The 144,179-nt window shown below is 46.3% G+C and overlaps 2 protein-coding genes across 8 annotated transcripts; one reads left to right on the forward strand and one right to left on the reverse strand.

Moving 5' to 3' along the window:
• Window positions 1–2,550: 2,550 nt before the first annotated feature.
• Window positions 2,551–16,233, reverse strand: LOC134966727 (pulmonary surfactant-associated protein C-like). 6 transcript variants are annotated; one of them, XM_063943709.1, is made up of 6 exons: window positions 15,997–16,233; window positions 9,061–9,198; window positions 6,621–6,758; window positions 5,503–5,619; window positions 4,606–4,728; window positions 2,551–3,342 (listed from the first exon to the last, which is right to left on the reverse strand). In XM_063943709.1, exons 2-6 carry the CDS (start codon window positions 9,175–9,177, stop codon window positions 3,259–3,261), a joined length of 579 nt encoding a protein of 192 aa, XP_063799779.1. In that variant the 5' UTR covers window positions 9,178–9,198; window positions 15,997–16,233; the 3' UTR covers window positions 2,551–3,258. The 6 variants fall into 6 exon arrangements, with proteins under 6 accessions (XP_063799779.1, XP_063799780.1, XP_063799781.1 ...); XM_063943710.1 differs by having other exon boundaries at window positions 15,992–16,233; XM_063943711.1 differs by having other exon boundaries at window positions 16,136–16,226.
• On the forward strand, window positions 15,828–43,364 carry LOC134966725 (pulmonary surfactant-associated protein C-like). 2 transcript variants are annotated; one of them, XM_063943706.1, is made up of 7 exons: window positions 15,828–15,856; window positions 33,055–33,130; window positions 33,235–33,372; window positions 34,081–34,218; window positions 35,999–36,115; window positions 39,330–39,452; window positions 42,973–43,364. In XM_063943706.1, exons 1-7 carry the CDS (start codon window positions 15,843–15,845, stop codon window positions 43,030–43,032), a joined length of 666 nt encoding a protein of 221 aa, XP_063799776.1. In that variant the 5' UTR covers window positions 15,828–15,842; the 3' UTR covers window positions 43,033–43,364. The 2 variants fall into 2 exon arrangements, with proteins under 2 accessions (XP_063799776.1, XP_063799775.1); XM_063943705.1 differs by lacking the exon at window positions 15,828–15,856 and adding an exon at window positions 15,981–16,200.
• Window positions 43,365–144,179: the final 100,815 nt, after the last annotated feature.

Below are 144,179 nucleotides of genomic sequence, written 5' to 3' on the forward strand. Positions count from 1 at the left end.
TTTAAGGGAGGTTTTGCCAAAACGCGTCCGAATCCAAAACACGGCCGCGGAACCGAATCTAAAACCAAAACACAAAACCCGAAAACATTTCCGGTGCACAGACTGACTAACTCATCCCTAATTCTCTTACTTCCCGATATGTGAGGAAGCTGAAATGTAGCATAAGTATTCTACAGGTGGGAAATAGGAAAACTACGTAATTAGAATATGAATAAATATATATATTTATTGTGGGTAAATCAGCTGTTTTGTTATATGTATTATTTTATTGAAATTTTTTTTTGCCACTTGTGGATAATTCATCAAACTATAATTTTATTGTAACTATTTATTATTAGATTTTTTTTTCTATTGTTGCAGTGTGAGATTTGCAATACCCCCATTTTTGATCTAGGTGCTGCACATTACACATATTTATTTCCAGTTACACATCTGTTTTTTTTTTAAACAAGATTATAACCTGTACAGTGATTACATCAACGATTTATTCAAGATCAGGCTCCGATAAAAGTCAGATGACATTTGAAGTCTGGCCATTTGTCTTCCCCAGATATCTGATGCCCCACTTATCTACCCCCCCCCCCCCCTTTCCCCCCCAGGAGGCAGCAGACATTCCTCATTTCCATACAAGCCAGCAGAATAACGTTCCTGTAAAACTATATTCAGCATTCGATGCAGTAATACTGTACTTTCTAGCAAAGCAGCTGTGGAAAGTTAGTTCATATCTCAATATTGGCATTTTGGCCATCAGTGGGCCCTTTAAGACCAGCAGAGAGAGGCTGTGGGACTCATGTTTATACAGAGAAAGTGGGATATCCTGGGAGCAGCGGGTGTAACTAGGAAATGCATCATTACATAGTAACACCCCAGTATTTCTCACTCACTTATAACTACAGCATCAGTAATGTGCATGTAAACGCTTCCTCCAGTGAATCAGTCTATTGTGTCCTGTATTACTCAGTACCACGGACACTTTCTGACCACGGGGAGCCGCGATTTCTTATTTGGATGCCATGTTTGTACGCAGTGGCCGATGATTTTGCAATGGAGCAATTATCTGCAGACTGCGCATGTGCCGCAACGCGACGGTCATGATAATATGTTCAATCTGTTATCACTGTAGATAGTGGAGATAATAGATTATAAGTAACAGGAACACATTGTGAGGCTCAGTAAGTAGGCCCCTGTGTGTGATATCTCAGTAACTGTGGTGCATGTAGCTGTATATCCTGTGTATATACTGATCTGTGTCAGAGCACTCAGTGTATCAGCTGCCTACACAGGCATGAATCACACGTGTACACCCCTGTGACTCTTCTCCCATGAAACTAGTTCTAGCCGTCCGACTTTGTGAAAATACCCTAATTGTAACTATGGCGTATCGTTAAGAAGCCAGGCTTATTTATATTGTACATAGAAGAGGGCGTAGTCCTTGTTTATAAACACAAACAAACTCCTTAAGAACGTGCAAGCGATGGGTATTGCAACGTGCTTTTATTTTGCACCTGTGCGGCTATTGACCCTGAATGTCCCCGTCCCCCACCACCAACACTATTTAGACTCTCAGCTCCACTAAATGTGCCTAGCATATGTAGCCCCACACCTACCTTCTCATACGTTGCACTCTGGACTCACTCTGGACCTTGGCAAATCCCAGGATACTGGACTCCCACTAGCCCTGGCCTCTGGTACTACTCTGCTACCAATGGGCCTCTTGGGATGGAGGCTCGGTCTTTCGCTACCTGTTCCCTCTCTGGCCTCTGGGACCACTCTGCTACTAATGTGCTTCTTGTGGAGGAGGCCCGGTCTTGCTCCAACTGTCCCCTCTCAGGCCTCTGGGACCACTCTGCTACCAATGGGCCTCTTGTGGTGGAGGCCAGGCCTTTCTCCAGCTGTCTCCTCCCTGGACATGCTGCTCTCTTCACACTCACACGATTCCCTACTTCCTCCCACTCTCTGCTGCAGCTTTGTGATGGGCTTTCCCTCTTCTTCCTGACCCCAGTGCCAAGTATGCTGGGCCATGGAGCTTGCAATCTATGCCTCTGCCTCCTATGCAGTGCTCCTCTGCCCCTTGCTACACAGTGCTCTTCTGCTGCTATGCATTGCTCCTCTACCGTCTGTATTATTCTCCTATGCAGTGCTCCTCTGCCGCCTGTACAGTTCTCATGTGACTTCTACGCAGTTCTCCTCTGCCAAATGCAGCATGACCTCGCTCCTCCCCCCGGCCGTCGCTCTTCGCTGCCGGCATCTTCAAATGTGTAGGCACCCCACGGGGTCCAGTCGCGATGTATCGTTTGCAGTGGCGGCTCCAGAGGTGGGGCGGCAGGTCAGTTAAAATTTCAAATAGGGGAAACACACCAACTGTCACCAACTGCCATCTCACACTGACTCACTGGCGGTTGGTGTGGCTCCCGTATTTGAGCTTTGAACTGAGCCTGCAGCCCCGCCTCTAGAGCCGCCCCTGTTCGTTTGGGAACACATTGTGCCGTGTGTAGGGGCCTTTAGACATGACAATGCCCACATTTCACTTAATAGTAAGGACCATGGAAAAGAGATTTACAAGTTTTTTTATTCTTTATTATGTACATTTTATATAAAATTCCAAGAAATGCTGTTTCATGAAACGCTGCAGACAATAAAACAATACAAGGTGCTATTAAGTATGACGCCATGGGGCCCATTTATCAACGAGTGTTAATATTCATTATGACTGATAAAGCTTGTTGCATATTACAAATGGTGATCTGGCCAATCAGCTCCGAACTGTCTTGTGTTCAGCTCCTGTCATGTGTTTGAAAAATGACAGTTGGGAGCTGATTGGCTGGAGCATCATTTATCATATGCAATGCGTTTTATCACTTGTTGATGAATGGGCCCCCTAGTCCGTGAAATGACACCTGCAGAGAACACTGCAATACACTGCACTGATTGTCCCACTGGAGCTCCTTGAGACTTTGGCTCCCTGTATGGAACGATAAAGGCCATTGTCGGCCATGACTGTCGCTGTTGGGCAGATTTATCTGGAGTCCTTTCCTTGCCCTTCAGATTACTTGTAGTGCCAGCAGATTCTGCAGTCCTTGCGTCCTGAGGTTCTCTAGACGATGGGTGTGACATTCAGATATATACCTTGCGTTTCACGGGGGTGTCTTATCAGGGAACATGGGAGGAAGTCGGTGATCCAACTCTCCCACCGACACTGTCCAACTCCTGAGCCAAAGCCCGGCGACACAGTCCTGTTACAAGGGCGCAATCCTGGCCTCAGGACTGGAAACTGAACGACACATTCATTCCAAAGACTTCAAATTTGATTGTGAACTTCCAGCGCAGGCGTGGAGACTTGTTCTAGAGGAGGGGAATGATACACACATAATTAGCTGCTGCTGTGTAACCGTCAGGGAGGGAGACACCTGCTAAACACCACAATCCACGTGTTGTCACAACACAGAACGCTGTCGAGTCTCACAAGCTGCAATCTTGTCAGTGAATGGTCTGTGTCACGTGGCCTGAGAAGCTCACGTTCCTCGTGAGTTACACAGACTGGGCCCCGTCGGCCAGCAACACAGCGCACTGCCCTGTTGTGTAGGACAAGGCTCTTTAGTATATTTTGGGTTCTATTTACCAAGCCTCCTAACTTCTGTGTCACAAGCTGTGTTTGAAAAATGACAGGAGCCGATTGGCTGGTACTTTATCTCTGTCCACTTTATGTCCATCCAAGGCTTAGTAAATAGACCCTAGAGTCTACTATGCTGGTGCCTATGTGCCCATTCTCCGCAACTCACACATAGGGGGTCATTCCGAGTTGTTCGCTCGCTGCCGATTTTCGCAGTGCAGCGATCAAGTGAAAAAACGGCAAAAATGCGCATGCGCATGGTACGCAGTGCACATGCACTAAGTACTTTCACACAAAACTTTGTAGATCTACATAAGTTCGAGCAACGTTTTTTTCATCGCTCGAGGGATCGTAGTATGATTGACAGGAAGTGGGTGTTTCTGGGCGGAAACTGGCCGTTTTCAGGGAGTGTGCTAAAAAACGCAGGCGTGTCAGGGAAAAACATGGGAGTGTCTGGAGAAACGGGGGAGTGGCTGGCCGAACGCAGGGCGTGTTTGTGGCGTCAAACCAGGAACTAAACGGACTGAGGTGATCGCAGTCTAGGAGTAGGTCTGGAGCTACTCAGAAACTGCAGGAAATTATTTAGTAGCAGTTCTGCTAATCTTTCGTTCGCTATTCTGCTAAGCTAAGATACACCCCCAGAGGGCGGTGGCCTAGCGTTTGCATTGCTGCTAAAAGCAGCTAGCGAGCGAACAACTCGGAATGAGGGCCATAGTGCAGCCAGCCGATGCGGGTCTGGTATGCACTGACTGAAGTCCCAGCTCACCCCTAATTGCTTGGTGCCAGTAGTCGCTCAATCAGGTACTGGTTGAATAAGTGGAGAAGTTGCCCATACTGTAGCAACCAATCGGCTTTTAGCTATAATTTGTCTCGCACAGCCTATAAAATGACAGAAGCTCATTGGCTCTTATGGGCAGCTCCTCCACGTTATCTCTGTGGAAGGTTTGATCTATCTCCCCCCATATATGAGGTAGAGAAAGCAGAGGTGATCTCACCTGCGTGGCCCAGTAGATGGGGACATCTCTGCAGAGAATGTTAACGTGGACCCCCAGTTTGGTGCGATCGGCTTCCTCTCCTTCCAGGAGATTGTATGATATGTCGGTGTCACTGGTGACGTTCTGTGGGAATAAAGGGGGATTATTACATCAGAAGGAGGCGGCTGAAACGGGGGAATATGCGGTCATACAATCGTACTTTAAAATGACAGCTGTGTTTTCTAATAAAGGATAAATACATTTTAGGCGAGATCATCTATATATGGATAAATTAAACCTTCACTAAAAAGGTGTTCGAGGTATTAAAATGTTGTTAATGAAAGTGTTCCTAAGGGGATGCGGTTCAGATGAAGGCTGTCAGGATCCTGGCAGTCAGAATACCGACGCCGGAATACCGAAACCAGTCAGAATGTTGACGCCAGAATCCTGACCGTGTCAGGAGATCAACACCGAAATCCCGAAAGCCAGCATCCTGACCATAAGTATAGCGAGCAAGTTGGGGTTAGGGCCAGGGTGGTGGTGGTAGGGGGTAGATTTAGGCACCACCTGGGTGGGGGTTGGGGGAGGGGATGGTTTGTGGTTCTCCAAGGGCTGGCTCTACCCACAGTTTGTCGCATTGGAGTGTGCCATGTACACAGGACAGTTTGTTGGTTGTAGTGATAAGGGTGCAACTGCTGCCCTCTGACTGATCACTGCCAGCGGCCAATAAGAGGTCGGTAGGGCATGTGAGGCAGTGAGCCTACTAGCCGTCAGTCTCATTTGGCCAAGCGACAGCGGCAGGAGTGGTCAGGAACTACAGGTTACAGGTAGAACCCGCAACCGCAAACTTTGCCCACACCCTGCATAGCTGGCAAACGTCTATAATGTTAGGATGTGTAAGGGGGATAATAGCTGTACCTGTTTCTGGAAATTTCTAACGCTCTTCAAAATATCACTCATTGTAGGTACATCACTAGTGGTCATGTCCATGATGTAACATCTGTTGTTGCCCATACGCCTGAACCCGATTATATCCTGGGTGAAACAAAGAAACACGTAAACAACAGGTTTCTGTAAATGTTTACATTAAATATTTTCAAAACAAACAGACCATTCCCATACCTACTGTACGGTATATGTGTCCCATACCTACTCAGTATATGTGTATATCCTAGGGCACTATTACATACAGCACATTTACTAATTACAAAGACTAGATACCACTCATCTTCCTGGATGAGCCTAGAACGGATGTGGATCATTAGCTCTACAAGCAAAAGGTCTAAAGTCAGTAGGTCGACCCCACAAGGTCGACATGGAAAAGACGACAGGATCAAAATGTAGGCATGACAAAAGGTCGACACAACTTTTTTGAACAGTTTTGTAGTGTCGTCAGTTAGTGTACCATGTCCCCTGGCATGGCTTTCTTTGCTCGCATTGCTTCGGGTAAGGTTACTATTCCCAATTGTAGTCCACGTGGATGGTAAAGTATGACAAAGTTTTAAAAATGAATAAAAAAAACCTCATGTCGGCCATACTGTATGTGTGTCGACCATTTGAACCCGTTTGCCTTTTGTACCTGTTGAACATAAGCACTATCAACCATTTACATGTCAACCTAATGACCACGTCGACCTCTTTTGAACATGTCAATCTAATGCATGTCTACTTTTTGGTGTTGACCTATTGACTGTCTATGTAGACACTATACCTATAGACCGGATACCGCCCATAACCCCCTATCAGGGTCTGCATTGTTGACTCTATATTGCCATCTATTGAAAAAAAGTGATACTACAGCAGCTTTATTATATTTATGTTGCTGCAATTATAAATTTTTTTAATTTCTCACTTGACAAACGAAAAATTTCTTAACCGGGGACAGGGAACCCCCCTCAGACTGTACCTCCCCCCTCCCCCCTGCTGGCTGTACTCCTGATACTGTCACACTGCACTGGGCACTGACACTAAGGTAAGACATAGACAACACTGTAGCTGGGTCAGGTCAATGGTCACGCAACCAGCATGTCACTTACATGTTTGTAGTCGTACAGAACTGTTGATGACGTGTTGTTGGTGTTGACATAAAATGCTGCCACATTCTCCCCGTTACTGACCATGACTGTCTGCTGGACCTTCTCCCCGTTCTTGGAATTGAAGGCCATTTCCACCACCTAGAAGCCACAATGGAACTGTTATTTAGTGTACACATGGAAATGATGGTCTAACATAGGTGGGGATGGAGGGCGAGCGCACAGGTTTAAAAGCAGTCTTTGAGAGAGCTAAAGTGAAGATGTTGACCACAGCGACCAATCAGATTCTACCTGTCATTTTATAGACTGTGCTAGATAATTGATTATCTAGCACAGTCTATAAAATGACAGAATCTGATTGGTCACTATGGGCAACTTCTCCACTTTATCTCTATCAATAAGGTGCTGTGTCATAAATACATTCTGTACAGTTAGGGGTATCTTTTTTTTTAAAGAAAACTTTCAGAGAGCATACCGATCCCTCGCCTCTTCTTTTTTTAAATACTACTACTACTACTACTACTATTACTACTACCACTACTATTACTACTACTCCTATTACTATTATTACTACTACTACTACTACTAATATTACTACTACTATTACTGCTGCTGCTGCTACTACTATTACTACTACTACTATTACTATTATTACTACTACTTCTATTACTATTATTACTACTACTACTACTAATATTACTACTACTACTAATACTATAACTACTACTACAAATACTATAACAACTACTACCATTACTACTGCTACTACTATTACTACTAATACTATTACTTCTACTACTACTACTACTACTAATATTACTACTACTATTACTACTACTAATATTACTACTCTTACTACTACTACTATTATTACTACTCCTCCTATTATTATTATTATTATTATTATTATTATTATTATTATTGTTGTTATTATTATTACTACTACTATTACTACTACTAATGCTACTGCTACTAATACTATAACTACTACTAGTATCACTACCATTACTACTACTACTATTATTACTGCTACTACTACTATTACTACTACCACCACTACTATTACTACTACTCCTATTACTATTATTACTACTACTACTAATATTACAACTACTACTAATATTACTACTACTATTGCTGCTGCTGCTGCTGCTACTACTATTACTTCTACTATTATTACTATTATTACTACTACTTCTATTACTATTATTACTACTAATATTACTACTACTACTAATACTACTATAACTACTACTACAAATACTATAACAACTACTACCATTACTACTGCTACTACTATTACTACTAATACTATTACTTCTACTACTACTACTACTAATACTAATATTACTACTACTACTATTACTACTACTAATATTACTACTCCTTCTACTGTTACTACTCTTACTACTACTACTATTATTACTACTACTCCTATTATTATTATTGTTATTATTATTATTATTATTACTACTACTAATGCTACTGCTACTAATACTATAACTACTACTAGTATCACTACCATTACTACTACTACTATTATTACTACTAATACTATTATCACTACTACTAATTACCCAGCGGTGAAGTGAGCGATCTGACTAGATTTGGCGTGCATGCAGGCCAATCTAGAGCCAGCGATAGCGATGCTATGGGCTATACACACGGAGCGATGCATGCTTAATTTCTAAGCAATCTGGTCAGATTTCTTAGAATGTAAGCGCACATCTCTACGTGTGTACCCCCCTTTACAGTCCTGCTTCTGAGCAGGTTACTTCTCTTTTCACGGACACAAATAGTTTTATCGTAGAGCACATGTGCAAAAGCAAATTTACGCATTTTTGCATATAGGTGACAGCCGGTGCGACCAGTAGGACCCACCCTAGGCGCAAGCGTCCAAAAAAGGGAGTCCCCCTGCTGACATCACTACAGGGGACGTGGCCTAGCAGGAAGCTTCCTCTCCCATTACATAACTCCGGCAGCTTGCCCAGGGAGGGAGATGTTGGTCTGCCCCCAGACCCTAGTGCCTGCAATGCATTCTCCTCGGTGACAGGAGCCGGTTGCTGCAGGATAGTGTCACACTGCAGCACCCGGCTCCCTGTCACTGCAGGAGGGACCTACATTTTAGGTTCACCGCCTGGAAGGGTGACACCTGGGTGCTGCCCGCACCCCCTTGTGATGCCTGCGCTTCCGTGGCTTTCCACAAACACACCACTCATCAGTCCCATTATATACATGTTCCTTAGCAATACATAGGGGGGAATTCAAATGTTTGAAAAGTCGGTTGGGAGTCTGTTTTTTCCTATCTGATAGACAGACACCCAACCGACTTTTCATACATTTGAATTCCCCCCACAGTATAAACTAGCAGCCGGTATAACTGCATATAGAAGGTATAATGCAGAGCATCCGCCGTTCCATGTATATTCTCTAATGTACTCACCGCTTCAGTGTGTTTCTGCGTCATATACACCCCGACTAATGTCGCCCCCACAACAATAACAGCCAGTAGCATCAGGACAACGATGGACCACATCCACGTCTTCCCGCGCTCATTCATTTTGGGGAAAGAGATGAGTGACTGCAAAATGAAATAATCAGGAGACATGTTAGTAAGTATACGGACTATAGATCTAGGGATATACTGTCTGCTCAGATTCCGTCAAATTCAGGAAAGTTGATTGGACGGCGCTTCGCAGTACAGATGAACAATGACCCAAAACATATTGCGACAGCAACCCAGGAGATTTTTAGGGCAAAGAAGTGGAATATTCTGCAATGACCGAGTAGGTAACCTGATCTCATTCTCCACCCAATCAAGCATGTATTTCACTTACTGAAGACAATACTAGAGGCAGAAAGACGCACAAGCAAGCAACAAGCATCCGCGGTAAAGGCCCTATTAAAGCATTTGGTGATTTCCATGGGTTCCGGACCACAGGTCTGCGGAGGATTCTCCACAAAGTATCACAAGTGAACAATGTATTTACGATCATGATAACTTGTCCAATTACATTTGAACTGCTGAAAACAGGGGACTGTGTATAACAATGGTGGCAGCTCCTAAACGTTTCATATGATAGTTTTGTTCAACCCCATTATTAATATTTATAAATATTTATAAATACATTAAGGGACAATACAAGGATTTATCAAACGATTTGTTTACACAAAAAAACACTACATAGGACACGAGGACACCCCCTGAGGTTATAAGAAAAAAAAATTCCATACTCAACAGAGAAAAGGGTTCTTCACAGTAAGAGCAGTAAGGATTTGGAATTCTCTGCCAGAGAAGGTAGTAATGGTGGACTCAATCAATTAGTTTAAAAATGGATTAGATAAATATCCAGGTATACAGCATTTAATTACCTTAAAAATATAATAAAAAAATAAATAAAAAAATTATAATATAGGTTGAACTCGATGGACGTTTGTCTTTTTTCAACCTCAACCACTATGTAATTATGTAACTATGAATCAAAGCTGAAAGTCTGCACTTCAATTGCATCTCCATTGTTTCATTTTAAATCAATTGTACAGAGTGAAACTTGGGAAACTTGGATCAGTGTGCAAATATACAGTATATATACAGTATAGTTGCATATGTTATCTGTCTCATAATCTATCCCATACATCTCTCTCTCTCTCTCTCTCACTGTTTCATAATTGAATGATTCCTCAGATTCCTCAGGAAATAATGTATAATATATCCAATCCAGGGTTTCGTTGAGGTCAGGAATGAACTGCAGCCGAGTTGATTAGTAGCACCTGTTGGCTGCCTTTATGAATGCTGTCTGTACACAGGGATAATGCTGCTGATGCTGGACAAGCTGGCCAGGCAATAGGCTGGGGGTCTGGGTTTACGTTAGGAACCATTGAAGTATATACCATTGCTGATTGTCACAACATGGAATGTTATGTTTTAACCTGTAACATGCTGTTGTGAGTGGCCTTACTGCTGGAGAAAGAATAAACCTGCTGTTTTACACGGTGTACGTTTTCCTGGTCACAATAGAAACTGAAGCCCACAGGAAGCCTACAACAACAGCTAATTAACATAATATTTGCAGAATTATGGAAGGAAGGTATATATAGATGACGGGAGACAGATGTATGACTGTGTTTATTGTCATGAATTCTATGTTCCTATGTTTGTTAATAACTGTACATTGCAATTAGACTTTTACTGAAGCCGTATTAATATTATATTTCTCATAGATTTCTCATGCAGTCAATGGCATCCTGAGATTTGTAGTTCCACATACATACTAAAATGTTTTGGTGGTGAATTCTTCTAGGGAATTCAGCCATGCACTAACCAGGCTTAGGTTGGTGCATATTATGATAGAGTGGCCATGTTCTGCAGGTTTCCCTGTTATAGTGTGGCATAGCACCTTTACCAGATTATGCATTGCACAAAACGTGGAGTCCCTCCACATTTATGGTTATCAGCCCGGGTTCCATCTGATTTCATGGAACAAGTATTTTACTGCGCAGTTGTAGAATGGCAAGTAATTTTATTGTGTTCTTAGGTGTAATGTGCAAGGTACTCTCAAAGTATCTTCTCAATGTACCTATGGGTGGGGGGGGGGGGGGGGGGGCAGTGCCGGCCCTAACCAATATGATGCCCTAGGCAAGATTTTGGCTGGTGCCCCCTATCACCGCCGCTAGTTCTGCAGGAAATGCCTGGCATGAGTCAGCTGGCAGCTCTGCTAACGTCGGGCGCCTTTTGTTTATGAAAATGCATCTTATTTGCATTACTAAGTGGCTAGGACGCACAAGCTGCTTCTGCTGATTAAAATGATATGCAGCATGCCTATATTCTGTGTGCGACTGCGGCTGTATCTGCATATGAAATGCTACATTACAGTGATTTCCAGGAATACACTGAAACGTAGCATTTCGTATACAGATACAGCCGCAGGCACACACAGAATATAGGCATGCTGCATATCATTTTAATCAGCAGAAGCTGCTGGTGCCCCTAAGCATACCAAATGCCCTAGGCATTTGCCTAGTTTGCCTATGCCTAAGGCAGGCTCTGGGGGGGGGGGGGGGGCGGCTGCAGGAAATATTGGAGATATCTGCTACAGCACCCCATTTTTGAACACAAAAGCAGCACCATATAAACCTATATGGGGGTCATCGAAACAGTAGAATGTGCGGTAGCATGGCAGCCCCCTACAGATGAAAGTAAAGCGATCACTAATGTGATTACAGGGATGTACCAGGATTTTTAGCAATGAGACATGCCAGCGGTACCTAATGCCTTATTGGTGCAAACAGTGGAGATAAAAATGTTATTCCTTTAAAACATTTACTTTCTTTATGTTTTCTGACGCATACATTTTTTTCCTACTATTACTTAATTATACAGAACATTACAAGTTCATTTACTGCATAATGAGTGTCCTTACCATAAACGTGGGTGGCTGAAATTATATGGTTCATACATTACAGAGGATTGCTGGGAGCATTATGTAAGTAAGAATATAGGTTGGGATGATGCCAATTCCATTACTAAAACAGTGAAACACTGACACTTGGGGGTCCCAGTACAGTGACACACTGACACCTGGGGTCTCAGAGCAATGACACACTGACAGCTGGGGTCCCAGTACAATGACACACTGACACCTGGGGTCTCAGAGCAATGACACACTGACAGCTGGGGTCCCAGTACAATGACACACTCACACTAGGGGTCTAAGAACAATGACGATGACACCTGGAGTCCCAGGACAATGACACACTGTCACTTATACCGCATTCACACCACAAATGCCGGATCCTACCCGGTAAGACAAACGTGTACTTACCGGGTGGGATCTGGCATTTGCGCTCCGTTGCAGGCTATCCGACCCGGCAATATACCGGGTCGGTTGCCATGACAACGGAGGGAGCAGCAGCAGGGGCGGGGGTGGAGGCGGCGTCGGGAGATGAGCTCATCTCCAGCGCCGCCTCTCCCTATCTTGTGAATGGGAACCGTGTCGCATCGACACGGCTCCCATTCACACCGCACCTGACCCGGTAATCAACCCGGGTAAAACCCTTCTTTTTTACCGGGTTGAATTACCGGGTCAGGCGACCCGCTAATTCAGCCCTTTGCCGTGTCGATACCGGGTTATTTGTGCGATGTGAAAGGGGTATGAGGGTCCCAGTAAAATGACACACTGTCACTTAGGGTCCCAGTAAAATGACACACTGTTACTTAGGGTCCCAGTAAAATGACACACTGTCACTTAGGGTCCAGTAAAATGATACACTGTCACTTAGGGTCCCAGTAAAATGACACTGTCACTTAGGGTCCCAGTATAATGACACACTGACACTTGTGGTCCCAGTAAAATGATACACTGACATTTGTGGTCCCAGGACTATGGCATACTGACACTTGGGTCCAAGAACAATGGCACACTGACACTTGGGGGCACAGAACAATGACACACTGACACATAAGCCCCCAGTACAGTGCCGTAACTAGGCATTTTAGCGCTGTGTGCAAGAAACGACATTGGCCCCCCCCCATGTAAGATAGGGGCAGTGCGCGCCGTAGGCGCGTGAAAAATATATAGGGGCGTGGCTTCATGGGGAAGGGGCGTGGCCACAAAATAATAGCAATTCATACTAAGGTGCACAGTAGTCTCCATTATTCAAATTACGTTGCATAGTAGCGCCACTACACCAGGTAGAGCCCCTTTTATACATTACAGCAGACAGCGTCCCCCTTTTTACACATTACAGCAGACAGTCCCCCTTTTTACACATTGCGGCAGCCAGTCCCCCTTTTTACACATTGCGGCGGATAGCGTCCCATTTTTTACACATTACAGCAGACAGCGTCCTTTTTTTTAACATTACGGCAGACAGCGTCCCCTTTTTCCACATTACAGCAGACAGCGTCCCCGTTTTTACACATTACGGCAGACGGTGTCCCCCTTTACACACATTGCGGCAGCCAGTCCCCCTTTTTACACATTACGGCAGCCAGTCCCCCATTTTACACATTACGGCAGGCAGGCCCCCTTTTTACACATTGCGGCAGCCAGTCCCCATTTTTACACATTACGGCAGCCAGTCCCCCTTTTTACACATTGCGGCAGCCAGTCCCCCTTTTTACATATTATGGCAGCCAGTCCCCCTTTTTACACATTGCGGCAGCCAGGCCCCCTTTTTACACATTACAGCAGACAGCGTCCCCTTTTTTACACATTGCGGCAGCCAGGCCCCCTTTTTACACATTGCGACAGCCAGTCCCCCTTTTTACACATTGCAGCAGCCAGGCCCCCTTTTTACACATTGCGGCAGCCAGGCCCCCTTTTTACACATTGCGGCAGACGGTGTCCCCCTGAGAGGGAGAGAGAGAGAGAGAGAGAGAGAGAGAGAGAGAGAGACAGAGACATACTTACCATCTCCCCGCTGACAGGCTCCTCGTGCAGCTCCCTCGGTGCAGGCAGGTGAGAAGGAGGAGGAGGGAGGGGGACTGGAGCCGCAGCAGCGCTATTTCATTGGCAGTAAGCGCCGCTGTACACACGTAAGCCCACTTGGCACACACGTAGTTACGGCCCTGCCCCAGTACAATGACACACTGACACTGGGGTCCCAAGACAATGACACACTGACACCTGGGATTACAACACAATGACACACTGACACCTGGGGTTACAACACAAAGACACACTGACACTTGTGGTCCCAGGACAATGACACACTGACACCTGGGGTCCCAAGACAATGCCACACTGACACCTGGGGTTAACCACAATGAAACATTGACACCTGGGTCCCAGGACAATGACACACTGACACCTGGGGTCCCAGGACAATGACACACTGACACTTGTGGTCCCAGCACAATGACACACTGACACCTGGGTCCCAGGACAATGAAACACTGACACCTGGGATCACAGAACAATGACACACTGACACTTGTGGTCCCAGCACAATGACACACTGACACCTGGGTCCCAGGACAATGAAACACTGACACCTGGGATCACAGAACAATGACACACTGACACTTGTGGTCCCAGCACATTGACACACTGACACCTGGGTCCCAGGACAATGACACACTGACACTTGTGGTCCCAAAACAATGACACTCTGACACTTGTGGTATCAGAACAATGACACACTGACACTTTGTACCATTGCTTAAAGCAACAACGAGTTTAATTTCCTTAGGAACATTATTTAACATCAGTTCACCTCCAGAACCTCATTTCCGGATGACAAGAAATGCCTCCCTCAGCATCAGCATTATATAGGGTATATTCAGTGTACTGTATGTAGACGCTTTTATGTATACAGCTCTGTGTTTTACTAACAGATGTGAAAGGTTCCTTCACCTATCTGCTGTACCTGCTCATGTGCTCTTCAATTACTGTACCTGCTCATGTGCTATTCAATTACTGTCGGAACTGCCATCTTGTCGGAAAAACGGCAGTTTCCAACTTTTTTAGGTTGGAAACTGTTCCAACCTATTCAATGCCCCTGCCGTTTTTCCAAAAATTCCGGATTAGCTGCGGATCCATGTGTTTGTCAAATACCACGGCCAAATCCAACAGTTTTAACCCCCGTTTACGACAATGTCAATCTGACTTTAAAAGAAGTCAGTTGGAAAGGATCCGCCAAGCATTGAATACCCCCCTTAGGAGAAACAGGTCCTAACGGGTTCGTTCCAACCTTTGCGCTGTAAAATTCTGACACTTCTTCTAGAATTTTAGTATGCTGCACATCCTATAAATGAGTTACATAATACATTGCTATAGTGCTGGATACTTCTCGTGTGTTTTATCTGTGTTCCCGGCGCACATATGTGAATGAGCCCCCAATGTAACAGTGTAAACCTTACTGAGATCTTGTTTCTATACTGCCCATTAGAAGTGAGGGCAGGGAACCCCACAGTATACATACTAACAGCACGCCTGGCAGCACTGACCGGACCAGTGGATGGTCAGGAGCGGCCGTAGGGTGACCATCTCACCCCTTTAATTCTGGACACATATTAATTAATTACACAGGTTCTGTGGCTGGCTGACTTCAAGACTCCATTTCACCTGGTTTTAATCAGCCACAGAACCTGTGTAATTAGTATGTGTCCAGAATTAAAGGGATGAGGTGTTATCCCTAGGAGCTGGGTCAGTGTGGAGGTGGATTGCCGCAATGGACCTACCTTAACCTGCATGTGACAGTCAGCTGCTGGTAGCTGCAGAGATGGCTCTGTCACTGTGAGTGCATCTCATGTTTATATTTATAAGGTGTAACGTGCTGCTCTTTCCTCCCTGACACATGCTGGGTGGAGGCACGGAACACCCATATGAAGAAAGCTGTAAAAAAAAAAAAAAAAAAACTACAGCACTCGCCTGACCTGGGAGCAGACCCAGACCTGCAGGTGAAGGTGGTTGTGTTTAGAGCAGCGGGTGATTTCCTGGGAAGAGCATAATTAACGTGACACGACTGCAGGGATTAAACCAGTGCCTCCTTGCCTGTAGGGCTCTCATACTGACTCATAAATGCTAACTTTGGAGACCTGTCCTCCAGGAGATCCAGAAGAGTGGTCTGGAGAGCCAAGGTTGGTGACATCATGTCCTCAGTGCCCACCCACAGCTGCATCTCCCCCCACCCATAATACGTGGTCATGTGAATTCTATCACAGTGAGGATTTGGAAGCTGAGAAGTGGAATTTCAGGGGGCGTTAAAGTGAGGGGGCTAGCTGGATGCGAACATGTTGCGACTAAAATACATAGGGGTCTATTCATGAAGCTTTGAAAAGTGTGGAGAAGTGAGCCAGGGGAGAAGTTGCCCATGGCAACCAATCAGCATTGACGTAACATTTCTAATTTGCATACTATAAACTTAGACAGAGCAGCTGATTGGTTGCCATGGGCAACTTCTCCACTGGCTCACTTCTCCACACTTTTCACTGCTTCATGAATAGACCCTCATATTGAGAACCGCAAACCTGTATTTCCCATGCAAATTCCATGTGCAGGAATACTCTATCATGCTATACCCATGTCCTTAGACGTTCCGCGCTGCCCATATCATACTTCCCACAAATGTAATTCATATTAGCGCTGTTTTTCTGTAAAATACTCCTTGGTTAAGCCTCCGCCTCGGCTCTAAGTAATCATGACAGTGAGGAGATATGGGGGCATTACTATACGTGGCGCCAGCCCTGAAGTGGGCACTATGACTTCCTTCATTGCTCTAGGTTCTGCTTTATTTGCCCCAGAAGAACACAAATAAGCCTATGCCGCGGTCCTCCCTCTCACAGAGCCCCCACCCTGGAGCCTGGTCTCGGCGTCGGGACCTATCTCCAGTAAGCAAACATAACCAATCAGTGGCATATCTATAATGGGTGCAAGGGTCCCTGGGTCCAGAGAGGGCCCACACTGCACACCTTGCACCCATTTCTTCTATGTTTTATTCAATAAGTTATTAGTGTAAACCACTAGTGGGCCTATCACTAAAGGAAGGGCTTAGTGTGTGGCGCACTCTTTTGAAATGATTATACAGTATTAAAATTTAGAACATTTAAATAATGTCTACATCCTACAAATCAGAGGCAAAAAAATAATTAATTATTTTTTTGCCCCTGATTTGTAGGATGTAGACATTATTTAAATGTTCTAATCCCATGGGCAATAACTTTATGATTTTGCTCTCTCAGGCTATCAGATGAAATATTATGCCTGATTATAGAGACTTATTTTAAATATTGAATAAAAGTAAAATTTTAATACTGTATAATCATTTCAAAAGAGTGCGCCACACACTAAGCCCTTCCTTTAGTGATAGGCCCACTAGTGGTTTACACTAATAACTTCTAGAATAAAACATTGTAACCCAGCTTAGTGGCGCACCTCCAACCTAACTTCAATTAACCTAGGGCCTTCTTCAGCCCTGACTATAGTTTTCTTGATTGGTTGGTTCCGCATAAATGCCTTATAAATAATCTTTTGAGACCTGTGCAGTGTCCTTTAGACTTTTGTCTTTTCCTTAAAATACCCATTTCTTCTATACCTACCCCTCCGGAGTCCCACGCCGGACACAGCAGCGCTCCAGAAATCCCCAGGAACGCGGTACGGCAGTGTCCTGTTCGGTCAGTAGCGGATCTTGCCACGGGCAAGCAGGACTTTTGCCCGGGGCGCCGCCTTCCGGAGGGCGCCGGCGCCATCCGGAGGGTGCCGCACCATGGCAAGATCCGCTGCTGCTGTGGTGCCCCCCGCTGCCGCGGCCCGCTGTCCCGCTGTCCGCTGTGAAGGGAAACTAGACGCTACGGAGTAAATTTACTAAGATGGGAGTTCTATTCAACATGGGATGTTGCCCATAGCAACCAATCAGATTCTACTTCTTATTTATCTAGCACCTTCTAGAAGATAATACCTGGAATCTGATTGGTTGCTATTGGCAACATCCCATCTTAAATAGAACTCCCATCTTAGTAAATTTACCCCTACGCGTTTAGTTTCCCTTCGTGGGCTGCCCGCTGTGAAGGGAAACTAGACGCTACACGTCTAGTTTCCCTTCCTGGAGAGGACCTTCACTGTAATGATGTGCGGTGCGCGTTGACGTCATCGCGCACCGCACAGCAAGGTCCTCTCCACGAAGGGAACTAGACGCTTAGCGTCTAGTTTACCTTCGTGGAGAGGACCTTTGCTGTGCGGTGCGCGATGACGGCATCGCGCACCGCACATCCTACAACAGTACAGGGGGCGTAACTGACCACGCCCCCTGTATGAAGCCACGCCCCCTAATGCCACCCGGGGCGCCAGAAGCCCCGGAACTGGCCCTGTGTTCGGTACACTACTGAATAATATTGAACTTTTATTTACTGTAGGGCAATTAAAGTATTGTATTTTTGCAAATATATGTAACTAAGATCTTTGTGTTTTCTACTATCATGTACTGGAAATTTTCAAATCTTCTTGCTAATGTCACTTGGTGCACTGGGGAAAATCTGTTCTGTGTATCTGTCTAGTTTAGAACAACCCCTCCCTTTCAGCACCTGAGGGGTATTACTAATTTGATTGAGCAGCTTCCATTTTATACGACAATTAAAGCATGTAAGCTAAACAGTGACATATTAAATGCTAAGGTAAGTGTATAAAGAGGTAAATAGTTATTTAAAAAAACAAATTGACCCACTGTGTGTTTATTGTTGTTATACACTATCAGCTGTATCACACCTCCCAACGGGTTCAGTATGATTTCTTGATGGACTGGATGACGGCGGTAAGGATACCGACAGCGGCATCCCGTCCATCAGAAAACCGGCAGCCCCCTGTAAAGCACCCTAACTCTCTCTGACCCCTACCCTAACCCTCCCTTGTGGATGCCTAACCCTAACCCTCCCTTCCCCGCTGCTTACACCTAACCTTCCCCGCTTGGTGCCTAACTCTAACCCTTCCTCCGTGGTTCCTAACCCTAACCTTCCTGGTCCTCCTTCTCCTGTCTAAACCTAAGCACCCCCCCACCAGTGCGTCCCACTGGATGGACATTCGGGATTCCGGCTGTCGTATTGGGATACCGGTATCCCGTGGACATCGGTATCTAGATGCCGGGATTGCGGCGTCCTTCGGGATCCCTGCATCGGTATATCGACCGCTGGGATCCCGTCCGTCAGGAAGCTCACTGCTTCCCCTCCTAACATGACCCATTCCAGGAAGGAGGAAAGTGCTCTGCTCCCGGACTTCCCTCTTAATTTCGATTGACCATCACCTGTTTTGAAATAGTTAATTGATAAGAATAGTATTTCACTTTCAACACAGGTGCCGGCAATCATACATTAATAGGGAAGTCCGGGAGCAGAGCCTTTCTTCCTCCTGGAATGGCTCATGTTGGGAGGTATGGCTGTATTATATTGGGTAATGCTGATAATCCAGTTCAGTAATAATATGTTACTATATTACACCCAATACAGATTGTTATTCATACAAGGGCTGACTAAAATACACATTAAGTACTATAGTGGCATATTGTCCTCCAACAATAGTATCAATATAGTGTAATATGGATAAACACTTCATGCATAGTAAGCTGTATATCTGAGCACAGTAGAACAATCTGATATTATAAATCAATGGGCTGTGTTTTGTAAATGCTTATATAATATACCATACCTCCCAACTGTCCTGATTTTGGCGGGGCAGTCACATTTTATCTGGGACTGTCCCACCTGTGGGCCGCAGTGTATCGTAGTGGGGGGGTACGGTTGGGAGACCCACTCTCACTTTCATGCGCACAACATCTATTCGCCGGGAGAGAGGGGTTGGGGGCAGCTCACAGAGTGCTGGGCATGCCCCATAAGCCACGCCCCCTTTCCCAGAGGCAACGCCCCCTTTTCGGGTGCGCTGAAGAGTCCCACTTGGAGATGAAGGATGTTGGGTGGTGTGATATACTAAATTACTTCTGTTATATCGGCAATTAATTACTGCCACAGAGTAGTATGATGTTCCATAACGTTACAACCTCTTATGGGCAGGTTAGCAGTCAGCCTACCCTTTGCCCCAGTTGTTACACAGCAGACATTGCTGTTAGCAGGGGTGTAACTAGAACTTTGTGCAAAATCTTGAAAAAAAATATCTAATTTTCCCCCACATGCACGTAATCCCTGGCTGGGTAACTCTACAGTATGTACATATTTATGTCATTAGCCTTAATTTTTTGTTATTTTGCGCACAGCAGGTCAGGTTAGTGTTTTCCTATGCTGCAGGACTAACTGTGAGCTCCAGGACAGCGCAGAAGACATCCAGGACTCCGGGATGGGGGGGGGAGGGTGGGGGTGGGGGTTGGTTGGTGGGAGGGAGTATATTGAGTACTTCTGCTTAAAATTACCCAAAAGTACTGTGTGCTGTATGTCTGTAATGGTTTAATGGGTTCAGTATGATTTCCCGATGGACAAGATGCCAGCGGTCAGGATACAGACATCGGCATCCCATCCATCAGAATCCCAACAGCCCCCTCTAAAGTACCCTAACCCTCCTCTGCCCCGTACCCTAACAGTCCCTTGTGGGTTCCTAAACCTAACCCTCCCGGGTGGTGCCTAACCCTAACACTCCCATCCCTGCTGCCTAACCCTAACCCTCCTCGCTTGGTGCCTAACGCTAACCTCCCCTTCTATGTGCCTAACCCTCCCTCCGCAGTTCCTAACCCTAACCTTCCTGGCCCTGCACCCTAACCCCCCCTCTCCTGCCTAAATCTAACCTCCCCCCTCCACCCCCTAACTGCTAACTGCTTCCCGTTTTATCCTTTCCACAATACAACCAGGAAGAGAAGCATGATGCTTACACCCTGAACACAGATTGACACAGCATGGCTGCGTATAGTCAGAGCCGGCCCTAACCAATATGATGCCCTAGGCAAGATTTTGGCTGTTGCCTTCTAGCACCGCCGCTAGTTCCACCTCTGACCCTGCACCTCTTTCCCAGCACCATCACCCCTCACCCATAGCAGTCCTCATTTTGGTGCTCGTACCCCCTATTTTTTAAATAGGAACAGTGCGCACATTTGGTGCACAGCCCAAAAAGGGGCGTGTTCTTGCTGGGAAGGGGCATGGCCACACAATAGTTCCCCCAATTCAAATTACTCCACACAGTACTGCAACTTTATTCACATTATATCATACGATAGTGTCCATAATTCATATTACATCCCACAGTAGTATCACTTTACCTTATATTCGTTACTCCTTACAGTACTGTCCCTTATTCACATTACATCACACTGAATTGCTCCTTATTCACATTACACCACACCATATTGCTCTTTATCCGCGTTAGACCACACAGTAGTGCCCTTTCTATACGTAACGCCACACAGTAGAGCACCTTGTACAAATAATGCTACGCATTAGTAATGCCTTTATACACATAATACCACGCAGTAATGCCCCTTATACATCTGACACACATTATTAATGTCCTTATAAACATAATGTGCCTTACACATTATGCCAACCTTTATTAATGCCCTTATACACATAATGTCCCTTACCCATACGCCGCACATTAATGCATTTATACAGAACACTATTGCACAACCAACTCACCCGCACACAACACTCACACAGCCGATAATACTGTGACCGCTGCCTCTGCTTAGATACAGATGTGTCCTCATACCTCTTGTCTCAATACACTATGCAGCTGGAGATGCCTTTTTTGCCGAAAAGTCAGGCTCCTTTTTTGCCAAAAATGCATCTTATTTGCATTGCTATACGGCTAGGATGCACAAGCAGCTTCTGCTGATTATAATGAGATTCCGGCATGCCTGTGGCCCTCATTCCGAGTTGTTCGTTCGCTAGCTGCTTTTAGCAGCATTGCACACGCAGGGCCGGCTCCAGGCCTACTAGTACCCTGAGCGAGAACATGTAAAAGCACCCCCCCCCCTGGGTGTGGCCTCCAGAAAAGTGGTCGTGGCCTCATAACTTCATATTATATTTATTAGACTATAAATAAATATATTTTCACACCCCCTCTACGCACACAATTAGCAGCCTTACACATAACAGCCACAGTAGTGTTCCTTACACACAATGTCTCCAGTATAGTGTCAGATACACATAATGTCTACAGTATAGTGCCAGATACACATAATGTCTCCAGCATAGTGCCAGATACACATAATGTCTCCAGTATAGTGCCAGATACACATAATGTCTCCTGTATAGTGCCAGATACACATAATGTGCAGTGCCAGATACACATGATATACACCCCAGCAGTGCCAGATACACATAATGTCTCCAGTATAGTGCCAGATACACATAATGTCTCCAGTATAGTGCCAGATACACATAATGTCTCCAGCATAGTGCCAGATACACATAATGTCTCCAGTATAGTGCCAGATACACATAATGTCTCCAGTATAGTGCCAGATACACATAATGTCTCCAGTATAGTGCCAGATACACATAATGTCTCCAGTATAGTGCCAGATACACATAATGTCTCCAGTATAGTGCCAGATACACATAATGTCTCCAGTATAGTGCCAGATACACATAATGTCTCCAGTATAGTGCCAGATACACATAATGTCTCCAGCATAGTGCCAGATACACATAATGTCTCCAGTATAGTGCCAGATACACATAATGTCTACAGTATAGTGCCAGATACACATAATGTCTCCAGCATAGTGCCAGATACACATAATGTCTCCAGTATAGTGCCAGATACACATAATGTCTCCAGTATAGTGCCAGATACACATAATGTGCAGTGCCAGATACACATGATATACACCCCAGCAGTGCCAGATACACATAATGTCTCCAGTATAGTGCCAGATACACATAATGTCTCCAGTATAGTGCCAGATACACATAATGTGCAGTGCCAGATACACATAATGTCTCCAGTATAGTGCCAGATACACATAATGTGCAGTGCCAGATAGAAATGATATACCCCCCAACAGTGCCAGCTATACATGACATGCCCCGCAGCCGTGCCAGCTACGCACAATATGCCCCCCAGCAGTGCCAGCTACACATGATAGTGTTCACTTTTTAGGGCAGGGTGCTGATCACAGGGAGGGCACATTTTTAAGTTAGGAGGGCAAAATGATGTACATACTGTAATGCTTGGTGCTCATCTACCTACATGGTAAAGCATGGACAGTGCGCCGCGTAGGCGCGCAGCAAAAATTTAGTGGCGTTGCTTCGTGGGAAAGGTGCGTGGCCACATAATAGTGGCAATTCACATTACACCACACAGTAGTGCAGTTAATACACACTGCACCAGGTAGAACCTCCTAGACACTTTGCGCCAGGCAGAGCACGTTAGACACTTTGCGCCAGGCAGAGCACGTTAGACACTTTGCGCCAGGCAGAGCACGTTAGACACTTTGCGCCAGGCAGAGCACGTTAGACTCTTTGCGCCAGGCAGAGCACATTAGACACTTTGCGCCAGGCAGAGCACTGAGACTCATTGCCTAGCCACAGACGCCTAGCGGGAACACTACATAATATGCTCCCCAGCCGTGCCAGCTACACATGACATGCCCCCCAGCCGTGCCAGATGCAGAAATGCCCCTACAGTGCCATAAATGCCCCCACAGTGCCAGATACATAAATGCCCCCACAGTGCCAGATACAGAAATGCCCCCACAGTGCCAGAAATGCCCCCACAGTGCCATAAATGCCCCCACAGTGCCAGATACATAAATGCCCCCACAGTGCCAGATACAGAAATGCCCCCACAGTGCCAGATATGCCCCCACAGTGCAGATAAATGCCCCCACAGTGCAGATATGCCCCCACAGTGCAGATAAATGCCCCCACAGTGCAGATATGCCCCCACAGTGCCAGATAAATGCCCCCACAGTGCCAGATAAATGCCCCCCACAGTGCCAGATAAATGCCCCCACAGTGCCAGATAAATGCTCCCACAGTGCAGATGTGACCCCACAGTGCCAGATAAATGCCCCCACAGTGCCATCCATAAATGTGCCCCCCCCCCCAATACCTGCGGCGCTGGGAGGGGGAGGAGTACTGCTGTCCGAGTGCGGGCGGGTGCAGTTCCGGGTCCAGGTGCGGGCGGGCGGGTGCAGGTCCGGGTCCGGTGCGGGCGGCCTCCAAAGAGCTTGTGTGCGCTATGCGCGCTGCGTGGCGCCGGCATCTGACGTTAGACACCGGCGCCGTGCAGCGTGCATAGCGCACACAAGAGGTCACGGCCGGGCCAATGCTGCACAGGGCTGGCTCCAGCTTCGAATATGGCGGCGCCAGCGCGTGGCGCCCATTAAGGGTGGCGCCCATTAAGGGTGGCGCCCTGCGTGGCCGCTCTATTCGAACATGCCTGGACCCGGCCCTGTGCACACGCTAGGCCGCCGCCCTCTGGGAGTGTATCTTAGCTTAGCAGAAGTGCGAACGAAAGGTTAGCAGAACTGCTCGTAAAAAGTTTCATGCAGTTTCTGAGCAGCTCCAAACCTACTCCTACCTTGCGATCATTTCACTCAGTTAAGTTCCTGCTTTGACGTCACAAACACGCCCTGCGTTCGGCCAGCCACTCCCCTGTTTCCCCAGGCACGCCTGCGTTTTTACCTGACACGCCTGCGTTTTTTAGCACACTCCCGGAAAACGGCCAGTTACCATCCAGAAACACCCACTTCCTGTCAATCACTCACCGATCAACAGAACGACGAAAAAGAGTCGCTAGACCTTGTGTAAAACTGCATACTTTTGTGCGAAAGTACTTCGCGCATGCGCCCTGTGGGCCGTACGCATGCGCAGTTTTGCCGCTTTTTTTACCTGATCGCTCCGCTGCAAAAATCGTCAGCGAGCGATCAACTCGGAATGGCCCCCTATAATCTGTGTGCCTCTGTGGCTGTATCTGCATACGAAATGTTACGTTACAGTGATTTACAGGAACACACTGTGACGTAGCATTTCATATGCAAATGCAGTCACACACAGAAGGCATGCCGGATATCATTTTAATCAGCAGAAGCTGCTTGTGCCTCTGGGCATTCCAAATGCCATAGGGATTTACCTAGTTTGCATATGCCTAGGGCTATCTCTGCGTATAGTATATATGATATCCGTGTCCCGGCTCTGTTACTGGACACTTTGCATAAGTGCATTAGAGTATGTGGAAATTATATATATATATATATATATATATATAAAATAAAGAAAAGATGCCCATTCACAGAACAGAAGATTCAGTTGTGAAACAAGGAGGAAGCAGAGATACCTGCTTTTACGCTCCCACAGTTGGGTAACGGACTTGCGCACCGATCACCACCACTGCGGGGCTGACAGAGCTCTCACATTGCTCGTGAGCAGCCAGCAGGGCATGCACAGATCATCTACGGTGGGGTAGTTCTGGGATGTCAGGGCTCAGGCGGGCAGCAGCAGCTGTATAGAGACTCCGTGTACTGCAGGGACTGTGTGTGCACTGTGCTGCACGGAGCAGTGAGCTCTGGGAAGGGCTGCTGGGCTTCAGAGTCCGGTGCTAGATGGGGTCAGGTCCACCATGAGAGACACTACAGGTGGACTGGGTGCAGAGGAGCAGCGGGCCCTGGATGCGGTCCGGGACCCATAGCAGCTGCACCCACGGTAGTTACGCCACTGGCTGCTAGTCAGTTTGGTGTTTGCAGAGTAGAGAGGCATGCTGCACAGCTCTGGTCTCCTGACATGGGCCCTCATTCCGAGTTGATCGCAAGCTGCTTTCGGTCGCAGCGCGGCGATTAGGTGAAAAAGCGGCATTTCTGCGCATGCGTACGGGCCGCAGTACGCACGCGGTAAGTACTTTCACACAAAACTATGCAGTTTTACACAAGGTCGAGCGACGCTTTTCTGTCGCTCTGTTGATCAATGAGTGATTGACAGGAAGTGGGTGTTTCTGGATGGTAACTGGCCGTTTTCCGGGAGTGTGCTATAAAACGCAGGCGTGTCAGGTCAAAACGCAGGCGTGCCTGGGGAAACGGGAGAGTGGCTGGCCGAATGCAGGGTGTGTTTGTGACGTCAAAGCAGGAACTAAACTGACTGAGGTGATAACAAGGTAGGAGTAGGTTTGGAGCTGCTCAGAAACTGCATGAAAATTTTTACGAGCAGTTCTGCTAACCTTTCGTTCGCACTTCTGCTAAGCTAAGTTACACTCCCAGAGGGCGGCGGCCTAGCGTTTGCACTGCTGCTAAAAGCAGCTAGCGAGCGAACAACTCGAAATAAGGGCCATTCTTAGGTGGTCTGCTGCAATCTATACAGATAGTTTGTTCCCCCAATGCGAGCAAGCCCCGTATGACAGGACCACATAGCCAGCTAAAGCATTGATTGATTGATCTATTGATTGATTACTAACAGTAATAACTATAAAGAAAAGTAACTCAGAGACTATTTAAAAACAAGCTTCCAATATCCCAATGAGATTTTTAAAATGGAAACTGAATCCAAATAAACAGCAAATCACAGGCCTCAGGCCAATCGAGATTCACACCAGAGGTTCAGTCTAGATGTAGATGATATGTAGATTGATGATATAATAGTAATATGCGAAGATAATATAAGATGATAAAACAAGATGATAAGATAATATGATAAGATAATAAAATGATTATTTGACTTAAAGATTATATGAAGATTGTATGATTTGATGATACTACTCTGCATCTGTGGAGAAGCTAAAATGCCAAATAAGAAAGAAAACATTTGTCCTGTTTGGTGCCAGGGCCGGCAACAGAAATCTTGGGGCTCCGTACAGTGATATCACTGGGGCCCCCCTCAGATGAGATCCTGGCCAGCGGAGCCGCTGCCATGTCCCGTAACTGCCTGCAACAGAGCAGAACCCGGAAGAGCGGGCGCACACTCGTGCCGCACAGTCACTGTGTGTGATTGGCTCCTGTCACTCTGAGGCTTTGGCCACACCGCCTACAGCTCACTGCCCTATTTGGACAAGACGGCGCCCATCCCTACTGGGTACTTATCAGCATATACTTGGGGCCCCTCTGATCCTTGGGTCCTGGTACAGGTGTCCCCTTTGTACCCCCCTGTCGCCGGCCCGGTTTGGCGCACTAATATAATGCTATTTAAAAGGAAAGGTAAGAGTATAAAGAGGTGAATAAAGTGATTAAAAAAAAAAAACACGTTGACCCACTGTGTGTTTATTTGTTGTTATAGATTAGCATGTATATTGGGTGTTAATTGATTCAATGCTGGCAATCCAGTGCAGTAATAATATATTAATACATTACACCCAAAAAAGATTGTTATTCATACGAGGGCTGACTAAATGACACATTAATAAATACTAATGTGGCAGATTTTCCTCATTGTAGTGTCATACTGTATATATAAACGGGTTCAGTATGTTATCCCGGTTGTTGGGATGCCGGCGGTCACATGACCGACACCATACATAGGTGACCATATACTGCAGTGTAATTAGATATCCCTGTGAAAAACAAGTGCAAGTTCACATTAACGTACATACACAACTACAATGGCAGATCTGACACTTAAATAAAAACAAAAAACTTGAGAGCAGCATGTGATGGAACAAACGGCGGTGCAGCTGGTGCCACGCACCAAAGCCCGCAACAATGAGGTGACCCATAGCGGCACTGACAGCAGTACTGATAAAGAGGCACACTGACTTATTACTGTACGTTGGACCTGGTTTCCTCCACTCCATCACAGTTTTGCCCCTGCTGTGTTCTCTGCATTGATTGGTGACTGAGTGAAGGTCAGTTCACTCACAGCATACACTTTCTCTCTCTGTCTCCCTTCCTCTGTTCCCCTCTCCCTCCCTTTCTCTCTCTCTCCCTTCCTCTCTCCCTTCCTCTCTCTCTTTCTCTCTCTCTCTCCCTTTTTCTCTTCCCCTCAATGTTTCTCGCTCTCTCCCTCTTTCTTTTCTCCTCTTTCCCTCTCTCTCTGTTTCTCCCTCTCTTATTCCCTCCCTCTCTTCCCACCTCTCTCCCCTCCTCTCTCTCTGTTCCTGTCCCTCTCTCGCCATCTCACTCTCTCCCACTCCCTCTCTACCCCTCTCTTTCCCCCTCTCTCCCCCTCCCTCCCTCACCATCTCACTCTCTTGTCCTGTCACTCTCTTCCCCTCCCTCCATTTCTTTCCCTCCCTTTCTCTCTCCCTCTATGCCCCTCCCCCTTGCCATCTCACTCTTTCCCACTCCCTCTCTACCCCTCTTTCCCCCCCTCCCTCCCATCTCACTCTCTCCTACTCCCTCTGTACCCCTCTCTTTCCCCCTCTATCTCCCACTCCCTCCCTCACCATCTCACTCTCTCCCACACCCTCTCTACCCCTCTCTTTCCCCCTCTTTCCCCCCTCCCTCACCATCTCACTCTCTCCTACTCCCTCTGTACCCCTCTCTTTCCCCCTCTCTCTCCCACTCCCTCCCTCACCATCTCACTCTCTCCCACACCCTCTCTACCCCTCTCTTTCCCCTCTCTCCCCCCTCCCTCTCTCGCCCTCTCACTCTCTCCCACTCCCTCTCTACCCCTCTCTTTCCCCCCTACCTCACCATCTCACTCTCTTGTCCTGTCACTCTCTCTCTCCCTCTCTCTCTCTCTCTCTCTCCCTCCCTCCATTTCTCTCCCTCCCTTTCTCTCTCCCTCTATGCCCTTCCCCCCTCCCTCTCTCACCCTCTCACTCTCTTATCTTCCTTTTTACTTTTACATTTTAACATCTTGCATTTGTGGCCTGCATACTGCACATCCTGTGAGGCCACACCCCTTTTCTGGGAGTACGCAAATATAACCAGCTCCACTAACCACCCCCCCTTCCCCTATTATGGTGCGCCCCCCCATTAAATTTTCTCCTGGATCCCCCTCCTGAACAACAGCATGCTTGCAACTCCAGACTGCAGGTGCTAGTACTAGGTCCGACAAACACACAGTAGCCTGTTGCGTGTTTGTAGTTTGCAGTGCACTGGGTTGCAGTTGCAGCTAGTGTGTCTGAGAAACAATCCCACATACACACTAACAGTCACCCTTCCCGAGAACCTACTCCATCTACTACAACCTTTCATCGTAACGGCTTCCAAATGGTATTTTTAAAGCAGAACTACAGCTCGCACCCTCTCCATACACTCTCCTGTGTGAAATGGTCTCTGATCACAAGGCAGGGACTCATAAGCAATCCAAAACATGTGATATATGAAATTTCTGGAAAAAGTAACTTTTTGCCTGATTTTGAGAACTGAACTTGGTGGAAGTCCCCTAGTCGGGACTCAGAGTCACCCAGAAACCCCAGATTTGGGTGTTTTTGCATAATTCCAGACCGAACATGCACACCTCTAGCGCACTGGCCGGCTTCCTGTTCTGCGCTGGAGCATTACGTTTGCAGTGGGGGCTTTCATTAGGATATATAATTGCCGTAGTAAGGACATCCTTTGGCGACTTACAGTGGTAGCTTATTTTGTACAATACGTAAATTACCACTGCAGTAACATATTCTACGTACATATAGCATATACCCATTCATCTTCCTCATTCTTGTTGATGTTTGGTGTTCTTACACTTTGGTATAATATACTGTAGCTATTGTTAGACTGTCCTTCATTGCCCAGAATCCTGCTCCTGTCCCCACCCGGCACACAGGCTCTGTTATTTTTTACGTTACCTTTTTGACAGCTTCCTTATTTGTAATACCTTTCTCTAATCCCTAGAAATAATTCTCGTGTTTGTTTAATTTTCAAATTGGAATCAATGCCTTTATTGCTAATTCTTCCTCCAGTGTTTAACCACTGTGGCACTCAGTTCAAACTTCCTTAGGTGGGGTACTTATCATTGCTATCTCCATAAATACCCCAGGCGGTGCCAGACATCTTCAACAGATTGCAGCGATGGAGCAGAAGAGCACAGAGCATCTCAGCATGGACCTTCCAGTGAGTGGTACAGCTCTACATACTTCCCCTTCATATGGTATTAGAGTAGGTCCTGCAGTCTTACAATCTAGTAGCAATGTATAATAGATACACTATGTAGAGTACTGTAGACAATTTTGGAGCAGTAGTGTTAGGGTATTGTTTAGATGGGCTATAGCTGCAGGCCTACAATATAATTACAGTAGTAGAGGGTAATAGAGGCATTGGTGTGTTAAAAGGAGAAGTATTGGGGTAATTTAGTACTGGGGAAGTGTTTGGATGGGTTATACCAACAGGTTTATAATCATGTAGTAGAGCAGTGGTTCTCAAACTCGGTCCTCAGGACCCCACACGGTTCACGTTTTCCAAATCACCCAGCAGCTGCACTGTGTATCACCAACTGTCACATTTTAAAAATCTACAGGTGACCTGCAAAACATGAACCGTGTGGGGTCCTGAGGACCGAGTTTGAGAACCTGTGTAGTAGAGGGTTATAGAGACAGTAGGTGAGGTAAAAAGAGAACAGTTACAGTAATTTACCATTGGAGCATTGTTGTATGGGTTATACCAGCAGACACTAGTTGCGGCAAGAAGGGAAGCTTTGAGTAATGTACTGTAGTATTCAGGATGTTTGGCTGGGTGATACCGGCAGGCTTACAATCTAGTAATAGGGACACTGGGTGGGTTAAGAAGAGAAGCATTGGAGTATTGTAGTATTGGGGAAGTGTTTGGATGAATTATAGCAACATGCATACATTCTAGTAGTAGAGAGTAATAGTAGGGACACTAGGTGGGGTAAGAAGAGAAGTGTTGGAGTAATGCAGTATTGGAGTACTGTTTGGATGGGTTATAACACCAGGCTTACAACATAGTAATAGAGGGTAATAGAGACACTAGGTGGGGTAAGAAGAGAAGTGTTGGAGTAATGAAGTATTGGGGTACTGTTTGGATGTTTATACCACCAGGCTTACAATATAGTAGTAGAGGGTAATAGGGACACTAAGTGGGGTAAGAAAAGAAGCACTGGAGTAATGTTGTATTGGGGTACTACATAGTAACATAGTTGTTGACGTGGAAAAAAGACAATTTGTCCATTGAGTTCAACCTATATTTAATCTCATTGTTAAAGGTTATATCCTTGGATTTCTTTTTCTGCAAAAAAATTGTCTAACCCTTTCTTAAACTTATCAATTGAGTCAGCTAGTACAACTTCTCCAGCAGAGAATGCCATATCTTTACAGCCCTCTATGGGTTATACTACCAGGTTTACAACATATCAGTAGAGAGTAATAGAGACACTATATGGGCTAAGAAGAGAAGCGTTGGAGTATTGTAGTATTGGGGTACTGTTTGGATAGGTTATACCAGCAGTCTTACAATTTAGTAGTAGAGACACTATATGGGCTAAGAAGAGAAGAGTTGGAGTAATGTAGTATTGTGGTACTGCTTGGATGGTTTTTAACATCAGGCTTACAACATAGTAATAGAGGGTAATAGAGACACTAGGTGGGGAAAGAGGAGAAGCATTGGAGCAATGTAGTATTAGGTTACTGTTTGGATGGGTTATGCCACCAGACTTACAATATAGTAGAAGAGGGTAATAGATACACTCAGTGGGGTAAGAAGAGAATTGTTGAGGCAATGTAGTATTAGGGAAGTGTTTTGATAGATTATACCACCAGGCTTACAATAATAGTAGTAGAGGATAATAGGGACACTAGGTGATATAAGAAGAGAAGAGTTGGAGTAATGTAGTATTGGGGTACTGTTTGGATGGTTTATAACACCAGGCTTACAATATAGTAGTATAGGGTAATAGGGACACTAAGTGGGGTAAGAAGAGAAGCATTGGAGTAATGTAGTATTGGGCTACTATTTGGATGGGCTATACCACCTGGCTTACAATGTAGTAGTAGAGAGTGATATGGACACTAAATGAGGTAAGAAGAGAAGTGTTGGAGTAATGTAGTACTGGAGTACTGTTTGGATGGGTTATACCAGCAGGCTTACGATATAGTAGTAGAGGGTAATAGGGACACTAGGTGGGTTAAGAAGAGAATCATTGGATTAATGTAGTATTGGGGTACTTTTTGGATGGATTATACCACAAGGCTTACAATATAGTAGAAGAGGGTAATAGAGACACTCAGTGGGGTAAGAAGAGAATTGTTGAGGCAATGTAGTATTAGGGAAGTGTTTTGATAGATTATACCACCAGGCTTACAATATAGTAGTAGAGGGTGATAGGGACACTAGGAGGGATAAGAAGAGAAGTGTTGGAGTAATGTAGTATTGGGGTACTGTTTGGATGGTTTATAACACCAGGCTTACAATATAGTAGTAGAGGGTAATAGGGACACTAAGTGGGGTAAACAGAGAAGCATTGGAGTAATGTAGTATTGGGGTACTACATAGTAACATAGTTGTTGAGGTTGAAAAAAGACAATTTGTCTATTGAGTTCAACCTATATTTAATCTCATTATTAAAGGTTATATCCTTGGATTTCTTTTTCTGCTAAAAATTTGTCTAACCCTTTCTTAAACTTATCAATTGAGTCAGCTAGTACAACTTCTCCGGCAGAGAATTCCATATCTTTACAGCCCTCTATGGGTTATACTACCAGGTTTACAATATATCAGTAGAGAGTAATAGAGACACTATATGGGCTTAAAAGAGAAGCATTGGAGTATTGGGGTACTGCTTAGGTAGGTTATACCACCAGACTTACAATAGAGTAGTAGAGGGTGATAGATGGGTGATGGCTGTGAGATATCTCTGGTAAAGGCTGTTATTGGAGAATCACATCAAGGTTAGAATGGTCAGATATAAATCATTCCCTTCATGAGTAGTCCACGTCACACCCCGGTCGCCTCACCAGCCACCAGTATAGAGGTGATAAGAATGCCACTCTGCATCTCCCCTACTTGTGTATGCGCAGTTCCGGGGCATGCTCATTATGGGTTCTGAGCAAATGGGCACATGTTCAACTCATTAGCTCCTCAGTGACTCAAAGCAACTCTTGATGTCTCCTATAGAATTAATAGAGAAAACGTACCTCACTAGAGCAAGATACGGGGATAACTTTGTTTCTTTACACAGTTGTGGTAAACCTAGAAGAGACCAGGCAATAGGAGTGGCAATGGGCAGCCAACTGCAGAAGAGACAAGTGTACTGGGTACATTGAAGTAGGATAATTAGACCTGTGTCTTTGATGTATACATTTGCAGAACAACATGTTACAACAGATTAAGTGAGTTATATATTTCTCTTTTCCGTCAGCCATACAGCCGCTTCCCCAAACCGTCAGAGAACGGCAAGAAGTGGATTATGGGAATTGCACTTGGCTTGCTTCTGGCTTTGATAATTATTGGAGCCACTTTAATTGGAGTTTACATGACGCAGAAACACACAGAGATGGTAAGTAGGACTTAGCCCCTTCCTGCCCTCACGTAACAACATGTAAATGAAGTCATTGGACAGAAATTCTATCGCGTGATCCCTATGGTAACTCAGAAATCCTCCTAGGGGGAGATTTATCAAAGCTTGGCAACGGATAAAGTGGAGAGATAAAGTACCAGACAATCAGCTCCTAGCTGTCATTTTTCAAACACAGGGGGATATGTACTAAAGCCTTGGAGAGAGATAAAGAGGAGAGAGATAAAGTACTAGTCAATCATCTCCTAACTGCCATGTTAAAGGCTGCGGTTAAAAAATGAGTTTAGCTGGGTACACACCTGACGACACGTCGATGGACCTGCCGCCGCGTCGACCGAGTGGCCAATCAAGGTAAATATACACACTTACCAATTGGCCGCTCGACGTGTTGTCAGGACACGCAGCTGGGCAGACCTGCCCACCTGTGATGATATATCTGAATTTATATCAGCCATTGGCCAATGCGGTATGTCTGTGAATGACGTCGTTCACAGACATATCTGGGGCACACCCACCAACGGGCTCGCAATATTCCTTTTTTTCCGTCATTTTTCAATACAGCCTATGCTCCAAGATCCGGCTCTGGTTATGGATGTGGGAACGCATTTTTTTCTAATTTTAACCCATAGTCACTACAAACGATCCCAATGCACATTATCGTTATATCACTGTAATCATTTCCTCTTACAGATGGTGACAATGGCCTTTGAGTCCCAGGATGGGGAAAGCAGCCAGCAGACAGTTTCGGTCGATGAGCGGGAAAACGTAGCTGTCATCTTTCTAAGCACGGAGAAAAACTCAGCCACGGTTCTCTTAGATTACACACGGGTGAGTATTGGGCATACATCCTGAGACTGGCCCGTCAAAGCCACAAGTTAACCCTTGCTGCTTCAGGCCGGTGTCGCCAGGGCAGCTGCAATAAAAATGTGAAAAGATATAACTTGACTGCGCAAATGTTCACCTGCAAAGAAAATAGTCTCAAACACTCACCAAAAATAGTTTTATATTTAATAGAATGTGAAAAAGTGCAGAGCACAATAAGGATTTTAAATACACATAAACTAACAGAATAAAATGAAATAATAAAAAATAATAAACACTAATGAACAGCAATAAGCACATATGTTAGCAGCTAAAATAAAAAAGGTATTGCTAAAAGCAACTAAGAAATAATTAATGAGTAGTTATGAGTGCTGTATATTTAGTTCTGGTTGTGACCTTCAAAATTAGCTGAAGATCAATATCTAAATTAGGTTACATAAATTAGAAACCGAAAGGTCCTTATAAAGTATATTTCTGAACTGGAATCTAATAATAATATGAACAAATGTGTGGTGATGAGCAGGGCTCCAAACATGTGAAATGGTGCCTGTTATAATATCAACACAATCCCAGCTTGTGCGATGGCCAATGGTCAAATAACCGGGTTCAAAGTAACAGTACCTTGGTATAATAATGGCACTTGCAGCCCAGAGTTCTGGATCTGGTTTTGGTTCCTGTCTAGTCAGACCCTTAGGTGCATTTATGTGTGTGTCTCGACAGATGGTAAATGTGGACCCGACTGTGGGAATTCTGTCCCTGGCAGGCTGGTACTTTCGGACAGGTCCTACAATCATGTTATACAAATATTTCCCCATGCTTCAGTGCATGGGATAGCGGGATAAAAGGTAGAGACACGGTGTGGGCATTGCTGGTGCCATCTTTTTTCATCTCAGCTGTGTATCCCAGATTTGTCTGTAATTACGGGTCAGTAAAGTGGGCTATCTGAGCTCAATGTATTTCCTTGCTGCAGGCACTTTCATTAGGAGCATATACTGTATTATGTAACCATTACTTCCTTCTGGTATGTACTTGTGACAATCTTATTATATCCATCTGAGAGGGTGATATTCAGAAAATGTATGCTATTAGTGCAAAAAATGTCATCTATATACCTGTCATAGAGGACCAGATCCACAGCGAACTTACCAACCCCAATTAGCCTCTCCTTTTGAAGGCCCATGTAGAGGTTGGCAAAACTCAGTGCAAACGTGGTCCCATGTGTCTGAATAAAAAAAAAAAAATGGTGATTGAACAAGATTATTGTGAGAAAGCATAAAGGAAATACACAACATAATGAACTTGTGTAGACTTCCTGATGTGGGATTGTATGTGTACAAAGCTTGCACATCACCGACGGGATGTAATAAAGTTAGAGATCTCTGATTTGGTGGCATCCCGCATCTCCGGCAATCTCGGATTCCAGATGCCATAAATAGATATACCTGTTGCCAAATTATGGGTTCTACCAATTGGAGAAACTGGGTGTGCGTCACCTTTACACCACTGTTTAAAAATTGCCTTCTCTGACATTTTCCAATTTTTGGAAAGGGGGGTAGCTTTATTGTATTAAAAATGTCATGCGGATCAACGTGTTTTGCTAAATACTATAGAGGCCCATGTTTAATAATGATATATATTCATTTATTCAGTCTTGTTTTTTTTGTTTTTATGTTTGTACTTTATCATTTCTGGCTCTATGTGGATGGAGAGAATGTTTCTATCATTTTATCATCTGTTCCCTGTAAATCAGTTACTGACCGGTGACGATTCATCTCTTTCCTCATAGAACATCATTGGAATCCGGATGTCAAACAGCAGCCAGTGTTATGTACTGAGAATGAATGAATTCAGAACCCCCTCTATACGTGATATACTGGGCAGGATAAAGAACTTCCAGGCAAATGTAAGTAATATATCAGCATGCATGTCCTGATATAACTTTTCTCATGTGATATGGTCCCTTTGGACTTCTTGTATATGCTGGACATGAGAATTTCAATATATAGGGCTCCACTGAGTATGAAACTTAATGTCAGCGGCATATTTAGGCCCAGATTTATCAAAACTTGGAAAGTGAAAAATAACACGGTGATAAAGTACCAACCAATCAGCTCCTAACTGTCATTTTTCGAACACAACCTGTAACATGGCAGTTAGGAGCTAGTTTGGTTTTACTTTATTACCGTGCAAGTTATCACTCTCCAAGGCTTGATAAATGGGGGCCAGAGTTTAGTATCACAGTGATACTAATGAATATGCAGACGGCATTGAACATTGCTTACCCCTCTGGCAAGGCCCTGCTGTACCAGTGACGGGCTAATGAACAATGAAACCAGAAGGGCTGGAAGGTTTTTGTTGGGTTCCGGTAATGGGGACCGTACCGCTAACGCCTTCTATAGATGGTTATGTAGCATTAGTTACAAACAGTTGTAAGTCAAGTAAACTGCTAAATTAAGAACTGAGGACGTAACCCATTGAGTACCAAAAGGTCTATATCTTGTTCTTAAATAGGTCCCATAATAACTTTCAAAGGCAAAGACTACGGCGGTGGTTCCTGCACTGTACGCTCTGGCACACCGGGGAGTTGCAGGGCATTTCAATTTCTTAAGGCTCTAGTAGGCGGCTTTAGTGTGGAATTTAGAAAGCTTTAGACACCGTTAGCCAGTGCAGCCTTAGTCTTTGCAGAGCAGACTGGAAGAGGGATCTGCAGGATGCCACCCCAGCAATGGCCGCCCACACACATATTCATGGTCAGAAGACCACACATGCACAGTCACGTCAAGGATTCCCCAAGAAGTATTAGCAATCACATCCCTACTTACACACCGCAGGGACGGGCTCTGTCCGTGTGGGTGATCATTAATACATTCCCGCAATCTTTAATTTCATATTACTGCGAATAGAACCCGATAGCTGATAAATGTGCCCTAAATGCATAAGAGGGGCATCTTCACTGCCAATAATTGTGATAAGAATGATAATAAACCACAAGCCAGCCGAAAATGACTTGCTTAAGTCTGACGCGGCACAGGGGATGGTGACACCCGGTACAGTTAACACTCTCCCTTCGTGCGCCAAAGCCAGACCAAAAAGGGGACGTGGCCTTATGGGGAGGGGGAGAAGCCCCTGTTACATTACTCCAGGGGCGTGCCCAGCATTCTTGGAGGAGACGCTAGGCTGCTTCGGGAGACCCTGGCTGGACTGCTGGCTCCTCTTCAGTGACAGAACCAGGTGCTGCACAGTGCAGCACCTGGTTCCCTGTTACTGCGATGGAGTCACCATTTTGGGCCCCTTGTGATGCCCAAGGCCTAGGTGCCTGTCCAGCAGTAACGTGGCCAATTATGGAACACATGGACTGACTCATAGTTGTACGCAAATAAGTAAAAAGACGCTGACTGCCAGCTTCTGTGATCCACTACACTACAGCATCGGACATCACAGTAACCCATACTTGCCTACTCTCCCGGAATGGACGGGAGGCTCCCAAAAATCGGGTGACCCTCCCGGCCTCCTGGAAGAGCAGACAAGTCTCCCGATTTTGCTGTTCCCCCTTGCCCGGCCGCCCACTTTGAGAGTAAAGTGGGCGGTCCGGACAGTCTATGACGCGATTCTTGTTGAATCACGTCATCATAATCACGCCTCCTGCTGTAAAATGCCGGTTGTAGCGACATTACAGAGTGGGGGGCGTGGCTTACATATTGTCCCGAGGTAGCCACGCCATCGATCCGCCTTCCCCCAATTCTGCCTCCACCCCGCCCCCTCTTCTCGTCATTGTCCCGCCCCGGCCCTCCACTGAGCCTACCTGGCAGCTTTCTCACGGAGAGAGCTGCCAGAAAGTAGGTTAGCATGTAGTAACCCTCAGGCAGACTCAAGCATGCGGCCCAGCTGTTCACAGGGAATATGCAGTCAGCTGACCCTGCAACACTTAAATTGCACTGGCCCAGGGGGCAGATGGAACCCTGCCCCCCTTCCCAGCCAGCCCCTGTCCTCAGGTTACCATACCTCCCAACATGACCCTCTCCAGGAGGGACACAATGCTCTGCTCCTGGACTTCCATCTTAATGGATGATTGCCATCACCTGTGCTGAAACACCTTTCTTAGGTGAAGAGTCCAGGAGCAGAGCACTGAGTCCCTCCTGGAGAGGGTCATGTTGGGAGGTATGGGTTACTCATGATATCTGGTGAAATCACACTGTCAGGGACAGGGCTGTTTCTAGCCAATTTGGCTCCCAGTGCGAGATTTAAAAATGCGCCCCCCCATGACATAAAAAAACGTGCCCCCCCCACACACCTAGATGAAAAAAACAACAACTTGCGCGCGCCCCCGGCAAGGGGGCGTGGCCTCATCTAAATGGGTGTGGCCTCGTCTGAAAAGACTACTTCACAATCCAGTTTTTGACCTTGCTCCAACAGATCACGACCACCACAGGAAATAAAAATTCTACCATATTAAGCCCCACACAGTAATGCCCCCTGCACCATATTATTATACCACACACTGCAATGCCCTTGATACAATAAATCCCCACATTACGGCAGGTGTCCCCATTTTACACATTGAGAGAGAGAGAATACTTACAGAGGCGATTACCGCTCTTCGGCCCGCCTCGCCAGTCGCTCCTCGCGCCAGCCTTTCCCTCTTCCTAACTTGGATCCCCCTCTGTACTCCGCTCGGGGGGGGGGGGGGGGGGAAGTTTCACGGAGTGACGGGGTTGCGTCGTGACGTAATGACGCAACAGCGTCATTCCGTGAAACTCCGCGGGTTACTCGGGGAGAAATAGGAGGGGGAAGCAGGGAGCCACAGTTAGTGCCGCACTGCTCGCCTGCCCCAAGAAACGGCCCTGGTCAGGGACAGTGAAGCGCCATCTGAGAACGCAGCCAGTGGCTTCAGCCAGCCCAGAAAACAGGGACGACACGCCCCCAGTGTCTGGTACGCTGCCCGTCGCTGCCTCCAAACACCAGCAGCAGGTAAATCATGCACAGATCAAAAACCATCGCAGGTTTCCATCAACTTCGGAGTTCCATAAATCTCTGAACCTGAGGTGGAGTTATTGAATATGTGATCTATTCCACGCTTTTACTAATGTTTATATTATCTGTATTCATTATTTCCCCAGAATATTCCCGTTGATGATAAAATAACCTACAGCTTCATATCGGATGAAGAAGCAAAGCCTGCAGCTCTTGGGATCAATGTAAATATTCTCTGCAGCGATGTCGCCATCTACTGGGCCAAAACGGTAAATTAAATCTGTTACTTACAGCTTACATTTTTTGCACAATTTATATATATATACAGAAACTGACCTGGTAAAAGAGTTATTAACCTATATATACTTTGGGCCAGTATCATCTGACGATTGTTTAACATGCCCCTGACACCCCTAACCCTATCACCTGTATTTCCTGTGTCTGCGGGCACATGTGAATAAAGCTTGTATAGATAATACAGTATGTGCAGATTCCATAGATTTGTACATGTGATATAGGTAACACACTTCTTATTTCTCTACCCTCAGTGACACGCTTAGGTTCTTGCAGCTAGCTCTCAACTGCTTGGACGCAGTTAGTATAAAACCAGGGTCGTGTGGTGAGGTAAATAGCTGAGGAGGCGCCGGCTAGTACCAGAGCCAGATTTACACACAATATATGAGTCATGTGGGCATTATACACAGGTGCAGCAGTATATACAGGTGGGCATTATACACAGGTGCAGCAGTATATACATGTGGGCATTATACACAGGTGCAGCAGTATATACATGTGGGCATTATACACAGGTGCAGCAGTATATACATGTGGGCATTATACACAGGTGCAGCAGTATATACATGTGGGCATCATACACATGTGCAGCAGTATATACATGTGGGCATTATACACAAATGCAGCAGTATATACAGGTGGACATTATACACAGGTGCAGCAGTATATACATGTGGACATTATACACAGGTGAAGCAGTGTACACATGTGGGCATTATACACAGGTGCAGCCATATATACAGTAATGCTGGGGGGTTACTGCGTCACCTGTCAAAGACTTTTTACTTCAGAGTTTTGACTATAAAAATGATTAGAATAATGCAAAGAAGATATTTCTAATATGTTCATTGTATTTTTCCTATATTTTATATAGTCAAAACTCTGGCTTATACGTTAGTATAACAGGAAAGCCTCACCTCACCGCATGTCATTGTATAAAACCTCTCCCTTGTTCTGCAGTTATAATCATATATGATTGTTAGTGGGGACAATGTCTGGCTAATGGAGAATACTGTAAAACCTAAAAACTGGTTTGCTGAGAGCACAGGACACAATGACAGCATCGTGCATTAACTGCATTTCCATTTATGTTAGTATCACACCTCTCAAACTCCACCGATTGCAGTACTATATTGTAGCCATGGAAACCTTTGTTTGCAGTCTGTATATCACCTCCAGTAGTGGCCGAGGCCATGAATGGGGCTGTTTGATGCGGGTAAGGGGCAGCCTGGTGCTTTAATACCATGAGCCTAGGCCGATGTGGGGGGTGGGATGGGGGGGGGGGGGGGATACATGCCATTACCTGGCAATGCCTCCTACCTTTATATATGTTGTTGCAAAGTTGGTAGGCATGCATCACAGATACAGTATATATATATATATATATATATATATATATATAAATAAATGTGTGTATTTCCTATATATTATCCCAGATCTGTGACTCTGTGCCTCATTTCCTAATGCTGGGCGGAGTCACAACGCTGGGTGGAGTCATCAGGGCGGGATGTACTAACTTCTACCACTGCAGTATCTGGCTTAACGCATCCTGTGTGGTCTTCTCGGTAACAGGATCGCAGGCGGCTGCCCGTAATTTTCTCCTCACTGCGCTTCCGCCTCATCACCGCCACGGCATACTTACCTACTCTCCCGGAAGCTGCGGGAGGCTCCCGTTTTTTGGGGTAGCCCCCCGCAACCTCGGAAGAGTGGGCAGGTCTCCCGCATCCTGCTCGCACCCTAGTGATGCGAGCAGGATGGAGAGATAACCTCCCGCGGGTGGAGAAGGGGTTAAAATTACGCAAATCGCATCATTTTAGCCCCGCCCCCTTCCCGCGGACCCGCGAATCGCAGCATTTGCCGATGCGGGGGGCGGGGCTTAGTGATGTCACAGTCTGACCCCGCCCCCCGAAGACACTGCAGCGTCTCCTCTCCGGGCTTCTCCCGGAGAGGAGAAAGAAAATGTAGGTAACTCTGCGCCACGGCCACTCAGTCCTGAACTCTCCAAAGCAGTTGATCTGCGCTGCGCTCCCCCTGTCAGTCGCGCGTGCGCACCCTGGTTATGGCACACAGCAGAGACATTAACGAGGAGAAAACACAGGATGCGATAAGCCAGATACCGCACCGGGAGAGGTTAGTACATACCGCCCCCTGAGTCACACAGTCACAGATCTGCCCAAATATATAGGAGAGGTGGCTGGATGCAGGCCATGATCCTTTTACTTTCTGGTGAGTAGTTGATGCATCTATGACGCAGAGGTCACGCTCCCTGCCTGACCACACGCTGCTGCGTCTTTTTCCATTCTGAACCAAACACCCGCCCCTCCCGCACCCACCCTTCCCCCACCCACAGGAACCCCTGCGCCCACCCCTCCCCCACCCGTGGCACCCCCGCACCCGCCCCTCCCTCATCCGTGCCACCCCCACATCTGCCCCTCCCCCACATGTGTCATCCCGCACCCACACCTCACCCAGCCATGGCACCCTCACCCTTCCCCCACCCGCGCCAGCCCCTCCACCACATGCGGAACCATCGCACCTGCCCCTCCCTCGTTTGCAGCACCACCAGACCCCCTACCCAAACTGCGGCACCCCCGCACCCGCCACTCCACCACCCGCAGCACCTATGGACCCCATCCACTGCACCCCCGCACCTGCCACTCTCCCACCCGCATCAACCCCGCTCCTCCCCCACCTGCTGCGCCTCCCGACCCCCTACCCCACTAGCAGAACCCCCGCACCCGTCCTTTTCCCACCCGCAGCGCCTCCCTAACCCCTCCCCCATCTGCTATAGCTTCGCCCCTGCGGCACCCCCGCATCCACCCCTCCCCCACCCACGGCACCCCCGCAACCGACCCTCCCTCACCCCCAGCACCCCTGGACCCCCTCCCACATCCGCATCTCCCACGCACCCACCACTCCCCCAACCACAGCACCTACTAGGTGATTCATCGTTCCCTGCATGGCCCCTTAAGCATCGCATGCCCTTTGTCCTTGCAATATTTAACCACTCACAAAATTATGACTGGAGGTAATACTCCTTATAATAAAAATATTACACGCCTCAAGGGTGTGCAAGTGTTAAAGGGTCATAGCCCCTTGTGACCGTGTGAAGAGCGCCTGTAGGGTGCGATGAATCACCTAGTATATATATATATATATATATATATATATATATATGTATATGTATCTCAAATGGCTGCTCTTCAGTTTGCCGGCTGTCGGGATCCTGGCGCACAGTATACTGGCGCCGGAATCCCGACAGCCGGCATACTACCACTTTTTCTCCCTCCTGGGGGTCCACGACTCCCCTGGAGGGAGTATAAATAGCGTGGCGCGGTGAGCGCAGCGAGCCCGCAAGGGGCTCATTTGCGCTCACCATGCTGTCGGTATGCTGGCGGTCGGGATTCCGGCGCCGGTATGCTTGTCGCCGGGAGCCCGGCCGCCGGCATACCATACTACACCCATCTCAATCACTGGATATACTTCTCTTTACAGGTGAATCTAAACTATGGGAAACGGAGGCAAGATAAGGTTGTTATCATAATTATCACTTAACGTCCAGGAGTTGAAAACCTCCCCGGTCACAGGAGTCCAGACTCTGAATAAACATTGCGCTTCCCTCTTCCATTGTGTGCAGTCTACAAGTGAGGCAAGAACATGATACACGAAGCCATGGAACACACTCACTCCTGTAAGGACATGGCCTTAATGATGTCCTATAATACCCTCAATTATCCATGTAACAGTGATCAACAAATTATTTGTATCTTTTATTGTGCGCAAAACCAGCACTTCAATTCCTTTCCTTTACAGAGGGCTTCCAACTTCACTTAACTATGACGGCTTGTGCGCGTCATCCTGCAACATTTATTAAATCGATTGCTTGATCTTGTGTCCTTGTGTCCTCTTTTATCCTATGAGGCAGTGGTAAAGATGTGTGTTATCCAGCTGCAATGGAAAGAAATACATTTTAGCGGAGAGAAGACAGAAAGAGCAGTAAGTTTAGTAAGAGTTACATGAGGGTAGAATCCAGTAGGTGAAAGACGTCTGATGCTGAAGGAAACATTCATGGGATAAATATGAAATGACACATTTGATGAAAAAAAGAATAAAATAAAAATATGCCTAAAATAAAATACAATAAAATTAGAAAATATATAGTAATGAAGAGTGATATAGAAGTTATAGGATGTGGACTTATATACAAATATATATACTTCAGTGTTGCGATGGTTGATAGTCTGGATGCTAGTGTACAATGGGTAGTGTAGAATAATATGAGGTGAGGTAGGTGAGCAATGTATGATCTCTACATAGGTAGGTTAGAGATGAGTAGGGTAAAGGTAATGGTGTGCATAATTGTGTGACTCAATAGACCAGTGATCTTCAACCTTTTTTAACTCGCGGCACACCAAACAATATTTTAAAATTGGCAAGGCACACCATTAGTTTCCCACGGAAAGAAAACACACACATTGGCCCTCACAGTAAAAAAAAAAAATAATCTACACATACATTGGTCTACACAGAAAAAACAAATCACATTGCTTCCCACATAAATCATATTGCTCCCTACATAAATCCTATTGCTTCCTACATTAATTAGTCACATTGTTTCCCCCATAAATCCTTTTCATCCCCACAGGAGAAATAAAATAACAAATATTATCCCCTTCCTGTCAGCTGTCGTCCTCCCTGTCCCTCAGTGGCGGGTGTTGTTCATAGTGGAGTTCTGCGAATACTGAGCAGCAGGCGGTCGGGCAGGTGTGGATGTGGGTGGGCAAGGAAAGCTGTGTATGCAGGCAGGAACTGGACGATGTGTATGCAGGCGGGTGAGCTGGCTGGGTGGTGAGACGACATGGCCGTGACTTATGATTTCACACCGCCACGTTTTCAAGGCATAGGTCACACCCGGGTCATGACTGTTCCTCTAAGAAGAGCTGGGGCCACAGTGCGCTCTGAAGATGCAGCCAGTGACTCTGACTCCGCGGCACACCTTGTAACTGGTAGCGGCACACTAGTGTGCCACGGCACACTGGTTGAAAGAGCCTGCAATAGACTATTCCTATAGTTGTAGGAAAATGGATTGAAGTGGAGTGCTTGAAATGAGTTGTAGGTAAAAAATTGTGAAGTTAAAAAGTTAAGGTGGGGTGGAAGAAAAGCAGGAGTGAGGACAGAAAGGAGTAAGGGGAAGGGGGGAAGGAGTAAGGGAAGAGGAGGGGCAGGGGCGAGTATGTGTAAGTAGTCAGGACAGTGATTTGTCTGGCATATATTGATCGTGAGTGCCACACTGATGTGTATGATATGTATTAATGTCCTATAACGGGGTCATAATTAATATTCTCATTGAAACTGACAGTGTTGAGTTTGAAGATCCATTTGCATTCCCTATGGAGAAGTTCATTCATGAGGTCACCACCCCTGATCCTAAGTCTGACATGTTTCAGACCATAGGCTTTCAAATCATGTGGTTCCTTGACGGTATTTAAAGAAATGTTTGGCAAATGACGTTAATTTTTTTCATTTTGAGTTGGTTGGTTTGGGCGTTTCTGATGTTGCCAATGTAACTCCCCCTGTGGTTGGCAAGTGTCTATGGTGGGTGGAAGAGGTATCACAGCTGTTTGGTGACGGTGTTATGGGCCCTTTCCCTAAGATGTTTTCCTGATTCCTTGTTCGTTGTATATGGTTAAGTGAGGTAGGACAGATTGATAAGCAAGAAGAGAGTTCAAGGACAGCAATCTCCATAGGGAACTTTCTTTATTGTGCCCCAACAAATTCGGGATAGAAGGTGATTATTGATACATGGCAGAAATTAGACAATATAACAATGGAAACAGACAATTACAATGAAGAATAAAATCACTTTGGATGATATGATGAAAATTTACCTGCAGCTTATGATACACTGGACACCTCAATATTTAAAAAATTCAATGGGGGAGATTCAAATGTTTGAAAAGTCAGTTGGGGGTCTGTTTTTTCCTATCTAATAGACAGGAAATAACAGACACCCAACCGACTTTTCAAACATTTGAATCTCCCCCAATCAGTCTAATCAGGGCCAGTTCTAGACCTTGTGGCGCCCAGGGCAAATGTTTCCTCTGGTGTGTCCCCCATTCCAAGCAGGGTTAGTGCGCGCTGAAGGTGTGCATCAATAAATAGGGGCATGGCTTCATGAAAAAGTGACGTGGCCACAGAATAGTACCAATTCACATTACACCACACAGTAGTGTCCATCAGTCTCATTACACCGCACAGTAGTGTCCATCAGTCACATTACACCACACAGTAGTGTCCATCAGTCGCATTACACCACACACTAGTGTCCATCAGTCTCATTACACCGCACAGTAGTGTCCATCAGTCTCATTACACCACACAGTAGTGTCCATCAGTCACATTACACCACACACTAGTGTCCATCAGTCACATTACACCACACAGTAGTGTCCATCAGTCACATTACACCGCACAGTAGTGTCCATCAGTCACATTACACCACACAGTAGTGTCCATCAGTCTCATTACACCGCACAGTAGTGTCCATCAGTCTCATTACACCACACAGTAGTGTCCATCAGACACATTACACCACACAGTAGTGTCCATCAGTCACATTACACCGCACAGTAGTGTCCATCAGTCTCATTACACCACACAGTAGTGTCCATCAGTCACATTACACCACACACTAGTGTCCATCAGTCACATTACACCGCACAGTAGTGTCCATCAGTCACATTACACCACACACTAGTGTCCATCAGTCTCATTACACCGCACACTAGTGTCCATCAGTCACATTACACCACACAGTAGTGTCCATCAGTCACATTACACCACACAGTAGTGTCCATCAGTCACATTACACCACACAGTAGTGTCCATCAGTCACATTACACCACACAGTAGTGTCCATCAGTCACATTACACCACACAGTAGTGTCCATCAGTCTCATTACACCGCACAGTAGTGTCCATCAGTCTCATTACACCACACAGTAGTGTCCATCAGTCACATTACACCACACAGTAGTGTCCATCAGTCTCATTACACCGCACAGTAGTGTCCATCAGTCACATTACACCACACAGTAGTGTCCATCAGTCGCATTACACCACACACTAGTATCCATCAGTCACACTACACCACACAGTAGTACCCTTTTGCAAAACACAGGAAAAACAATAACACAGGAAGAGAAAAACCTGATTCATACCCCTTACATTATTTATCACTTTTCCTTCTTATAGTAATGCCCCATACACATTATTCCAAACACCATAATGCCCATTACACATTATTCCGCACACCGTAATGCCCATTACACATTATGCCACACATCATAATGCCCAATCCACATTATGCCCCACACTGTAATGCCCATTACACATTATGCCACACTGTAATGCCCATTCCATGTTATGCCACACACTATAATGCCCATTCCACATTATGCCAAACACGGTAATGCCCATTCCACATTATGCCACACAAAGCAACTACCATTACATGTTATGCCACACACCATAATGCCCATTACATGACATACCACACACCATAATGCCTATTACACGTTTATGCCACACCACATAATGCCCATTACATGTTATGCCACATACCATAATGCCTATTACAAGCGTGACCTCTAGCGTCTGACTATCTTCTTAAATGGTGTTGACTGCAGTGGGCGCCCATGCAGCCCACGGTGCTTGCTGCAGGCGGTGTGCGGGGTGCAGGCAGTCACGTGCACATGTAGGGTGACTGCGGGGCCACATCCTCAGGCCGCAGTGCCCCCATTTTTCTTGCCCGCATCTACAACCACTCAAGTCTAAGCATGGATTCATGCATATTCCGGAAGATACTGTTGCAAAGAAGACAACGAAGAAGATGATTAATAAAATAATTTGCACAAAAGCAATCACTATTTATCTAAGTATCCCTAAATGAATTGTCCCAATCTTCACTTGCAATCTATGGTGGAGCTCACGGATCCTACATGCCACAGTGTTACAATGGGACTGTGGTTTAAACTGTACTTGTTGCACAAGGGGTAAATTACTTTCTAGAAGAAATACTGATACTGAGTTTAAACACCTGACTCTCTGGGTCAGAACAGAAAATGTCATTTTACTCCGATTTTGCAAAGGGATGTGGCTAGCAAACAGGTCTTGAAATTCCTAGCAATCAAAGGTCTCTGTAGTAATTATCCCAAGGAACAAATGTCTCTGTCTTTACTATCCAAAGTGAATTAATGTCTCTATAATGTCTCTATATGGCTCATCCAAACAAATCAGTCTCCTTGTCTACTAGGCCAAACAATAAGTGTCTTTACACTGCTCAGTGCTGTGTTCAAACAGGGGTTACTAAGTAATGGGCCTGCCAGCTCCCCCTCTCCATGCTGTCGTGAGTGGTGTATATGTGACAAATGACAATAGGGCTCAGCACTCACCCTCCTGCAGTCCGCAACCACAACAGTCTCTGTTACTCATTCCACACCTCTCAGGTTGCTCCGCACCCACGCTCATCCTTCGCAGCGGGTTTCAGCACTTCAAAGATGGCCGTGGCGTCCGCACCTCTGCACAGGCCTGGCGGTATCTGGTCCCCAGCTGCGGAGTCTCACGCCCGCTCTCCCGGTTCTCTCCTGTTCATGGAAGCACCCCGCTACCTAAAGCTCTGCAGCGCTGCTCCCCACCACTCTACGTAACCACCACCTGCTCCCTGCAATGCAGTGGCGTAACTAGAAATTTTTCTCCCAAAAGCCAAAAAATTCTCTGGCGCCCCCCCCTCCCATAATTGGCACTAGTAAAGCGACGAATCTGCGTGCGCCGCAAAAAAGGGGTCTGGCTTTGTTGGAATGGGCGTGGCTTTGCATAAAGGGGCGTGGCATTGCAGGAAAAGACTACCCTATACCCCAGTTTTGCAACCTGCACGCCCAGACGTTGGCCACCACAGGAAAGAAAAATAATCCTGATTCATGCCCCTTACATTATTTGTCATTTTTCCTCCTTATAGTAATTATTTATTATTATTTATTAACAGTTTCTTATATAGCGCAGCAAATTCCGTTGCGCTTTACAATTTCAAACAACAATAACAAACTGGGTGATAACAAACAGTCATAGAGGTAGGAAGGCCCTGCTCGCAAGCTTTCAATCAATGCCCAGTATTCATTATGCCACATACTGCAATGGCCTTTAGACATTATGCCACACACAATAATGCACATGACACAATATGCACACACCATAATGCCCCCGATACATTATGCCACACACTGTAATGCCTGTGACACATTATGACAGGAATTGCAATACCCGTTATACATTATGCTACACACTGCAATGCCCCTGATACATTATAGCACATACAATGTCTGTGACACATTATGACACACACCGCAATGTCCGTGATACATTATGCCACACACCGCAATGCCCATTACACATTAAGTCCTACAGTAAGGCTTCTAATTACTTTTAAATTATCTGCTCGTTGCCAGGGGTTTCATGCTCTTGGTTCCATGCACGGTGCCAGGGTTTTTCATGCTCAGGGTGTCATGCTCGTTGCCAGGGGTTTCATGCACTGGGTGTCATGCTCCTTGCTAGGGGGTAATGCTTGTTGCTAGGGCTGTGCTCCCAGAGCCACATATGCCCCCAGTGCCAGATATTCCCCGACAGTGCCAGGTACACACATGCCCCCAATGCCAAATATGCCCCCCCCCCCAATGCCAGGTACACATATACCCCCCGTGCCAAATATGCTCCCCCAGGGCCACATATGCCCCCTCAGTGCCACATATGCCCCCCCCAAGTGCCAAATATGCTCCCCCTCCCCCAGTGCCAAATATGCTGCCCCAGTGCCAGGTACAACTCCCCCCCACTCCCCCGCTGTTTTGTGAAGGAGGGACACGGAGGGCACAGCGCGCACCTCTCCTGTGTCCCTCCTGCGTCTCCGGCGTGTCTGTTAAATGAAGTGCCGGTTCATGAGCCAATCAGAGCTCACGAACGGGCGCTTCATTTAATAGACACACCGGAGACACAGGAGGGACACAGGAGAGACGCGTGCTGTGCCCTCCGTGTCCCTCCTTCACAGCAGAGATCAGTGGCGGCTAGGGTACCCCACAGCCCTGCGCTCCCCCAAGCGAGCGCAGTGGCTGCATACCCCTAGTTACGCCACTGCTGCAATGGCTTCTCTACAAACAAAACGTGTTCACGCCCTCTTCTTCCAACAAGACTCCGCTTGCTCTCTGCTTTTACGTCCAATCACATCCTGCCACTTCATCAACAGGATGTGTGACCCGACTCTGGTCTGTCCCTTAACCCATGCTGTGCCAGCTAAATGAAACGTCATGTACAATCACTGCCATTTATGTTAAAGGGGCATACACACTTTTTCCAGGGTACCACACCAACAGTGCTCAAGAATTCTTTGCTTGAATATGCGTGTTGTCATGCCCACATACTTCAAACCACAGTCACATTCTTAAAACCACAGTTACACTCCAATCAATAGATTACCCCCAGGCAGTGGCATCACAAGGGAGGTGCGGGAGGTTTGGCTCGCACCCAGGTGTCACCAGCCGAGGTGTGAAACCAAAATGGCAGCTCCTGCTCAGCACAGTCGTAACTAGGTGTATGCTAGGGGTGCCTGGCACACAGCGCAGATGCACTGGAGGCGCAGGACCACTAGCAACACCTGGCTGCTCCGCCACCCGCTTCCCCCCGCCGCCCGGCCGCCAGCCGTCACCGGCCGGCGCGCCACCCGGCTACCTCTCACACAGGTAGCTGGGCAATGCTGGCGCTGCAGCTCCCCCACTGCTCCCTCCCTTCCCTTGTGCTGCGAGAGATCACGTCTTTCCCAGCTCGCCCACAATGCCCTGCGCTGCGAAGAGCGCAGCGTAGGGCAGGAAGAGGAGAGGGAAGGCACATCTCTACCATGCCGGCTCATCACAGGTGTGTCTCTCTCTCCCTTCTCTCTCCCCCCACCTGCCTTAATGTGTTAAAAAGGGGGACTGCCTGTCATACTGTGTAAAAAAAGGGGGACTGCCTGTCATACTGTGTAAAAAAGGGGAACTGCCTGTCATACTGTGTAAAAAAGGGGGACTGTCTGTCATACTGTGTAAAAAAAGGGGACTGCCTGTCATAATGTGTAAAAAAGGGGGACTGCCTGTCATACTGTGTAAAAAAGGGGGACTGCCTGTCATACTGTGTAAAAAAGGGGGACTGCCTGTCATACTATGTAAAAAAGGGGGACTGCCTGTCATACTGTGTAAAAAAGGGGGACTGCCTGTCACAATGTGTAAAAAAGGGGACTGACTTTATTACACAACTGTGTAAAAAAGCGGGACTGCCTGCCATAATGTGTAAAAAATGAGGGACTGACTGTCATAATGTGTAAAAAAAGCAGAGCTGCCTGCCATAATTTGTAAAAAAGGGGGACTGCCTGTCATACTGTGTAAAAAAAAAAAAGTGGGACTGCCTGCCATAATGTGTAAAAAGGGGGACTCTGCCTTCCGTAATGTGTAAAAAGGGGGACTCTGCCTGCCGTAATGTGTAAAAGGGAGCTATGCCTGCCGTAATGTGTAAAAGGGAGGTTTGTGGCCACGCCCCTTCCCCATGAAGACACGCCCCTATACTTTTTGCATGAGCCTACGGCGCGCACTGGCCCTGATTTGTATATGGGGGGGTGGGGCGCCGATGCTGTTTCTTGCACACACCGCTAAAATGTCTAGTTACGGCACTGCTGCTCAGTAACAGGAGCCAGGTGCTGCACTGTAACACTATGTACACCACTCGGTTCCTGTCACTGTGTAGGAGCCGGCACTGCAGCCACAGCACTCCCTGGGGTCAGCCCGCATTTCCCGATCACCCCCAGAGTGACAAATAGGGGGGGTCAAGAGCAAAGCCCCACCCCCACCACGCTGGGTGTCACCTAAGTAAGTGATGCCTGTGCCTCCATGGCATCACAGTTTATAAACTGATCAAGTTTAATGTTATTGCCATACCTATCCATGATATTGGATTTCTTCGGGATGTAGTGACATGCTTTGCATCTGTTACATGGCAAGGTGCCTTTTAGTTGAGGTTGGCGTCTGGGAATTCTTAGGAAATGACTTTGTACTAGCTTGTCTCTTAGATTGCTGGCCCTTCTCCAACTGAAGGAAGGTTCCTTCTGCAGATTCCTTTGTAAATCTCTTTCAATCAGACAGATAGACCAGTATTCAAAATTATACTTACATGCTTCAGTCATGTGTTCACCGGCTCTTGCACTGTGACCCTTGTCATCTGCTGTAAATTGTCATTTACAGTGGTTTACAGCATCATATGACCGGGTCACAGCGCAGGAAGCCGTTGATCACATGACCGTAGCCGGAGGAGCGCATCGGAGCACTGTATGTGGGGAAGAGGGGTTAGTGATGTGGGGGGAAAGTCACGACAGGGAGGGGGGTGCCGGCGGTGGTGCTAATGGCAGCCATGACGGCGATGGCGCATGCGCAGCCATTACTCTGGGTATTTTTCACGAAAAATACTAGTATAAGGCTGTGGAGCGGCATCACAGGGATAGAGCTTTATCACAAGCTATGACCCTACAGGCGATTATTGATTCATCCAGGTAATGTAATCAATAATCGCATTGCGAATTGGGTCAAATTCATCACCTCATATCCGCATCCTCAGATGCTGAGGGTGATAAATTGGCCCCTAAAGTGTTACTTTGCCCTCTCCTCCAACGCTCAAATGGGCAATCACTCATCCTGTCTGTGAAACGCATCTCCCACTAGATTTCAGAAGGTCCAAGTTTTCATGGTCACACTGGGCAGGTAGACGGGTTCTTAATTGAATGGGGCAATTTCAGAAGGTCCAAGTTTTCATGGTCACACTGGGCAGGTAGACGGGTTCTTATTGAATGGGGCAATTTCAGAAGGTCCAAGTTTTCATGGTCACACTGGGCAGGTAGACAGGTTCTTATTGAATGGGGCAATTTCAATGAAGTCACCAAACTTGAAAGCCATGGCATGACAACAAGTCCCCCTGTGAGATGGGCAAGCCCCCACCCCAACCCCTCCTCCCCCGGTGTTTGTGAGACAACCACCTCCTAAGAAGCAAACGATGCCTAAAAGCCGTCATCTCCCTTAATCCGACTGTTTTCGTTATAAATCCTAAATTATTTGTTAGCACACCTTATGCCACATAGTTGTATTGTTTCCGTGTTTTGTGCCAAGACTCGTGTTATGAAATGTCTTCAATTGTGTAACAATTTGTGTAAGTTTCATAATATTCTATTAATTATGTAATGTTAAAATAAACCATCTGTACAGTTTTTATTTTGGCAAAACGTGTTTCAAAATCCTATTATCATTGGCATATAAAGCTCAATTCTTTGTAACAGTGATTTACAGAAAGTAGATTTTGCAATTCCCAATTGAACATGTGCACCAGTGACTTGTCTCAACACCTCTGTCAGGCAGACTAGTGAGTTCCTCTGTTTCTCACCCATTTTCTTCTGTACGGAGACATCAACTATTTCTACAAATGAAAGTCCATTAGATAATTATTATTAGTAAATATAATTTAGTGAGTGTCAGTGTTAGTTTTGTCAACAAAGATGTTGACTAAAAGTAATACCTGTAGTTGAAAACAGTTTTCTTTTAGGACTAAAATGACTAAAATTAGACTAAAATGAAAACAGATCCACTGACTTATACCCCTTTTCCACCTATGAGCACGGGTCGCAGCCGGGAGCCTGACACGGGTGCTACCCGTCTGCGGCCTGTGCTCAGCCCCCTTTCCCACTGCGCTCACCAACCCGGTATATTGCCGAGTTGGTGACGCTGCTAGTAACGCGGCAGGGGCGGTGCTGTGCCGCCCTTCCATACAGTGTGAATGGGAGCCGTGTCGCATCCACACGGCTTCCGTTTACACTACACAGCTTACCGTGTTGAACACGTGTTCAACCCGGCAAGCTACCCGAGTAGGATTCCCGGATCACTTGAACCGTGAATTTGCAGGGGGGGCCATTTCCACTAGAAAAAAAACACGGGTAAATGCGTGCCCCTGCGTATTTACCCGTGTTTTTAGAGCTAGTGGAAAAGGGGTATAAATCTTGACTAAAACAAAGCAAAAAAAAAAAAAACGACTAAGACTAAAACTAAATGTAAAATCCTTGTCAAAATTAACACTGGAAGTAGGTTTCACATTTTTAACAAACAATTATGTGTTCTAGATATTTGCAGAAAATAAATATGGCCTGCTGTGATAGAAATAGGATTGTGTATTTGCAATTGTTCGTTACAAACATAAGTCATTAATATGTATATGACGGGGTTTACGGAAATAATATGTAGATCATTTATAGGAATGCGTAGGCTAACTGTATCGAGGACCGATGCTGGGTCTTACGCTCTCTGAACGTACCGATCGTCTTTCCCATGTATACCAGCCCACTTTGGCAGGTTAGATAATAGACCACATTGTCCAACTGGCAAGATAGCTTTTGACATATGAAGATCTTCTTGCCACAATGCGGTAGACACAATTATTGGCCTGTGATAAGGCTCTACACATGGTACATCCTCGGCACTCATTGCAGCCATTCTTCTTGGATAACCACTTTGTGTTAAGTCTCTGCGTAGGACACATATCCACTCTCAACAGATATCTTTTAGATTCCGTTCTCTGCTGACACTCAATAGAGGTGGTTTAGTAGCCAATCGCTTGAATGCAATATCTGTGGTTAACACTGGGCAGTGTCTTTTCATGGTCTTCTGAGTAACCTTCAAATTCATATCACACCGGACAATCAGAATGACGGTGTTGTCACTCACTTTCGTAGACCAATTTATTCTGCAGTGATGTATCTTTTTTTTTCCCTGGTGAGGGGTGGCACTTGATATACCGGCTGTTGGGATCCCGGCGCTCAGCATATCAGCATCGGAATCCCAACAGCCGGTATACCGACACCTAATCTCCCTCTTGGGGTGTCCACGACACCCCTGGTGGGAGAAAAAATAGTGTGGCGCGCATAGCGTGCAACCGTTCCCGCAGTTTGGCGAGCGCAGTGAGCCCGCAAGGGACTCTTTTGCGCTCGCCCCACTGCTGGCATTCCGGTGGTCAGGATACCAGCGCCGGTATGTTGGGCGTCGGGATCCCAAGCGCCGGCAACTTATACCACACCCCTGGTGAGGCATCTCCTAATATCAATCGGATTGGAACCTCTTGCCAGGAATCTATCATGGCACTCCTGTAGTTGATGTTGAGCTTGAATAGGATCTGAGTTATTATGTAAAACTCTTATAAATTGTGACACAGGGAGTTTGGATTTCAGAGATTCAGGATGGTGGCTAGTAGCCCACAATAAAGTGTTCCCATCAGATTCCTTTCTAAATAATGTACAGTGTAATCCAATTTGAAGTTATTCAACAGGACTGTGACATCCAAAAAGTTCATTTTTTCTTTATCAGTAGCTGCTGTAAAGCGCATTGGAGTGTCCAAACCATTAATAGTACTCACCATATCAAAAAAAGAGTCTGCCTCACGTCTGCATATCAAAAAAAATATTGTCAATACATTTTTTAAAGTAGAACAATCTATCGGCGAACTGGCTTAAAATGTATTGCTGTTCATACTGATTCATATAAATGTTTGTAAATGAAGGAGCTACATTTGAACCCATATCGGTCCCCGCTAGCTGTTTATAGAATTCACCTTGGTACATGAATTGGTTGAGTTCAAGCACCAAACTCAATTGGCGGACCTTCATAGGGCACCTAGTGTGAGAGCTTCTCGGACAGCTTGTAGACCTGCTTCATGAGGAATTACATATATATTATTGTTAGTTAATGTAGTGAGTGCAGAGCCCCTGTGTCACATACTGTGTTGCACCCCAAATCTAGGAATGGTGAGTGCCGTGGAATAGTGCTTTTTGTTTATTAGATTAATTTTTAAAATCTTTTTTTGGGATCACATTTTCTCATGCACCCTCTTTTAACTTAATTATAGCTTGTGTCAGCTGTTCTCCTAGGTGCTTTACAACAGGTGTGTTGGTAACTGTCTCACCTATATGAGCAAAGTTGCTGTGAGCTTTAGATCAGGTAGCATACCTAAAATGTAACAGTAGTGTGATAGCTATTGTCATGATAACTATTTTGTATAGTAGAGTGGGACCCACAGTATAGTAGTGGGGTCCCTTGCAGAACCACAATGTGCCCCCAAATCTAGGAATAGTTGAATACCATGGAATATTGATATATGTGTATATATATATATATATATATATATATAAAATCAAAGATGTCTGCACACTCAATACAAAAATCAGCTTGCTGGGGTGTCACTTAATCTTTAGTTGTAGGAGAATATCCTCGAGCATGAATGCATAAAGTAGTACTTAGAAGTGCACTCACCAGTCCATATTGTGGTCAGCCAAGAAGGTATATTGTGGCATAGAAGGAAACATCATTCTGACGTTTCGGTCCCCGCTGGGACCTTTGTCAAGGCTCAAGTGCTACACACAAAATACATCCATATATACCCCCTCCCTCAATAAAACAGACAGCAGCCTCAAAAACATGGCATACATAAAACACATAAACATCCACAGAACATAGAGATATTCATCCCATATACCCGGCACATTTCCATCTCTTACCAATAGCTTCCACATTAGCACTAGAATCAAGAGGATCAGCTGTGCCTCACAACACACACACTAGTCTGTTAACACACGCGCTATTCTTTTATGCACAATCACGATTCGATTTACTTTCTACACCTTATTTGCAAAATATACAAATATGTAAATTATAGAATAGAATTGATTTCCGGATATATAATTTTTATTATCTATACACGACTTAATGTACTAATAGATATGTAAATGATCAACAATAACATATAATATCCGTTATCGGATACATTATCTGGAAAATGATATGGTGTAATAATTAGAAATCTTTATTAATATAAATAGACACTACGGAAGTCCAGTATAATATGTTACAAATTAAGACATACATATGTGCGAGCATATCTACAATAGATCAACAATGAGATAGATACAGCATAAGCAGACACAGGTTCCGGGACTATTCAACGGGTAATATGTGACAGGATCTGGCATGATAGATCACGGCATGAAGTGCTGACGAGGGGTGATGTCGTTCTGCATGTCACTAATTGATTCCAACGGACACATTTTTGAACTATTGAACACAATCTCTGATTGGAGCTACAATCAGAAATCCGCTTCTCATTGGCTATTGTGTATAATAAAGCCGTCAGGAACGGCGGGCGCGCATCACTATAGCCCTGATGAAGCTTTAGAAAAGCGAAATGCGCATAGGTAGCTTTGTACTCGTTCTAGGATTTTAATAAATAATTAATTAGACTTCTCTATAATCGTGGCTGGCCTAACGTCCAAGAGTGTATGATCAGTTTAACCACTAAAGGCCATGATGGCTGGAGAACTCATTTATTAAGACAATAACAATGCACACAGCTCCATTAGCTCTTGGGCAAGTGGGGACGCCCTCCCATATCGGAGCAACGTATATTAAGCATAGTAGCAGTATATCCAGCACCTTATGCAGTATAAATGTAAAGGCGTTGTTCGTATAATCTTCTATGCTATTAAAAGAATTTAAATGCATACAGAGCAGATTGCACTTTGAGGTTACATGCAAAGAATTTTGTATCTATAACAGGTTAATAGGGTAATAAAAATCCACATATACGATATAATTACTTGTGTAACAACACTGCATTAATGTCAAGCATTGCGGCAGCTGACCTACTAAATCTACCAGCAATATATTGAGTATTACGTGTAGCACGAGTGTGAAGACATTGCACAGGTTAATTACCCATGCAAGATAAAACACATCACCTGTGCACAGAGGGAACTGTGCTAACTCTGTATGTGAGCAAAAGAAGTAAAACAGATGCAGGGGGATTTGTGTTGTAAAATTGTGTGCAAACAACCCCACGTATATATAAACATAGTACATGACACAATCGCTTGCGCAACAACGCTGCACGGATGCTGGATGTTATCGTAGCTGACACATTAAGCTTCCTAATTATATACTTAGAATCACATGCTGTATAGGTCTTGCCGAGATCAATTATTTATGTGAGCAGAAAGAGATTATAAACACACAGAGGGGATTGTGTTTAGACAGTATCAATGTTTACTAATTGCCATTCATCACTTTAGACGGATGGTACAACACAACTCCTTGTTTGTTTACATAGTAACATAGTAACATAGTATCTAAGGTTGAAAAAAGACAATTGTCCATCGAGTTCAACCTATTTGTGGTCTCCTATGCACGATTATTTTGTATAAAATTTTGACTGAAGTTGATGACTGCCGTTACATTTTACCAGTGGCGTCATGAGGTGGGTGCGGGGGGTGCGGCCCGCACCCGGGTGTCACCCTTCAATAGGGTGACACCAAAGTGAGCCGCACACCTACACGCACGCAACCCCATCCCCTGACATGATAAAGACAAAGTCTGGTCCACGGCTATGGCCACACACCCTCCTCCCAGGCCCCGCCTCCTAAAGCCCGACATTCTCACCTGCCAGTGAGATCAGCAGGCAGCAGCCACAGAGCCGTGCAGGCAGTGCTCTGGCCGCCCCTCCCCTCTCCTCCAGAGTCCACTCGGGTCCTGACTGGGTACTGAGCCTGACAGTGACACACACAAGCTCCGCCTCCCACACTATGCTACAGGAGGAAGGAGGGTTGGTTCTATATCGGAGGGGCTGAAGGGACCTTGTGACGTATTGAGGGGAGGAGCTACGTCACCAGGGGGAGGAGCTACGGGCGAACAGGGTACCCTTTTACTAAAGGTAATAGTTGGTGGCGTGGATAGTAGAGGAACTATCCCGCTGGCCTAGCTCCTCCCCCTTGCATCGTAACTCCTCCCCCTTACGGAAAAGGTCCCTTAGCCCACTTGATTCTAGCATCTACCGAGGAAGGAGCTGTTGCTGCTGATATTGATACATGATGCCAGGTAACTTCTGTAAATGCTCCACGATGAGCAGAATCGATTTATGAAATGTATGTGTGTGTGTGTGTGTCTGTATGGGGGTGAATGTGTTAATGGGCATTGGGATGTACAAATTGTTGGTTTGAGTTCTAGGTGGGGGAGCTAATTGGGGCTGTGTGAGTTTAGTATGAGGGCTGTGTGAGTGTAGTATGAGTGCTGTGTAGTATGGCTGCTGTGTGAGAGTAGTAAGGGTGCTGTGTGAGAGTAGTAAGGGTGCTGTGTGAGCATAGTATGTGTGCTGTGTGAGAGTAGTATGTGTGCTGTGTGAGCATAGTATGTGTGCTGTGTGAGAGTAGTATGTGTGCTGTGTGAGAGTAGTATGTGTGCTGTGTGAGAGTAGTCTGGGTGCTGTGTGAGCATAGTATGGGTGCTGTGTGAGCATAGTATGGGTGCTGTATGAGCATAGTATGGGTGCTGTGTAGTATGGGTGCTGTGTGAGTGTAGTATGGGTGCTGTGTGAGTGTAGTATGGGTGCTGTGTGAGTGTAGTATGGGTGCTGTGTAGTATGGGTGCTGTGTGAGAGTGGTATGGGTGCCGTGTGAGTGCAGTATGGGTGCTGTGTGAGCGTAATATGGGTGCTGTGTGAGAGTGGTATGGGTGCCGTGTAGTATGGGTGCTGTGTGAGCTTAGTGTGGGCGCTGTGTGAGCGTAGTATGGGTGCTGTGTAGTATAGGTGCTGTGTGAGCGTAGTATGGGTGCAGTTTGAGTGTAGTATGAGTGCTGTGTGAGCATAGTATGGGTGCTGTGTGAGAGTAGTATGGGTGCTGTGTGAGCATAGTATGGGTGCTGTGTGAGAGTAGTATGGGTGCTGTGTGAGCGTAGTATGGGTGCTGTGTGAGTGTAGTATGGGTGCTGTGTAGTATGGGTGCTGTGTGAGAGTGGTATGGGTGCCGTGTGAGTGCAGTATGGGTGCTGTGTGAGCGTAATATGGGTGCTGTGTGAGAGTGGTATGGGTGCCGTGTAGTATGGGTGCTGTGTGAGCGTGGTATGGGTGCTGTGTGAGCGTGGTATGGGTGCCGTGTGAGTGCAGTATGGGTGCTGTGTGAGAGTAGTATGGGTGCTGTGTGAGCGTAGTATGGGTGCCGCTGTGTGAGTGTAGTATGGGTGCTGCTGTGTGTGCGTAATATGAGTGCTGTGTGACGTAGTATGGGTGCTGCGGTGTGAGCGTAGTATGGGTGCCGCTGTGTGAGTGTAGTATGGGTGCTGCTGTGTGTGCGTAATATGAGTGCTGTGTGACGTAGTATGGGTGCTGCGGTGTGAGCGTAGTATGGGTGCTGCTGTGTGAGCGTAGTATGGGTGCAGTTTGAGCATAGTATGGGTGCTGTGTGACATAGTATGGGTGCTGCTCTGTGAGCGTAGTATGGGTGCAGTTTGAGTGTAGTATGAGTGCTGTGTGACGTAGTATGGGTGCCGCTGTGTGAGCGTAGTATGGGTGCAGTTTGAGTGTAGTATGAGTGCTGTGTGACGTAGTATGGGTGCTGCTGTGTGAGCGTAGTATGGGTGCAGTTTGAGTGTAGTATGAGTGCTGTGTGAGCGTAGTATGGGTGCAGTTTGAGTGTAGTATGGGTGCTGCTGTGTGAGCGTAGTATGGGTCCTGTTTGAGCGTAGTATGGGTGGTGCTGTGTGAGGGGAGCTTTATGTGAGCTGATAGTGTGGGTGGATTAATGTGCTAATGGGTGTTGGGAGGCGGGATTGATAATGAATTGGGGAGAGATGGGGTAATGGATGCACGGAAACAGGGGGGGGGGCTTCAGTAATGGGTTCTTGGACAGGGATATGTTTGCGGTTGCTGTTTAGGGGAAATTGGTTAATCAGTGCCACCACCAAGTAAATCCCATGCCACCTCTAAGACACCACATGATACCCCATGTCACCTCTAAGACACCACATGATACCCCATGTCACCTCTAAGACAACACAAGATACCCCATGTCAGCTCTAAAACACCACATGATATCCCATGTCACCTCTAAGACAACACAAGATACCCCATGTCACCTCTAAGACACCACATGATACCCCATGAAAGCTCTAAAACACCACATGATATCCCATGTCACCACCAAGACACCACATGATACCCCATGCCACCACCAAGACACCACATGATACCCCATGTCACCACCAAGACACCACATGCCAAGACACCACATGATACCCCATGTCACCACCAAGACACCACATGATACCCCATGTCACCACCAAGACACCACATGATACCCCATGTCACCACCAAGACACCACATGATACCCCATGTCACCACCAAGACACCACATGATACCCCATTTCACCACATGATACCCCCATTTCACCACATGATACCCCATATCCCCACATGTCACCACATTTCACCAGATGAGCTGCGGTTTAGTATGCTAAGGGGGAGATTCAATTGTTTGAAAAGTCAGTTGGGAGTCTGTTTTTTCCTATCTAATAGACAGACACCCAACCGACTTCTCAAACATTTGAATCTCCCCCTAAAAGTAGCAAAACTACAACTGCTTTCTCTAGCATGAGGGGGGGCCGCCCAGCACAGGGCAAGGCCGCCCCACATGCTGCGTCCGCCCCCCCGCTGATACACGAGTGCATTGCTATACAGAGATGCGCTCGCATTTTAAGGGTAGCCCTCTGCTTCTGCACCCTAGCTGTGAAGGCAGTCGCCGAGCCGCCATCTTTTGGGTCGCAGCTGCTGCGTGTGCCGTCATGCAACCGCTGCGGCCCGCCCGACAAATGGTCCAGAAACGTCTGCGTTGTCCGGACCACGCCCCTCAAACGGTGCGTCGCCGCCCCATCACCTCGCCCCGCCAGGATTCCTTATGGTGTGATAGGGGAGGAGGTCCATGGGGGGTGACACCATGAGTTACCACACCGGGTGACACCAACCCTAGTGACGCCTCTGCATTTTACCCCTCTTTTTTATAATAACCATAGTGCGTGACTATGCCCCGTAACCATGGATATCATTATCCATTAGGAATTTATCTAACCCATTCTTAAAGGTGTTGACTGAGTCGGCCATTACAACTCCCTCAGGCAGGGAATTCCAAACACGTATCGTCCTTACCGTAAAAAAGCCTTTACGCCGTATTGTGCGGAATCTCCTCTCCTCTAACCTGAGCGAGTGTCCACGAGTTCTCTGTGCTGATCTAACCAAAAACATGTCCTGCGCAAGATCTGTATATTGTCCCCTTATATATTTGTAAATGTTGATCATGTCCCCTCTTAATCTCCTCTTTTCCAGTGTAAACATGCCTAGTCTTGCAAGCCTTTCCTTGTATTCCAGCGTCTCCATACCCTTAATTAGTTTGGTCGCCTGCCTCTGAACCTTTTCTAGCTCCAGGATATCCTATTTGTAGTAAGGTGCCCAGAATTGTACACAGTATTCAAGGTGTGGCCTCACAAGTGATTTATATAACGGGAGTATAATACTCTCATCCCTAGCATCAATACCCCGTTTTATGCATGCTAATATCTTATTAGCCTTCTTTGCTGCAGTCCTACTTTGGGTACTACTGCTTAGTTTGCTATCTATGAGGACACCTAAGTTCTTTTCCAGTACAGAATCCCCTAATTTTACCCCATTTAGTAGGTAGGTGTTATTTTTGTTCTTGTTACCACAGGGCATTACCTTACACTTGTCTGTATTGAAGAGCATTCTCCATTTCGCTGTCCAAGCTTCTTATTTAACTAAGTCGTTCTGAAGCGACTCAGCATCCCCCTCCGCATTTATAACTTTACACAATTTGGTTTCATCTGCAAAAATTTACACCATGCTCTGTAGACCTTCTGTTAGGTCGTTAATGAAAATATTGAACAATAGCGGTCCTAATACTGAGCCTTGCGGCACACCACTTAGCACTTCAGTCCAATTTGAAAAAGATCCATTAACCACAACGCGCTGCTCCCTATTATCTAACCAGTTTTTGACCCAAGTGCATATTGTGCTTCCTAGCCCTGTTTCTTGTAGCTTGTAGATAAGTCTCATGTGTGGTACAGTGTCGAATGCTTTGGCAAAATCTAAAAAGATTACATCCACCTCTTTACCCTGATCTAGGTTTGCGCTTACTGTTTCATAAAAGCCAAGTAAGTTGGTTTGACAGGATCTGTCCTTCATAAACCCATGTTCATGCCTTTTAATGACCTTATTGACTTTAAGGAACTTCTGAATACTATCTCTTAGAATACCTTCCAATACTTTCCCCACTATAGCTGTAAGACTAACTGGTCTATAATTACCTTGTTAAGCTTTACTACCCTTTTTGAATATAGGCACTACTTCCGCTATACGCCAGTCTTTGGGAACCATACCTGATATTACTGAATCCTTAAAGATCAAAAATAGTGGTTTTGCAAGTTCAGAGTGAAGCTCCATTAGAACCCTTGGGTGCATAACATCGGGACCTGGTGACTTATTAATCTTTAAATGTTTTAATCGGTCACAGACTACTTCCTCGCTTAAATAAGTACCTATCAGTGGGATATTCTCATTATTGAGAAAAAGATTACATCCACCTCTTTACCCTGATCTAGGTTTGCGCTTACTGTTTCATAAAAGCCAAGTAAGTTGGTTTGACAGGATCTGTCCTTCATAAACCCATGTTCATGCCTTTTAATGACCTTATTGACTTTAAGGAACTTCTGAATACTATCTCTTAGAATACCTTCCAATACTTTCCCCACTATAGCTGTAAGACTAACTGGTCTATAATTACCTGGTTAAGCTTTACTACCCTTTTTGAATATAGGCACTACTTCCGCTATACGCCAGTCTTTGGGAACCATACCTGATATTACTGAATCCTTAAAGATCAAAAATAGTGGTTTTGCAAGTTCAGAGTGAAGCTCCATTAGAACCCTTGGGGGCATAACATCGGGACCTGGTGACTTATTAATCTTTAAATGTTTTAATCGGTCACAGACTACTTCCTCGCTTAAATAAGTACCTATCAGTGGGATATTCTCATTATTGAGATTATGTGTTAGTCCCTGATTTGAGTCCTCTCTAGTAAATACTGTTGAAAAAAACTCATTTAGTGTGTCCCCTATGTCATTATCATTTTTGCTTAAGACTCCCAACTTGTCTTTTAAATGGCCTATACTCTCCTTCTTTAATCTCTTGCTATTAATGTATTTAAATAATTTTTTGGGATTCGCTTTGCTTTCCTTTGCTACTAGTTTTTTAGTTTCTACTTTAGCCGCTCTTATTTCCTTTTTGCATATTTTGTTACATTCCTTATAGTGCTGAAATGACTCTGCTTCCCCGTCAGATTTGTATTTTTTAAATGCTCGCCTTTACTTGCCCATAAGTTCCTTTATCTTTTTGTTAAGCCACATCGGTTTATGATTTTTATTCCTTTTTTTGCTGCTCGTAGGAATAAATTTGAGAGTATTTTTAGCTAGCAGGAATTTTAGTACCTCCCATTTCTCCGTAGTATTTTTTCCTAAAAACAAACCTTCCCATTCAATATCCCTGAAAAATACCCTCATCTTTTCAAAATTCACTTTGCTAAAGTTTAGAGTCCTAGTTGAGCCAGTATAGGGCTGTTTATGAAAACTGATATTGAATGTGACCATATTGTGGTCGCTGTTTCCTATGGGTTCCCCTACTATAATACCTGATACCAAATCCCCATTGTTTGTTAATACCAGGTCTAAGATTGCATTGTACCTAGTTGGTTCCTCAATTAGTTGAACTAAGTAGTTATCATTAAGTGTGTTTAAAAACATATTGCCCCTAGCAGTATCACATGAATCGTTTTTCCAGTTTATCTCTGGATGGTTAAAATCTCCCATCACTGCTATGTCTCCTACTCCTGCTGCTCTTTCAATTTGCTTTAGTAACAATTCCTCATCAGATACGTTGATACCAGGCGGCCTATAGCATACACCCAATACTAACTTTTTTATTCCTTTTTCCCCGCATGCAATTTCTACCCATAATGTCTCGACAGTGTCTACAGTCCCCTCCTGAATATCTTCCCGTATATCAGGTTTTAAAAACGGTTTTACGTAAAGACACACCCCTCCACCCTTTTTATTTAGTCTGTCTCTCCTAAACAGTGTATAGCCCTCTAGATTGACAGTCCAATCATGAGATTCGTCCCACCAAGTTTCAGTAATGCCTATAATATCATACTGTTTGCTTGCTGCAAGTATTTCTAGTTCGTCCCTTTTTACCAGTAATGCTTCTAGCGTTTACATACATACAACTAAGATAAGTATTTTCCCTTGCGTTAGGGACATCTTTCACCTTATGTAGCAATGATGACCTGTAATCGTCATTGGTTAGTGCTTTGGTAAAACCTCTTTTAGTACCCATTTTAGTAACCTTACCGCCTGCTCTTACCCTCCCCCCAACTTCTCCCCCATTTTGTTTACTACCGCCATCCCCACTATTCTCACTGCATGACCCGTAGTTTCTAGCTAAACCCTCCCCCCAGGCTCCTAGTTTAAAATCTCCTCCAACCTTCTAACCATCCTTCCCCCCAGCACCGCTGCCCCCTCCTCAGTCAGGTGCAATCTGTCACGACAAAGGCGTGTTATTATTAATAAAAGTGGCTGAATGCATATATTTGATCCATTATTGGCTCTCTTGAATATAGCATCATCCTGATTGATATATGTGGTATTACATTTATCTCAGATTGCCAAAACATAAGGGTTAAATTCCCTATAACAACAAGGCATATTTCTCTAACGTCCTAGTGGATGCTGGGGACTCCGTAAGGACCATGGGGATTAGGGCTCCGCAGGAGACTGGGCACAACTATAAAGAAAGCTTTAGACTACTGGTGTGCACTGGCTCCTCCCACTAAGACCCTCCTCCAGACTTCAGTTAGATTCTTGTGCCCGGCTGAGCTGGATGCACACTAGGGGCCCTCCTGAGCTCCTAGAAAGAAAGTATATTTAGGTTTTTTTATTTTACAGTGAGATCTGCTGGCATACCTCAGATGGTAGGCACAGATGTCGACACGGATACTGACTCCAGTGTCGACGACAATGAGACTAATGTAACTTCCAATAGGGCCACACGTTACATGATTGAGGCAATGAAAAATGTGTTGCACATTTCTGATGTTACCCCCGGTACCACAAAAAAGGGTATTATGTTTGGAGAGAAAAAACTACCAGTAGCTTTTCCTCCATCTGAAGAGTTAAATGAAGTGTGTGAAGAAGCGTGGGCTTCCCCTGATAAAAAGCTGGTAATTTCTAAGAGGTTACTAATGGCGTACCCTTTCCCGCCAGAGGATAGGTCACGCTGGGAAACATCCCCTAGGGTGGATAAAGCGCTCACACGCTTGTCAAAGAAGGTGGCACTACCGTCTCCGGATACGGCCGCCCTGAAGGAATCTGCTGATAGAAAGCAGGAGGCTATCCTGAAATCTATATATACACACACAGGTGTTATACTGAGACCGGCTATTGCTTCAGCCTGGATGTGCAGTGCTGCTGCTGCGTGGTCAGATTCCCTGTCAGAAAATATAGATATCCTAGACAGGGACACTATATTGCTAAACGTAGAGCATATAAAAGACGCACTTTTATACATGAGGGATGCACAGAGGGATATTTGCCGGCTGGCATCCAAAATTAGTGCAATGTCCATTTCTGCCAGGAGAGGGTTATGGACCCGGCAGTGGACAGGAGATGCAGATTCCAAACGACACATGGAAGTTCTGCCTTATAAGGGTGAAGAGTTGTTCAGGGATGGTCTCTCGGACCTCGTTTCCACAGCAACAGCTGGGAAGTCTACATTTTTACCCCATGTTCCCTCACAACCAAAGAAAGCACCGTATTATCAGGTACAGTCCTTTCGGCCCAATAGGGGCAAGCGGGTTAAAGGCGCGTCCTTTCTGCCCAGAGGCAGAGGTAGGGGAAAGAAGCTGCAGCATACAGCCAGTTCCCAGGAGCAAAAGTCCTCCCCCGCTTCCTCTAAGTCCACGGCATGACGCTGGGGCTTCACAGGCGGAGCCAGGTACGGTGGGGGCCCGTCTCAAATATTTCAGCAATCAGTGGGCTCGCTCACGGGTGGATCCCTGGATTTTTCAGATAGTATCTCAGGGGTACAAGCTGGAATTCGAGACGTCTCCCCCCCGCCGTTTCCTCAAATCTGCCTTGCCAACCACTCCCTCAGGCGGGAGGCAGTGTTACAGGCAATTCACAAGCTGTATTCACAACAGGTGATAGTAAAGGTACCCCTACATCAACAAGGACGGGGTTACTATTCCACAATGTTTGTGGTACCGAAACCGGACGGTTCGGTGAGACCCATTTTAAATTTGAAATCCTTGAACACATATATAAAAAAATTCAAGTTCAAGATGGAATCGCTCAGGGCGGTTATTGCAAGCCTGGACGAGGGGGATTACATGGTATCACTGGACATCAAGGATGCTTACCTGCATGTCCCCATTTACCATCCTCACCAGGAGTACCTCAGATTTGTGGTACAGGATTGTCATTACCAATTCCAGACGTTGCCGTTCGGTCTATCCACGGCTCCGAGGGTCTTTACCAAGGTAATGGCTGAAATGATGACACTCCTTCGAAAGAAGGGAGTTTTAATTATCCCGTACTTGGACGATCTCCTGATAAAGGCGAGGTCCAGAGAGCAGTTGTTGGTTGGGGTAGCACTATCTCGGGAGGTGCTACTACAGCACGGCTGGATTCTAAACATTCCAAAGTCACAGCTGGTCCCTACGACACGTCTACTGTTCCTGGGGATGGTTCTGGACACAGAACAGAAAAAAGTGTTTCTCCCGGAGGAGAAGGCCAAGGAGCTGTCATCTCTAGTCAGAGGCCTCCTAAAACCAAAACAGGTGTCGGTGCATCACTGCACGCGGATCCTGGGAAAGATGGTAGCTTCCTACGAAGCGATTCCATTCGGCAGGTTTCATGCAAGAACCTTTCAGTGGGACCTGCTGGACAAGTGGTCCGGATCGCATCTTCAGATGCATCGGCTGATAACCCTGTCACCAAGGACAAGGGTGTCTCTGCTGTGGTGGCTGCAGAGTGCTCATCTTCAAGAGGGCCGCAGATTCGGCATACAGGACTGGGTCCTGGTGACCACGGATGCCAGCCTTCGAGGCTGGGGGGCAGTCACTCAGGGAAGAAACTTCCAAGGACTATGGTCAAGTCAGGAGACTTCCCTTCACATAAATATTCTGGAACTGAGGGCCATTTACAATGCCCTAAGTCAGGCAAAACCCCTGCTTCAAAACCAGCCGGTACTGATCCAGTCAGACAACATCACGGCGGTCGCCCATGTAAATCGACAGGGCGGCACGAGAAGCAGGACGGCAATGGCAGAAGCCACAAGGATTCTCCGATGGGCGGAAAATCACGTGTTAGCACTGTCAGCAGTGTTCATTCCGGGAGTGGACAACTGGGAAGCAGACTTCCTCAGCAGGCACGACCTCCACCCGGGAGAGTGGGGACTTCATCCAGAAGTCTTTCAAATGATTGTAAACCGTTGGAAAAGGCCACAGGTGGACATGATGGCGTCCCGCCTAAACAAAAAGCTAGAAAAATATTGCGCCAGGTCGAGAGACCCGCAGGCGATAGCTGTGGACGCTCTAGTGACACCGTGGGTGTACCGGTCGGTTTATGTGTTCCCTCCTCTTCCTCTCATACCAAAGGTACTGAGGATAATAAGGAGAAGAGGAGTAAGAACTATACTCATTGTTCCGGATTGGCCAAGAAGAGCTTGGTACCCGGAACTTCAAGAAATGTTGTCAGAGGACCCATGGCCTCTACCGCTCAGACAAGACCTGCTGCAGCAGGGGCCCTGTCTGTTCCAAGACTTACCGCGGCTGCGTTTGACGGCATGGCGGTTGAACACCGGATCCTAAAGGAAAAGGGCATTCCGGAGGAAGTCATTCCTACGCTGATTAAAGCTACTAAAGAAGTTACCGCAAACCATTATCACCGCATATGGCGAAAATATGTTGCATGGTGTGAGGCCAGGAAGGCCCCAATGGAGGAATTTCAGCTGGGCCGTTTCCTGCACTTCCTACAGTCAGGGGTGACTATGGGCCTTAAATTGGGTTCCATTAAGGTCCAGATTTCGGCTCTATCGATTTTCTTCCAGAGAGAACTGGCTTCACTACCTGAAGTTCAGACTTTTGTTAAGGGAGTGCTGCATATTCAGCCCCCTTTTGTGCCTCCAGTGGCACCTTGGGATCTCAACGTGGTGTTGGATTTCCTAAAGTCACATTGGTTTGAGCCACTGAAAACCGTGGATTTGAAATATCTCACGTGGAAAGTGGTCATGTTGTTGGCCTTGGCTTCGGCCAGGCGTGTATCAGAATTGGCGGCTTTGTCATGTAAAAGCCCTTATCTGATTTTTTATATGGATAGGGCAGAATTGAGGACTCGTCCCCAGTTTCTCCCCAAAGAGGTATCAGCTTTTCATCTGAACCAACCTATCGTGGTGCCTGCGGCTACAAATGACTTGGAGGCTTCCAAGTTGTTGGACGTAGTCAGGGCCCTGAAAATCTATGTTTCCAGGACAGCTGGAGTCAGAAAGACTGACTCGCTCTTTATCCTGTATGCGCCCAACAAGTTGGGTGCACCTGCTTCAAAGCAGACTATTGCTCGCTGGATCTGTAGTACGATTCAGCTTGCACATTCTGCGGCTGGCCTGCCGCATCCTAAATCAGTGAAAGCCCATTCCACGAGGAAGGTGGGCTCTTCTTGGGCGGCTGCCCGAGGGGTCTCAGCTCTTCAACTTTGCCGAGCAGCTACTTGGTCGGGGTCAAACACGTTTGCTAAATTCTACAAGTTTGACACTCTGCCTGAGGAGGACCTAGCGTTTGCCCATTCGGTGCTGCAGAGTCATCCGCACTCTCCCGCCCGTTTGGGAGCTTTGGTATAATCCCCATGGTCCTTACGGAGTCCCCAGCATCCACTAGGACGTTAGAGAAAATAAGAATTTACTCACCGGTAATTCTATTTCTCGTAGTCCGTAGTGGATGCTGGGCGCCCATCCCAAGTGCGGATTGTCTGCAATACTTGTATATAGTTATTGCTTAACTAAAGGGTTATTGTTGAGCCATCTGTTGAGAGGCTCAGTTGTTATCAAACTGTTAACTGGGTATTGTATCACGAGTTATACGGTGTGATTGGTGTGGCTGGTATGAGTCTTACCCGGGATTCAAAATCCTTCCTTATTGTGTCAGCTCTTCCGGGCACAGTATCCTAACTGAAGTCTGGAGGAGGGTCTTAGTGGGAGGAGCCAGTGCACACCAGTAGTCTAAAGCTTTCTTTATAGTTGTGCCCAGTCTCCTGTGGAGCCGCTAATCCCCATGGTCCTTACGGAGTCCCCAGCATCCACTACGGACTACGAGAAATAGAATTACCGGTGAGTAAATTCTTATTTTTTGGATACATTACTTTACACACAAGGTATCAAAACCATTGTGGATACAAATGTATCAATTAAGACTGCATGTAAACACCTGGCTATAGGCTTTCAAGCACTAGCAGCAAGAACAGAAACTGATATTAGGAAAAGTCTTTAATAAATCATATCCACGCGATGGAACGGGTACGAAGATAATTTTAACACTTTATTTACCAACACACATTTATTTTCATCACAATATTCTTGTCACGTTTTTTTTCTTTTACTCATTAACACTTCGCTTTACTCAGCCCTAAATAAGGCTGAATTGAAAATATATTTAGCCCTACAGGCTTTCAGATAAGGGAGGTATGTCTATACCGAATTTTAAATAAATGAAATAAATTGTATGGGGATGGAGTGCACCCACTAAAATCCAATAATTTTTCTCTTTGTGAAATTCCCAAAATATTGTTTAATTGGAGGGTAGCACCCATATAATTGGTCCTAATTATTTAAACAATATAGTTTGTCAGTATTCTAAGGACCATTAGTCCCTGAAATTCTGCTTAATAATTAATTTGTGTTTCTGGTGAGGATGAAAACCCCTTAGTCTCAAATATGTCTTGTGAAAAATACCCCGATAAGGCTGCATAGCGGCATCGCAGGGACAGTGCTTTCTCGCAAGCTATGTCACTGCATGCGATTATTTATACATCCATACAATGTAATCAATAATCGCATGGTGATAAATTGACCCCTAAGTTTTCCCCTCTCCTCCAACTCTCAAATGGGCAATTACTCATCCTGTCTGTGAAACGCGTCTCCCACTAGATTTCAGAAGGTCCAGGTTTTCATGGTCCCACTGGGCAGGTAGACGGGTTCTTATTGAATGGGGCAATTTCACTGATGTCACTAAACTTGAGAGTCATGGCATGAACAGTTTACCACTCTAAGGGCCGGATTAAGAGGTGGACGCAAAGTTGATTGCGGACTCTCTGGAGTGATGTCATGCTACTGCGCATGTACCAAAGTCATACTGCGCACATGCGTCAATGGACTAGTGACGGCAGATGCACAGAGGATTTATTCACTAGATCAGTGGTTTCCAAACTTTTTTGAATCACGGCGCCCTAGAATCAGAATTTTTTTCACGGCACCCCTAGGCCAAAAATTTCTTATTGAGAAATTTAGAAAGAAATATTACATTAAGTAGATTGTGTTTATATGTCATCCTTAGGGTCAGTTGTGGGGTGAGGGACAAGATTTGCTTCTGTTTGGCCACATATTTTATGACTGGCAGCCACCAGCACTGGTTTTGCCTATTATATTGACCATGAATAATTTGAATTGGTCCTGGACCAACAACCCAGGGCACTCCTGCAAGTGTCCCGAGGCACCCCAGGGACACCCCAGGGAGCCACGGCACACAGTTTGGGAACCTCTGCACTAGATCCTGCTCAAAAACACAAGACCCCTGTGAGATGTGCAAGCCACCCCTGGTGTTTGTGAGACAACCACTGTCACAACTGAGGGCCTGAGCTGACGGGAGGCAGCCTCAGTTGTAGGGGCTGAGATGTAACGGAACCTGGGAGGTTGTATCAGACCCCTAGACATGTAAGTAACATGTAGAATAACTGCCCGAAGGCGTGACCACGACAACCAGGATAAAAGTCAATGATGTTTATTATGACAAACTCCGTAACACAGCAGCAGTAAAAGGAAACATAAAAGTCAACAGAGGATAAATACAATTCCTGGGTACTACAGGGTGGCAAGGGCCACAGGCACTGGTAGAGTGAGACAGTTCTTATAATCGTCTAGTTGGAAAGTCCTTACCAGGCCTGACTGTAGCAATGGAGAGAACCCAGGATCGTACCAGCTGATGTTCCAGGAAAGGCTGGGCTGCTGAAGGTAAAACGGCTGCTGTGGATACTGGCTGGAACCAGACTGTTGTTGGTACGGAGTGGATACTGGCTGGAACCAGTTAAATAATAAACGAACTTGAGAGCGATGAAATAATAATGAAGTTTGGAGTTTGAGAGCGGTGAAATAATAATACCGGTGGAGAGTGGTAAACTGCAGAAAAGGACACCGGCCCTTTAAGAGAAGCTATACACTGCTGGAAGCTGGGCTGGAAGCAGGTGATTGTTTGAGAGCGGTGAAATAATAATGAAGTTTGGAGTTTGAGAGCGGTGAAATAATAATACCGGTGGAGAGTGGTAAACTGCAGAAAAGGACACCGGCCCTTTAAGAGAAGCTATACACTGCTGGAAGCTGGGCTGCAAGCAGGTGATTGTTTAAGCTGGAAACAGGTGAGTCCAGAATGGATCGGAGAGTCAGGCTACACCGCAGATGGAATGCTGGTGCGGGTCTCTATAGCAGAAGTCTGGAGACAGGAGCTGGAACCTGGAAGACAATCACAGGAGAGAGACAAACTGGAACTAGGTTAGACAACCAAAGCACTGACGCCTTCCTTGCTCAGGCACAGCATACTTATACCTGCAGCAAGGAAGGGGTTGGCTAGGCAATTATGCAAATCAACAATACAGACAGCAGATTGGTGGAAATAATCAGATGACAAAATCCAAGATGGCTGCGCCCATGCAGACACTTGGAGGGAAGTTTGGTTTGTAATCCATGTGAGAATTGAAACAGTAATGGCGACGCCGGCCACAGGAGACAGGAGACGCCAGACTGACAAGCGCACATTTAACCACGCGGGCACAGCGGAGGCCGCGGCTGATGAAATCACCACTCTGACATTCTACATGTGGAAACTCAGGAACAGCGGGATCCGGTCCTGGAACGCTGAGCCAGCCTTAGGAGGCATCTGAAGGGTAAGTAATGGCGTCCAGATACCCGGATCGTGACAGCACCCCCCCCTTTAGGAGTGGCCCCAGGACACTTCTTAGGCTTTAAAGGAAACTTTGCGTGGAAATTTCGGACCAAGGCAGGAGCATGGACGTCTGAGGCATTGGTCCAAGAGCGTTCTTCAGGACCATAGCCCTTCCAGTCAATGAGGTATTGTAACTGACCGTAACGGAAACGTGAGTCCAAAATCTTGGCCACCTCGTACTCGACTCCCCGTTGAGTCTGAACTTTGGGAGCTGGAGGAAGTGCGGAATGAAACCGATTCAGGATCAGCGGTTTCAACAAAGAAACATGAAATGTCCTGGGTATTTTCAAGAAGGATGGTAACTGTAACCTGTAGGCAACAGGATTGATGACTTGTTCAATCTTGAAGGGTCCGATGTAGCGAGGTGCAAATTTAATGCTGGGAACTCTCAACCTCAAATTCTTCGTGGACAGCCACACACGATCACCCACCTTGAGAGCAGGAACCGCTCTACGCTTCCTATCGGCAAACTTCTTATACCTGAATGAGGCTTTAAGCAGGGCTGCGCGGACGTTCCTCCAGTTATTTGAAAACTGACGCAAGGTGACATCCACTGCTGGAACAGAAGTTGCGGGAAGCGGTTGGAATTCTGGGACTTTAGGGTGGAATCCATAATTAATGAAGAATGGTGTAGAAGAAGATGAGGAATGGTATTGATTGTTGTGGCTGAACTCGGCCCAAGGAAGGAGTTGAACCCAGTCATCTTGAGAGGAAGACACATATATACGGAGGAAGGCCTCCAAGTCCTGATTCACCCTCTCGGTTTGACCATTGGTCTGAGGATGGTAAGCCGTGGAAAACTTTAACTTGACTTGGAGGGCTTGACACAAACTTCGCCAAAATTTGGCTACAAATTGTACTCCACGATCCGAGATGATCTCTTCAGGAAGACCGTGAAGTCGGAAGATCTCTTGTATAAACACTTGAGCCAACTTGGAAGCTGACGGAAGACCGGTGAGAGGGATGAAATGTGCCATCTTGGTGAACCGGTCAACTACCACCCAGATGGTATTAAACTTGTTGCAGATAGGTAGATCGTAAACAAAGTCCATCGACAAATGGGTCCAAGGTCGACGGGGAACAGATAATGGAACCAGTTGCCCCGCAGGCGACTGGCGGGAGACTTTGTGTTGGGCACACTTTGGGCAGGAGGCAATAAATTCCATAACGTCCTTCTTCAGAGTTGGCCACCAGTAGGACCTAGAAATAAATTCAAGGGTTTTCTGAATGCCTGTATGTCCAGCAAAACGGGAAGCATGGGCCCAATGCATGAGCTTCTTCCTTAGAACTGGCTTAACAAAACTTTTCCCTGGTGGAGGCGTAGAGTCCATCCCTACCGTGGAGAATGCCAACGGATTAATAATAGGATGCTTGTCTGCAGACTCGGACTCATTTTCTTGCTCCCATGAGCGGGAAAGGGCATCGGCCTTACGATTCTGAGAACCCGGACAGAACTGGAGTTTAAAGTCAAACCTAGAGAAGAAAAGTGCCCATCTGGCCTGACGAGGATTCAGACATTGTGCGCCTTTGAGATATAAAAGATTTTTGTGGTCGGTAAGTATGGTGATTGAGTGGGAAGCTCCCTCCAACAGGTATCTCCACTCCTCCAGAGCGAGCTTGATGGCTAGCAACTCCTGATCGCCAATGGCATAGTTGCGCTCAGCTGGGGAGAACTTCCGGGAGAAGAAACTGCAAGGATGTAGATGTCCATCTTTGGCCCTCTGGGATAACACTGCTCCTACTCCAACAGAGGAGGCATCTACCTCTAAGATAAAAGGAGAGTTGGTGTCGGGCTGTTTCAGAACTGGTGCAGAGATGAACCGTTGCTTCAGAAGGTGAAAGGCCTGTGTAGCTTCCTCGGACCACTTGGACGGATTAGCACCTTTCTTGGTTAATGCAGTGATAGGCGCCACGATGGTGGAAAAGTCTCGTATAAATTTTCTATAATAATTGGCGAACCCTAAGAACCTCTGGACCCCTTTGAGGCTTAAGGGTATAGGCCAATTCTGGATTGCTTGGAGTTTCTCAGGATCCATCTCTAGTCCGGAACCGGACACAATGTAACCTAGAAACGGAATGGTTTTAACTTCAAACACACACTTCTCCAATTTACAATAGAGGTGATTGACACTGAGACGGGAAAGAACCTCTTTTACCCAGAAACGATGATCTTCGAGATTATTAGCAAAGATGAGGATGTCGTCTAGATAAACCACGACATGGCGGTACAAGATGTCCCTGAAAATCTCATTCACGAAGTGCTGGAAGACTGCTGGAGCGTTGCTCAATCCGAAGGGCATGACGAGGTACTCATAATGTCCGTCACGGGTGTTAAAGGCGGTCTTCCACTCGTCACCCTCACGGATTCGGATGAGATTGTAGGCACCCCTCAAGTCCAGCTTTGTGAAAATAGTTGCACCACTAACTCTATCAAAGAGCTCGGTAATCAGGGGTAAAGGGTATCGGTTCTTGACGGTAATGTCGTTCAGACCTCTGTAGTCGATGCACGGACGCAGACCACCGTCTTTCTTCTTAACGAAGAAGAAGCCTGCGCCGGCTGGAGAAGAAGATGGTCGGATGAAACCCTTCGCCAGGTTCTCTTTGATGTACTCTTCCATGGAGTGTGTCTCAGGCAGAGACAACGGATAAGTTCGGCCTCCTGGTGGAACCTTCCCTGGAATGAGGTCGATTGGGCAGTCCCATTCTCTATGAGGAGGAAGGATATCAGCAGAGGCTTTACTGAACACGTCCGTGAAGTCTTGATATGGAGGAGGCGGAACATCAGATGACCTGGGGAAGGAAGAACAAACAGGAAGAACTTTGGCTAAACAAGTCTCAGCACAGGAGGGACCCCATGCCAGTATTTGCGTAGTCATCCAGTCAATTGATGGGTTGTGGAGACGGAGCCATGGAAGGCCTAAAACCACTGGATGTGTGGCTCTTGGAATCACTAAAAAAGAAATATACTCAGAATGAAGAACTCCCACTCTCAGACGAACTGGAAGAGTCCTTAAGGAAATGACTGCGTCAAAAATCTTGCTGCCATCCACGGCAGTCAAAGAGATGGACGAGGACAGTCTCTCGGTGGGTAGGGACCACCGTTTAACATAAGCTTCGGTTATGAAATTCCCAGCTGCTCCGGAATCAAGGAGGGCAATGACGTTCCTGTAACGTTGAGCAATTTGGAGCGACACTGGGAGGTTACAGTCATGAGGAGATGGAGAGGAGATCATTACTCCTAGCCGGCCCTCTCCTTGCGAGCTAGGATCTGGAGTTTCCCGGACGTTTGGGACAGGCATTGATAGTGTGCGACGGAGCTGCACAGTAGAGACAGAGAGACTCAGAGAGACGTCTTCGGCGCTCAGCGGGAGATAGACGGGAACGACTAATTTGCATAGGCTCATCCTTGGATGGAGATGGTTGACGAGGAGGAGGAGCAGAAGATTTAGGAGTAGATGATCTTCCTCGCTCGGTTGCTCTCTCTCTGAAACGTAGATCAACCTTCGTGCAAAGAGAAATTATCTCATCCAACTTAGAGGGCAAGTCTCTGGTAGCTAACTCATCCTTGATGCGTTCTGATAAGCCATGCCAGAATGCAGCATACAGGGCCTCGTCGTTCCATGCCAGTTCGGATGCCAGGATTTTAAACTGTATAAGATACTGTCCCACAGTACGTGTTCCCTGGCGTAAACGGAGAATCTCAGATGAAGCAGATGTTATCCGGCCTGGCTCGTCGAAGATGCGCCTGAATGTAGCTACAAAGTCAGTATAGGAGGATAGCAGGGGATCAGACTTCTCCCATAAAGGTGATGCCCAGTCAAGGGCTGAGCCACTGAGAAGGGAGATGATATAGGCAATTTTGGTACGGTCACTGAAGAAATTGCCAGGTAGAAGCTCAAAGTGGATTTCACATTGATTGAGAAATCCCCTGCAGAACCTTGGAGATCCATCAAATTTTGCTGGCGTTGGAAGATGAAGATGTGGACTGGAAATGGGTAAGGTGGGTGGGGTTACAGCTGGTGTTACTGTAGTGGACGCACCGGACGTGCCAGGTCCACGGAGGGTCGTTTGAATCCCATCCAGCCGTGTAGAGAGATCCTGGAGACAGCGGATGATGTGGCCCTGTGCAGCCTCCTGATGTTCAAGTCGGGCTGCCAGTTCTTGCATCGGCCTGGCCGCTTGATCCTGGTCTCCGGCTGGATTCATTAGGTCAGTGCTTACTGTCACAACTGAGGGCCTGAGCTGACGGGAGGCAGCCTCAGTTGTAGGGGCTGAGATGTAACGGAACCTGGGAGGTTGTATCAGACCCCTAGACATGTAAGTAACATGTAGAATAACTGCCCGAAGGCGTGACCACGACAACCAGGATAAAAGTCAATGATGTTTATTATGACAAACTCCGTAACACAGCAGCAGTAAAAGGAAACATAAAAGTCAACAGAGGATAAATACAATTCCTGGGTACTACAGGGTGGCAAGGGCCACAGGCACTGGTAGAGTGAGACAGTTCTTATAATCTTCTAGTTGGAAAGTCCTTACCAGGCCTGACTGTAGCAATGGAGAGAACCCAGGATCGTACCAGCTGATGTTCCAGGAAAGGCTGGGCTGCTGAAGGTAAAACGGCTGCTGTGGATGCTGGCTGGAACCAGACTGTTGTTGGTACGGAGTGGATACTGGCTGGAACCAGTTAAATAATAAACGAACTTGAGAGCGATGAAATAATAATGAAGTTTGGAGTTTGAGAGCGGTGAAATAATAATACCGGTGGAGAGTGGTAAACTGCAGAAAAGGACACCGGCCCTTTAAGAGAAGCTATACACTGCTGGAAGCTGGGCTGGAAGCAGGTGATTGTTTGAGAGCGGTGAAATAATAATGAAGTTTGGAGTTTGAGAGCGGTGAAATAATAATACCGGTGGAGAGTGGTAAACTGCAGAAAAGGACACCGGCCCTTTAAGAGAAGCTATACACTGCTGGAAGCTGGGCTGGAAGCAGGTGATTGTTTGAGCTGGAAACAGGTGAGTCCAGAATGGATCGGAGAGTCAGGCTACACCGCAGATGGAATGCTGGTGCGGGTCTCTATAGCAGAAGTCTGGAGACAGGAGCTGGAACCTGGAAGACAACCACAGGAGAGAGACAAACTGGAACTAGGTTAGACAACCAAAGCACTGACGCCTTCCTTGCTCAGGCACAGCATACTTATACCTGCAGCAAGGAAGGGGTTGGCTAGGCAATTATGCAAATCAACAATACAGACAGCAGATTGGTGGAAATAATCAGATGACAAAATCCAAGATGGCTGCGCCCATGCAGACACTTGGAGGGAAGTTTGGTTTGTAATCCATGTGAGAATTGAAACAGTAATGGCGACGCCGGCCACAGGAGACAGGAGACGCCAGACTGACAAGCGCACATTTAACCACGCGGGCACAGCGGAGGCCGCGGCTGATGAAATCACCTCTCTGACATTCTACATCTGGAAACTCAGGAACAGCGGGATCCGGTTCTGGAACGCTGAGCCAGCCTTAGGAGGCATCTGAAGGGTAAGTAATGGCGTCCAGATACCCGGATCGTGACAACCACCTCCTAAGGAGCAAACGATGCCTAAAAGCCATCATCTCCCTTAATCTAACCGTTGTCATTATAAATCCTAAATTATTTGTTAGCACACCTTATGCCACATAGTTGTACTATTTCCGTGTGTTTGTGCCAAGACTCGTGTTATAAAATGTCTTCAATTGTGTAACAATTTGTGTAAGTTTCATAATATTCTAATAATTATGAAATGTTCAAATAAACCATCTGTACGGTTTTCGTTTTGGCAAAACATCTTTCAAAATCCTATTATCATTGGCATATAAAGCTCAATTCTTTGTAACAGTGATTTACAGTAAATAGATTTTGCAATTCCCAATTGAGCATTTCCTCAGTGACTTGTCTCTCCACCTCTGTCAGGCAGACTAATGAGTTCCTTTGTTAATGTCTTCTCATCCATTCTCTTCTGTACTGAGACATCAACTAATTCTACCAATGAAAGTCCATGTAATATATTTTTTGTAATTTTTTTTTTTTTTTACAAAGCACTATGCAGTACAGTAATACCCCTTTCAGACTAGCAAAAAATGTTCCCGGGTTATTGCACGTGAATACGCATCAACCCGGGATTTTGTACAGTCTGAAAGGGTCCTGGGTAGAAGCCAGAATCGACCCTGGATGTGTGCAGTGTGAACGGGTAAGCCGGTTCAAGGCGACCTGGCAAGCGTTCTCTACATAGGAGGAGGCGGCACTTGGAGATGATCATCTCTAAGCACCGCCTCCTGTAGCGTTGGCGGTGATGTCACCAACCTGGCACTATGCCGGGGTGGGCCGCAAGTCTGAAAGGGGTCTCAAGCTGGGTTGCACCCGGGAAGCGCCCGTGTACAAATTTCAGGGTGCGACCGGCCCTGTAAGACCCCGCTGCCAGCAGCGGCAAGTAGCTAATCCAGCGGCGAGTAGCTAATACCTGTAAGGCACACAAAAACACCGGGCGAATATAATGTTTGTAACTGGAAGACTTCCAGCGCCCCACCGCCTGAATCTCCGCAACTGGAAAACCCGCCGACGCAGCCGACATCACAGCCCCGATTCGGAAAGAATGCGTACCGAAAGCAGTGGGTGAAAGGCCCAAGCCGGTCAGACAGCGACTAAGCATCCAACGAAATTGATATTTCGTCAATGGTAAACCGTCATAGTGCAGCATCCATGACCCCCTCACATCGGGCCGAACTGCTGCATATTTCAATGCCAATCTCACCGGGCAAATGCTCTCCTACAGAGACGGTACCAAAGTGACCCATCTTCCTCTACCTACTTGGTCCGTCTTAGAGCGACGCAGTCTGCAGAGCAAAGACCTCTCACACACCACCACGTAATCTTGAAGCATGCGCGAATCTGCCCATTTAGATAGCGCTACCAGCTCCGAAACCCGAAAGTCTCTGTGATTAGCCATGGAGAACGCCAACTGGAACAACAGCAACTCAAAAAGTGATGATGCGACACCGACTACAGCACCGATGACAGCTGGTAGCAAGGCCGCATCGATGGGGCGACGCACCCACCCTTTCATCGCCTTCACAAGAAGCCCGCTCTTTGTCACGTCAGGAAGACCCTTGATTTTATAAAACAATTAAATCCCTACTAAGTACTGGGCACCATCGCTCTGGACCTACCCGTGACAAAAAGCTGCCAAATAAAAGAAAGCATCATCCGATGCCCACTCTTACCTTCTTGACCCCGTCCTCGGACAAACTCTTCCCACTCGCTCTAAACTTGACCGTAAGCCTTGAGCGTGTTCGGAGCCACTGATCGCATCGCTAGGCCCTCCAGTCCGGTCCGATCACCTGCCAGACATAACTGGAATATTGAAACCCTCGCTCATCGGCCTCAGGTGCCAACAGCTGAAATCTTTCCCACTGCCCGCGGGACAACGCATCTGCAATTCCGTTCTTAATTCCTGGAACATGTTGCGCGTGGAACCATACATTCCTACGCAAGCATGTCAGCAACAATTGCGCAAGCACCCTCAAAACCGCCAGCGACTTCGCCCTCTGATTATTGATCGCATGCACCACGCCCAGATTGTCGCATCTGAACAAAATGCTGCGATCAGCCAGACGTTCGCCCCAAACCTCCAGGGCTACCATAATGGGGAAAAGCTCTAGCAGCAAACGGTCCTTAGTGAAACCTTCGCAACACCATTCCTCCAGCCAAGGGGCCACACACCAAGAGCCCTCTGCCCTCTAGGTAGCAACCGATCCCAGAGGAACCCGCCGCGTTGGTAAACAGCTGTAATCCAGCATTGTCAACCGTTGGGGCCAACCAGATACGCACCCCATTGAAGTCCTCCAGGAACGAGGCCAAAAGGCCAAATCCCTCTTAATCTCGGAGGACAAGCAAATGAAATGATGCGGTCTGGCACACCCCGCCGTCGACCTCTCCAGCGGGGTGTGCCCACTCAGGGATTAGCTACTCGCCGCTGCTGGCAGCGGGGGTCTGGAGTTCTTTTGAAATTTTTTGCCTAACCTGACGGACTGAATTTCAATTTACACAATTCGGCTGATTAGTTCCAATACAAAGTCCCTCAGCAGGTTTTTTATGCTTTCACCTCCAGCTGAGTTCTTACATGTTTTTCCCATTTAACACCCCCCCCCCCCACACCTCACCCCTTTTTATTTGGTTTTATTTTATTTTATCTTTCCCGTTGTGTTTTTATGTTATGCTTCGATTGGCTTGAAGCTTGTTTAGAGCGGCTAGGCCGTGACTCAATAAGAAATGAAAACTTTTTTCTTTTGGCAGATCCTTCAGGTTAATGCATGCAATAAGCTCATGTTAGGATATTTATTAACCAATTTTTATTCCTTTCCTTCACTTCAGGTTGGGCAGAAGACGATTTGGCAATATGGGTAGTTGGCCACTCTTATGTTTACTGGGCAGCCAGGTTTTTGGCCTCGGATGGGGCGCAGTTTTTCCTTGGGCTCATGGCGTTTGTTGGCTTGGTTGGCGTGGGATGATGTGGCGAGATCTGAAGAGTAGATTGGTCAGTCATGTCAGGGAGCATGGAGTCTATAGGGTGCTGGTTGTCCACTTGGGTGGCAACGATCTGGGGAAGAGGACATCTTTAGAGCTTAGATGGGCAATGATGGAAGATCTGGCCAGTGTGGCCGCAGCGTGGCCCAACTGTGTTTTGGTGTTCTCCATGATGGTGCCAAGGTTGCGTTGGCAGGGAGTGGCGGATGGTCGCCCTATTGATGAGGCCAGGCAAAAGGTGAATGCTGCGGTGGCGAAGTGGGTATTGGCTCACGGAGGGAAAGTGGTTCGCCACCCTAGGATTCGGTTCCGGGGAAGTCACTTTTTTCGGCCTGATGGTGTGCATCTGTCCAAGGAGGGGATGATGCTTTTCCTGGAGGATCTGTTTCAGGAGTTGCAGGAGTTAGGTTGAGGGTATGGTGGCGGTGCGAAGACTCTGTGGAAGAGTCTTTCGTTGTTGGCGGAAAAGAACGGCAGGTTATAGTTTGACTTGTTAGTCACAGTTTTTACAGTATTGGTGTGGTTTAGGTGCACTCACCTCCATTGACTTTTAAGGCCGCTAGATCACCCATCAGGGGGCAGCGTCATCACCCATCAGGGTGGGCAGTCAGTGTGGAGATCTGAGTCGGGCACCTATTACCTATGTATGGTTTGTAGTAGATTAGGATTGTTTGGGTTTTTAATGTTCTGAGGTTATCTTCAGTGGGTTATAGCCGTTCTTTTTTCTGCCACCATATGTCGGTTGAATAGGCATGTTAACTTCATTTTTACTTTACAGGTTTTTTCTAATGGTTAGGGTACAATAAATAGCTAACAATTTTCTGCCAAATTCAAGTCTCCGTATCATTATTTAATGGTATTAAGGGTATAGAATGTTTTACTTTTAGAATGGAGGCCCACACATTATTATTAGGAGGTTTAGGAGAACGAAATGACAGGCATAGGAATGGAGAGAGTTAAACCTCCTGTGATGGGTGTGGACATAAGGGGTTATAAAAAGTACAGCCAATGGTAGATAGGGGAGGGATCAGCATATATAGGGTGGTATAGGTCATCTAGGTGTCTCTCTCTGCTAGTTTGCCTTCCCGCCCTCCCACCCCATTAGGTAGATATTTTGGCGTGGAGTGTCTTGGCTTTGGGTTGTTAGTTGTGGTTTATCGTTGGCTATTTGTTGGCGGAAAAGAACGGCAGGTTATAGTTTGACTTGTTAGTCACAGTTTTTACAGTATTGGTGTGGTTTAGATGCACTCACCTCCATTGACTTTTAAGGCCACTAGATCACCTATCAGGGGGCAGCGTCATCACCCATCAGGGTGGGCAGTCAGCGTGGAGTTCTGAGTCGGGCACCTATTACCTATGTATGGTTTGTGGTAGATTAGGATTGTTTGGGTTTTTAATGTTCTGAGGTTATCTTCAGTGGGTTATAGCCGTTCTTTTTTCTGCCACCATATGCCGGCTGAATCGGCATGTTAACTTAATTTTTACTTTACAGGTTTTTTTCTAATGGTTAGGGTACAATAAATAGCTAACAATTTTCTGCCAAATTCAAGTCTCCGTGTCATTATTTCATGGTATTAAGGGTATAGAATGTTTTACTTTTAGAATGGAGGTCCACACATTATCATTAGGAGGTTTATAGCATGAATACAAATTGCTGATTACATTCAATGTGCTGGCATCTCATCTGGGGAAGGAACATGACAGCTATGATGCCATAAAAGCATACACAATATACTTTGACTGTTGTTCGACACAGTTGTATATAAAATCACAATACTGTTTTTTTTTTAAATTCAATGTTTTTTATTGAAGTTTTTCAATTTTGCTTTAACACTTCACACAAACAACACACATAAAACTACCCACACACAGTATGTGCAGGAACAAGAGTACATGTATACAGCATATAATACATCCAATAGATATTACTTCTCGTAAATCATATAAATCGCAGAGCAACGGTGTCCTAGGTCAACATATCCTAAACATAACACTTCCATTATACTCATAAGCATAGCAGAGTTGGCACAGTATGTTACATATATCATAGCAGGGCAAGACCGGCCGCGGGGGTGCCCCCCTCCCACAAAGCCCCATACCAATACAGGGGGAGGAATACAGATCTATTCATTCCCTATCTTTGTAATATTTAGAGTCCATCCATCTTCCCTATATTGTGGACCATTTCCTCTCCACCTTCCTAGCCAGAAACACAAATTTTTTGTGCGCTATTGTTTCGTTGACCAGGGATATCCACGCCCTAGATGCCGGGGCCTCACTAGCCAGCCATAGCCGGGCAATACAAACCCTAGCTAAGGCGCATAAATTAATAACATATCGCCTACTAGGCGGATCTAAAGCTTCCTCATCCACAATCAGCAGTGTACAGAGCGCAGGAGTACATACGAAGGAGGGAATACCTGTATCACACAGGATACGTATAACAGCCGTCCAAAACAAAGACACGCCAGGGCATAACCACAGTAGATGCCAAAAATCTGCATCCACAGCTCCACACCTAGGGCATTGCGAGCTGTGGGAATCCCCAATATGCGCTAACCTCACCGGGGTCATATACACCCTGTGCAGAATGTATAGTTGTATTTGCTGGTATCTAACAGAGGAAGTGGAGATCCGATGGGCTCCCATAGCAGTATCCCATGCATCGTCCGATAGCATACCCACATCTGTCTCCCATCTACCCCGAAGAGCCGTAAGAGGGTCATTGTGATGCATTTGCAGGATACAACCATATATCCTAGAGACTAAATGTCCCGAATCTAGCGTTTGCAACATTAATTTAACCGGGGAGTCAGCCAGGACTGGAGGGCCATTTGGGAACTGGGCTGCCAACGCGTGTCTCAACTGTAGGAAATGAAAGAAGAACCTTGAGGGAATGTTGTGTGCGTGCTGAAGTTGTTGAAATGAGTTAAGAATCCCATCACTATATAAATGGCCCAAGGATGATACTCCCCATTTTCCCCAAACTTTCCGGACCTGAAGATGACACAATTCTGGTAACCCATATATGTTATCCAGTGGGGTATCAGGATCAACGCCATGGCCCCGCATGACAGAGTGCACCATTTTCCATATTAGTAGGGATTGCCTAATAAGTGGTAATGTGGACATTTTAACGCTACCACAAAGAAGTAGTTGCAGTGCGGAGCCCCCCGGGTAGTCATGGTGCAACATCAGCGAGTGCAGAGCCAGGGCATCGAGGTCATTAACCCATTCCCAGATATGCGTCAGTTGCGCCGCGCAATAGTAGAAACGGAAGTTGGGGAGGGCCAGACCCCCCATTTCTCGTGATCTGGTCATGGTATCTAGTCTTAAACGTGCTCATCTATTTGTTTAAAAACCTTCTGTGGAATATAAACAGGAGATTGCTGCAAGACATAGAGAAGATTGGGCTGGAAGACCATTTTAACCATATTAACCCTCCCCGTGACCGTCAAAGGCAACTTACCCCACGTCTGCACTCGGCCGTGGAGATACATTGTTTGAGGGGTAATATTAAGAGTAGAGATGAGCGCCTGAAATTTTTCGGGTTTTGTGTTTTGGTTTTAGGTTCGGTTCCGCGGCCGTGTTTTGGGTTCGAGCGCGTTTTGGCAAAACCTCACCGAATTATTTTTGTCGGATTCGGGTGTGTTTTGGATTCGGGTGTTTTTTTCCAAAAACACTAAAAAACAGCTTAAATCATAGAATTTGGGGGTCATTTTGATCCCAAAGTATTATTAACCTCAAAAACCATAATTTACACTCATTTTCAGTCTATTCTGAATACCTCACACCTCACAATATTATTTTTAGTCCTAAAATTTGCACCGAGGTCGCTGTGTGAGTAAGATAAGCGACCCTAGTGGCCGACACAAACACCGGGCCCATCTAGGAGTGGCACTGCAGTGTCACGCAGGATGTCCCTTCCAAAAAACCCTCCCCAAACAGCACATGACGCAAAGAAAAAAAGAGGCGCAATGAGGTAGCTGTGTGAGTAAGATTAGCGACCCTAGTGGCCGACACAAACACCGGGCCCATCTAGGAGTGGCACTGCAGTGTCACGCAGGATGGCCCTTCCAAAAAACCCTCCCCAAACAGCACATGACGCAAAGAAAAAAAGAGGCGCAATGAGGTAGCTGACTGTGTGAGTAAGATTAGCGACCCTAGTGGCCGACACAAACACCGGGCACATCTAGGAGTGGCACTGCAGTGTCACGCAGGATGTCCCTTCCAAAAAACCCTCCCCAAACAGCACATGACGCAAAGAAAAAAAGAGGCGCAATGAGGTAGCTGTGTGAGTAAGATTAGCGACCCTAGTGGCCGACACAAACACCGGGCACATCTAGGAGTGGCACTGCAGTGTCACGCAGGATGTCCCTTCCAAAAAACCCTCCCCAAACAGCACATGACGCAAAGAAAAAAAGAGGCGCAATGAGGTAGCTGTGTGAGTAAGATTAGCGACCCTAGTGGCCGACACAAACACCGGGCCCATCTAGGAGTGGCACTGCAGTGTCACGCAGGATGTCCCTTCCAAAAAACCCTCCCCAATCAGCACATGATGCAAAGAAAAAGAAAAGAAAAAAGAGGTGCAAGATGGAATTATCCTTGGGCCCTCCCACCCACCCTTATGTTGTATAAACAAAACAGGACATGCACACTTTAACCAACCCATCATTTCAGTGACAGGGTCTGCCACACGACTGTGACTGATATGACGGGTTGGTTTGGACCCCCCCCAAAAAAGAAGCAATTAATCTCTCCTTGCACAAACTGGCTCTACAGAGGCAAGATGTCCACCTCATCTTCACCCTCCGATATATCACCGTGTACATCCCCCTCCTCACAGATTATCAATTCGTCCCCACTGGAATCCACCATCTCAGCTCCCTGTGTACTTTGTGGAGGCAATTGCTGCTGGTCAATGTCTCCGCGGAGGAATTGATTATAATTCATTTTAATGAACATCATCTTCTCCACATTTTCTGGATGTAACCTCGTACGCCGATTGCTGACAAGGTGAGCGGCGGCACTAAACACTCTTTCGGAGTACACACTTGTGGGAGGGCAACTTAGGTAGAATAAAGCCAGTTTGTGCAAGGGCCTCCAAATTGCCTCTTTTTCCTGCCAGTATAAGTACGGACTGTGTGACGTGCCTACTTGGATGCGGTCACTCATATAATCCTCCACCATTCTATCAATGTTGAGAGAATCATATGCAGTGACAGTAGACGACATGTCCGTAATCGTTGTCAGGTCCTTCAGTCCGGACCAGATGTCAGCATCAGCAGTCGCTCCAGACTGCCCTGCATCACCGCCAGCGGGTGGGCTCGGAATTCTGAGCCTTTTCCTCGCACCCCCAGTTGCGGGAGAATGTGAAGGAGGAGATGTTGACAGGTCGCGTTCCGCTTGACTTGACAATTTTGTCACCAGCAGGTCTTTCAACCCCAGCAGACCTGTGTCTGCCGGAAAGAGAGATCCAAGGTAGGCTTTAAATCTAGGATCGAGCACGGTGGCCAAAATGTAGTGCTCTGATTTCAACAGATTGACCACCCGTGAATCCTTGTTAAGCGAATTAAGGGCTGCATCCACAAGTCCCACATGCCTAGCGGAATCGCTCCGTGTTAGCTCCTTCTTCAATGCCTCCAGCTTCTTCTGCAAAAGCCTGATGAGGGGAATGACCTGACTCAGGCTGGCAGTGTCTGAACTGACTTCACGTGTGGCAAGTTCAAAGGGCATCAGAACCTTGCACAACGTTGAAATCATTCTCCACTGCACTTGAGACAGGTGCATTCCATCTCCTATATCGTGCTCAATTGTATAGGCTTGAATGGCCTTTTGCTGCTCCTCCAACCTCTGAAGCATATAGAGGGTTGAATTCCACCTCGTTACCACTTCTTGCTTCAGATGATGGCAGGGCAGGTTCAGTAGTTTTTGGTGGTGCTCCAGTCTTCTGTACGTGGTGCCTGTACGCCGAAAGTGTCCCGCAATTTTTCTGGCCACCGACAGCATCTCTTGCACGCCCCTGTCGTTTTTTTAAAAATTCTGCACCACCAAATTCAAGGTATGTGCAAAACATGGGACGTGCTGGAATTTGCCCATATTTAATGCACACACAATATTGCTGGCGTTGTCCGATGCCACAAATCCACAGGAGAGTCCAATTGGGGTAAGCCATTCCGCGATGATCTTCCTCAGTTGCCGTAAGAGGTTTTCAGCTGTGTGCGTATTCTGGAAAGCGGTGATACAAAGCGTAGCCTGCCTAGGAAAGAGTTGGCGTTTGCGAGATGCTGCTACTGGTGCCGCCGCTGCTGTTCTTGCGGCGGGAGTCCATACATCTACCCAGTGGGCTGTCACAGTCATATAGTCCTGACCCTGCCCTGCTCCACTTGTCCACATGTCCGTGGTTAAGTGGACATTGGGTACAACTGCATTTTTTAGGACACTGGTGAGTCTTTTTCTGACGTCCGTGTACATTCTCGGTATCGCCTGCCTAGAGAAGTGGAACCTAGATGGTATTTGGTAACGGGGGCACACTGCCTCAATAAATTGTCTAGTTCCCTGTGAACTAACGGCGGATACCGGACGCACGTCTAACACCAACATAGTTGTCAAGGACTCAGTTATCCGCTTTGCAGTAGGATGACTGCTGTGATATTTCATCTTCCTCGCAAAGGACTGTTGAACAGTCAATTGCTTACTGGAAGTAGTACAAGTGGGCTTACGACTTCCCCTCTGGGATGACCATCGACTCCCAGCGGCAACAACAGCAGCGCCAGCAGCAGTAGGCGTTACACGCAAGGATGCATCGGAGGAATCCCAGGCAGGAGAGGACTCGTCAGACTTGCCAGTGACATGGCCTGCAGGACTATTGGCATTCCTGGGGAAGGAGGAAATTGACACTGAGGGAGTTGGTGGGGTGGTTTGCGTGAGCTTGGTTACAAGAGGAAGGGATTTACTGGTCAGTGGACTGCTTCCGCTGTCACCCAAAGTTTTTGAACTTGTCACTGACTTATTATGAATGCGCTGCAGGTGACGTATAAGGGAGGATGTTCCGAGGTGGTTAACGTCCTTACCCCTACTTATTACAGCTTGACAAAGGGAACACACGGCTTGACACCTGTTGTCCGCATTTCTGGTGAAATACCTCCACACCGAAGAGCTGATTTTTTTGGTATTTTCACCTGGCATGTCAACGGCCATATTCCTCCCACGGACAACAGGTGTCTCCCCGGGTGCCTGACTTAAACAAACCACCTCACCATCAGAATCCTCCTGGTCAATTTCCTCCCCAGCGCCAGCAACACCCATATCCTCCTCATCCTGGTGTACTTCAACACTGACATCTTCAATCTGACTATCAGGAACTGGACTGCGGGTGCTCCTTCCAGCACTTGCAGGGGGCGTGCAAATGGTGGAAGGCGCATGCTCTTCACGTCCAGTGTTGGGAAGGTCAGGCATCGCAACCGACACAATTGGACTCTCCTTGTGGATTTGGGATTTCAAAGAACGCACAGTTCTTTGCGGTGCTTTTGCCAGCTTTAGTCTTTTCAGTTTTCTAGCGAGAGGCTGAGTGCTTCCATCCTCATGTGAAGCTGAACCACTAGCCATGAACATAGGCCAGGGCCTCAGCCGTTCCTTGCCACTCCGTGTGGTAAATGGCATATTGGCAAGTTTACGCTTCTCCTCCGACAATTTTATTTTAGGTTTTGGAGTCTTTTTTTTTTCTGATATTTGGTGTTTTGGATTTGACATGCTCTGTACTATGACATTGGGCATCGGCCTTGGCAGACGACGTTGCTGGCATTTCATCGTCTCGGCCATGACTAGTGGCAGCAGCTTCAGCACGAGGTGGAAGTGGATCTTGATCTTTCCCTAATTTTGGAACCTCAACTTTTTTGTTCTCCATATTTTATAGGCAGAACTAAAAGGCACCTCAGGTAAACAATGGAGATGGATGGATTGGATACTAGTATACAATTATGGACGGACTGCCACGGTTAGGTGGTATAAAAAAACCACGGTTAGGTGGTATATAATACAATTATGGATGGACGGACTGCCTGCCGAGTGCCGACACAGAGGTAGCCACAGCCGTGAACTACCGCACTGTACACTGGTTGATAAAGAGATAGTAGTATACTCGTAACAACTAGTATGACGACGGTATAAAGAATGAAAAAAAAACCACGGTTAGGTGGTATATATTATAATACAATTATGGTTGGACGGACTGCCTGCCGAGTGCCGACACAGAGGTAGCCACAGCCGTGAACTACCGCACTGTACACTGGTTGATAAAGAGATAGTAGTATACTCGTAACAACTAGTATGACGACGGTATAAAGAATGAAAAAAAAACCACGGTTAGGTGGTATATATTATAATACAATTATGGTTGGACGGACTGCCTGCCGAGTGCCGACACAGAGGTAGCCACAGCCGTGAACTACCGCACTGTACACTGGTTGATAAAGAGATAGTAGTATACTCGTAACAACTAGTATGACGACGGTATAAAGAATGAAAAAAAAACCACGGTTAGGTGGTATATATTATAATACAATTATGGATGGACGGACTGCCTGCCGAGTGCCGACACAGAGGTAGCCACAGCCGTGAACTACCGCACTGTACACTGGTTGATAAAGAGATAGTAGTATACTCGTAACAACTAGTATGACGACGGTATAAAGAATGAAAAAAAAAACACGGTTAGGTGGTATATATTATAATACAATTATGGTTGGACGGACTGCCTGCCGAGTGCCGACACAGAGGTAGCCACAGCCGTGAACTACCGCACTGTACACTGGTTGATAAAGAGATAGTAGTATACTCGTAACAACTAGTATGACGACGGTATAAAGAATGAAAAAAAAAACACGGTTAGGTGGTATATAATACAATTATGGTTGGACGGACTGCCTGCCGAGTGCCGACACAGAGGTAGCCACAGCCGTGAACTACCGCACTGTACACTGGTTGATAAAGAGATAGTAGTATACTCGTAACAACTAGTATGACGACGGTATAAAGAATGAAAAAAAAACCACGGTTAGGTGGTATATATTATAATACAATTATGGTTGGACGGACTGCCTGCCGAGTGCCGACACAGAGGTAGCCACAGCCGTGAACTACCGCACTGTACACTGGTTGATAAAGAGATAGTAGTATACTCGTAACAACTAGTATGACGACGGTATAAAGAATGAAAAAAAAACCACGGTTAGGTGGTATATATTATAATACAATTATGGATGGACGGACTGCCTGCCGAGTGCCGACACAGAGGTAGCCACAGCCGTGAACTACCGCACTGTACACTGGTTGATAAAGAGATAGTAGTATACTCGTAACAACTAGTATGACGACGGTATAAAGAATGAAAAAAAAACCACGGTTAGGTGGTATATATTATAATACAATTATGGTTGGACGGACTGCCTGCCGAGTGCCGACACAGAGGTAGCCACAGCCGTGAACTACCGCACTGTACACTGGTTGATAAAGAGATAGTAGTATACTCGTAACAACTAGTATGACGACGGTATAAAGAATGAAAAAAAAACCACGGTTAGGTGGTATATATTATAATACAATTATGGATGGACGGACTGCCTGCCGAGTGCCGACACAGAGGTAGCCACAGCCGTGAACTACCGCACTGTACTGTGTCTGCTGCTAATATAGACTGGTTGATAAAGAGATAGTATACAATACTACTAATATACTGGTGGTCAGGCACTGGTCACCACTAGTCACACTGGCAGTGGCACTCCTGCAGCAAAAGTGTGCACTGTTTAATTTTAATATAATATTATTTATCATGTACTCCTGGCTCCTGCTATAACAACCTGCAGTGCTCCCCAGTCTCCCCCACAATTATAAGCTTTATATACAATACATTGATGTGCAGCACACTGGGCTGAGCAGTGCACACAGACTGAGTCACTGTGTGACTGTGTATCGTTTTTTTCAGGCAGAGAACGGATATATTAAATAAAACAAACAACTGCACTGTCTCTGGTGGTCACTGGTCACTGTGGTCGTCAGTCACTAAACTCTGTCTGCACTCTCTTCTAATCTACAGTATCACAGCAATCTCTCTCTCTCTCTCTCTTCTAAATCTAATCTAAATGGAGAGGACGCCAGCCACGTCCTCTCCCTATCAATCTCAATGCACGTGTGAAAATGGCGGCGACGCGCGGCTCCTTATATAGAATCCGAGTCTCGCGATAGAATCCGAGCCTCGCGAGAATCCGACAGCGTCATGATGACGTTCGGGCGCGCTCGGGTTAACCGAGCAAGGCGGGAAGATCCGAGTCGCTCGGACCCGTGAAAAAAAAAGTGAAGTTCGTGCGGGTTCGGATTCAAAGAAACCGAACCCGCTCATCTCTAATTAAGAGGAGAACATTTTTGAGGGTCATTAGACACCCAGATACCCAAATATTTGAAGGATTCCACCCACCTTAATGGAAGAGCCACCAACGGGGAGACAGGGACTTCGCCTCTAAGTGGGATAATAAAGGATTTCTCCCAGTTAATCAGGAGACCAGAGTATCGCCCGAACTCAACAATAATTTCCAAGATCCTAGGCATAGACTCAGCATAGCGATCCACAAACATCAGAACGTCATCAGCATATAGGGCCACCCTGTCCTCCCGAGCGCACACTTTAAGTCCATAGATCCCCGCATCTGCCCTCAGAAGACACGCAAGGGGCTCGATGGCCATAGCAAACAGGGTAGGGGACAAGGGACAACCCTGTCGCGTGCCTCTAGATAAGGGAAAGGAGTGAGATACGAAACCATTAACCGCCACCCTTGCCGAGGGAGAGGAATACATCAGCCGAACATATTTAATAAAATTCGGGCCAATACCAAATCTACGCATAACTTCCCATAAATATTCCCACTCCACAGAGTCAAAAGCCTTAGCGGCATCCAACGAAACGACTATGGAGGAGGAAGGGTCCGCACGGGGGATTTGTAGGTGGGTAAACAGACGTCTGAGATTAATGGAGGTCGATTTATTGGGCATAAATCCCGTCTGATCCGGGTGTATAATGTGAGAAATAAACTATATTTAATCTGCCAGCCAACACCTTAGCCAAAATGTTAATGTCAGTAGGTAGGAGCGATATAGGGCGGTAGGACTCCACTTTCCTAAGATCCTTATCAGGCTTAGGGAGAACCACAATCACTGCCTCCGCCATAGACGGGGGAAGAGACTCCTGTGTAAAAATCTGGCCATATAACTCAAGTAGGCGCGGGACAAAAAAATCCAGGTTATGCTTATAGACCTCAGAGGGTATTCCATCCAAGCCCGGGGCTTTACCACTGAGGGAAGCCTCAATCGCTGCCCTAACTTCATCGGGGGAAATAGGTGCCTCCAAAAGGTCACAGGCCTCACTGGATAGGGTGGGGAAACAGACCCCGTCTAAATAATCGTTCAATTGCGATGAGGTACAATCCATTTTAGATTTATACAAGCGGCTATAGAAGGATACAAATTCAGCCGTCATTTGTGGAGTCTGGGTCAGGTGAACACCTTTAGCGCTCACAATCTCCACCACTACACTAGTAGGTCTGTCTCCCCGAGCCAAAGAGGCCAGGTATGTCCCCGGCCTGTCCCCAGTAGCGTAAAAGGTATGGGATGAGAAGAGGAGTCTATGCTGAGTCTTTTCCATTAGGTAATCTCTCCATTCCCTCTGAGCCGACAGCCAGGCTACCCTGGAACTGTCAAAAGAATCCTGCAAGTATTGCAGCTCCGCTGCGACACTCCGGACCTCCAACTCAGCCTCCCTTCGCTTATAGAAGGATTTCAAATCAGACACCCGTTTAATCAAACTCCCCCGTAAAAAGGCCTTAAATGTGTCCCATAAATTAGAGATAGCCTGGTCGGCACTATTCAGCTCAAAGAATTCCCGCCATGCGTCCACCAGATCAGAGCCGTCCCCCATGTGAACAAGCCAAAATGGGTTAAACTTCCACACAGCTTGGCCCCTGTCGCAATTAAAATCTAAATTAAAGGTTAAAGGGGAATGGTCTGATATACCCCTAGTCTCATATCTAATATTACCGACGCGGGGAACCATGTCGCTCAAGAGGAGGGCCAGGTCAATCCTAGAGAACTAGGAATGAGAGTGTGAGAAACACGAGTATTGTTTAAGAAAAGGGTGTCTCAGTCTCCACGGATCAACCAGGCCCAGCCCCGACACCACATTTGCAAAACCGGATCTCCCAGGACATGCAGCAGACGGAGACATAGAGAGCCTATCCTTTACCACATCTAGCACATTATTGAAGTCCCCGAGGCAAATAACAGACATCCCAGGGGATGAGGCTATGAACCCAGCAACCTTCTTAAGAACATCAGGAGAGTAGGGAGGGGGCACATAGACAGCTAGCAGGAGGATAGGGACGTAAAATAATCTACATTTCAAAAACACATATCTCCCCCAGGGGTCCGTTTGTATAGATTCCATTACAAAGGGGACGGTCCGCCTAATAAGGACCGAAACCACACGTGAGGCAGACATGTGCATAGAGTGGTATGCCCATCCCACTGATAAAGCTAAATATTTATCTTATAACATTCACTATAAATGGGTAAGAGACTCAGTATGCAATTGGCGTATGGGGTACCGTAAGGGTACGCACTTAGCGTAGTATACGCTCGGCCGTGATCGAGACGCACATGCGACACGCTCGCTCACAGCTTAATGCGTGGTGTCGAGCACGCTATAGGCGGCCGACTACCGTAATGCTACGCTACCAGCGTAGCGGACGCTCGAGACCACGAGGAGAACACGAGCGGTGCAGACGCTCACGGGATGACACTCAGTAAACCTTGAATGTAACACACAGAAAGGATACTCTTATACTGTAAACCTTGTACTGAAATACTGTAGCGATGTAACGCTGCTTAACCTTGTTAATACTAAAGCTGCTTGAGCGATTGAGACGCTCCTATTACCCTCTGCAATATAATAAACACACGATACCTTGCTAAGGTTCCAACACCTTTACTAACAATGTCTAGCTGATGTAAAAAGAATACAGTTAACAATTCATACACTACAGTCTAACATCAATATCTAAGCAGGATAACTACACATAAATATACAATAGCGTCACAATCTTATACAATAACAGAGAGAGAGAGAGAGAGAGAGAGAGAGAGAGAGTATGGCCAATACAAACAGGGAACAAGTTGGTTACAGAGAATAACTTACACACACTGGGAACGATCGCTGCGCAGCTTCTGGTACCAGCTCCAAGTTAGTCAAGATGAAAACCGTTTGTGGAGAGTGAGAGAGCTACCCAGGCTGGCTGATCTTATATACACTGCGTACAGTACACTACAAAGGGACCTATAATCTCATTGTTCATTGGACACAGGAATGTCTCCTCGCATCATAACAAAAGGTCATAGGTTAGTTTGAACAGGTGGGCTGTGACTATATCAAACTGCTCAGGTGGGAGGGAATCTGAAGATTCCCGCCGCATGGGTAATGAATCGCAAATATAGTAATGTTCAGAAACTACTAATGGCCATAACTATACGCAGGAGCGATTAATCTTTACTGTCAAAGTCAGAAAAATATCTCTATGCACACTACCATATTTGCACCGCACACAGGTCCGTGCTGCGCATGCGTACGCTCTCCCGTACGTGCGCATACTCACAGTCGCGGGCACCCGCAGGCGCATGGTATGCGTATTTACGGTAGAGTTTATGCGATCGTAGCGTGCGACTCAATCATTACATATTTTCACTAATAATGTAATTTGTAGATCATGGTCCCTTTGATAGATTCTGAAAGTTTGGTTAATATAGAATGTTCATGAACAGAGGAATCCCTCTTTGTTTGATACGAAGGGTCAGATAGGAGTAATACAGTGGTGTTTAGTATCCATCGGAAGAATATTTAATTAGAAATATTCTGGTGTTGGTTTGAAGCAGATCAATCGCTCGTGCGAATAGTTATGGACATAAGAAGTTTATGAACATTTACTTTATTTGCACTTTATTACCCATGCGGCGGGAAACCCAGTTTCCCTCCCACCTGAGCAGTTGGAAATAGTCACAGCCCACCTGTATGAATCAACCTATGACCTTTTGTTATAATGCGAAGCCAAATTCCTGTGTCCAATGAACAATGAGATTGTAGGGACCATTGGATTGCATTGTGTGTGGAGCATAAAAGACGGGCCTGTGGCATCCAGCTTACACTTCTCTTCAAACGATTATCATTGCTGATAATCGGGAAGCTGGATGTCCAGAGGCGCTTGCGATCGTTTCCCCTTGTGCGTAAGTTTCTCTCCGTAATCATATTGTCTTACTGTGAGCCATTTCTCTCATATTTCTCTCTCTCCCTCTCTTCTCTTTCTCTCGTATTTTCCCTTGATTAGTATTGTATTGTATTGTATTTCTTGTATAGTTATTTGGTTAGGAAGTCTCTGTTATATTGTAGTGTATCATTTGTACTGTGATTCCTTTTTGCAAGTATATTAGTTATAATACATATAATAGGCTTTGGACCCTAAACAAGTATCAGTGTATTGTCTCATAGTGTTAAGTGTTCACAGAGCGTCGGTGACGCTCAAGCAGCTTTGTAGTTAATCAGGTTACACCAGGTTGCACTTACACATTGTCTCTACATAAAGGTATACTGTGTATCTCATTGTTAAAGGTATAGATATCAAGGTATAGCGTTGTGAGCGTCTGCGCCGCTGGTGATCTCCTCGTGGTCTCGAGCGTCCGCTACGCCATAGCGAATCATTACGTTAGTCACAGCCAATAGCGTGTCTGCCTGTGATCTCTGGGCCGTGAGCGAAAGCGACGCTTGAGCGTCTCGCCTACGGCTGAGCGATCGATACGCAACTAGCGTACCCTTACGGTACTTCTTACATAGTCAGCGTACAGTGTTCTTAGACCTCATAAAGGGTAATATATACGATAAATATTTAGCTTTATCAATTGGGGGCCGTCCAGTCCTTCACATATCTGCACTAGGTAGATCAGCAGACATTATCCCTCAGCAAAGGGCGGGAGGTTGTCTCGCAGTGCTGACGGGATAAGCGTCTGCTTCGCTTAGATAAAGAGTGCTGAAGGAATCCGGGAACCGGAGGTAAGAACAAAACGCTTGTGTCTTTTAAAACTGTATTTTTCTTCTGTCTTGCATATACACGCACGTATACATCTGTATTTCCTTTTCATTTAAAATTTTCGTATATCACTATCCTGTTTGCCAGTTTTATAGTTGATAGAAAAATGCTAAAAGAGATTTGCTGTTATTTCATAGTTTAAGAATAGAGGTAATAGTTAAAGTATAGACCAACACACGGTTTGCCTGGGAGATAAGGCGAAGTCAGTGTGGTGTGCGGTAGATGATCAGGGATCATCTACATTGATAAAAGTATAAATTGTGTTACGGTGGATCTTTGCTTTGCGTACACGTGTCCCTAACTGAGACTTGCGTACGCAATCCAAAGGCCGACGCACGCAGTGTACATTACGCAACGGAGCGTCTGTGTACGCCCACGTAACTCAAACCACAAGTTGACTTTAACAGGCGATAAATAGCGCAACGCGGTAAATAGCGCAACGCGATAAATAGCGCAAGGCGATAAATAGCACAAATTGATTTCAGCTTTCCAAAAACTTAGTTTAAATACCTTACTTTACTGTAATACCTCTGGGGAGAGCTATCAGACTACGGGAAATGATTTTTCTGATCAGAAAACTATAAGAATGATATTGGTTTGAAAACGGTATGAGTGTATTGAATCCCGCTTTGTGGACTTTGTGATCTATGTGATAATCCCGCTTTGTGAACTTTGTGATCTGTGTGGAACGTGATGAGCACGATCTGAGTGAAAACGTGCAACAGAGTGTGATAAAGTTTTCGTTGTATTACGCTCTGGCTGTTTTGGAGCACAGTAGGGAGACTCCAATGATCCTACCATTTATGGGCAACAAGTGTCTATAAGTGGTACGATTGGACCGCACAGTTGTATGTGTGACCAATAACGCAACGTGATATGAGGTCGTATATCCATGCGTAAATCTTGCCCTCATACGTGTTGTAGGGAGCACATGCAAGCGATATTTGTGTAAAGAAAAAGGAAGGGAATTTTCTCAGGAAAATCTCTAAGAGATAGGGCCTGCAACGGCTACACGTGTCTGCTAGAAGGCGGACCGGAGATACCCGGAGCAGAAGAAGTTCAGTGGAAGAGCTTTAAGGATTTCCAACGAAGTTCTGTGTTTGGTGCATTTTAGGAAGTTTTTCTGTGTTAAAAAGGTCCACAATGGCAGCCAAGTGCACAACACAGAGACGGTCGGAGGTCAGGATTCAGACTCCAGAGGCTTGCAGACCCCGAGGGTCTGCTCGGTTAGTAATGTGGGGGAAATATGGTCCCCACACTGAGACCTTTTGTGATGAATGGACACGAATGACTGCGGGGGATAAGGTACCATTTCCCGGGATAGGTAGTTTTGACTCAGAGGTGTTGCATAATTTAAGGAGAAGGATATGTCTCATTAAATCAGCAAAGAGACGAATCAAGCATTATGATTGTTTACAGATATGGCAACAGGAGGGTGAAATGCAAAGAAATGTAACTTACTTACCTAACTTTCATCTTGAGAGGAGAGAAATGGCAATGGAGGGGATTGTGGTTGCGGAGAAAAGCACAAGGGTGAACAATAAAAACGCTCTTAGCAACTGTAGTATAGATGATAAGAATAAGTGTAATAAATGTAACAAAGATAATTGTAATACTGTTGAATGTACAACTATTAACCCATGCAAGTCGCACCCCATGTTAAACTTTCCTCAGGAACACCAACCAGAAAGTGAACCCAGAACGATGTCGGCACCTCTTCCAGAAGCCATCACACAAGACGTCCAGGTGGACGCGACCCAGTCGGTAAAAACTGTAATCAAACCCCCTAATGGAGGGTCAGGTGAGGTCGTGTCCACAGGTATGTATGGTATTAAACATCACGCACAAACAAATGTACCTTATATCTTAGAATCAATTTAGAATGACATTACTGGACTTAATCCTGTTAGGGTAATTGCAGTACCAAATGGGGAAACTGACTCTTCAGGAATCACTCCTGTCAGGAACATCGCCATGTACTGCCCTTTTTCCCGAACAGAATTAAGAGCAATTCTGTCTGAATTTCCTGATCCCAGGAAAGACTTAGTTGCTTGTCAAAGATACATTAGAGTGCTAGGACATACTGCAGAGCCAAGTAACAAAGATTGGAGGACAGTTTTGAGGGCATGTTTACCCCCCGATGTTGATTCATTGAAATTTATCACTGATTGTAAGCTAGATGAGGAAGTGCCACTAACAAACAAGTATAACCAAGATAATGTAAAAAGAATCAATCTACAGTTGAAAGAATATTTTCCTACAGTAGTAAAGTGGAATAAAATCTATACAATAAGACAAAAAGAAGGTGAATCCGCAGAAGAGTATTTTCACCGGGCTCTGCAGGATATGGCTAGGTACACAGGTATAGATGACATTGAAACTAATGTACACCACAGAGAGGTAGCTGTGTCCGTATTAGCGAACAACTTAAAAGACACACTAAAAATTAGGGTACAAACTTCAATACCTCATTGGAGAGGTATCTCGGTGGCGGCATTAAGAGAGTCCGCTATCGAGCATGACCGAAATATCCAAAGAACCAGGGAAGCGCAGGGAGAGCGGTTGATGACACTGAACATCCAAGCACTAGAGGATGCATCAAGTCGACCAGAACCCCAGGCCCCTAGCACCTGGAGAAGGCCAAGGATTTGTTACCATTGTAGAAGAGAAGGGCATTATGCCAACAACTGTAATAACCCACATAAAGTTAGACCCCCTAGACCAAGAAATGAGCAAAATTACAACACACACCATTATAATCAGAGATCAGATAGGAGGAATTTTGAGCCACACCCATGATAGGTAGTCAAGAAAGGTGATCATACGACGGATGGTAAGCCTGAGGTAACGGTTAATAAAGTGGGAGGTCATTCACTGAAGACACAGGAATGACCAGGTGAAACGTTGTAAATGTATTTGTGAAGAAAAATGTTTTTCTCTCTCTCTCTCTATCCCCATCTTTGACGATTATCGGTGAGAATTCACACATTGCATATCCACTTGGTCCTTGCAGAAGTCTACCAAACCCCAGCAGGACCTATCCGTCACAATGTATTTCTGGCCAGATACAAACAGTGGAGTAATGCAGGTGCTGGTGGGGAGGGACTGCTCAAGGAGACCATTAGACACGTAGATATGACAGCCTGATAATGCTAACAATGTTTTCTTAATGTTGAAAAATGTTTGATAAAAATGCTTTGTTTCTCGTTTCCTATTGTTGTTTGTTGATAAGTTATGTAATATATATATATGCACATGAAGTGTTCTCTCTCTCTCTTTGTTTTTTTTTGACTCTCTCTTCTCACTCATGTTTTCATGGTTTAAAGATGGTATGTCACCCCTCAGTTGGACCAATGGTAATGCCAGATTTTTGCTCCTTACAGAAAGATCGCTGGTTAGGAAGGAATATTGCATCACCAGAATGTTCGTGTGGAAGACTGAGAGACAGCACCTTTGAGAGGACAGCAGAACAAGAAGAACAACAAGACGAGAGAACTTATTATCGTAACAAGTTCTCTCCCCCTCAAACTGTTTTCTTATACCCCATTTACAAATTTCTTCTTTTCTCCTCCTGTAAGATGGACTTGCCCCAAGAGACTGTGATATGGATTTTCCTGTTGACCATGATGTTGACCAGAACAGTCTGTTTCGGTGAGAGTACCAGTGAGGTCGAGAAAGGATCCAGAAAGGTCCTGATGACTGAGACGGAGGTGTAAATTTCCAATAGCAACCCAATCACCAAGCAAAGGCGAGTACCGGGCACGATCTAACAACCATGTTATTTGTAAACAATTGTGAAGGATTGTTAGTTCAAAAAGAAAATTGTATCTGTAGGCTCTGTGACAATCTGATAGAGGATGGATGCATAAAGAAATGCCAATCCAGTTTTAATATCCATATGGACCGGCATCCATTGAGTGACTATCACTCCTTAGTGGGTAGTGTGTTAAATAAAACAGATTGTTGGGTATGCTCTCAAGTACCTCAGGGTCATAGTAAATCAGGGCTAGTACCATTTCCTTTAACGGTAGGGGAGGTACTTGAGCTAAAGGGTGGGAGACCGGTGGACAGGAGGTTTAATAGCTCCAGCCCTCCTAGTTTGAAGCTCCACCAATACCATGTGGATAGGTCCCTCTTATGTTTCAACATCTCCAATCCCCGAAAACCGGGAAATTGGGAAGTGTCATGGAGCAACCTTACCATGACCTTTTCACACAGAGCAGATAGAATGCCTACAGATACAGAGCTTGTACGCCACATAGCCAGTAGAGGAAAATCTTTCCGGTATAGGTACACCTTAGGAAATAGGATTACTAGAGTTGGAGAAGTATCACCAGGATACTGTGCACATATCGTACAGCCTGATACGTGTATTAAGCAGATGGAAGAATTAGGATCAGGAGATTTCACATGAAAAATGTGTAACATGGTAATGACATATTCCGTCCCTTATGTTCTCCCCGATGATGCATATTTCATATGCGGGAGAAAGGCGTACAAGTGGCTTGCCACAAACTCTGAAGGATTGTGTTATATTGGAAAAGTATTGCCTGAAGTGATGACTGTAACACATGACAAAATGAAAGACATACACCGTGGTGCCCAAGCTCCTTATACTCACACTCATTACGAGCACCGAGTTAAAAGACAACTGTCAGAAAGGTTAGAGCATCCGGCCTCTGATCTGATCCATGAATCCACCGGGATTCAGGTTCTGGTGGCGTTAGATTTCACTCGCACCGCTCGAGGAGTGATGAATTATAGATACATTTCCGCACTCGCCAATTTGTTAGATAATATCACTGAAATGTATGATGACACGTTTAGATACACTGGAAGAGAACTCCAAGCTTATAAAACAGAACTGGTACAGCATAGAATGGTTCTTAATTACCTCACAGCAGTGACAGGCGGATATTGTGTTACATTGGCAACACAGTACGGCGTGAAGTGTTGCACGTATATCACGAATAGCACCGAGGATCCGGTAGAGGTCATAGACCAAAAGATGGACGATATTCTCCAATTAAAGTGGGAATTTCGTCGAAAACACAATCTCACTCTTGCTGCTGTAGGTAATGAGCTGACTGGTTGGGTGTCATGGTTGAACCCGCGAAATTGGTTCTCTGGTTTAGGAGACTGGGCTCAAGGAGTCATAATGGATGTTGGGAAGTTTCTACTATGTATCTTAGGTGTCGTTATATCGATTGGATTGATATTTAGATGCGGGCAGGCTGTAATGAGGTGCAAACAAAGTACCAGAGTGATGAGTTTGAGGAGTGAGGAAACTGTAATTAACTTGGATTTGATTTACGACCCAACGATAGAAACAATGATGTGATGAAAATGCGATTTCTACGGTCCGTTTCTTTCACCTGTTTTTCTGGTTTTTCTCCAAGATAACAAGACCCCCTTGGACGAGGAAGTTGATGAGACGCTATACAGACAACGGATAGACCAAAGAAGAAGTTTTGACCACTTGAGATATGGACACTTGATGAACTTTGCCATGGATCCCCAGTTTCCCTAGAATTCTTAAAATTACGCTAGCCCAACATTTTTTTTGTAAATCTAATGGCATTGACAAAGCTTATTGCTCACGCTTAATGAGCAAAACAGCGCAAAGAAGACGACTTTCAACTGATACCGAACAAAACTTCAACTGACAGATGTACATTAACCTGACATAGAATACCACCGCATTTACCGTAATTATGTCTTTTCTTCATTTCTACAACCCTCAGGTAATGACACACATAGTATAGGGAATACAGGCACAGATATCAGCAATCACATATTCCCCCATTCATGTATCATCAACTAAAATGTGCTCCCCAGTTTGTTCAAAATCCGAAAAGAGCTCGGTAAAGTTTGACAGCCCATCCACAGACCTGTACCATGGGATAAGAAGGAATTCAAATGTATACTTCGCAATACCTCGAAGCTTGATTTACAACACGTACGGCACGATGATACATGACCCCCCAAACATGGACCCATACACACATGCTTCTGCTATCTCACTAGGTCATACCCTCTTCCCACCTACTCCTCTCTCCTCCTTTACCCAACCATGGAAATGAATTAACCCCTGACATATATTTTTCTCCTTTTGAAATGTTTTCAGGAAGTGGCAGTTATTATTGACTGCCAAAGGGTGGACTGTCAAAGTCAGAAAAATATCTCTATGCACACTACCATATTTGCACCGCACACAGGTCCGTGCTGCGCATGCGTACGCTCTCCCGTACGTGCGCATACTCACAGTCGCGGGCACCCGCAGGCGCATGGTATGCGTATTTACGGTAGAGTTTATGCGATCGTAGCGTGCGACTCAATCATTACATATTTTCACTAATAATGTAATTTGTAGATCATGGTCCCTTTGATAGATTCTGAAAGTTTGGTTAATATAGAATGTTCATGAACAGAGGAATCCCTCTTTGTTTGATACGAAGGGTCAGATAGGAGTAATACAGTGGTGTTTAGTATCCATCGGAAGAATATTTAATTAGAAATATTCCGGTGTTGGTTTGAAGCAGATCAATCGCTCGTGCGAATAGTTATGGACATAAGAAGTTTATGAACATTTACTTTATTTGCACTTTATTACCCATGCGGCGGGAAACCCAGTTTCCCTCCCACCTGAGCAGTTGGAAATAGTCACAGCCCACCTGTATGAATCAACCTATGACCTTTTGTTATAATGCGAAGCCAAATTCCTGTGTCCAATGAACAATGAGATTGTAGGGACCATTGGATTGCATTGTGTGTGGAGCATAAAAGACGGGCCTGTGGCATCCAGCTTACACTTCTCTTCAAACGATTATCATTGCTGATAATCGGGAAGCTGGATGTCCAGAGGCGCTTGCGATCGTTTCCCCTTGTGCGTAAGTTTCTCTCCGTAATCATATTGTCTTACTGTGAGCCATTTCTCTCATATTTCTCTCTCTCCCTCTCTTCTCTTTCTCTCGTATTTTCCCTTGATTAGTATTGTATTGTATTGTATTTCTTGTATAGTTATTTGGTTAGGAAGTCTCTGTTATATTGTAGTGTATCATTTGTACTGTGATTCCTTTTTGCAAGTATATTAGTTATAATACATATAATAGGCTTTGGACCCTAAACAAGTATCAGTGTATTGTCTCATAGTGTTAAGTGTTCACAGAGCGTCGGTGACGCTCAAGCAGCTTTGTAGTTAATCAGGTTACACCAGGTTGCACTTACACATTGTCTCTACATAAAGGTATACTGTGTATCTCATTGTTAAAGGTATAGATATCAAGGTATAGCGTTGTGAGCGTCTGCGCCGCTGGTGATCTCCTCGTGGTCTCGAGCGTCCGCTACGCCATAGCGAATCATTACGTTAGTCACAGCCAATAGCGTGTCTGCCTGTGATCTCTGGGCCGTGAGCGAAAGCGACGCTTGAGCGTCTCGCCTACGGCTGAGCGATCGATACGCAACTAGCGTACCCTCACGGTACTTCTTACATAGTCAGCGTACAGTGTTCTTAGACCTCATAAAGGGTAATATATACGATAAATATTTAGCTTTATCATTACCTAACCAGCACCGGATTGTTTCTAATAAAATGTTCTTTAGTTAGGTACCAAACACAGCTGCTCAAACCCTGTCTGACCCTTTGTACAATACAAAGAGGAATTCCTCTGTCCAGCGACCATTTACATTAAACAAACTTACAGTCATTATTAAGGGGAACATTATCTATAAAACATACTATTTGGTTTTATTATTTAACGATTGAGTCGCCGCTAGACGCACACAAACTCTACCGTAAATGCACATACCACGCGCTCGAGCGCTTGGCCGAGGAGGCGCCATCACGCAGCTGCGAGTATCCGCACGCACGGGAGAGAATGTACACGTGCAGCAGGCACGCGCATGGGGTGGATATATGGCAACGTGTAGCATGATATTTTTCCGACTTTGACACCACCCAGGGTCTCTTCAATGAGAGAATCTTACTCCCCACCAAGTGTGTTTCCATAAGGCAGACAATATCAGCGGCATAGTGTTTGATCTGTCGGAGTACGAGAGACCTCTTAATTTTATCATTGAGCCCTCTCACATTCCACGATAACACCTTAAGTCCCGCCATAGTACAACAAAAGTATAATAGGTGCATCACCCCGCGGCCAGCCAGCCCCGCCATGTACAGATCCAGTAACCAGACACCGTTGCTTATACTGCACAGTAACAAACCATGGCCCTCATTCCGAGTTGTTCGCTCGCTAGCTGCTTTTAGCAGCTTTGCACAAGCTAAGCCGCCGCCTACTGGGAGTGAATCTTAGCTTCTTAAAATTGCGAACGAAAGATTCGCAATATTGCGAAAAGACATCTCTGTGCAGTTTCTGAGTAGCTCGAGACTTACTCTGCCAGTGCGATCAGTTCAGTGCTTGTCGTTCCTGGTATGACGTCACAAACACACCCAGCGTTCGCCCAGACACTCCTCCGTTTCTCCAGCCACTCCCGCGTTTTTCCCAGAAACGGTAGCGTTTTTTCCCACATGCCCATAAAACGGCCTGTTTCCGCCCAGAAACACCCACTTCCTGTCAATCACATTACGATCACCAGAACGAAGAAAAACCGTGAGTAAAATACCTAACTGCATAGCAAATTTACTTGGCGCAGTCGCAGTGCGGACATTGCGCATGCGCACTAAGCGGAAAAAATCGCTGTGATGCGAAGAAATTTACCGAGCGAACAACTCGGAATGACCACCAATGTACTTTCACAACATACATTTCCCCTCAAAAACCAAATATAACCTAACATCCTCCCCCGCCCCCCTCCCCGTATACCACCCCCAACATGCAGCATACTTGGATCCCAGAACTGAGTGAGCATACCTAAAAAAATAACTAAACCAAACTTTGTCGCATCATCGACCAGTGCAACTACTCCTTAATCGGGGGCCAAGAATGTAATGACTCTTGGGAATGGAGAACAACTAGGAAAAAGGAAAATTAGGAGGTAGCTCCCAGCCACCAACCATTCCCGCCTCGAAAACAAAAACAGATGAGGGGGGATCATAAAGGCCCGCCCCCTAGGTCCATCTAATACCCAGATAAAACATACTCGGATATCACGAAACCACCCATATCAGGCCAAATATATAACAATCCCGCCCCCCACACATAGACCCAAAATAGAACAAAGAAAAAAGGGCAAAACCCCAGGAACAGTCATAAACAAAAGCACACCGGGGATATCATGGCTGACTTAAAGAGTAAACATATATCCTGTCTGAACTGCGAGAACAATGTAGCGGGGGCTAAAGGGAGCAGTGACAGCAATCAAACAGTCCCGCATCCCATCGCCTCGTAATAGCTAGCACATGTATCTAAAACAGACAAAATAAGTAACTAAAAAAGGAAAGACAGGAGAGAATCAGCCTCCAGGGTCAGCCGGATATTCACTAATCCGCAAGGGCACGTCTCGCCGGGAAACGTCTGTCCAGCCACACCATGGCCTCACGAGGAGTCGTGAAAAACTTTGTTTCCCCATCCGCCACTACCCGCAGTCTGGATGGGAAGAGCATGGCATACGGCAGGTCAAGTTCACGGAGCCTCCTCTTGACAGGTAGAAACTGAGCCCTATCTTTTTGTACATCCACCGCAAAATCCGGAAATACCGATATTGGCGATCCATTCCATTTCAAAGGGCCCTTAGTACGAGCCAGCCTCAGGATTGTGTCCCGGTCACGGAAATGGAGGAACTTAGCAATAAAGGTACGGGGTGGAGCCCCCGGTGGCAACGGGCGCATTGGGACTCTATGAGCTCGCTCTACAGTGAAATAAGGTGAGAATTCCTCAGATCCGAAAAAATCATGGAGCCACTTTATGAGAAACTCCTCAGGAGCGGAGTCTTCTTCTTTCTCAGGCAGGCCAATGAAGCGGACGTTATTGCGCCGCAGACGCCCTTCCACATCCGTAAGCTTTTTGCGAACATCATTCATCTGGGATTCCAAAGCATCAGTGCGGTGACCCAGCGGGCCGACGGAATCTTCAATATTGGAAATACGGGTCTCCGCTTCTCCTACCCTCTCTCTCACCCGCTGAAGGTCCTGATGAATAATGGAGAGGTCGGATTGCACTTGCCCGATTTTATCAGCCAGACGCACTTCACTGGCAGTTACCGCGTCCAGAACTCTCTGCAGTGCAGCATCCGGAGGGTCAGAGGAGACGGAGCTGTAAGCAGGAGATGGGGGCGATGCCTCGGATCTTGTAGTCTCCCCTCTCCGCTGTTGAGGGCCCTGGTCACGAACAAACTTATCCATCGCTCCTGCCGACGCGCCGGTCTGGCTGCCCTTCACCATTTTGGACAGCACGGTGTTGGTCCTTCCGGACCGCAGGAAATATCAAAGCAAGTATAGGCAAAGAGAGGGGGGGTGCCCACCCCAACCAGCTGACGGGCGTCAGACAACTATAGATATGTATAAATAGCCAGCAGGGCCACAGTCTCTGGATATAGTACAAAGTGCTGAAGAGCTTCCCCAGCACCCGGATCACAGTATGGCAGAGGGGGTCCAGATAATGGCCGCCAGGGCAGTAACTCCACAGAGACTCAGGGCGACCCCACACCCCTCCAGACTTCTCCCACAGGCGTAGGGGCAACTCACAGGTAACTGTAGGCCCCTGCAAGTGTTTCCCAGCTGGCCGGTGCAGGCGGCGGCGGATAGCGGAGCCGCACTTCCGGCGTCGCGGGCAGCGCGTCCCGGCAGCAAAGGAGACTGCACACGGAGCTTCACCCGCGGCTTCCCCCAGGCTCCACAGAAGACCAGCGGGGCGGCAGAGGAGAGCGCTGCATCCACGATCCCTCGGCGCTCCGGACGGCCGCAGCGAGCGGCGAGCGGGACAGGGGTATAGCTTCCGGTCCCTGCACGAGGCGGCAGCTCCCAGCATGGATCAGGGCCCGCTGGCGTCCAGAGCTCCCGGACCTCCAGGGACAGCAATGGCAGGTACAAATTTGCTCCAGGGGGGACAGGGGGCACTCATACAACTGTGGCTGCAATACCCAGAGGGGGGTGCAGGATATAGTTGCAGGATGAAGTGGCTGGAGAGCTGCACAATGTGAGTGCTACTCCATGCCCGTCCTGGCCACGCCCCCACAATACTGTTTTAATAAGGGATGCAGTCAGCTTTCCAGCTGTCAGAATCCTGATGCTCACTGTAATGGTATTGGGATCCCTACGGGTCAAAATGCTGACAACTGCAAATGGTAAGTATGAGGGTTAGGCTCCAAGGATTAGAGGGGAAGTATAGGGTTAGGCTGTGGGAAGGGAGGGTTATTGATAGGCTGTGGGAGGGCAGGTTTCAGGTTAGGCTGCAGGAGGGGAGGGTTAGGGATAGGCTGTTGGGGTTGGGAGGTTAGGGTTAGGCTCTGGGAGGGACCCCAAATATACAGAGATGCCTTGATGCGGCTTTGGGGCTTATTCACACATTTGCGCAAATATGTGTAACCAAGATCTCTGAATTCTAATATTATGTGGGATTTATATCTGGTTACGGTTATCATTTAGGGTTCTGGGGGAAACAATGTCTCTCTTTTTTTCTTGCTTAGAAATACCCCTCCCATTCGAGCACCTGAATGATATCATTAAGCTGATTGAGCATCTACCATTATATATGAGGGTTAGGGTTAGGACAGGAGGACACTGAACAATGGTTTGCATGGCAGGATTGCAAGGAGAAAGCCACTGCTCTCCAAAAAGAACATTGCTGCCCATCTGCAGTTTGCTAAAGATCACCTAGACAAGCCATAAGGTTATTGGAACAATGTTTTGTGGGCAAATGAGACCAAGATAGAACTTTTTAGCTTAAATGAGAAGAGTTCTATCTGGAGAAAGGAGAACTCTGCATTCCTGCATAATAACCTCAAACCATCTGTGAAACACGGTGGTGGTAGTATCATGGTTTGGGCCTGTTTTGCTGCATCTGGCCCAGGCCGACTTGCCATCATTGATGGGACAATGAATTCTGAACTGGATGAGAAGATTCTAAAGGAAAATGTCAGGACATCTGTCCATGAGTTGTAGATGAGCTGCATCTCAAGAGAACGTGGACCATGCAACAAGACAACGACCCAAAGCACACAAGTCATTAGATCACAGAATGGTTAAAAAATAATACATTTTAAAGTTTTGGAATAGCCAAGTCAAAGTCCTGACCTTACTTCACCTGAAATGTTGTGGAAGGACCTGACGCAAGCAGTTCATGGGAGGAAACCTACCAACATAACAGACTTAAAGCTGTTTCGTATGGAGGAATGTGGTAAAATTCCTACAATGTTCAGGACTAATCAACAATTACCAGAAACATTTACATGCAGTTATTGCTGCACAAGGGGTCATACCAGATACTGAAAACAAAGGTTCACATACTTTTGCAGATACATGATATTGGATCATGTTCCTCAATAAAAAAATGACTTTTTTGTCTCATTTGTTTGATTTGGTTCTCTGTATCTACTTTTAGGCGAACCTGTTGAAGGCTCACAGATTCATTTTGTTCACTGTGCATGATGTATTATGCATTATATATGCACTGTGCATTATATATTCCTCTGAGAAAGCTGTGGGGGGTGGTACCATGGGGAAATGCGTTAGGACACTACAACTACCTTATGTTATGATTCCAGCAGAGGTCAGAGGAGATCTTATGGCAAGGACCGGAGCACTGGAACGGAATGCTGGGGAAGGGAGCAGGACAGGAAAATAGCCCCTGGCGCCCTAACTCTGTTGTCTAACCCGTGTTGTCAGAAATCCCCTGCGAGACTATGGTTTCTTGAGCCCTTGGCAGCCGCGTTTGAAGGGCGGATTATGTCTGCCCAACTTCGATGCCCCCCGGTCTTAATGAGAGACAAAGGAAAACCCGAGACAGGGTGATAACAAGAGGCCCTCTAACTAAACAACCTGGCCAGGGGCTAAGCAAACTCAAAACTATAATATGTGCGGAGAAACCGCCAGGGAAAAGGACAACCAAAATATCCACTTGTCCAATTCTCCTACCCGGCACCGCCGAGTACCAGAGAGGACTTGTGGAAGCGGAACCCTCCGCAAATGCTCCAAACACAAAATATAAAAGGTAAAGCGGCTGAGCCGCAACACACGGCAGAGCCGCAACTCACGAACACCACTGGATATAAAACGGTGATCAGTCAGGACTCCAGGGAACCAAACGACCTCTTGGGATGAGATGACAACTCCCGAATACCGGACTTCTGAGGACTGGAATGACCGGATACAGCAGGACTGGAAACAGACTCTCAGCAAACAAAGGCAGCATGCAGGAAGCTATTACCGGCGTCTGTGAGAAGCCCTGGGAGTGTATTTAACAAGGAGTCCTCCAATCAGCTGCTAAAGGCTGATTAGAATAAATGCCGTGCAGCTGCCTTGCTGCACGGCCAGAGAGCAGGTGAATATCTTAATTTCCTAAAGCCTAGCAATGGGGAACGTGGTCCGCCAGTGGCGTCCCTGTTGCTAGGGTCCGTGCGGCTCAGCGCCCCCGGCGTCTAGCGTTGCTAGGGAGCCGGCGGCTGTACGCGCACGGCGTCTCTAGTTGCTAGGCGCCGGGCCGCGCAGACAAGCGGACCCCGGCGCCTAACAGTACCCCCCCCTTGAGGAGGGGTCAAGGAACCCCTAAAGCCAGGTTTCTGAGGAAATTCCCGAAAAAATGCCCTTTTGAGCCTCGGGGCATGAAGATCCTTATCCAGGACCCAAGACCTTTCCTCCGGACCATAGCCTTTCCAGTGAACTAGAAAATACAGCCGACCCCGGGACAATTTGGAATCGAGAACCTTCTCTACCAAGAACTCCTGTTGTCCCTGTACATCCACTGGAGATCTACCCTGAGAGATCTTCCGAGGAAATCTACTGGAAGAAACGTATTGTTTCAACAGGGAACAATGAAACGTATTTCCAATCCTGAGAGATCTTGGTAAACGTAACCGAAAGGCAACTGGGTTGACTCTTTTAATAATAAGAAATGGCCCAATAAATTTGGGTCCCAGTCTAGCCGAGGATTGTCGAAGCCTGATGTTGCGAGTCGACAACCACACCCTATCTCCCACCTTAAAAGTGCAAGGACGTCGGAGCCTGTCAGAAAATGTCTTCTCTCGAAAGGCCGCTTTTCTGAGAGCAAGGTGCACCTTTTTCCAAATGGCTCTGAGATGGGAGGTTAAGGTTAGCGAGGAGAATGAGGAATGATGAAAAAAAGAATTAGCTCTGGGGTGAAAACCAAAAACTGAAAAGAATGGAGACTCTTTAGTGGAGGAATGACAAGAATTATTGTAAGCAAATTCAGCCAACGGAAGAAACTCGGACCAATCATTCTGGAGTTTGGCTGAATACAAGCGCAAATATTGTTTCAATGATTGGTTAACTCGTTCGGTTTGCCCGTTGGATTGTGGGTGGTAACCAGATGTTAACGACAATTTCATCTTCAATGAGGCACAAAAACATTTCCAGAATTGTGCGATGAATTGTGGACCCCGATCAGAAACAATATCAGTAGGCAACCCATGAAGCCTGAATACATGGCGGAGAAACAAAACTGCCAACCCTTGGGCAGAAGGCAATCGGGGAAGAGCAATAAAATGAGCCATTTTACTAAAACGGTCCACTACCACCCATATGACTCGGAATCCGGCTGAAAGGGGAAGGTCAACCACAAAATCCATGGAAATATGAGACCACGGCCTGAGAGGAACATTTAAGGGCATAAGTTGCCCGATGGGCAAGGAACGGGGAACCTTATGCTGTGCACAAACCTGACATGAATAAACAAATTCCTTGACGTCTTTAGAAAGACCAGGCCACCATACTGAGCGAGAGACTAACTCCAATGTCTTAGAGACTCCTGGATGCCCTGAAACTTTGTTATCATGGAATTCCGTTAAAACAGTAGCTCTCAAAAACTCAGGGACGTAAAGACGACCAGCAGGAGTAATTCTAGGAGCTTGGTGTTGAAGCTGTTTTAACTGGGTAAATAAATCTTGTGTGAGGCCCGCCCAGATGACCGAAGATGGAAGTATGGGGGTAACAGGATTGTTATTGTGAACCGGAAGAAAGCTACGTGACAGGGCATCAGCCTTAGTATTCTTGGAACCAGGCCTGAAAATGATTATAAATTTGAAACGCGTAAAAAATAATGCCCAACGTGCCTGCCGGGCATTAAGCCGCTTAGCCGATTCAATGTATTGCAGGTTCTTATGGTCAGTCAATACCGAAATAGTATGTTTTGCTCCCTCCAGCCAATGCCTCCACTCCTCGAAAGCCCACTTTACCGCCAGTAACTCCCGATTACCAACGTCATAGTTGGAGTCAGCGGAGGAGAATTTCCTGGACATAAAGGCACAAGGATGTAACTCCAGAGACTCCGGATCCTTTTGAGAAAGGATAGCCCCCACTCCAACCTCCGAGGCATCAACCTCCACCACAAAGGGCAATTCCGGATTAGGATGTCTGAGGACTGGAGCCGAGACAAAGGCTTGTTTCAAGGCCCGGAAGGACAACTCAGCTTCACGCGACCAGTTGGTAGGATCCGCTCCTTTCTTTGTCAGAGCTACAATGGGAGCAACCAGGACAGAAAAAGAATGAATGAACCTCCTATAATAATTCGCAAACCCTAAAAAGCGCTGAATTGCTTTTAAATTGGTGGGTTGCGCCCAACTGAGGATGGCCTGGAGTTTCTTTGGTTCCATGGAAAATCCCTGAGGGGAAATTATGTACCCTAAAAAAGATACTTCCGTGACATGAAACTCACACTTCTCCAGCTTGGCATATAAATGATTCTCGCGTAACTTTTGAAGAACCAGACGCACCTGGGTAACATGTTGTTCCATTGATTCAGAAAAAATCAGGATGTCGTCTAAGTAAACGACCACGAATTTCCCTAGGAAGTCACGGAGCACATCGTTAATGAGGTCTTGAAAAACTGCCGGAGCATTGGACAGGCCGAACGGCATCACCAGGTATTCGTAGTGACCCGACTGAGTACTGAAGGCCGTTTTCCACTCATCTCCAGATTTAATTCGGATGAGGTTGTACGCTCCTCTAAGGTCAATTTTAGAAAAAATCACAGCAGAACGTAACTGATCAAAGAGTACAGAAATCAACGGCAAAGGATAGGTGTTTTTAACTGAGATCTTATTCAGGGCTCTAAAATCAATGCAAGGTCTAAGCGAGCCATCCTTTTTCTCCACAAAGAAGAAGCCTGCACTTAAAGGAGATTTTGATGGTCTAATAAATCCTTTCTCAAGGCTCTCCTTTACATAATCATTCATAGCCGCAGTTTCTGGCCCGGATAATGCATATAATCTTCCCTTTGGCAATGCGGCACCAGGAATTAACTCAATAGCACAATCATAAGGCCGATGGGGAGGCAGAATGTCCGCATTGCCTTTGGAGAAAACATCAGCAAACTCCTGGTATTCCACCGGAATGAGTTCTGGAATGATAGCTGCTACTCTGACTGGAAACGTGATACATTCCTTATCACAAAAAGTACCCCATTGTGAAATCTTCCCCGACCGCCAATCAATGGTGGGATTATGAAAGGCCAGCCAAGGGTGACCCAGAACAACTGGAACTGCTGGGCAATGTGTAAGAAAGAACTCGATTTTCTCGGAATGTAGAGCTCCTACTGTAAGTAGTACAGGGGGTGTATGGAGAGAAATAATCCCATTAGACAGCGGACTCCCATCTAAGCCATGCATGGTGACACACCTACCCAAAGGTAACTGAGGAATGCCTAAGGCCTTAGCCCAAGTTAAATCATAAAGTTTCCTGCAGCTCCACTGTCAACAAAAGCCGACACCGAAGAACTGAGACTGCCAAAGGAAACTTTAACTGGGACTAAAAGGGAGTTATTCGAGGAGATAAGCTGCAGACCTAGGTGAACCCCCTCACAATTCACCTGGTCAAAGCGTTTCCCGACTTGTTTGGACAATTACGAGCAAAATGTCCCTTACCCCCACAGTACAGACAAAGACCAGGATTTTGCCTTCTGGCTCTTTCTTCAGGAGACAGCCGGGAGAGACCCATCTGCATGGGCTCCTCTACGTCTTCAGGAATGGAATATACACACGGACTTGACCTTACAGGTGCTCCTTTTTCAGCCCTCCGCTCTCTGAGACGACGATCAATCTTAATAGAAAGCTCCATGAGTTTATCGAGAGTCTCAGGAGCGGGGTACTGAAGGAGACTGTCTTTTATAGACTCTGATAAGCCGAGGCGAAACTGACTGCGCAGGGCTGGGTCATTCCAGCCACAGTCGTTCGACCAACGGCAAAACTCCGTACAATAAACCTTCGCAGGATTTCTACCCTGTCTGAGAGCGCGCAACTGACTTTCAGCGGACGCCTCTCTATCAGGGTCATCATACAAGAGCCCTAAAGACTCAAAAAAAGTGTCAACTGACAACAATGCCGGATCCTCTGCTCTTAAACCAAATGCCCAGGTCTGAGGATCCCCCAGGAGAAAATAAATAATAATCCCGACCCGCTGAGATTCAGTACCCGAGGAAGTCGGTCTTAAACGAAAATAAAGCTTACAGGATTCTTTAAAATTAAAAAAACTCTTTTCTATCACCAGAAAAACGGTCAAGCAAATGCATCTTTGGTTCAGGGACTACCCTTGGGGAAGCTCGCAAAAGATCTTCCTGCGACTTCACCCGAAGAGAAAGATCCTGAACCATCTGAGTAAGTTCTTGAATCTGGCTGACTAAGAGCTGACCAGGATTTGGCCCTAAACCTGTTGGATTCATGAGGCCGATAAACTCTCACAAAACTGAATGAGAAAAAATTAAACCCCGTTTAATTTTAAGTTTTGGTATGGCCGGTAATAATGTTATGATTCCAGCACTCTGGTCAGAGGAGATCTTATGGCAAGGACCGGAGCACTGGAACGGAATGCTGGGGAAGGGAGCAGGACAGGAAAATAGCCCCTGGCGCCCTAACTCTGTTGTCTCACCCGTGTTGTCAGAAATCCCCTGCGAGACTATGGTCTCTTGAGCCCTTGGCAGCCGCGTTTGAAGGGCGGATTATGTCTGCCCAACTTCGATGCCCCCCGGTCTTAATGAGAGACAAAGGAAAACCCGAGACAGGGTGATAACAAGAGGCCCTCTAACTAAACAACCTGGCCAGGGGCTAAGCAAACTCAAAACTATAATATGTGCGGAGAAACCGCCAGGGAAAAGGACAACCAAAATATCCACTTGTCCAATTCTCCTACCCGGCACCGCCGAGTACCAGAGAGGACTTGTGGAAGCGGAACCCTCCGCAAATGCTCCAAACACAAAATATAAAAGGTAAAGCGGCTGAGCCGCAACACACGGCAGAGCCGCAACTCACGAACACCACTGGATATAAAACGGTGATCAGTCAGGACTCCAGGGAACCAAACGACCTCTTGGGATGAGATGACAACTCCCGAATACCGGACTTCTGAGGACTGGAATGACCGGATACAGCAGGACTGGAAACAGACTCTCAGCAAACAAAGGCAGCATGCAGGAAGCTATTACCGGCGTCTGTGAGAAGCCCTGGGAGTGTATTTAACAAGGAGTCCTCCAATCAGCTGCTAAAGGCTGATTAGAATAAATGCCGTGCAGCTGCCTTGCTGCACGGCTAGAGAGCAGGTGAATATCTTAATTTCCTAAAGCCTAGCAACGGGGAACGTGGTCCGCCAGTGGCGTCCCCGTTGCTAGGGTCCGTGCGGCTCAGCGCGCCCGGCGTCTAGCGTTGCTAGGGAGCCGGCGGCTGTACGCGCACGGCGTCTCTAGTTGCTAGGCGCCGGGCCGCGCAGACAAGCGGACCCCGGCGCCTAACACCTTAAGGGCACTGATCCAAGCCAAAGCCATTGTTTCCATTTCACATCAAACTGGACACAGGTTTCCCACCCCCTCCCTGAGTCCTGCATTACTTTCTTTCCATTGCCGATTACCGGGCATCTATCGGGCTGCGCCAAACATCACTATGAAAGCCGGATGCCATTTCCTACAGGCACAGAACTCTCTACAGCCGCAAGTGCTTTGCCTACATAAGGGTGAGTGGTGCAAATAACCTTTATGTCCAGTTTAAGCACAGTACAGTGTCACATTCACCACCACATGGGTGGAGCGGGTGTGGATCATTAGATCGACAGTGTCTAGGTTGACCACTATAGGTCGACAGGGTTGGAAGGTCGATAGGGCTTCTAGGTCGACATGTGCTAGGTCGACAGGTCAAAAGGTTGACATGAGGTGTTTTTTTTTTGGGGGGGGGGCGTCGTTTTCTTCGTAGAGTGACCGGGAACCCTTTGCTCGCCATGCTTTGGGCAAGGTGCCTCACTCCACTACCACTTCACTCGGCACAGATTACCGTTCCAATCGTAGTCCACGTGGATCGTTAAGTATGAAAAAGTTCAAAAAAAGAAAAACAACATGTGAAAAACTCATGTCGACCCTTTGACCTGTCGACCTAGAACATGTCGACCTAGAAAACCCTGTCGCCCTTCCAACCCTGTCGACCTAGTGACTGTCGACCTATAGTGGTCGACCTAAGCATTGTCGACCTAGACAGTGTCGATCTTCAGACCGGATCCCGAGTGCTGAACCGTGCTCAGTCTCCCCATGACACCGCTCAGTTACTGCAATAAAAGCTCTCCTGTAACACTGTATACCTTAATTGCTGCAGTACAGGAATTACTTTCACTTGGAAACAAATGATTCTTCACTTAATATATGGACATAAACCCAGACTACATCTAGTGTATCTCTGTATTTTTATTAATATTTCTTTCAAATGTATACGTACTATCCACGTGTCTATGTTAAATGTGTATTAATGGTTTTGAGTGATCCCAGCACTGTGTTTTCTTTCTTCGAGATTTAATCAGGAGGCCGCACACACCTCCCAATCAGCTGCGGGACCACTCATCTTTTTTATTTAACCAAACCACTAAATACTCTTTGAGTTAACTTGTTTTACATGTGCATTATATATTAAACTTTTTATTTTATCCAGCTACTGACTATAAAGTAGAGATGTGCTCTTGAAATTTTTCGGGTTTTGTGTTTTGGTTTTGTGTTCAGTTCCGCGGCCGTGTTTTGGGTTCGACCGCGTTTTGGCAAAACCTCACCGAATTTTTTTTGTCGGATTCGGGTGTGTTTTGGATTCGGGTGTTTTTTTCAAAAAACACTAAAAAACAGCTTAAATCATAGAATTTGGGGGTCATTTTGATCCCAAAGTATTATTAACCTCAAAAACCATAATTTCCACTCATTTTCAGTCTATTCTGAATACCTCACACCTCACAATATTATTTTTAGTCCTAAAATTTGCACCGAGGTCGCTGGATGACTAAGCTAAGCGACCCTAGTGGCCGACACAAACACCTGGCCCATCTAGGAGTGGCACTGCAGTGTCACACAGGATGGCCCTTCCAAAAAACACTCCCCAAACAGCACATGACGCAAAGAAAAAAAGAGGCGCAATGAGGTAGCTGTGTGAGTAAGATAAGCGACCCTAGTGGCCGACACAAACACCTGGCCCATCTAGGAGTGGCACTGCAGTGTCACGCAGGATGGCTCTTCCAAAAAACACTCCCCAAACAGCACATGACGCAAAGAAAAAAAGAGGCGCAATGAGGTAGCTGTGTGAGTAAGATAAGCGACCCTAGTGGCCGACACAAACACCTGGCCCATCTAGGAGTGGCACTGCAGTGTCACGCAGGATGGCCCTTCCAAAAAACACTCCCCAAACAGCACATGATGCAAAGAAAAAAAGAGGCGCAATGAGGTAGCTGTGTGAGTAAGATAAGCGACCCTAGTGGCCGACACAAACACCTGGCCCATCTAGGAGTGGCACTGCAGTGTCACGCAGGATGGCCCTTCCAAAAAACACTCCCCAAACAGCACATGACGCATTTATAGGGAGAGCTTCCCCTGGATTGGCTGGAAGAAACAGGAAACAGGAACTATGCTTAAAACTTGGTCTCCAACATGGCGGTGCCCAGTAATGCAGACCTTTTTGCAAAGCCACATTGCTCACTGCCCCTGGTCTCCAAGCAACGGTTCAGCAAGAGCGACCCGCTGTAGCGGCGTCCCGCCGCCACGAGCGGACCCCCTCACCTCCGCTACTGCTGCCCACGGATCCGGCGCAGCAGCCCACCTCCGCCGCTGCCCGCACAACGCCAAGGAAGCCAGCCCCGCGGCCCCAGCGTACCGGTAAGACTCCGGACGCTGACAGTACCCCCCCTTTTGTGGGTGGACTCCGGACACCTATGTGGTTTAGTTGGAAACTTGGCATGAAATGTCCGAAGAAGTCTTGGAGCATGGACATCCTCTGCATCTACCCAAGATCTCTCCTCCGGCCCATACCCTTTCCAATCAACAAGGTACTGGATGCGACCATAACGTCTGCGAGAATTGAGGATCTTGTGAATCTCAAATTCATCTCCATGTGCTGATTGGATCTTGGGTGATTTAGGCAGAGCGGCTCTGAACCGATTAAGTACCAGTGGTTTTAAGAGAGAAATATGAAATGCATTAGGAATTCTTAACTGTGGAGGTAATTTCACTTTGTAAGCCACAGGATTCAACACTCTTTCGATTGGGTAAGGCCCGATAAATCTGGGAGCAAACTTTTTTGTAGGAACCTTTAATCTTAGGTTACGTGTGGAAACCCAAACCCGATCTCCTACCTTAAGGCTTGGTACAGCTTTTCGTTTCAGATCTGCATAGGTCTTATATCTCTTGGATGTCTTGAGCAAAGTCTTGTGAACTTGTTTCCAGGCTACAGTAAATTGACGAAGTGTTGACTCTGCGGCCGGAACCTCGAGTGTAGGCAGAAGTTGGAAGTCAGGAACTCTTGGATGGTAACCATAATTAATGAAGAACGGAGAAGATTTTGTGGCAGAGTGATAAAGATTGTTATGGGCAAATTCTGCGAAAGGGAGGAAGTCCAGCCAGTCGTCCTGTGAGGAGGACATGAATAAACGCAGAAAAGTCTCCAGATCCTGGTTCACTCTCTCTGTTTGACCATCCGTTTGAGGATGATATCCTGAGGAGAAGTTTAATTTCACGCTAAGAGCAGAACATAGGGATCTCCAAAACCTGGCCACAAATTGAGGACCTCTATCAGACACGATCTCCTGGGGTAGACCATGGAGTCGAAAGATCTCTGCTATAAACAATTTTGCCAACTGGGATGCAGATGGAAGATTAGCCAGAGGAACAAAGTGTGCCATTTTAGAGAATCGGTCAACTATGGCCCATACGGTGTTCCGCCCACCAGACATAGGTAAATCTGTAATAAAGTCCATAGAAATATGCGTCCATGGTCTTAGTGGTACCTGCAAAGGATGGAGTAACCCGGCTGGTGGACCTTTGGGACTTTTATGCTGGGCACATTTTGGACAGGCAGTTACGAATTCCTGAACGTCAGTCCTGAGATGAGGCCACCAGTAGGAGCGTTGAATGAATTTAAGTGTCTTATGACCACCCGCATGGCCCATGAAGGAGGAGGAGTGAGTCCATGTAAGAAGTTTTTTGCGAAGATTTGGTGCAACGAAGATCTTCCCTGGAGGAGGAAGTGGAGAGGTATTAGTTGCAGAAAAAGAGGTGGATTCCAGGATAAATTGCTCTTTTGAACGGTCAGAGGGTTCTTCTGAACTTAGGGAGCGAGATAATGCATCTGCCTTTTTGTTGAGGGAACCTGGTCTGTAACTGAGTTTAAAATTAAAACGGGTAAATAAGAGTGCCCATCTTGCTTGGCGTGGGTTCAGACATAGGGCTGACTGTAGATACAGGAGGTTCTTGTGATCCGTGGTCACCGAAATTGGATGCTGAGCTCCCTCCAACAAATACCTCCACTCCTCAAAGGCCAACTTAATTGCTAGTAATTCCTGGTCCCCAATAGCGTAATTCTGTTCAGCGGGGGAGAATCTTCGCGAGAAGAATGCACAAGGATGGACCTTCTTGTCCTCGAAAAGCTGGGATAATACTGCTCCTACTCCTACAGTAGAGGCATCAACCTCCATCAAGAACGGACGGCTGAGATCGGGTTGTCGAAGAACTGGAGCAGTCGTGAAGGCCTCCTTTAAAGATGAAAAAGCTTCCAAAGCCACCGGAGACCACTTGGCAGGATCAGCTCCCTTCCTAGTTAATGCGGTTATAGGAGCTATGACAGAAGAATAATTTTGAATGAATCTTCGGTAGAAGTTAGCAAACCCCAGGAAACGTTGAATTCCTTTAAGGGTAGCTGGAAGTGCCCAATCCTGAATCGCCTGGACTTTAGCGGGGTCCATCCTCTCCCACAAAGGTGAAGCCCATTCCAACGCTTGCCCGGTAAGTAAAGAAATTATATAGGCTACTTTGGTTCGTGCTGATGGGAAGTTGGCCGACTGTAGTTCGAACTGGATTTCGCACTGGTTAAGAAACCCGCGGCATTGTTTTGGATTCCCATCAAATTTACTGGGAGGTGGCAAATGCAAACGTGGAAGTGGTACTGGTACAGGAGGAAGCAGGACCGGAGGTGCCAATGTGGGAGCAGCTGTAGATACTTGAGGTGCCGTCATGGCAACACAGAGAGAATCGAGACGTTCGGACATACTCTGCATGAGCTGCACGATTTGAGATTGTGTGGCCTCCTGCTTACTTAAGCTAGACCAGATATCTGCAGTTGAATCCCCTCCTGAGGCCTGATCACCCGTCGAATCCATTGGGCCAGTGCTTACTGTCACATCTGGCAGGGTTTGAGGATCCGGCAGCTGAGATTTGCCTGAGGAGGTAGCAGGCTGTGAATGAACCAGATGAGGGGGCTGGATATAGTTCCTTCGCATGGGACACGGAGCAATGAAGAATGTAGGCGGGGTTTGAGAGTCAATGGAAAGTATTTATTATGTACAGAGCTGAGGTAGGGAACTGAGGCTGAAGCACAATGTTTAAAGACGTGGCTGGAGGTGAAGAACTGCGGACTGTGATTTGAAAGACAAGACTGTAGATGATGAACTGTGGAACTGTGGATGGTAGTTGAAAACGTGGCTGGAAACAAGGACTGTGGACTGTGGTTTGGAAAACGAGGCTTGAAGATAATAATCTGCAGGCTGTGGTCAGTGGTACAAAGGCGTGGCTGGTGAAGGAGATCTGTGGAGTGTGGCTTGAAAGACGAGGCAGAAGACCCGGGGCCGACTGTGCCCAAAGAGTCTTACTGGACCGGGTTTTCCAGGAGCGCTTCCACAGGCAGTAGCAGGCAAGAAATGGCAGGGCTGCAGCAGCAACAGAGAGCCGACCAAGCAGGATCAGGAGGAACCAAGATACAGCAGGAATCCTGGGAGCACAGGCTAAAGCACCTACAGCAGGGTTGTAACTTGAAGCACTGGCATCCCTGTCCTAAACCAGCCCCCTTTTATAGGGAGAGCTTCCCCTGGATTGGCTGGAAGAAACAGGAAACAGGAACTATGCTTAAAACTTGGTCTCCAACATTTCGGCGCCCAGTAATGCAGACCTTTTTGCAAAGCCACATTGCTCACTGCCCCTGGTCTCCAAGCAACGGTTCAGCAAGAGCGACCCGCTGTAGCGGCATCCCGCCGCCACGAGCGGACCCCCTCACCTCCGCTACTGCTGCCCACGGATCCGGCGCAGCAGCCCACCTCCGCCGCTGCCCGCACAACGCCAAGGAAGCCAGCCCCCGCGGCCCCAGTGTACCGGTAAGACTCCGGACGCTGACACTGCAGTTTGTTGCAGCGATCGGGTCGGAACTGCGCATGCGCTGGCGCCACAGTCGTCATTGCCTAGCGATCGCCTCTGAGACAGACGCAGACGTGGCCGGACCGTTGGGGGGGTGGCGGGGGTTGTTCATAGTGGAGCGCTGTGAATACTGAGCAGCGGGCGGTCGGGCAGGTGTGGATGTGGGTTAGCAAGGAAAGCTGTGTATGCAGGCGGGAACTGGAAGATGTGTATGCAGGTGGGAGGGCTGTCTGGGTGGTGATACACGGCGGCCGTGACCTATGAGATCACACTGCCGCGTCTTCATGGCATAGGTCATGGCCAGAGCACGACTGATCCTCTTAGAAGAGCCCGGGCCAACAGTTTACTCTGAAGGTGCAGGAAGCTGCTCTGGCTCCGTGGCACACCTTGCAACTGGTCGCGGCCCACTAATGTGCCACGGCACACTGGTTGAAAAAGCCTGATCTAGAAGTACAGGAAGTAATGGTCTTCTACTGCCTTGTCTAAAATCAATTACCATTTCCTTAGTTTTGGACGTATTTAGGACCAAACAATTTTTTTTCTCCATTCTAATAAGTTTAAAACCTTGTGCCTATAAGCTTCCTCATCATTGTTACTTATCAGACCGACAACAGCTCCCTGCACGGTGGCCGGACTGCGCCCCCAAAATGGCGCCCAAACGCCGATGTGCAGCCCCCTCCCGCCCAGTGACCGCCTCTGCCTGTCAACCAGGCATAGGTGATCGCTATGGAACAACGGCCTTTGGCCGTCCGGCATGCACCGGCGCACTGCGGCACCGGTGCATGCACAGTTCCGACCCGATCGCTCGCTGCAGTTGTTCGCGAACAACTGCAGCGAGCGATCGGGTCGGAATGACCCCCAATAAGCAGTGGAGTTTACCCCCAAGTCTAGGAATAGGTGAGTGCCAGGGACTAGGGCTTTTTGTTTATTAGATTAATTTGATAATTTAACTTAATTATAGCTTGTGTTAGTGTTTTTCTAGGTGCTTTACAACAGGTGTGTTGTCTTTCCTATAAAAGCAAAGTTGCTGTGAGCTTTAGATCAGATAGCATACATAATGTGATAGCTATTTTCATGATAATTATTTTGTGCAATAGAGTAGGCCTGTAGTATATTGGGGTATTGTGGGGTCCTTTGCCGGGGGCTGCAGGCTTAAATGCACTGATCAATACATGAACTAAAAATCCATTGTTTATTATTGTGTTAGTTAATATAGTGAGTGCAGAACCTTGTGTTGCCCCCAAAATCTAGTAATAGGTGAGTACCATGGAATAACGCTTCATATATATAATATATATATATATATATATATATTGTATATATATATATATATATATATATATATATAAAAAACAAATTCCAAAGGTCGGCACTCACGTCTGTCCCGTATGTATAGCTTGCCAAGGTGCTGCGTCGACAGAAAGCATGTAAGTACACCCAAGGACGGCACTCACTGGTCTCACAAAGAAAAACTGGACAACGTCCTCTTATCAAAGAGGACGTTGTCCAGTTTTTCTTTGTGAGACCAGTGAGTGCCGTCCTTGGGTTTACTTATATATATATATATATATATACATTGTGTATATATATATATATATATATATATACATACATACATATCTATATCTATCTATCTATATACATATATATATATATATATATATATATATATATAAACAGAAAATTCAGCACTCACCATAGCAAGCTCACTTATCCTCCCATCATCTATAATAGGTTTTAATTTTTAAGACTCTGTGATAGTGTAGGACCTGCATGAAGGTGGGGTACCTTGGTGATCGGTTTGCAGGCTTCCGTGCATTGGCCAATTCACTAACTAAACCCCCATCATTTATTTATTGATGCTGTGAGGATAAGTGAGCTTGCTATGGTGAGTCCTGAATTTTTTGTTTGTATATTTTTAAGTAGGTGGCCATGGGCTGCATGCACCCCGCCCTATGAGTGGTAAGTGCAGACATTGCACCCCGCTTCTGGGGTGGCGAGTGCTGTGGCTTTATATTTGTATATATATATATATATATATATATATATATATAAAAAAAAAACTATATCAGACAACAAAGACAGCAGCGGCACTCAGAGTCTTACATAAGTAACGTGTATTTCAAAGCATCACAGCAGTCAATGATTATTCAGATCCAGTAATAAAAGGATATAACTGATTTTTAACATATACAGGTTGAGTATCCCATATCCAAATATTCCGAAATACGGACTTTTTTGAGTGAGAGTGAGATAGTGAAACCTTTGTTTTTTGATGGCTCAATGTACACAAACTTTGTTTAATACACAAAGTTATTAAAAATATTGTATTAAATGACCTTCAGGCTGTGTGTATAAGGTATATATGAAACATAAATGAATTGTGTGAATGTAGACACACTTTGTTTAATGTACAAAGTTATTAAAAATATTGGCTAAAATGACCTTCAGGCTGTGTATATAAGGTGTATATGTAACATAAATGTATTCTGTGCTTAGATTTAGGTCCCATCACCATGATATCTCATTATGGTATGCAATTATTCCAAAATACGGAAAAATCCCATATCCAAAATACCTCTGGTCCCAAGCATTTTGGATAAGGGATACTCAACCTGTACTGTGCTCATGGAATAATAATTTATGAATATTTTATATGTATCTCTACATGTTTTTAATAAATAAGTTCATATTGTATAACTATTGATTTTGGTTGTACTCAACAAATTACTTACCATGGTATCTAAAACTAATTTAAGATCTTTTTGACAAAAGTGAAAGGAATTAACCTATAGGGGGGAATTCAAATGTTTGAAAAAGTCAGTTGGGTGTCTGTTTCTTCCTATCTAATAGACAGTAAAAAACAGACACCCAACCGACTTTTCAAACATTTGAATACCCCCCCTAGAATGTTATATGAATAGGTGCCCCCAAAGAAACCATCTTTCTATCTACCCAACAGGCCCTTTTCAGGCAGAGGACAAATCTGTGGGGAGCTGCCGAACTCACCATAAGACAAATAATATTTGGTACGGAGAACGATCTATATTGAACATAAAATAAAAGTATTTCTCTTACGTCCTAGAGGATGCTGGGGTCCACATTAGTACCATGGGTATAGACGGGTCCACTTGGAGCCACTGGCACTTTAAGAGTTTGAGAGTGTGGGCTGGCTCCTCTCTCTATGCCCCTCCTACCAGACTCAGTTTAGAAAATGTGCCCGGAGGAGCCGGTCACAGCTAGGGGAGCTCTCCAGAGTTTCTCTAGTAAAGTTATTTTTTAGAGTTTATTATTTTACAGGGAGGCTGCTGGCAACAGTCTCCCTGCTTCGAGGGATTAAGGGGGGGAGTAGTGTCCACCCTGCGGGGTCTGAGCCACTATCTCCGCTGACAGGACACTGAGCTCCTGAGGGGATCGAACGTTCCCCGCCACAGGGGATCGCTCACAACGGTAGCATGCCACCACCCCCTTACAGAGCCAGAAGATCAGAAGATGGCGAGATATGGCGGCACAGGGGTAGGAGCGCAGCGCTGAGTGGCTGCGCTCCGGGAAGGCTCAGCGGCACACAGTGTTGGCGCTATGAGGGGCATCCTGAGCCAGCGTCTTAATACCCTACATTGGTCACAGACGCTAACCGGAGACTGAATCCCCAGGCTAGCGACAGAAACCGCAGTACACAGACGCTAACCGGCCCCGGCTAGCGACGGAATCCTCAGGCCAGTATGCAGAATTGTGCGGGAAGATGCGCCATCTTCAGGAGGTGGAACTTCTCCCCAGAGTGGACCCTGCAGCGTTCAGCGCCATTTTCCTGCCTGCAGTTCCTGTACAAGGGAGCTGTCCCTCCAATCAACTCCAGCTATCCTGAGCGGTACCAGGGGGTTGTAGAAAGGAAGGGGAGGCTTTGTAAAATCTGTGTAGTCTATTAAGGTACACAGATAGCGCTGGTAGTTTTATTTGTTCTACCTCAGAGAGCGCTGTGTGTGGGTTGGCTACAATCTCTGTGTCTCTCTCTGCCATACTTGGAGGGGGGAGCTGTGACTGACAATTCCGTGTGTGTGTATCTGGGTGTTCAATACCTTTCATAGCCATGTCTAGGGACTCGGTGTCATATGCTGCTGAAGTGGTTTCCTCTCAGGAGGAATCCATTTCATGTACACAGAAATGTAATCACGTTGCTGAACCAGCGTCTAAATACCCTAAACTGGTCACAGTCGCTAGCCGGAGACTGAATCCCCAAACTAGCGACTGAATCCTCAGTACACGGGCACTAGCCGGAGACTGAATCCCCAAACTAGCGACTGAATCCTCAGTACACGGGCACTAGCCGGAGACTGAATCCCCAGACTAGCAACTGAATCCTCAGTACACGGGCACTAGCCGGAGACTGAATCCCCAAACTAGCGACTGAATCCTCAGTACACGGGCACTAGCCGGAGACTGAATCCCCAGACTAGCGACTGAATCCTCAGTACACGGGCACTAGCCGGGGACTGAATCCCCAGACTAGCGACTGAATCCTCAGTACACGGGCACTAGCCGGGGACTGAATTCCCAGACTAGAGACTGAATCCTCAGTACACGGGCACTAGCCGGAGACTGAATCCCCAGACTAGCGACTGAATCCTCAGTACACGGGCACTAGCCGGGGACTGAATTCCCAGACTAGCGACTGAATCCTCAGTACACGGGCGCTAGCCGGGGACTGAATTCCCAGACTAGCGACTGAATCCTCAGTACACGGGCACTAGCCGGAGACTGAATCCCCAGACTAGCGACTGAATCCTCAGTACACGGGCACTATCCGGAGACTGAATCCCCAGACTAGCGACTGAATCCTCAGTACACGGGCACTAGCTGGGGACTGAATCCCCAGACTAGCGACTGAATCCTCAGTACACGGGCACTAGCCGGAGACTGAATCCCCAGACTAGCGACTGAATCCTCAGTACACGGGCACTAGCCGGAGACTGAATCCCCAGACTAGCGACTGAATCCTCAGTACACGGGCACTAGCCGGAGACTGAATCCCCAGACTAGCAACTGAATCCTCAGTACATGGGCACTAGCCGGAGACTGAATCCCCAGACTAGCGACTGAATCCTCAGTACACGGGCACTAGCCGGAGACTGAATCCCCAGACTAGCGACTGAATCCTCAGTACACGGGCACTAGCCGGGGACTGAATTCCCAGACTAGCGACTGAATCCTCAGTACACGGGCACTAGCCGGGGACTGAATTCCCAGACTAGAGACTGAATCCTCAGTACACGGGCACTAGCCGGAGACTGAATCCCCAGACTTGCGACTGAATCCTCAGTACACGGGCACTAGCCGGAGACTGAATCCCCAGACTAGCGACTGAATCCTCAGTACACGGGCACTAGCCGGAGACTGAATCCCCAGACTAGCGACTGAATCCTCAGTACACGGGCACTAGCCGGAGACTGAATCCCCAGACTAGCGACTGAATCCTCAGTACACGGGCACTAGCCGGAGACTGAATCCCCAAACTAGCGACTGAATCCTCAGTACACGGGCACTAGCCGGGGACTGAATCCCCAGACTAGCGACTGAATCCTCAGTACACGGGCACTAGCCGGGGACTGAATTCCCAGGCTAGCGACGGAATCCTCAGTACACAGACGCTGGCTTGGGACTGAATCCCCTGGCTAGCGACGGAATCCTCAGGCCAGTATATAGAAGTTGCGTGGGAAGACGCGCCATCTTCGGTGGGCGGAGCTTCTTCTCAGTGCGAACCCAGCAGAGTTCAGCTCCATTTTCCGTCTGCAGCTCCCATTACACAGACTGCGAACGGTGATGGGGACGTGCTGAGGTGGGGATGGCACCCCTTGCAAGGGGTGCAGCTCATGTGGGAGGCCATTAGCTATACATGTTAAATATTGCTGAGGGGGCTTACAATAAGAAAGCCTCGCTAACTTTCCCTGCGTCTAATATATTAAATGCTGTTTGTAATATCCTGAGAGGAGGATAGAATGAATTGGGACATCTGTGTCCAGACTGTCAAGGATGGTGGTTTTACCAGTCCCGGGCTCTGCCGCGTTGAAAGAACTGGCTGATTGCGGGATTGATGCTATGCTCAAATCCATATATATGGCTTTGGGGGCGATACTACGACCTACCATTGCCCGTGTATGGATTTCTAAAGCTATAGTAAAGCTGACACGTTACTTGAGAAATTGATTACAATGGATGAAAGTGACGTTGAATTGTTCTTACGTAACATAGAGGATTCTGCGGGATTTACGGTGGAATCCATGAAAGACCTGGGTTCGACGGCTGCAGGAATGTCTTCCATGTCCGTCGCAGCTCATCGAGGACTGTGGCTGCGCCAGTGGTCTGCCGATGCGGAATCCAGGAGAGGCGTGGAGACCCTACCCTTCACAGGTCAGGCTCTCTTTGGGGAAGCATTGGATGCGTGGATCGCCACGGCTACAGCGGGTAAGTCCCCTTTTCTTTCCTCAGCAGCTCCTGCTACGAAGAAACCTTTTTCTTCACCTGCATCTCAGTCTTTTCGGTGTGCCAAAGTCCTCCGCATTACGGTGGACAGCGCAGCCTGGAAGTAGGGCCGGTGGGGGAGAGACTCAGACATTTCAGTCACATCTGGGTGTCATCCAGCCTGGACCCCTGGGTACTAGATATTGTGTCCCAGGGGTAACGGCTGGAATTTCAAGATCTCCCTCCTCATCGGTTCTTCACATCCGGCTTGCCAGCTTTGCCAGCAGACAGGTCATTGTATCAGTTCCTTCTCAAATGCAGAACACAGTTTACTATTCGAACCTGTTCATGGTACTGAAACTGGATGGTTCGGTCAGGCCCATTCTGAACTTAGTATCACTAAACCCCTTTCTGAGGGAGTTCAAGTTCAAAATGGAGTCTCTAAGGGCAGTGATATCAGGTCTGGAAGAGGGGGAATTCCTAGTATCCCTGGATATCAAGGATGCGTACCTCCACAGTCCGATTTGGCTGCCACATCAGGCTTATCTTCGATTCACTCGGTTGGACTGTCATTTTCAGTTCCAGGCCCTACCATTCGGCCTCTCCACAGCACCAAGGGTTTTCCCCAAGGTGATGGGGGAAATTATGGTTCTCCTCAGCAGGCAGGGGGTGCACATAATTCCGTATCTGGACAATCTGCTGATTAAAGGCATCGTCCAAGGAGAAGCTTTTTCAGTTAATAGCGCTCATGACCAGCTTCTCAAGGACCAGGGTTGGATCCTGAATATCCCAAAATCTCATTTGGAACCAACCAGGAGGTTGTCCTTTCTGGGAATGATCCTTGACATGGAGGTGCAGAGGGTGATTCTTCCAGAGGGAAAAGCATTGGTGATACAAACAATGGTCCAGGATGTCCTGAAGCCAGCCTGGGTGTCGGTTCATCAGTGCATTTGACTTCTGGGGAAGATGGTGGCCTCTTACGAGGCTCTGCAGTATGGGAGGTTTCACGCTCGGTCCTTCCAACTGGATCTCCTGGACACGTGGTCGGGATCCCATCTACACATGCACCAGAGAATATGTCTGTCGCCAAAGGCCGGGATTTCACTCCTCTGGTGGCTGCAATTACCTCACCTTCTGGAGGGCCGCAGGTTCGGGATTCAGGACTGGATCCTTCTAACCACAGATGCAAGTCTCCGGGGCTGGTGCGCATTCACTCAAGGGGAAACCTTCCAAGGACGGTGGTCAAGTCTGGAAGCCGGCCTGCCGATAAACATTCTGGAACTAAGAGCCGTCTACAACAGTCTTCTCCAAGCGGCCCATCCTCTGAGAAATCAGGCCATTCAAATACAGTCGGACAACATAACGACAGTGGCTTACATAAACCGACAAGGCGGAACGAAGAGCAGAGCTGCAATGTCAGAGGTAACAAGAATCATCCTCTGGGCAGAAAAACATGCATTGGCGCTGTCAGCAATCTTAATTCCGGGAGTAGACAACTGGGAAGCAGATTTCCTCAGCAGACAAGATCTCCATCCAGGGGAGTGGGGCCTCCATCCGGAGGTGTTCAAGGAGGTAACAGATCTTTGAGGCATAATGTGTCTGTGTACATGTGGTAGGGAATATAGAATGCAAGCTCCACTGGGGCAGGGACTGCTGTGAATGGGCAAAATATTCTCTGTACAGCGCTGCTGAATATGTGTGCGCTATATAAATAACTGGTAATAAATAAATAAATAATAAATAAATACCCCAAATCGATATGATGGCCTCTCGTCTCAACAAGAAGCTTTAGCGGTATTGTTCCAGGTCGAGGGACCCGCAAGCAGTGGCGGTGGACGCCCTAGTGACTCCGTGGGTGTTCAGTCGGTGTACGTGTTTCCTCCACTTCCACTGATTCCAAGAGTTCTCAAACTCATAAGGAGAACAGGAGTTCAGGCAATCCTCATTGCTCCGGACTGGCCAAGAAGGGCTTCGTACGTGGATCTTCTGGATCTACTGCTAGAAGTGGCGAGGCTCTATTCCTCTTCGGAAGGACCTGCTGCAGCAGGGGTCGTTCTCCTATCAAGACTTACCACAGCTATATTTGACAGCATGGAGGTTGAACGCCAGATACTAGCTCGGAAGGGCATTCCGAACAAGGTTATTCCTACCCTGATACAGGCTAGGAAAGGAGTAACGTCTAAACATTACCAGCGTATTTGGAAAAAAATATGTGTCTTGGTGTGAGTTCAAGAAATTTCCTGCGGTGGAGTTTCAACTGGGATGGTTTCTCCTATTCCTGCAAGCAGGTGTGGATATGGGCCTGAGGTTGGGTTCCATAAAGGTCCAGATTTCGGACCTATCCATTTTCTTCCAGAAACAGTTGGCTGCCCTCCCTGAGGATCAGACTTTTTTGAAGGGAGTTCTGAACATCCAACCTCTCTTTGTACCGCCTAACGTTGTGTTGCAGTTCCTCCAGTCGGACTGGTTTGAACCTCTACAGGAGGTTGAGGTCAAGTTTCTCACGTGGAAGGCTGTCACTTTGTTGGCCTTAGCTTCTGCTAGACGTGTGTCAGAGTTGTGGGCTTTGTCATGTAAAAGCCCTTACTAGATCTTCCATGAAGATAGAGTTGAGCTTCGGACACGTCAGCAGTTTCTTCCGAAGGTTCTGTTGGCATTTCATATCAACCAACCTATTGTGGTGCCAGTTGCGACTGACTCCTCAATTTCATCAAAGTCCTTAGATGTTGTAAGGGCTCTAAAAATCTATGTGAGGGAACTGCTCGTCACAGAAAATCGGACTCTCTGTTTGTCCTGTTTGATCCCAAGACAATTGGGTGTCCTGCTTCTAAGCAGACAATCTCTCACTGGATCAGGTTCACTATCCAGCATGCGTATTCTACGGCAGGATTGCCGTGTCCAAAATCTGTTAAGGCCTACTCTACTCGTAAAGTGGGGTCTCCCTGGGCGGCTGCCCGGGGTGTCACGGCATTACAACTCTGCCGAGCAGCTACTTGGTCTGAGTCGAACACGTTCGCAAATTTCTACAAGTTCGATACTTTGGTCTCTGAGGACCTTAAGTTTGGTCAATTGGTCCTGCAGGAGCCTCCGCACTCTCCCTCCCGTTCTGGGAGCTTTGGTACATCCCCATGGTACTAATGTGGACACCAGCATCTTCTAGGACGTAAGGGAAAATAGTATTATAATTACCTACCGGTAAATCCTTTTTTCGTAGTCCGTAGAGGATGCTGGGCGCCCGCCCAGCGCTTCGTTATCCTGCAGTGGTTATTTAGTTCAGTACTGTTTAGTTCTGGGTAAGTACTGTCTTGTTACTTGGTAAGTAATCCTGTTCAGCCGTTGCTGATGTTTCAAGCTAGTTAGCTTGATGTGCCTTATATGTGTGAGCTGGTATGAATCTCGCCACTATCTGTGTATAATCCTTCTCCCGAAGATGTCCGTCTCCTCGGGCACAGTTTCTAGACTGAGTCTGGTAGAGGGGCATAGAGGGAGAAGCCAGCCCACACTCTCAAACTCTTAAAGTGCGAGTGGCTCCTAGTGGACCCATCTATACCCGTGGTAATGTGGACCCCAGCATCCGCTACGGACTACGAGAAAAGGATTTACCGGTAGGTAACTAAAATCCTATTTTTAAGCGCAGTACTAGTCACACTATATATATATATATATATATATATATATATATATATATGTTCATTTTGGATAAAATTTCTGCGCCATCAGTGCTGTGATACTGAATATTATTTCAGTGTAAATCTTTACAAATTAATATGCGTACCAGATTAAGGATGTAATGATGTCTGTAATGATGTGTTTTTTCCCTTTTTCAACCTTTTTGGGACTTCCTCAGGGGTAATGAGGATGTCCCAAAAAGGTTGAAAAAGGGACAAAATGCGTTGGGTCACCTACCGCTACTTCTCCAACGACGACCTTATCAGATAAGCTTGTTATAATTTTTTAATTGTACGAACCCATCTTTATGTATGTTATTGTGATTAAAATTGTTTAAAACGATATCACACTATCAGTCCCCTCTTTTTCTCCTTCAATGGGAGGAAAAAATTCTTTCTTGCTTTAAGGTATTGCTCACTGCTGAGGATCCTAACATAGGAAGCAGTATCCTCAAAAGGAGTGAGTTATCATTTTATTATACCATTTTTCATCACAAGGGTGATCCTCTTTTTACTGCTAATATATAAAGTCACAGGTTTTTCATAGTGGCTTTTAAACAAAAAACTGCACCGAGCACTTTTTTCATTGCACTTTTTATTGCAAATTTGCACATATATCACTGGTCACTTTAAGACAAGCAGAGCACTATTGTTGATACAAACCTCTCTCTCCGCCCACGTGATCATACTATCTCTGGATGAAGGCATCTGTATAAGAAGTGAAGGACGAGAGAAGGAGTCCGTGTAAAAACATCATTACAGGCACCATTACATCCTTAATCTGGTACGCATATTATATTATTAATTTGTAAAGATTTACACTGAAAGAATATTCAGTATCACAGCACTGAAGGCGCAGAGGTTTTATCCCCAATGAACATTTCTCCTGTGACTTTCTGAAATATGAGTCAATAAGAAAATCTCATTTGCAGCCACTATACTTGGGAGTGCTGATTTCACAGAACTTAATCAATTAATTAATTAATTTATATTATTATGTTGTTTTAGTTATAAGTATTATTTATTGTAAAAATATAAGGTAGTAGCGCTCTTTTTGCACCCCTATCACATATATATATATATATATATATATATATATATATAATTTATTTATTTATTAACAGTTTCTTATATAGCGCAACAAATTCCGTTGCGCTTTACAATTGGAAATAACAATCACATAGCAAACTGGGTGATAACAAACAGTCATAGAGGTAGGAAGGCCCTGCTCGCAAGCTTACAATCTATAGGGAAATAGGCATGTATAAGGATAGGTGCTATCTATTGCAAAGTTATCCGCCAGATTGCAGAGGTTCTTGGTGGGCTGTATGATATGGTCATACAGCAATGATGAACCCGATTCGAGAGGAAGGGAGAGTGAAGAATGAGAAGACATGTGAGGATATGTGTGAACTGGGCAGAGTGGATGCAATTTAATAGGAAGGTTTATGAAAGTTATGAGGGTGGTCCTGGAATTTGATAGGCTTGCCTGAAGAGGCAATTTGATAGGATATATATATATATATATATATATATATATCTATCATAGAATGGTGTATGGCTCTCCGTATGCGGATTCAATTCTGCGCTGGGTGCCTGCACAAGGGAGTTCACAAAACAGATACAGTGGTGCAGCACTCCTGGCATCTATGATTAATAACGCTTGTAGGCATAATTACAACAACGTTTCAGTGCCCTTTATTGGCTTTACCTGAAGAAAGTGCCACACCAATGAAGGGCACTGAAACATCGTTGTAATTATGACTACAAGCATTATTAATCATAGACACCAGGACTACTGCACCACTGTATCGGATATATATATATATATATATATATATATATGGAAGTGATGGATAAGATCTGAGCGACCAATGGTGGCAGCAAATTAAAAGGACTGCTATTTTACTTAAAAGAAGGGGGTTTATTCAGGAACAGAAAGATGTTTTATATATAAAAAAAGCTTATAAAAACATAAAACTGGACAAACGGGGTTGCAACATTCAAGGTAGAGATGAGCGCCTGAAATTTTTCGGGTTTTGTGTTTTGGTTTTGGGTTCGGTTCCGCGGCCGTGTTTTGGGTTCGAACGCGTTTTGGCAAAACCTCACCGAATTTTTTTTGTCGGATTCGGGTGTGTTTTGGATTCGGGTGTTTTTTTCAAAAAACACTAAAAAACAGCTTAAATCATAGAATTTGGGGGTCATTTTGATCCCAAAGTATTATTAACCTCAAAAACCATAATTTACACTCATTTTCAGTCTATTCTGAATACCTCACACCTCACAATATTATTTTTAGTCCTAAAATTTGCACCGAGGTCGCTGTGTGAGTAAGATAAGCGACCCTAGTGGCCGACACAAACACCGGGCCCATCTAGGAGTGGCACTGCAGTGTCACGCAGGATGTCCCTTCCAAAAAACCCTCCCCAAACAGCACATGACGCAAAGAAAAAAAGAGGCGCAATGAGGTAGCTGTGTGAGTAAGATTAGCGACCCTAGTGGCCGACACAAACACCGGGCCCATCTAGGAGTGGCACTGCAGTGTCACGCAGGATGTCCCTTCCAAAAAACCCTCCCCAAACAGCACATGACGCAAAGAAAAAAAGAGGCGCAATGAGGTAGCTGACTGTGTGAGTAAGATTAGCGACCCTAGTGGCCGACACAAACACCGGGCCCATCTAGGAGTGGCACTGCAGTGTCACGCAGGATGTCCCTTCCAAAAAACCCTCCCCAATCAGCACATGATGCAAAGAAAAAGAAAAGAAAAAAGAGGTGCAAGATGGAATTGTCCTTGGGCCCTCCCACCCACCCTTATGTTGTATAAACAAAACAGGACATGCACACTTTAACCAACCCATCATTTCAGTGACAGGGTCTGCCACACGACTGTGACTGATATGACGGGTTGGTTTGGACCCCCCCCAAAAAAGAAGCAATTAATCTCTCCTTGCACAAACTGGCTCTACAGAGGCAAGATGTCCCCCTCATCTTCACCCTCCGATATATCACCGTGTACATCCCCCTCCTCACAGATTATCAGTTCGTCCCCACTGGAATCCACCATCTCAGCTCCCTGTGTACTTTGTGGAGGCAATTGCTGCTGGTCAATGTCTCCGCGGAGGAATTGATTATAATTCATTTTAATGAACATCATCTTCTCCACATTTCTGGATGTAACCTCGTACGCCGATTGCTGACAAGGTGAGCGGCGGCACTAAACACTCTTTCGGAGTACACACTTGTGGGAGGGCAACTTAGGTAGAATAAAGCCAGTTTGTGCAAGGGCCTCCAAATTGCCTCTTTTTCCTGCCAGTATAAGTACGGACTGTGTGACGTGCCTACTTGGATGCGGTCACTCATATAATCCTCCACCATTCTATCAATGTTGAGAGAATCATATGCAGTGACAGTAGACGACATGTCCGTAATCGTTGTCAGGTCCTTCAGTCCGGACCAGATGTCAGCATCAGCAGTCGCTCCAGACTGCCCTGCATCACCGCCAGCGGGTGGGCTCGGAATTCTGAGCCTTTTCCTCGCACCCCCAGTTGCGGGAGAATGTGAAGGAGGAGATGTTGACAGGTCGCGTTCCGCTTGACTTGACAATTTTGTCACCAGCAGGTCTTTCAACCCCAGCAGACCTGTGTCTGCCGGAAAGAGAGATCCAAGGTAGGCTTTAAATCTAGGATCGAGCACGGTGGCCAAAATGTAGTGCTCTGATTTCAACAGATTGACCACCCGTGAATCCTTGTTAAGCGAATTAAGGGCTGCATCCACAAGTCCCACATGCCTAGCGGAATCGCTCCCTTTTAGCTCCTTCTTCAATGCCTCCAGCTTCTTCTGCAAAAGCCTGATGAGGGGAATGACCTGACTCAGGCTGGCAGTGTCTGAACTGACTTCACGTGTGGCAAGTTCAAAGGGCATCAGAACCTTGCACAACGTTGAAATCATTCTCCACTGCACTTGAGACAGGTGCATTCCACCTACTATATCGTGCTCAATTGTATAGGCTTGAATGGCCTTTTGCTGCTCCTCCAACCTCTGAAGCATATAGAGGGTTGAATTCCACCTCGTTACCACTTCTTGCTTCAGATGATGGCAGGGCAGGTTCAGTAGTTTTTGGTGGTGCTCCAGTCTTCTGTACGTGGTGCCTGTACGCCGAAAGTGTCCCGCAATTTTTCTGGCCACCGACAGCATCTCTTGCACGCCCCTGTCGTTTTTTAAAAAATTCTGCACCACCAAATTCAAGGTATGTGCAAAACATGGGACGTGCTGGAATTTGCCCATATTTAATGCACACACAATATTGCTGGCGTTGTCCGATGCCACAAATCCACAGGAGAGTCCAATTGGGGTAAGCCATTCCGCGATGATCTTCCTCAGTTGCCGTAAGAGGTTTTCAGCTGTGTGCGTATTCTGGAAAGCGGTGATACAAAGCGTAGCCTGCCTAGGAAAGAGTTGGCGTTTGCGAGATGCTGCTACTGGTGCCGCCGCTGCTGTTCTTGCGGCGGGAGTCCATACATCTACCCAGTGGGCTGTCACAGTCATATAGTCCTGACCCTGCCCTGCTCCACTTGTCCACATGTCCGTGGTTAAGTGGACATTGGGTACAACTGCATTTTTTAGGACACTGGTGAGTCTTTTTCTGACGTCCGTGTACATTCTCGGTATCGCCTGCCTAGAGAAGTGGAACCTAGATGGTATTTGGTAACGGGGGCACACTGCCTCAATAAATTGTCTAGTTCCCTGTGAACTAACGGCGGATACCGGACGCACGTCTAACACCAACATAGTTGTCAAGGACTCAGTTATCCGCTTTGCAGTAGGATGACTGCTGTGATATTTCATCTTCCTCGCAAAGGACTGTTGAACAGTCAATTGCTTACTGGAAGTAGTACAAGTGGGCTTACGACTTCCCCTCTGGGATGACCATCGACTCCCAGCGGCAACAACAGCAGCGCCAGCAGCAGTAGGCGTTACACGCAAGGATGCATCGGAGGAATCCCAGGCAGGAGAGGACTCGTCAGAATTGCCAGTGACATGGCCTGCAGGACTATTGGCATTCCTGGGGAAGGAGGAAATTGACACTGAGGGAGTTGGTGGGGTGGTTTGCGTGAGCTTGGTTACAAGAGGAAGGGATTTACTGGTCAGTGGACTGCTTCCGCTGTCACCCAAAGTTTTTGAACTTGTCACTGACTTATTATGAATGCGCTGCAGGTGACGTATAAGGGAGGATGTTCCGAGGTGGTTAACGTCCTTACCCCTACTTATTACAGCTTGACAAAGGGAACACACGGCTTGACACCTGTTGTCCGCATTTCTGGTGAAATACCTCCACACCGAAGAGCTGATTTTTTTGGTATTTTCACCTGGCATGTCAACGGCCATATTCCTCCCACGGACAACAGGTGTCTCCCCGGGTGCCTGACTTAAACAAACCACCTCACCATCAGAATCCTCCTGGTCAATTTCCTCCCCAGCGCCAGCAACACCCATATCCTCCTCATCCTGGTGTACTTCAACACTGACATCTTCAATCTGACTATCAGGAACTGGACTGCGGGTGCTCCTTCCAGCACTTGCAGGGGGCGTGCAAATGGTGGAAGGCGCATGCTCTTCACGTCCAGTGTTGGGAAGGTCAGGCATCGCAACCGACACAATTGGACTCTCCTTGTGGATTTGGGATTTCGAAGAATGCACAGTTCTTTGCTGTGCTGCTTTTGCCAGCTTGAGTCTTTTCATTTTTCTAGCGAGAGGCTGAGTGCTTCCATCCTCATGTGAAGCTGAACCACTAGCCATGAACATAGGCCAGGGCCTCAGCCGTTCCTTGCCACTCCGTGTGGTAAATGGCATATTGGCAAGTTTACGCTTCTCCTCCGACAATTTTATTTTAGGTTTTGGAGTCCTTTTTTTACTGATATTTGGTGTTTTGGATTTGACATGCTCTGTACTATGACATTGGGCATCGGCCTTGGCAGACGACGTTGCTGGCATTTCATCGTCTCGGCCATGACTAGTGGCAGCAGCTTCAGCACGAGGTGGAAGTGGATCTTGATCTTTCCCTAATTTTGGAACCTCAACATTTTTGTTCTCCATATTTTAATAGGCACAACTAAAAGGCACCTCAGGTAAACAATGGAGATGGATGGATTGGATACTAGTATACAATTATGGACGGGCTGCCGAGTGCCGACACAGAGGTAGCCACAGCCGTGAACTACCGCACTGTACTGTGTCTGCTGCTAATATATAGACTGGTTGATAAAGAGATAGTATACTCGTAACTAGTATGTATGTATAAAGAAAGAAAAAAAAACCACGGTTAGGTGGTATATACAATTATGGACGGGCTGCCGAGTGCCGACACAGAGGTAGCCACAGCCGTGAACTACCGCACTGTACTGTGTCTGCTGCTAATATATAGACTGGTTGATAAAGAGATAGTATACTCGTAACTAGTATGTATGTATAAAGAAAGAAAAAAAAACCACGGTTAGGTGGTATATACAATTATGGACGGGCTGCCGAGTGCCGACACAGAGGTAGCCACAGCCGTGAACTACCGCACTGTACTGTGTCTGCTGCTAATATATAGACTGGTTGATAAAGAGATAGTATACTCGTAACTAGTATGTATGTATAAAGAAAGAAAAAAAAACCACGGTTAGGTGGTATATACAATTATGGACGGGCTGCCGAGTGCCGACACAGAGGTAGCCACAGCCGTGAACTACCGCACTGTACTGTGTCTGCTGCTAATATATAGACTGGTTGATAAAGAGATAGTATACTCGTAACTAGTATGTATGTATAAAGAAAGAAAAAAAAACCACGGTTAGGTGGTATATACAATTATGGACGGGCTGCCGAGTGCCGACACAGAGGTAGCCACAGCCGTGAACTACCGCACTGTACTGTGTCTGCTGCTAATATATAGACTGGTTGATAAAGAGATAGTATACTCGTAACTAGTATGTATGTATAAAGAAAGAAAAAAAAACCACGGTTAGGTGGTATATACAATTATGGACGGGCTGCCGAGTGCCGACACAGAGGTAGCCACAGCCGTGAACTACCGCACTGTACTGTGTCTGCTGCTAATATAGACTGGTTGATAAAGAGATAGTATACTCGTAACTAGTATGTATGTATAAAGAAAGAAAAAAAAACCACGGTTAGGTGGTATATACAATTATGGACGGGCTGCCGAGTGCCGACACAGAGGTAGCCACAGCCGTGAACTACCGCACTGTACTGTGTCTGCTGCTAATATATAGACTGGTTGATAAAGAGATAGTATACTCGTAACTAGTATGTATGTATAAAGAAAGAAAAAAAAACCACGGTTAGGTGGTATATACAATCATGGACGGGCTGCCGAGTGCCGACACAGAGGTAGCCACAGCCGTGAACTACCGCACTGTACTGTGTCTGCTGCTAATATAGACTGGTTGATAAAGAGATAGTATACTCGTAACTAGTATGTATGTATAAAGAAAGAAAAAAAAACCACGGTTAGGTGGTATATACAATTATGGACGGGCTGCCGAGTGCCGACACAGAGGTAGCCACAGCCGTGAACTACCGCACTGTACTGTGTCTGCTGCTAATATAGACTGGTTGATAAAGAGATAGTATACTACTAATATTATATATACTGGTGGTCAGGTCACTGGTCACTAGTCACACTGGCAGTGGCACTCCTGCAGCAAAAGTGTGCACTGTTTAATTTTAATATAATATTATGTACTCCTGGCTCCTGCTATAACCTATAACTGGCACTGCAGTAGTGCTCCCCAGTCTCCCCCACAATTATAAGCTGTGTGAGCTGAGCAGTCAGACAGATATATAATATATATAGATGATGCAGCACACTGGCCTGAGCCTGAGCAGTGCACACAGATATGGTATGTGACTGACTGAGTCACTGTGTGTATCGCTTTTTTCAGGCAGAGAACGGATATATTAAATAAACTGCACTGTGTGTCTGGTGGTCACTCACTATATAATATATTATGTACTCCTGGCTCCTGCTATAACCTATAACTGGCACTGCAGTAGTGCTCCCCAGTCTCCCCCACAATTATAAGCTGTGTGAGCTGAGCAGTCAGACAGATATATATAATATTATATATAGATAATAGATGATGCAGCACACTGGCCTGAGCCTGAGCAGTGCACACACAGATATGGTATGTGACTGAGTCACTGTGTGCTGTGTATCGCTTTTTTCAGGCAGAGAACGGATTATAAATAAAACTGGTGTGGTCACTATCAGCAAAACTCTGCACTGTACTGAGTACTCCTAATGCTCCCCAAAATTAGTAAATCAAGTGTCTCTCTAATCTATTCTAAACGGAGAGGACGCCAGCCACGTCCTCTCCCTAACAATCTCAATGCACGTGTGAAAATGGCGGCGACGCGCGGCTCCTTATATAGAATCCGAGTCTCGCGATAGAATCCGAGCCTCGCGAGAATCCGACAGCGTCATGATGACGTTCGGGCGCGCTCGGGTTAACCGAGCAAGGCGGGAAGATCCGAGTCGCTCGGACCCGTGAAAAAAAACATGAAGTTCTGGCGGGTTCGGATTCAGAGAAACCGAACCCGCTCATCTCTAATTCAAGGTGCTAGATATTAGCACGATGGGACCCTAGGCACATAAAAATGAAAAAACATCAAAATTGCACTAGTAAGAAAACAATTTAAAATTTACACGGAGCACGTAAAAAGTTTGAAAACAAATTGAAAAGCATGGGGTTACTAAAAAATATAATTCAAATGTTAAAAGCTAAAAACATGGAATTGATGAGGGATAAATAAAAGTTGGAATGTAATTAAAATAATGGAGATGGATATAAGTAGCTTAACTGAGGATTCAGTAGTATCAGGATTCACCCAACGCGTTTCGTCTGGTCTGACTTCATCAAGGGGTCACATCACGGTGGAGTCACATTATTATGACCACCAGCTAATAACCAGAGTAACAGTGTGCAGCACGAACAGCAGTTAGACGGGCTGAACTGTCATTTTAGACACATGTCTGGTAGCCCTCAGGTTCAGTTTAACGGTGAGCTGCTCCACTGTAGCGCGTCAGACGGCCCTCACTCACCTTCGTAGCCGACGTTCACCTCTCACATCAATGGCACGTGGTGCTCCGCAGTTTCCACGTCAGTTATATGCAATGGTGCCATTTGTCCAGCCATGATACACCATCACTACAGCAATACATGAACAGTTCACAAACTGCACTGTGTCAGAAATCCCCCCACTCTTGGCCTGAAAGCTGATAATCATCCCTTTTTGCAACTCAAAGAAATCGCCCCTTATACCCATGACAGTAACAAGTGATATGTGTGCTGATGGCCTATCGCACACCTTATACTGTATACCCACCATGCCAGCACACAACATGTGATGTACTTCATGGGTTACTGATAAGGAAGTTCCTTCCTAAATGGTATGAAGTGGCACAGTGCCGATCAGCATCTCCAGAGGTTTCACCTGTTCCCGCTATGCACAGCTGAGGAACAATGTAGTAATCCTGTACACGATAAAGGCAAGCATTTAATCTACAATAACCATGCTAGTGGAAATATGGGATCAGGTCAGGATCCTGGCAGTCGAAATCCCAACGCCGGAATCCCAACATTGCTCAGAATTCCGGCGCCGGCATCCCAAATGAGATCACAAAACCAGTGCCAGGATCCTGAACAAGTGAGTGCCGGGTCACCAGAGAGTTAAGCTGCGGGGGAGGTTAGGTTTGAGCTGCGAGGGGAGGGTTAGAGTTAAGCTGCGGGAAGAGGGGGTTAGGTTTAGGCTGTGGGGAGGGTGGTTGTGGTTAGGTTTAGGCACCTCCGGAGGAGGGTTAGGTGTAGGGACCACCGGGGAGGGTTAGGGTTAGGCAGCGTGGGGGAGGGGGAGCAGGTGGAATAGGTTTAGGCTGCGGTAAGGGAGGGTTAGGGGATTGGGGGGGGGGAGGATTAGCATGCTTGGCCGACCCCTGTCAGGATTCTAATCATCGGGGTGCCGCGCTCTGTATTTTGACTGCCGCCATCACAGCACCAACCTGTATATATCTGAGGAAGCAATGTATACAGACTACACACCTGTTGCTAATGCGCTCTGCAGCTCCTCCATGATGAATACCACTGTCTCATCTCTGAAGGCACTATCTGCCGTAAAATAAGAGTTAAGAAAGTCTCTGGAATCCATCCCATGCTCATGATAAAGCTTCATCTCGGGTTTGGCGTCCATCCTCTGGTCTTCTGTCACACAGCGCAGGACGAGCCTCTGATCTGTAGCCTTATAGTCACATGTATGGCTCTTCTCTCTATATGTAGTATATGCGTTGTTTGCGCTCATTAGAATGCGCTCACACTCAGCTGACTATATATCACCTTTGGCAGAAAGATTATGAATTCTGATTAAATATTTGCCCTAACCAGGTGATAATGTCACAATGTGCTATGTGTCAGAAGTATTTTGCTTTAGTTTATGTTTAACCCTCTACACTCCTTCTTAGTGATCTTGAAAAGATGTATTGGATATTTGTCTTTACATCGAAATAAACAGAATCTGGTTGTTACTATGGGTTATAGCCTCTTCATGTTTACTATTTGTTATTATCCTGTATTTATGACATCGCATACAAATACATCCTCACCCATCTAGGAGGAAATTTACTAAGAATCAATTTTGGGCGAGATTAGAAATCACCCTCATCATCCCTAAGCTCTGGAACCAAAATCTCACATTTACTAACTTGCGTCTTTGTCTTTCAGTGGTGTATTTAGTCGCATTAAGGCATGTGCAATTTGTGTCGATTTAGCGGCTTTACTAGTCACATTTGTATGTACAATAATTCGCAGTAGAATACCTCGCAAGTTGCACGCCAACGCAAAGCTCATCACATCTCAATTTGCTCCACAAGTCGCAGTAAAGTGACAAATTACCTCAACACATTCTGATTGGTCATAAGATGCACATGCAACAGTGACATCACCATGTGGATGGCGTTTGTAGTGGAGTGTGGTTGAGGTGGTTGCGCAGTTGTTAGAGAGGAAACAAGTATAACACTGTGCTCAGTTCCTAATGTATGCTCTAAATTGTGTCAGTCTCAGCAATGCCCCTGTATAAATGCGGTAATTATGTATAACGACTCTAATGAGATGACTGTACACAGTGTAACAGTCTTAAATCAGGTACCTTGTATCACTACTGAGTTAGATACTGAATGACAATATGTATTAGTTAAAGGAACAAAAGTGTTCTATTTAATACCTCAGTTGTAACGATACCCCTATGTGAGATAACTAAGCGTGATAGCTGTCTTGACAGAACACCTGCCCACAGCGTGACAGACTGAATGAGGTTATACTCTGAAAGGAATGATACTAAATGGCAAAAAGGTTTTATTAAGGAGACACAATGCTCCTAGCCAATTGTCAATTGATACAAAATAACTTTGTCGCTGAATGGAACTGTTAAACTATATCCATACTAATATGTCCAAAAACAGTGTACGGTCATAATCAGGGGTAAAAAGTCTCTATCCGCCGGTGTAATTAAACACTGATGATGTAAAATGCTATAAAACTCTAAATGAACAAAAATCCATTGTTGTTGCTGAACGCAATAAGTCCAATTAAATCTTCTATAGTATGTGGTGGGGGATATATGTTCTGGGGGTACGGTGTCCCGTTGCCCACAGGTACATATACTTCCCTATTTCTTTTTGTCCCGGGAGTAGGGGAGCGGCGGCGGTGAGCTCTAGATATTTTCTCGATGTGTGCAAGCCTGCACACCGGTGTCTGGATCTGCCGGGACCACCGGCGGCTGCAGCACTTCCGGGTGCCAGCAACCTTACATAGAAACATAGAATTTGACGGCAGATAAGAACCACTTTGCACATCTAGTCTGCCCCTTTTTTTAATCCTTTAGACAATCTCAACCCTTTTTGAACCTTAATTCTTTGTAAGGATATTTATATGCCTATCCCAAGCATGTTTAAATTGCTCTACAGTCTTAGCCTCTACCACCTCTGATGGGAGGCTATTCCACTTATCCACTAGCCTTTCTGTGAAGTAATTTTTCCTTAAATTTCCCCTGAACTTCCCCCCTCCAGTCTCAGTGTATGTCCTCGAGTTCTAATACTTCTCTTCCTTTGAAGAATGTTTCCCTCCTGAACTTTGTTAAGACCCTTGATATATTTGAAAGTTTCTATCATGTCCCCCCTTTCCCTTCTCTCCTCCAAACTATACATGTTAAGATCTTTTAGCCTTTCCGGGTAAGTTTTGTGATGTAAGCCATGCACCATTTTAGTTGCCCTTCTTTGTACGCTCTCTAATGTATTTATATCTTTCTGGAGATATGGTCTCCAGAACTGGACACAGTATTCCAGATGGGGCCGCACCAATGACCTATACAGTGGAATTATCACTTCTTTTTTCCTGCTACTGATCCCTCTCCCTATACAACCAAGCATCTGACTTGCCTTTCTCATTGCTTTGTTGCATTGCTTTCCTGCCTTCAAGTCACTTGAAATAGTGACTCCTAAATCCCTTTCCTCCTCAGTAGTTTCCATTATAGTACCCTTGATACTATATTTAGCCTTTGGGTTTTTGAGACCCAAGTGCATGATTTTGCATTTTTTTAGCATTAAACTGTAGTTGCCACGTTCTTGACCATTTCTCAAGCCTACCTAGGTCATCAATCATTTGTTTTACCCCTCCTGGTGTGTCTACCCTGCTGCATATCTTTGTATCATCTGCAAAAAGGCAAACCTTCCCTTCAATA

The sequence above is a fragment of the Pseudophryne corroboree genome, chromosome 10, assembly GCF_028390025.1.
Source record: "Pseudophryne corroboree isolate aPseCor3 chromosome 10, aPseCor3.hap2, whole genome shotgun sequence".
Lineage (NCBI taxonomy): Eukaryota > Metazoa > Chordata > Amphibia > Anura > Myobatrachidae > Pseudophryne > Pseudophryne corroboree.

What these genes read in the sequence shown, in the direction of transcription:
- LOC134966727 (XM_063943707.1), bottom strand. Translation starts at nt 15,540, where the DNA reads ATGTATACTGTGGGGTTCCCTGCCCTCACTTCTAATGGGCAGTATAGA. An exon ending in CGCAGAAACACACTGAAGCG is followed by an intron (nt 6,759 to 9,060) that starts GTGAGTACATTA and finishes TGTGGCTTCTAG; the next exon opens with GTGGTGGAAATGGCCTTCAA. An exon ending in TTCTGTACGACTACAAACAT is followed by an intron (nt 5,620 to 6,620) that starts GTAAGTGACATG and finishes TGTTTCACCCAG; the next exon opens with GATATAATCGGGTTCAGGCG.
- LOC134966725 (XM_063943705.1), top strand. Translation starts at nt 16,142, where the DNA reads ATGCTAACTTTGGAGACCTGTCCTCCAGGAGATCCAGAAGAGTGGTCT. An exon ending in GAGTGGTCTGGAGAGCCAAG is followed by an intron (nt 16,201 to 33,054) that starts GTTGGTGACATC and finishes TTCTTTACACAG; the next exon opens with TTGTGGTAAACCTAGAAGAG. An exon ending in AGAAGAGACAAGTGTACTGG is followed by an intron (nt 33,131 to 33,234) that starts GTACATTGAAGT and finishes CTTTTCCGTCAG; the next exon opens with CCATACAGCCGCTTCCCCAA.